Raw genomic sequence first — 121,469 nt, forward strand, 5'->3', positions numbered from 1 at the left:
TCCACCAATTCAAGATTAAAAAAGAAGAATCATTAAATCATTAATCATTAAATCAATAAGAATCATTGATCATTAAACATAATTATTGTTACCCTCAGCTTTGCCACCATTCAACCTCCCGTCTCTAATAAAATCTTTTTACATATTTCAGTTTGATCTGTCTGTGCCCACTACCAGTTGTAGCTCTGCTTTGTTATGGTGCTACCCCAAGGACCAGCCCAGCCCCTCATTACAAGAGCAGGGAAGTTTCCCACTAGGTTTCATAAATCTAAACTGTAACCCTCCAAGAGACATCAGGATTTGATTTTATTTTCCTCATCCCTGCTCTGCTTCAGGATTTTCCCCAGATGATATTCTCTATAAGACAGAATTATCATAGGAATTTTTTCCTCCAAAGCATAGATGCTCTGGAGCACCTATCTCCAGCATTTGACAGGAGAAAAGCACCCAAAAATAGACACTTAATTTATGTGTATATATATATATATATATGTGTTGCTTATTGCAATCACTCATTCAGCAGTTTCCACAAGCCAAGCCAAGGAGTCCCCCTGAAGAGCAGAGAGAAAATGAAAGTATTTCTCTCTATCCCAGTGGCCTTGATGGTTTCCTACAAGCAAGAGCATTTCAGAGCAACTCACTGAGAGATTTCTGAGGCTGCCTCTGAGCTGAGGCCACCAGGCAGGTCTGGTTCGTGAGGAGAAGCTCCCTGGTGCCTCAGTCTGTGCCCCAGAGCAGGACAGACGTGGGCTGCAGTGTGAGCCCAGCACAGAGCACTTTGTGCCAGATTCCCCAGCTGAGGGCTCAGCTCCCTGGCCACATGAAGGCTTCTGCTCTACTTGTGGTTGTGCTTCTGTTTCTCTTAATGTACAGAAAGCCTGAGCTAAACTGGAAAATTCTGAGCTGCTTCTTTCCATTCTTAATGCCTTGGAGAGAACTCTGGGAATGGGAGCTGTGCCCACGGGGAAGGCTGCCAGAACACTCTTCCAAAGTCTGGATGTGTGACATGAAAAAACAAGTTCAGTTTCAGATATCTTTTGACTCTAAACCAGCTGGGAAAATGTGGATATTCTATTGATTGACTGGGACTAATTAGTGGAAACAGAAAAAGGAAACATCAGATTTATTTAACATCTTCATTAATTCTCATAAATGACAAGAACTGAGGGGAAAGTGAAGGTTATGGCAAATCTCCTTTAACCCCTTCAGAAGTTGCTCATTTTGCTAATAGCAGTGAAAAATAAAGATGTTTGAAGATGTTTTCCACATGTCAGAAGCAGAAAGAGACTGACTCTGCACTAACATGCATCTCTCCTCCACTGAGCCCATAATTCCTCTGCTATTGCAGAATGACTAACAGCATCAGGCTCAGCTTTCCAATGGTGTTTTTCAGTGTGATTCATAATCCTAAGGAATTTCCACACCACCACTGACATGTCTCTCTGTACCTGTATTTTATGGGCAACACACCCAGGGAACACAGAAGCTCCAAATGTTATCTGAGGTTTCACAAGAGGAAAACAAAATTCTCTTTATCCCTGTTGTAAAGGAAAAACAAAGCCCTCAGCAAAACACTGCTCCAGCAAGCAGGAAAACTCCTGAGTGTTCACAAACCAAGATGCTTTAAGGAGTATTCTCAAGGAGAAAAGAAACTGAATTTTAAGCATAGGAGGAGCCTGAATGAGAAATTACAGCTGGAAGTGGGGAAATCAGGTAAAAGAGTGACAGGGCTATATTCTGAATAGGGAAAACGGGTAAGTGTTAAACTCCTGAATTAAAAGAGCATCTCCTGAGGCCAGATCTCTTGGCAGCTGTGCCAGTGAGGGACCCAAGAGCCCAAAATCCCAGACATGTTCCCAGCAGTGTCCTTGGAATCCAGCCAAGGAAACAAAACTTGTAGCTCCACGTCCAACATCTGAACCACAAACTGGGTGTTGGAGCCCCAAAGCCAGAGGAGGAGGCACACAGGGAATGCTCCCATCTGCCCAGGCTCAGGGGAAGCCTGGGAGAAACCCAAACAACCAAAGCCTGGCTTTGGAGGGCAGCAGGAATTGTGCTGAGGCTTCAAAAGCAGAGCTTGGGGTTCCTTGGGGCAACACATGGACTGGAAGGAAATGCAGCATTTCCTAAATCTGGTTCTCTAAAGTCACATCCAAGAGTTTTTCTTATCATGAACATCTTGTTTCAAAGCCCTGGGAAGTGTTTCTGGGCTGGGACTGATCCCAGTTCAGCCCTGGGCACGGGGATTGGCAGGATCAGCAGGGACAGGGCAGGAGTCATGGGGGTTCAGGTACATCCCCCTCAGTTTCTGGTATAAATCCATGGAATCCTGCTAAATTATGTCAAGGATTAAGTTGATCCCTCGTGGTTCCATAGGAAGCTTTTCATCCTACCTTGTTTTTGAGACTCCTGACCAAAACAGAAGCTTAGAAAGAAGCCCACCCTTTAATATTACATAGATTGGTGACTCCAAACTGCTGGAATTCACTGCTGCTGGAAATGAACAGCCATTCCTACCTCCCTGTCAGAGCCTGGGGATGGATATCCTCTAGGACCTTATGGCAGAAGGTTTTAATGGAAAATGTTATGATTTAGGCAGTGGCAATGACATTTTTATGGCATATTGCTTTTTATAAGTAATGAAGGAAACCTGGCTAATCAGCCATGCAGCAAAGGAATGATTTCAGTCCCAGCTGCCACTGAGGCCCAGCCTGTCACCAACACCTCAGCTGATGTCTGTAGTTTGCAATTCACCTTTCAGCAGGTACAAACTGGCACAGTGCATCCTTCAGTGGGGATGGCTGAGGTGCTCCTGACACATTTCCTCTTCGGGAAGCAATTTTCCCACTGGTTTTCTGTGCTGCAATTGAAGAAATCCTCTGTCTGCAGATGTAGATATCAAGTGTAGCTCCCTCCAAAATAATTTCAATGCCACTGATTTGTCCTAGCTGAGGATGTGCTCCTCATGGTACAAACTGCAGGGAACTGCCAGTGGTAGCAACGTGCTGCTGGGGCTCCTCTTGTAAAGTCAAATTAGACAATTCAAGTGCATCTCAGGGCTCCCTGGAAGCAGCCTCAGAGCACTAAACCCAGCCCTGAACTTCTGTGTGCTCTGGAGTCCTTTAAACTGGCACCAGTGGGGCTGCTGCCCTGAAGAGAAAATAGATTTTCCACTGTAAATCCCAATTTTGGGGGTTTAATATCTCAGCTGATTTAAAGTATGTCTAATATAACTTTTTGTTTACTTTGTCTGTAAAAGAAATTGCCCCTTTTAGCTGTCGAGTAGCAAATAAACAAAGGAATTATAGTCTGAGCCACAGCACCTTAGGAATAATCTGCATTTCGTGACTTCTTACTCTGAATGTGGGTAAATATAACCATTTTATAAATAACCCCCTGTGTGTAGCAAATATTTCCTGGGACAGAAAAGAAAGGGCTGAATAGAGCAAGTTTTACTCAGGATCTCTCTGCTATTGTTTTCTACACTTGAATGTTCTTTTTATGAGAGTTGTGGTGTATAATCCAGTTTAGTATTTTCCAGGAAATCGGTTGCTGCTTAAACATGTATCCAAATTCCAAGTTCATTCAGAACTTGAAAAGCAGAACTTAACACAAGGACTGGAATTCTGTAATGATCCAGGAACTGGCAAAAGCAAACTCTCGGTTCCCAGGAGAATGAAAGAGCCAAGCCCAGATATTTCTCCTAATTAGAGATGAAAACATTATTAAATATCCCAAAAATTGAAAGCATATGTAACTGCTCTAAGGTGGGTGTTTTACTGGAAAAATAACTGACAGCCATGCTAAATTTCTGTGTGTTCTGATGTAAGAATTCAGCAGGAGATTAAGAACACATTTTGCTGGGAGACATGTCTAAACATTAACATTTACATGGGCTGAAAATAGGCCTCTGTAGGCAGGGTCAAGTGAGATATCCACCATGGATGGACACCAAATTGGCAGCTCCCAGACAGTGATTTTTTAATATTACAAAATAATCTCCACTCAAGAGAAAAGATGGATTTCCTTACCCAGTTTTCACTCATCTCCTGACACCCCTTCTGTAAATGGAGTTACAGACCCCTGCCAGCTGATTCCACAGCTCCTCCTTTGTGGAAATGGGTGTTTGATAATGTTTATTAAAAGAGTTTTGAACTGGAAAAGAATCCTACCAAGGATTTTATTAAAGGATTTTGTATTGCTCTACCTGTTTTCTCAAAAGAGGGACTGTCCCTACACTGAACATCCACACAGCTGTGCAAATACAGAAAAGAATTTTGGTGTGATATTCTGGCTTTGCATTGCCCAGATGCATTGAGCAAACTCACTGGGATGAAGTGAATATTTCTCCCATTCCAAATCATTTCAGATGAGAGTGGAGCATCATAACAAAATCAAAATTATGTGCTAACTTGGGCTTGCACCCTCCTAGCTCATGGGAGCATTCTTCTCCCTAGTATTTAATAAATGTGTTGGGGCCAGCCAGGAGAGAATTGTGGCTGTCATTATGAAGGTATTCAGAACTAATAATACTAGTAATAATATTAGTAATACTAGTAATGACACTAACCTGCAGTTGGGATTTACCATTCCTCTTCTAAAATTGCCAGGTATTCCTAATTCCACACCATTTTTGGCAGAGCACTTGGCTGAGTATGAGTACCTAGGGCTTGTGGCATGTCCTGAAGGATTCTGCACACAAAATCACTTCTTCCCTGCTTGGGGAACAAAGGCCAGAGAAAGGCACCCTTTGGCTCTCTCCCTAAATTAGTCACAGCTCTCTGGCACAGCCCAGCAGCTTTCAGCCCAGAGCAAAGTGTGAGTTTCACATGTCACTGTGCATAACAGGCTGGAATTTGGGCTATTCAAGTCACTCACCAGCTTGGGCCATTGAGATTAATTTCTGGTTGCAATGAAAAGAGAAATGAGTTCATTTTGTGATGCTTAGCTGTCTAAAAAATCAGTAAAATACAAATGGAAATGTACAGAAATAGGTATTTTTAAAAGAGCTAAAGGATAACAGAGTATTAACCCTTAGATTTGTTATAATTCTGGAATTCAACCAACTCAGGCCTGCCAAGAGCACCCAGGGAGAATCACATTTGAATGGCATCTGCTGAGTTTCCTTATTCAAAGGGAAATATATGAAAGAGGAATGGAAGTATAATGCCCAAACATATTTAATTGCCCTTAGAGAGTCCTGCTTTGAGATGATCTGTGCAGGCAAGGTCAGCCATCCATTTTTTTTGGAAAAGTGGAGATAAATGTGGGCAGCAGCACTGAGCTCTGGGGCCACTTCATCAGCAGGGAGGCAGAGCAGGCACCTGGCACTGCCTGGCCTCTGGGAGCACTGCAGCAGTGGGGCAGGGAAATTTGAGTTTTTCTGGAAGCACTACAGCTCTTGGCTGGGGATTCAAAGGCTGGAACATTTGGAGACTTGCACATCACAGACATAAACAAGCAAGGAACAGAAAAACACTGTGTACAATTCAGAGGGAAAAGCTCTGGTGTCCAGAATCCACAGCAAGCTTGGAAGGACAGAATGTGCTTTGAAATAATTTCCATTTCATAATACAGATGAGTCACCTAAGCAGTGATTATTCCAAGAATTTCCATGTTTGCTGGGATTAATCCTGGGGCTGTTTGGTGCCTCAGAACTCTCTGACCATGAGGCACCAAGGCTGACACTGAGCTCTAAAATCACTCCCATGTCACTTCCACCTTCTCTTGTCCTGCAGAAATCTGCCAACACCCTTTGCATGTGGAAGCAGATGGAGACACAGATATACCTTTCCCCCACGTGGTTTTGCTGTGAAAGTCAAACCATGCCAGGTGGGGAAGGGAAATCTTCCTGACACAGGGATCTGTCCACACCTCCATCCTACACAGGGCTAATTATCTCTACAAATTTAAATACATGCATTTGAAGTATATTACTGATCCCAGTGATATACTGGATAGTTAATTCTGAATAGAAACAGAGAGAACAAATAGGATTAAATATTTTTTAAACTAGTGACTGCAATTTGATATTTAACAGCAGCATTTTTATGTGTTATTTTTAAATAAGTGGTCTTCAGGAGCCTTTTTTGCAGTCTGGCTCACTAAAAATCAATAGAACTGAAATGTCAAAAGTCACCTGTGAAAACAAGACATGCTCCTGTCATTTAAAGAGAAAATTAGGTCTGACAATACACAGCCACCAGTTCAGAAGCAGAAATGTTTACAAGTGGCCTGTCTAGACAGCCCCACTGAGCACTTCCATGTACTGTTCTCTGCAGTTTGAGTTTATATCCAGTTATTACTGGACACAGTGTGAGCTTCTTGTGCTTCTTAGAAAGTCTGGAGGATAAAAAAAGTCAAATACTCACAGAGCCAAAATTAAAAATTGCATCATCTCTGAATATCTTCTTTCCACATCTTAAATGTCCTGGATTGAGATATTCCTAAGAGAGAGGGAAAACAGTAATTTTAAAGTTCTTGGACGTGCTGCTTTTGGGCAACTCCTCAATACAAATAAAAACGTGTGCAACTGTACTTTGTATCAAGTTCTCTTCTCAGTTTTACTGGGAACCAAGGTGATTTGTGCCAGGAGCTGTGAGCAGGAACATTGGCCTTTCATCTGCCACTTTCCTGGAGGCAAGGCAAGATTTTTAACTGTCAAATTCACTCATCAAATGCAAAGTAACATTTGTTTTAATCCACCAAGGTCACAGGAGATGTTGATTCATTTGACTGTGTCTTAAAACACAAATAATAAAGGCACACATATAATTGAAGAATTTTGTTTGGTTTGTTTTTTTAACAAGAAAGCAGAGCATAAAACCAGCATCAGTTACTGTCAGGAATGGAAATGCAGGAATTCAGAAAAAGAGTACAAAAGGAAAAACTAAGGAATGAAGTTTCTTTCACAGAGAGCTCACAAAGTGGCTGCACATATTCATGTTCAGATAAGACTTGGGTTTAGTGACAAGACAGTGCTTTTCATGTTTGTTTTTGCAGTCAGTCCAACTCTTTTGACTTCAAATGTCTTTGCACCATTTTGTGTTATTCTCTCATCCAAGCTCAAAAATCATATTTGAGCATTACTCTGCTGTAATAACATTGTTATAAAATACATGCCAAGTTAATTTTTCATGGAAACTATTAATGAGTGTTCAGTCAAAAAGAATTAATAAATAGGTGAGGATTTTTCTTCTTTTCAATGGGATTTGATCTGGATTTTTAATTTAAAAACTTCTCCAAGTGATTTAACAGCCACTGATGAGGAGATCTTCAGCAAAATCCTCCATTGTGTTCAGAAACTCCTGACAGGATGGACAGGCTGTATTTGAAGGCCACCACTCAATCCAAGTGCTGGAGTCCAAAGGGTATTGGAATCTAAGAAGACAACAGAAAATTATAATTTGCTGCTAAGATTTGGGAAGGAAAATGTCAAACAGAAAAAAAAAATACAATATGGAAGTTCTGGCTCTGTGTTCATAATCCTGCTTTAATGTGCACATCTGATACCACATTGTGTGACTGCTGCTTGAATACTTTCAAAATTAAATCAATTCTGTTCCTCACCAGAATTATTACATACAAACACTTTAAGATTAAATCTCAGTATATCCTGGTGGTAAATGACTTACTTGAAACTGTAACCAATGGTTATCTTTAGGGCTTCTTTTCCCATGATCAAATACTGCTCTCCTGGGTTCAATTCAACTTCTGTGCAAGTCTTCTTTTTAACAAAGGTTATTTCATTGTTTTTTTGAGCAAAAGCCTGCCCTGAAAAAAAAAAAAAAACCAAAAAAAAAATCAAGAATTGGACAGTTACACAGAAAGAATTTTCAGTAATTCATATATTATGTTCTACAGTACTGCACAGCCAGGGGATCTCTTTGCCACTGTTCTATAACAGGAAAATTTAATTATATAAAACATGTCTCTTGTAAAAGATTTTTCAATTAAATCTGAATGGTAAATAAGCCTTGTGCACATTAAAAAATTTAATATTCTAGTAATGTTAAGGAAACATGGGATGCTTAAACTCAGAGGACAAAGGGGTGAACATCAGCTTCAGTTCCACAGGCCCTACAGGTAAGACAATGAGTGCCCAAGAGCATCCCAACTCTTTTTTCCCAGGAGCAGAAACATGGAACTCACCCCTTTTATAGAGGTCCAGAAGCTTTGCAGAATACTTCACAAAAAAACCCTCCTCACTGCGAGACAAGATATTCACTTTATAAACTGCAGAAAGACACAGAGTAGAACCTGGTTATTCCTTGTTCCTGCCATGCATCCTGAGTGTCTTAGAGGTGCTCAGAGGGAGAATTTTGGTTTTTTACAAATGGGAATGCAATGGTTCCAGGGGCAGAAAGCACTGGGAAGTGCCACCCACACCAGATCTGAGGGAAGCTGTGGGCAGAGCTCACCTTTCTCTACATCACTCTATGCCACTGGCAGCCACACTGAATTTCTGAGCACTACAGCTGTAATTTGAACAAGATGCTGTGCAGCAGCAGCAGCCAGAGCACAGAGCCATGTGAGAGCAGGGAAGAGGCAGTGGAGCCCCCTTACCATAAGCAGTGTCCCCCTGGCAGGCAGCCTCTCTCCTGCTCTCAGCAGTCACCGACCCCCCGAGTCTCTCCTGGACTTTACCACACTCAGCTGTGAGGAGAAAGGGAAAGGCAGAGGTAAGAGAATGCCAGCATGTCCCCAAAGAAAACATGCACTTCCATCATCCTGCATGGGAAAATTAGCTGAGCAACTCCATTAGTATGGGACTGCATGCTGGAACAGTGAATATTTAAAATAAACCTCGAACACCAGAGTTAATCCAGTCAGACTTCCATGATCACACTGCACACAGCTTTAAATTTCTTTTTAATGTAAAATTTGCAGGGGAAACAGCTGTGTTCTTGTGGGGACTTTTCCCTTATGTTCAGTGTGGCTTTGTTCAAAGCACTACCCTGCATTTTCCCACAAAGTAAAATGAAAAAACATCTTCAAATAAAGCTTACCTTCCATGCATTTGCATTCATCTCCTTCACACAATCTCACCAGTTTTTCATCTCCATAGGGGTTATAAAGTATGGTGCATCTTTTGTCTAGAAGATCCAGAAAGAAATAAAAAATACATGTAGAAAATCAAAGTCTGAGACGTCAACACTGAAACTTGGTGAGGCAAAAGTCACATGAGCTTCAAATAAAATGGAGTAAAAAATCTGTTAAAGCTGGGAAAATGTAATTATTTGGAAGGAATACAGAGCTAAAAGGCAAACAAGGATGTGAAGGGCTGGAGCACATACCTGGTGCATGATATTCATACACAGTGAAGGTGGCAGGGTTCAGCATTCCAACCTGGAAAAGCTGACTGATCCTGAAGCCAACACACAGGAACTTGTGAGCTGGCACCTGTTGGAGAGACACATGAACTAAGGAGTTCTAAAGGTGGCAAAATTATTCCAAAGAGTAAAAGCAGTGCTTACAGTCAGGGGAGGGGTAACATACAGAGTCTATCTGCACGAGAACATGCCCATCTTTTATCTCATAATCTGCTATCAGCTGATCAACTCCACTCGCAAGCTGCAGGGCACAGAAAAAGATGAAGAACAGTAAATATTGCAGCTCTGTCATATAAAGCCAGCAAGGGAAGAACCATTCTTGAATACTTGCAGTAGATAAATCCTCTGGATTGGCCTCCACTCCACTGACCAGCCCTATGTCCATCACAGCGTGAGCAGAACCCGAGCGGGGCTCCCTGGCACTGGGCCTGTACCTGAATTAGATTAGAGCCAGTGTGAGTTAATTATAACTGAAATGAAACAGTTAATTATAACTGAAATTAAACACACCTGTTTGAATATGATCCCAGAAAAACCCGAGGAAAACTCTGTCAACATTTAGGCCCCAGTAAACTCATAATGAAGCAAAACAGACCAGATGAATCCATTCAGATTTCTGCCAATTCCATGCACGAAGAAGCTTTTAATGCTCATGTTCCAGGAGAGCCCAAAAATAACCTGAACACTCCTCCCCACAGAGATCATGACCCCTGGCTCTAATTCAGTTCACACATGTACATAACAGTGAGGAAACAGAAAGAAAAGGCCAGGAGAGCTGATGGAATTATTCATAAAAACCTCACTCACTTACTTTGCACAAGCCTCCAGGCGCCCCAGGGGTTCCCCCTCTCTTCTTATGCGACCTGTTCGTGGCAAGTGGAGCCAAAGAATTTCAGAATTCTCCAGAAGCTGCAGCCCCAAACTCTCACAAAGCATTTTCACACTTGGAAGGTAATTCTTTACATTGTTTTGGTGGCTGTTTTTATAGGAAATCATTATCCAGCCACAAACAAATGACATTTACCTCCTTGGTAATTCAGGTGAAATGACAGCTTTAAGGTTTAATGTAGTTTATTGTGTTGTTTATATTGTTTAAACTCAGAATTTGGTTCTGTCCCCTGTTGTAATTGGACTAGAACTCTCAGTTCTTTGTAGAAGTCACTGTAACCTCTCCAACTCCCCATCCTATTTCTTTCCTCTCATTTCCCTACCTGTAAAAACTCTTTCATAAATGACGAAAAATGAACCTAACAGAAATAAAGTAAATATTAATTCTATTCACAAAAAGGCAATCATTTCAAATAGGGCTCAAAAAGCTTTTATAAATTTCTTTTCCAGTTTTGCATTTAGAAAGTGGCAGAATTTTTTTCTTTCTTAATAAAAAAATACTCATAAAAATCCAGGATTTTTCCCCTCTCTCCCTTGCACTGACCTGAGTAGCAACATTTAAAATTATATTAACCCTTTACCATCATCTCTCTTGGGAACAATCTTCAGTTCAAAGTTACAGGACTCTTCAGAAGTACCAATGGTGTTGTACACCGTCCTCACCTGCACACACACAAATAAATCAGACAAAACAGAAGCAGCAGTAAACAATCCTCAAAACTGGCATAAAACTGTAAAAACTCACACTGGGAAGAATAGAAACAAGTCTGGTTTATTGGTAATATAAAAATACCAGCAAAGCAGAGCCAACAAATAATCAGCATAGAAAGAAATGGGGAGTTCTTGAGCAAAACCACAGCATATTAAGAAAAGAGAAATTCCATTAAAAAAACCTGGCTGCATACTTACATTTACTGTAGCTATGCCAGTGCTGCTGCCAGTGCTTACATACAGATCATCTTGCAAAGGTGCCTAAAGAATTGGTGAGAAACAAGAAGTTGCACATTAATAATAAAGATTAGCAACAATTAGCAACAATTCAGGTCAGCTGATCTGCTTGTCTTGCTTACGTTTCAAATATGTTACAGCTTCTGCAGAAATACTAAATTTAAATGAATATTCAAAAATATATTAAATTTACCAAGATGCTAAGCATTCTGGTTTCCTTTTTTAAAGCAGTATTATTCACTCACTGTCATAGTTCTTCCCACGAAATTGTCTTGTGTCAGTTTAAACAAGTTCAGGGCTCCACCATTTTTGTAGGACACTTTAACATCCATGTCCAAACGCAGCCGTTTGACAAGAAGGGCATATTCAGTCAGGGCCTCAAGGGCATTGATAGTGTCCTGTCAGAAACCAATCATAAAAATTAACTCCAGAGATTCCATTTATAAAATTTCAGTTTATTTTAATGAAGAGAAGTCAGATTTGCCAGAGGCCAAGAATATCATGGCAATGGAGCCACTTGATATTGATCCCATACACAGGAGTCTGATGTTGGTAGTGTTATCATTTAATTGAATTATCCTCTTCAAATATTGCTATCACAGAATCATGGAATGGTTTGGGTTGAAAGGGACCTTAAATCCCTCTCATTCCAGGGACACCTCCCACCAGACCAGGTTGCTCCAAGCACCATCCAACCTGGCCTGGAATGTCCAGGGATGGAAAAAAATGTTGATACTTGAGGAATGAGGACAAAATATGTAAAAGCACACCTGAGTTGAATGAAATCCTCCCCCATATCTCTGTTCTTCAGAGAGCCATTTGATGATGGGCTTGGCATAGTCTCCATCCCCTCTCAGCAAAGTAGTGAGCAAGGCATAGGCTGTGGTTTCAACCATTTGTGCAGTGACAGAGCTGGGGGTTGGCTGCTCTTGTGCTTTGAGAGCATCTTTCCAAAACCTGTAGATGGGGGGATCACCTGCAGGAGGAGAAAGAGGGTTCAGGTGCAAGCCCAGCAGCAGCTCTGCTACACCACGTGAGGCACTGCCCAGCCAGGGCCAGGGACAGGGCTGGCCAGGAGCAGTGGGGATGGAGCAGTACCTGTGACAGAGGCCTCTCTAGGGCAGAATGGATTCAGTACCTGTGACAGAGGCCTCTCTAGGGCAGAATGAATTCAGTACCTGTGACAGAGGCCTCTCTAGGGCAGAATGGATTCAGTACCTGTGCCAAAGGCCTCTGCAGGGCAGAATAGATTCAGTACCTGTGACAGAGGCCTCTCTAGGGCAGAATGGATTCGGTACCTGTGCCAAAGGCCTCTCTAGGGCAGAATGAATTCAGTACCTGTGACAGAGGCCTCTCTAGGGCAGAATGGATTCAGTACCTGTGCCAAAGGCCTCTGCAGGGCAGAATAGATTCAGTACCTGTGACAGAGGCCTCTCTAGGGTAGAATGGATTCAACACCTGTGCCAAAGGATGGATTCAGTACCTATGACAAAGGCCTCTCTCCTCAGGGCAGAATGGATTCAGTACCTATGACAAAGGCCTCTCTCCTCAGGGCAGAATGGATTCAGTACCTATCACAAAGGCCTCTCTCAGGGCAGAATGGATTCAGTACCTATGACAAAGGCCTCTCTCCTCAGGGCAGAGAAGGCCTCCCTCGCCGCGCCGTGCTTGGGGTCCAGCAGGGCCAGCGCGTAGGCGGTGATGGCCATGGTGAAGGGGCTCTGGGCCTGCTGCACATTCTGCACCAGGTAATCCCCTGCTCTGCTCCTGGCATCGTGGATTTTCTGAAAACATGGACAGCTTACAGCTCACAGCCATCTCAGTGAGCCTACAGAAACACAGCTTCTCTCTCAGGGCTGTACAGATAGAGAATGTCTTCTGCAACAGCTTATAATGAATCCTGAAGTTCCTTGTTGTTCTTTTGCTGGCTTGGAAAGACAAAGACTAACAAAGCAAAGACATCTGTGAAACTGAAAAAAACTCCCGACTTTAAAAAAAAAAGGTTAAAGAAAAGGGAAGAAATTAGAAGCCCAGAGCACGCCAGCTGGCAGAAACAAAAATAATGTTTACCTGAGTAGGACATATTTTCATTGACTTGTCAATTCCAATAATGGAAAATGCTGTGAGATACAAAGATTTTTCTTTAGCTTCCCGAGGTAATGTACCCTACAAAAACCAAATAATAAAAATAATGAAATATAAGTAAAAGTTCATTTAAATAATGGAACTTCTCAGTGTTAAGTTGTGGCAACAAATAGAAATTCCTGTAAAACCTATCAGCTTAGTTAAACCTGAAAATACATTGACTCTTTAGAAGGTAATAGCTCATTTGTAAAAAAGAAACCAAAATATATATAACCAGGACTATTAGATTATGAAATGAACCTAAACATTCTTTTTCTGAATATCAAGAAGTGGCAAGCAGCTACTTTTTGTGGGAAAACAGAAAGGTCTGCAAGACTGTGCTGGGCTTTAAATGAATTTAGAATAAAGAGAAAAGTTTTCTTGAATGAGTGTTTTGATGAAATAAAACCTAAAATATGAAACACTTTATCTCCTGGTGCCTTCAGCTTCTACTGCCTAAGCACAGAAAAGGTTTGGGTTTCATACCTGCAGTTTCACAGGTTGGTAGTTTGAAAATTCATGGAATGACCCATCTGACATCTGACAGTTGTCAATCAGCCACAGAAGGGAATCACAAATAGACATTTTATCAAGATTAATGTATTGATTCACTTGTCCAAGGATCCTTAAAGCAAAAGCTGTCAACCTGCCAAGGGAAGCAAAGAGGTGCTGCTTGTTTAGATTGGCAAGTACTGCAGAGGGCACACACAAATTTACTCTGCTTAGGATTCTGTATCCTACACACTTCCATGATGCAAAGGGATAATGAAAGTTAATTTTAAATTTAACTTAACAAATAGGCAGTAACTACTGAAATAACTTTAAACCAGGATCAATTCCCATGTTTCAGGGTAAGAACTCATTCCATCCCAAAGCCATCTTGGTTGTTGCAGTGTGAATTATGGACACAAAGAAAAGGTCTGGCAAGTGAAACCAAGGAATTAAAAGATATTATTCAGAGTTGTAAGCACTGCTTAAATCTCCACCACAGTCTTGTCTGGTGCTTACTGAAAATATGAAATAAGGCTTTTTCCAGCCCAAACCCCTTTCAGCTCACCATGTGCTAGCTTGCCCATTCTTCCACATGCTGTAGGAGCAGTCAGCATTCCTGAAGGACGAGATGCTCACAATTCCTGAGGGATACATCAGGCACAAGCAAAGTTATGAGAATCATATTTGCTCCCTCAGATCTATCACCCTTCTCACTCAGCAAAGCACCTCTACAACCCTGAAGCAAGAGAAGCAGCAGATTTTTTCTACCTTCTTTCATCTTCCTCCTCATCTGGGTCCTGGCGCTCAGGGTCTCAGGGCCCAGCAGGTGCCAATTGTCCGACTCCTCCAGGTAGTGGAACACGTAGAACACGGGGGCAATGCTCATCAGCTCAGCCTCTGCACTGCCCCTGGGCAGGCTGCTCAGCACCTGCAGGCCCCTGGGGCTCAGCACCGTGCCAATCACTTCACCCAGAAGATGTCCTGTGCAAGGAAAAGCCCCGAGACTGATTGAAACAACAGGTCGTGAAAGCGAATCCAAGGGCAGAATCTGTGAGCAACCATTCTTTGGGAAGTGTTTGAATTTCTACACTAAAGGGGACTTGCAAAGCCTTGTCTCAAAAGAAAAGAATAAATCTGATTAATTTAGTACAAAATATTAAAGGAAAGATACATATGCAGTGCACTAAAATTTTCTATTTACCTTTTACACTGACACTTCTGTCAATTTGTGTTTTAGGGACCAGATTTGGTGGGACTTTGTATCGAAATTCTTGTCGTCTCTTGATTAAACCTGAAATTGAAGATATATATATATAAAATACTGCACAATCTAAATCAACAGATGATTCAGCTGTAATTGACAGATTGAAGGTTACAACTTAGAATTCAGTAACCAAAATACCAAAACTTGACAACCAGAAATATTCCCAAATGCACAGGCAAACAACATCAAGCTTTGAAAAGGAACAGGTGAAAACTCTTTATCTTTCTTTTGTTACAAAAAAAAAAATCTAATCTGGACCTAAACTTTGTGGTTTCTTTGGTTAAATGAGAACATATTATATTCCCATTAATAAAGCTGAGGAAAGCTTACAACCAAATCACAGTAAAAGATATATCTAAAGATTCCTTTAAGAAATTAATCCAAATTCCCTTAAGCCAAGGCAGGAAATCCTTGGGGAAGGATATATTTACAATATCTCAGGAAGGAGAAACTCCAAGTTTTTCACATTATGAAAAACTTGATTATCAAGAATCAAGACCAGGAAAAAATAACACAAAGACACTTCATTAATTTTCTTACCATAAACACCCTGTGGATCCAAAGTGAAACCTGTATGGAGTTCTTTCTTAACGCCTTCTGGCTGGGATCATTATGAGGAAAGAGGTAGAAAATGGAAACATTTTTGTTTAATCAAATATATCAGCTGAAACAACAGGTTAAACCCACAGTCTGTTTGCCTTCTTTTTCTGTAGTTCGACCTAACTGTTGTATACATGAATTTTAGTGCTCTAGCTCACACAATTCTTGAGAAAATTTAACAAATTGTTAAAGTTAAACCTTAGGAAAGGAAAAGATCACGTTTCAGTGAAAATCCAAACCAAGCAACTAAGAATCAAGTATTCTCCCTTGCTTACAAAGTCTAATCTATTTTTTTTAAATACATATAATCTTTCTTATAATCAAGGTTTAAAAATGAGTGTGCTCAAATACTCAGCCATTCCTTTTTCCAATGCACACGCCTCAGTGAATTCAAGAACATTGTGTGATATTAAAATAAAGTAAAAATTCTATATTGACTCAACTGAACCCTAATTGGAGTTCAAAAATGCTTAAAAAACATGGAGATTTTTTTCCTTACCACGACACGTAAAGTTTTAACTACAATTTCACTGTTCCTGGGCGTCAGCAATGTGAAGTTGACAGTGTGAAGACCCAATTCCAGTGGGAGGATCCGGAATGTGACTGCTGAGGAAGAGCCAGCATCCAGATTCTTCAATTTACAGCTCTGCATCCTCGAGCCTGCACTTGCAGAATCTCCAAAGGTACAGACTCCATTTCCAGCTGCTATTTTAACACAGTACTGAAAGGTGGAGAGATTTTTATGTTTCATTTCCGTGGCAGGTATGACACCAGAGAAATATCAAATCCTGTACTGAGCATTCTGTTACTGTAATGCTACTTCTCTGTTTCTGCCTTAAGGACTGAAGAACTCCCATCCAAGGATGTTGAATACTCCCAGGGAAAATGCTTTTTTAGTTTATTATTTCAATCCTTCTGCAGGACTCATAACAAAAATTACCTTAATTGCAGAGGCTTTATGGTTATAAACAGATCCTTTTAACTCGATTTGCTCCCCTCGTACCACGGAATACGGAACAAAAATGCTCAGGAAAATATCCTTCACAACTTGGATTTCCAAAGGTGCAGCAACACAAATACCTGAGAGAATTAAAAACATGAAAGCAGAGTGTCTCATCCACCCTTGTGATAGACAAGTTTGAAAAGGTCTTGACATGCTATAGTGATGATTTATGATTTTTCAGTGTGTACTGTGAACAGTGCAAGCTTTTTAAAAGTTCCCAGGTTTTTGCTTCCTCATCCAAGCTGCTCTCACAACTCCTCACACCCCAGCTGACCTGAACCTCATCCAGGTTCTTCAGGTTTCTTCTTTCCAAAGAAATTCTCTGCATGGATTACCAAATCTCTTGGAAAATCTCAAATACCTGAGCTCCAGGTAGCAAGACAATGTAAAGTTTTCCAGGGAAGAGTTACTCAATATTTTTTCTTCTTCTTACTCTCTATGAGCCACTGTCACACACAAGACAGGCTTTGTTCTCCCAGCCCCTGACACTGACATGACATGAAGTGATTTACTTTCCCTAAAATACGTATTTTTGTTTTCTTTCTCTATCAACCAGAAAATGAACATTTTAGAACATGAGTGTCAAACTCATTGAGAGGGTCTACAAAGCTTCCTGATCCTTTAGCTCCAAACTAGCTGGGTTGCAGGACCTACCTTTATTTGAAATGCCAACACCTTGTACTTCCCAGGTGGTCAGTGAATCAGGCAAGGTGACAGACAGAGTCTTGGACCTGTGTTAAAAGTGTTTTTACATTTGTCCATTACCAATCACCATTTGTTAACAGCACAGCTCATCACCAGCAGCACCACAGGAGAGACTCGGGGAAGCTCTGAGCCAGAACACAGGAATTCTGGATTGTGGTTTGAATAAACTTGGTTTAACTGATTTCACAGAAGCTGCTACTTAGCAAGGTCCAAAGTGAAAGGAAAAATGGCTCAACAATCTGGGCATCACACAGCACATGGAGAGGAACATGGCAGGAATAGTTTGTTTGGATAAGACTCCATTTCAGCACACATCTCAGGTACAACTAAGTTACCCAATTTACCTCAGTTTCACCACTTCCTTTCTGTAAAGTTGATTTGAGAAAAGCAGTACCTTGAAGAAACTTGGTGAACTTCCCATAACCAGCTTTCAGGGAAGTAGCTACGAACTTGTGCCTCATCCATTTCCAAGAGAGACTCAAAATCTGAAGAACATAAATAAATCAAGTTAAAAAACCCTGATACAAGAAAAAAGGTATCAAAATACCCTCAGCCAAAAATCTGTCTTCATCCCACTTCATATATTTACACATGTGAATACCTGTCCAATATCCTGACAGATCACCTTGTTAACAAGCAATTATAGGGAGATAATGGAAGACAAGGAATTTAACCCTCCCACAGATCTTTCCTGAGGTGTTACCCAGTGGTTGTCTCTGGCCTAGGCAAAGGATTCAAATTTGGCATTCAAGTTTACTCTCAATAGTCTCTGATTGCTGCTCTGCTTGTTCTAAAAGTGGGTGAACAGAACAGAGAGGTGAACACAATAAAGAACTGCTCTCCTGCCCTCCTCAGGGAGGGAGAGTGGTCAAATTCTGTCTGGAACAACCCTGCCAGGTACCAGGGAGGGGTTTATAGATTCCATCACCTCTCCATGCCCTGTCCTGCTGGAGCAGGACACCCAGAGCTCTCATACTCACGCATTCTGGCCAATATCAGGAGCTTGTTTGGCTCTTCCAGCCGCAGCTTGTTGGCAAATTCACAGCAATTTGTGAATGCAGTAATGCAGTTCTGGCCCCTCTGAATCCTCTGAGCTCTGTCCCTGCAGGTATCAGAGACTGGATAAGTTTTTACTCCAGTCCAGCAGCACATCTGGGCTTCTCGGTCTCGGTATTTGGCCACTGAAATAAAAATAAAACAATTAGCTTCCTTGAGATGAAGTTTTTATTTCCAAATGGATCTGATTTTTTAAAATAATGATATACATAGAAATATTTGTAACACCTTCATCGAATATCTTTTTCTTGAAGTCAGATCGTTTGGTTCTTAACACTTCATTGCAAGGTTCACCTGTCCAGAAAAATAAAAAAGTACATACAACATGAACTTTTCTTGTAGTAGAATTGTCCTCTTAAAAATAACTCCACAAGATCACATTCCAAATGAATGAAACTTTTTTATGTTTGCTGTTTTAATTACATAGTTATTTTAATTTTGATTACAGTAACTGTTCCACAAGATGTTTTCCCCCCTCAAAAATCATCAGTATATGCACCCCTGTGAGTTCCAAGATAATAACTGAGAATGACGATGGAACATTTCAGAAAATGCACAGTTCCATGCCTGGACCACAGGGATGTACCTGCTTCCTCTGAGTCATCAGCGTTTGCATTAGTGAGGAAGGTGAGCCCGGCCATCCTGAACACAGCAATGTTGTTCTGTCCTCCCCCAGCCCCACAGCCAAGGTCACTCTTCTCCAGCTGCAGCATGATCTGAGGAGAAACACACATGCCATGCTACCAGGATGTCCTCAGAAGACAGCCTGGAAAGGCTCTTTGTGAAACAAAGAAGGAGATCATACTCTCCATGGCTCCTTCAGCAAGGAGCTCTCCACTGCAACCTGGTTTTGGCCAGGTCTGTGGAGTTCTGATGAGAGAGTTCAGATCTGCTTTTAAAATCACAATTTATGTCTACTGGAATTCAAAAGATTGTAAACTGGTTCTTTTAATAATTTTGGACTGTAGATTTAAACAAACAACTTTCACTCAGCCTTGAACTGCTCTGCTGCCCATTTTCAGGCTGGCTGAGTGCATGACACGTATCAGTTATTGCATGTGAAATGAAACAAAGAGCAACTGGATTTCCTTTTTTGGCTGCTACTTCACCTTTTCCATTGCCCTCTTCCTTCTTCCTGTGACTCCATATATTGCCTTGTCAATAGATGACAAAGCAACAAAGGTATTGGGCTGGGTTTCTATGGTGAGTGGTACAACATCTGCTGGTTTCAGTGTCTCTTTGCTTGACTGCAGCTTAACCTACAAATTGAGAACAAAGATTGGTAATTTTGAAAGCACATTGTTCTGAAATCAATCCAGCTAATGGCAGGCACTTACTATAATCATTTTAGTGTTAAAGAACTTGTGTAAGTCCAAGATAAAATCTGACCATAAAAGGAATGCACACCCACAAATTTGAGTGTCTATTTTGCTACTCACATCAAGACTATTCCCACATTTCTGTTCCACATTCAGCCAAACTGAATCAGCCACTAACTCTGCAGCTCCTTCTCCCATGACTATGTAGTAAACAATGAGACGTGCTGAAGGAACCATCTCTTGGGTTATCTGTAAAGTTAGGTGGTCATACTGCAAATCCTTAATTCTCTCTTGAGTTCCAAAGCTCACTATCTTCCCTTTTGATGTGATCTATAGTTTAAAAAAATAATGGAGAATAAAAAAGTCAAATTTTATATTCAGTTTATTTTTCACATGTAATAATTATTTGAATTTATATCTTCCACTAAAAAGAAGTGCTGTCTCTGCACTTCTTGTCCTTCGTCTACATTCCACCTTCTGAAATAGCTCTTGAGACCAACACTACTTGTCCTCAACCACAGTCAATGTCAGATAAGAATTTTTTTAAAAATAGACCATATAAATATAAAATTTAAACATGAGACTATTATTTTTTTCCTATAAAGCTGACAGATTGTATCTGAAAGGAAGCAGTTGCCTGAGCTGCACATATTCTGTGCTGAGGATAGTTCTTGACTGTTGAGGTTTTTCATCCATGACCATCCATATTAAATTACAATGCAACATTTTATGCAGAAACATCTGTTACTCACCAAATAGCTGTAGTGATGTATTTTATCAATGTAGTGACTTTGTGGATATACATTAATATTTATTACATCCCCCACTTCCAGGGTTTTGTGGTTTGAAGCCCAGTCAATATAGAGATAACTCTGACTCAGGGATGAATAAGCTCTTGCTTCATAACTTTTACTTGCTTGGTTTTCATCTGAAAGATGTGGATCTGCAGTTTTTACCTGGAAAGATAATGAAATGTCTGAATAGTCTGAGTACAGAATGATACCTAAGCAAACACGCAATGACAATACTAAAATCCTGCTGCAATGTGTTGTTCAGAGGGATTAATAAAAGAGAAGCCAGCTCAAGACCTTATCCTCAAAGAAATAATTGCACCCTTGAAGAAATAATTTAATGGAACAATTTAACTCACTTGAAACTCCAACATTCTGCTGTTTGGTGGGATATTAACAACAAACAAAGCAGTTCCATCACTGGTGCTTGTTTTTCTTCTCCCAGATTCTGAATCCTCTGATATCAACTGAGTCTCAACCATTTGATCATTTAAGGATTTGGCAGTGACAGTTACAGGAACATTCCCGACAAAGTCATCCATGGGGTCTTTCACCTGCACCTGTTCACCAGAACAAAGAAATGGTGACAATTTTCAGGAAGAGTCTTCCAAGCTGCTCAGCTGCTTCTACAACAGGGAGTCAAGAAATGTACAAGCCAACAGAAATGGAAGTGTGTTTATCAGTCATCGAGTGATACAGAGAGAAAATGACGAAGTTTGTGCATGATGGGGTTTTGTTCAATGTGCAACCCCCTGCTCCTGGGAACTGACCTTGATGAAGAAGGGAAGTCCAGGCTTCACAAAGAGAGGAGTGGCAATCAAACTGAGCTTGTAAGGAGAGACAGCAAACCTGACTCCAGTGAACTCCACCTCTCCACTGAGGCCACCTGACAAAACACAGCACCCATGGAACAAATAGCCAAAAATAAGTTTAATCCTCAACCATTGCTACAGTGAGAACAGACTGCTCTTCCTTACAAACTTTTGGAAGAAGAACTGAGTATTAAAGGAAGTCTGATATTATGAAAGTCAGCCTTGCAATTTTCTTTTCTAGTTGTGTTCACATTTGCAGAAGTGTTAAGAAAAATTTCAGTTAAAGAGCAACTTACCCCTAGACTCCAGCACTGATGCCACAATATATAAATATGAGCCATCCAGTGCTTCCAGACTGTCAAAGCCTATAGAACTTGCTGCTCTCTTACTGTTAAAATTGATCTGAACAACTCCATTTTCAATCTGGAAATGAAATAGAAATTATCACTTTATAGCAAATAATTTAGAAATAATACAAAGACCATATGTAGATTCAATGTGTTTCTGTTCACTGTCTATTTTCAGAGGAAATCAAAGGGTAGAGATGTTTAAATAAAGAATTCTTTATTCCTCAAAATTATTTTAAATTAATCAACCAATGGCAAAGTTTGTGCGCAGGCTCAGCAAGAGGTGGGGATAACACAGAGATATCTTCACTACATGAGGGAAGGGGATAATTAGTATAGAACAGACTCCCCAGAATAAATCACTATCATTTTGACCTGCTTGTCTCCATTTGAGTTCAGTTATTCTGTAATAGACTGCATTGAAGTTATTTCATATAAATTTTAATCACACAGTTTGGCCATGAGAATAATTACAGCAGATTGAAATGCCACTGCCTCAGATGCTGCCTCTGAATTTCATTTCCAAGTGCCTTTCTCTGTCCCTGATGACAGCCTCACACAGGAAAAGTCCACACTGGGGAGTTGTGGATGCAAATTACAACTTGAGGCCCATTCTCACCAAATTTAATGGAAAAACTTCAGTGGGATTGGATCAGTCCTGAGTTATGCATGTGAATTCTACACAAATTTGATTTGCTGCTTCTTACCCTCGTTACATGCATTGCCTGAGGCATCATTCTTTTCTCACTTTCTTCAATTATTCCATAACAAAGAAAAACATCAGCACTGGGAAGCTTTTTGTTGGAAAAATAGCTGAGAATAAAACAATATAAATGCTTTTAAGATTACTTTAATGGCTGCAACAAAGCATTTGTTTTTGAAGAAGAGTAATTGCCTAGGCAAGAGATGGAAAACAAATGTCTGTATTTTAAACACTTCTGTTGAAAAATAATCACTTTGAGAGAATTTTAAGAAGGGTCTCTTAGATTTCTTACACAGCAGAAATGATTTTGATGAAAGAGCTTCTTGAGGAAAGCACAGAGGAAAAGTCTGGACTCAGGAGAAACATTCCTCAGGTAAAAGAAGAGGAGATACAAAATATTCAGGATTCCAAGGCCAATTTCCTCACCTGGCTTTCACAACAATCCTGAAGTTCTCAAATTTATCAGAACTAATGAAGTTGCTCTCTGGCTCGATGGTGATGGAAAAGCTTGGCATTGCTGCAAATTAAGTGGAAAAAAGGTCACTTTGGGGTGTTTTACCCATGAGGCCACAGGTGCTCAGCCACTGAAGAATCATGACCATTTCAAGGGGTTTGAGTTCCTGAAAACACTAAAAATGCAGATTCACAGCATGGGCACACCTTACCATATTCCTTAACTTCAAATTTTGCCACCGCTGAGGTCACAAAATCCTTCTTGTACTTGGCTTTAATCTTCCAAATTCCATATCTATGAAATATCAACAATCAAACAGTTTTTAAGATGAAAATTAATGATAAAAATGGCAATAATTTCCATGAGAGGAAAATTCTGCACCAGATTTTTGGAGGTGTTCAAGGCCTGCTTTGAGCAGATTCTCTTTGACACATCACTAATTATTTGACACTCACTTTAGAGCACTGAAATCAGTTATAAACCAGTTTCTCAAGCCCCTGCTATCATCCTTCTGCCACCTCAGCAATGCTTCAGCACCCTCTCAAGACTAAAAGGAGAACTGAACAGATTTTTTTAAAATGCTGCTGTTCCTGGGAAAGTGCTGGTGATTTGTATGAAACACATATGAAATATGAAATCCCCACGTCTTTGTCACTGTTTATTTCTCTACAGTAGAAAGCTTTAATTGTCATTAATGTTCTTTTTTAATTGAGCATGAAAAACCTGCCACTCTGTTCTTTAAGGAGAACACTCTGCCATAAGGTCCCTGTTTAAATCATGATTCCACCCTATGGGAAATGTTAGAAATCTCCAAGTTTCAAGTCATTTTCTCCATGCAAAACCACTCTATGACAGCCACTATAAAAAGGCATTATAATGTCAATAATTCACAAAAAAAAATTAAATAAATCTACTTAGGATTAGGAGGGATCTTGAAGTCAGGAAAAGAAACTATTCCAGTAAAATCATTTTCTTCCAGAATATCCACTTCTACTTCTTCAGGATCCTTGAAATAAGAGGACAGAATGAGCAGTTACAGATTGTTCTATTAAAAGGGGAATCTTCATCCTTCAGAGGGGATTTCAGAGGCAGCCTGGCCATAATATATTTTTCTTAAGTGCTTCAAAGCATAAAAACACAAATATTAGTAGAAAAAAATCAGATGAAATTCTGATAAAATACTTTACTCTAGTTCCACTAAGTAAAAGCTATGCTTAAAATAGCTAAAAAATTACTGTAATAACAAGCCAACTGTTAAAGGCTAAAAAATACAGTAGATACTGATTATTTTTATATCTTAAATGAAACAAACAGTTTAACCCCATACATTATTAAAGTTCCCTCAAAAATTCTTTGTCCAGATATTAAAGATTTTTTTTTTTTCTATTCTGGAACGACTTCAGGTCTGGGATTTAAAAACCTCTATCCAACCTAGCAAAATCAATTTTAAATCTTTTAAAAGATGTCTGGCTACCTGCAAAAACATCTAAGAGTTTTATTAAACATTGACTGCAATACTGATTTCCCATCTACCTACCTACCTACCTTTATTTGTTATTAGAGCTACAAAATATTAATATTAAATTCAATTACAACTCACCACAAAAGTCAGGACAGTCTCCCTGTGAGCAGGCTGCAGTTCTTCATTCAGAGAGTAAACTCTGACTTTCACTGTAAGAATTACAGCAATAAATCTCAAAATCAAAACAACCAAACAATTTACTGATACTTTTAACAAACTCCCAGGAATATCTTTCACTCTTTGTGCCACAAATTAGTAATTTAGGGTGAGGAGGGCAGGAAGAAGTGATTAACTTTTCCAGTGTGATCAAATAATTCAAAGTATTGTTCTGCTGAAAAAAAAATTCTATATCAGCTGATGGCAATGCAACACAACCAAGAGCTTAAACAATTAAATCCTAATTCCTTGGCAGAGTCAGCAACTTTTAAAATTAAATACTAGCCAGGAGAAGAAGCAGTATTTACCTGACTGATCAGGAGTATAAACTGGTTTGTCTGTATGAATAAAAAGAAACCCATTCTCATAGGAAACAGGAATTTTTTTAAATCTTGTAAAATGTGGAGAAACAGCTTCCAAATACAAATACTTGTCTGAAGTATCTGTTCTTGGTAAATCTGCTGGTTGTACCTGGGGGAGATGAAATAAAGGTTTTTGAAGATTATTAAAGTATTTTTCATGTATTTTTCCTACAGTATTTTTTTGATGCAAAGAGTATCTGAAAAGTAATTATCAACCCTGTGGTTGAGTATCATTAAACAAAAATATCAACACTCACGTGGATTTATTCTTCCTTCCATGGTAGAGAATGGTTTGGAGTATTAAGCTAAGGATATTCTGAAATTTTGCATTTTATTTATGCCCAGAACTAAATCAGCAAAGTTCAAAGCCCAGTAATGAGGTCACAATAGTAGAAATTATCAGATTTCCATTTATGCACATGATGAATCCTGGCCACAACAAAGCTGCTGCTGTGATTGGTACTTTGATTTGATTCTCTCTATTTTTAAAGTTATGCAATGTTTCTAAAACAGTTTGATTCTATGTTTAACCTCAGTGTTGTTACACTGATTTTATTCAGCGTAATTTCAATTTCAGACCAAAAATCGGGGCATTAGCCCTTCCTCCCCAGTTCAAACAACTGAAAACTTACTGAAACTCCATATTTTTTTAAGCCTAAATGTGATAATAAAAGAGTGCAAGAAAGGTCTGGATTCCTTACTGTTAAAGTTACAGCATCTTGGAATTTGTTGGCTGGGGTTAAGAAGATCAGAGCAGATGAATACACAACCAGCTTATCTGGGAAGCTTTTCAGGGCAACACTGACTGGAAATCCCTCCTGGTAACCAAAAGCTTGGACTACAATTTTCTCAGAGGCCCCAGCTCGGATGATCTTTGGTGCTGTAAGGACATATCTGTGCACAGAATATAAAAAAATAATAGATTTCTTTCTAATTTTTCAGATTTCTTACTTCTCTTTCAGACTTCAGTCACATGCAGAGTGTTAAAGCAAACAGGATAATCAGGTTATTGTAAGACAATAATTAAAATCCTATTTGGATAGTGCCCTTTGTATTGGCTCTACTTAAATTCTGGATTTATTTACCCAAAAGAGAGGACAACAATCAAGTAACATTTCCAGTAAATTCCGTATTTGCTTTTACTTACGTTTTCTCTTGGCTAAAAGTCGTTCCAGAAAATAGCAAAACAATAAAATATATTAAAAGAGCCATTGTGCCTGGGACAAGAGCAAACCATAGATGTTAATGAGGGTGGGTTAAACAGCCTCTGCTGTGGCTGAGCAGAAATGCCAACACATTTCACCCACAGTTAATAATTAATGGCAGATCATTCTTTACTAAAACATCATTGCCACTTCCTGAGGAAACCAGAACTGCTAAACTTAACAATTTTTTAATTTAGGATTTCAATTTTTAATATGTTCACAGCAATCCTGTGTCAGTCCTCACTTTCCTTCTGACAACTGCATAATAAAATAATTTTCAGAGGTAAAAAAAACCCCAACAAACAAAAAGATGGATTCAGTTTGTCCTAAGTAATTTTTTTTTTTATAATTAAAGTGAGTTTTAATTTGTGTCTGAAGTAAAAAAAAGCATTTGATTTATATCAAACAATGTGTGGATGTGTTTGGACCAGCATTATTGTTTTGTTGTTATGAAATAACTTTTCCCTTACAAATTTCTTTTAGCCATTTGTATTCTAGACTATGCCAACTTTCTGACAATTCTATTACAAATAAAACCTGCAATATGGAAATATTAGGGCACAATATATCAACATGCACCGTTTTAAACAGCATTTTGAAAAAAAAAAATTGAAAAAATTGAAAAAATTTGCAAAAATCCCCTCACGACCATTGATGAAAAACTTTTGCAGGCCTGGCATTTGGGATAGCACCTCGAAAAATGGGTTTATGTAAAGTTAAATAAAGTTGTGCAAGAATGCTGAAGTTTAAACAAATATTGTGGTCAACCTTTACGGGAAAAGTGTTTACAAAACTGTTTCTGATCAATATAAAGTGATATTACAGTAAGGTCAGCTTCTCACCAAATGTAAGGAACTAGAAGAGAAGCAATAATTGAATAAAAGCTTATAAAATGTAGGATGCTTAAGGTTATTGAAATGAGCGGCCAACATATGTATTATTAAATAGCATTGGGGTGGTATGTAAATGAAAAGGCACAAATAGTGAAGGACACGGGGAGGTGCTTTAAAAGTCTAACAGTAACCTGAAATGGTGTTTTTTAAATCTAATTCTGCTCCTTCTCTACATTTTTCAGAGACACAACCTACTGGTTTTTCAGCCCTGCATTTCGCACTTACTTACACAGATGCTGAATTAACACAATCCAAGTGCTAAAAAGATATTTATTTACACGTCTCTGTGAAAATGACTGTGTATTTCGAAAAAGTCCCTTTATATGCAATTTTGTAGTGAGATGCTAACTTGACACACGCATAAAGATAAGGATAAAACACCTATCAGCAGAGCAGGTTTTATTGTTTATACAGCGGCTCGGGTTTGAAATAAACCAAAACCCCTCAAGGTTGTGTTGTTTATACAGCGATCTGTGTTTATTGTTTATACATTATACAGTGATTCGCGCTTTATTTACCACAAACCCCTGAGGGCTCTCCCTGAGGGGACGCAGCGGGAAATGGCGAGGCGGGGGCGGGGCCTCGGCGGCGGGAAGCGGCGAATGGGCGGGGCTTGTGCGAGGCTCCGCCCCTCAGCCGCACCCTCCGCGATCGCCGGCCGGACAAAATGGCGGCGGGGCGGCCCCTCAGGGAGCGGCCTTAAAGGAGCCGCAGCACCGGGGGCTCGGCGGTGCGGGCGGCGATCGCTCGCCGAGGGGAAGGAGGCGGCGGAGAGCTGCCTGGAGAGCCGGTGCCATCCTTCGGGAGCGCTGCGAGGCCGCCCTGCCCGGCCGTGCCGCGGCGGCGAGCGGTGAGCCGGCGTTACCATGTCAACGCAGGTAATCACAGCGGAGGCCTGAGGGGGCGGCCCGCTGACCGGGAGGGGATGGGGGCCGGGAGAACGCGGGGCCCCGATCCCCGGGGCTGGCACTGCGAAAGCGCAGCCTGTCCTCAGGAAGCAGCGGTAAAACCGCGAACTGCGCTCCTTGGAACATGAGGAACGCCCCAATGTGGCTTTGCGGTAGCGCGCCAGCATCTTCCTCCCTCTCCTGCGCCTTCCAGTCTCACTGTCCTGATCCTCTATGAATTGTGTTTCTAAATCATGGATAGAAAACAGTGGCTCTTTTTCTTGCCCCACCTTCCCTTGTTCTTATTTCCTTTCCAGTTTCGGAGGGAAAAAATCCATCACAATGAAGAACATATTCTTAAGGGACAGTGTCATCATTCACAAAGCTCAAAGTTCCCTTCACAGAAGACTTTTCTATCTTAAAGAATGTCTTAAAATGTGTTCCTTGTTCAGTGGGTGAAGGTGTTGGTAAAGCTCTGTCCCTTGGAGATGGTTGCCACAAGGGCTCTGTCACACAGAGTACAGGACTTTTCCTGCCCTTATCTCTGGAGAAATAAATATGTTCATCCCTGAGGGAGGTTTCTGTTAACATTCTCTGGAATTTCCCAGACAGTCACAGGATAATTTGTTTGCAGAAAGGAAAACTCTGGGAATCTCAGTGCTAGACTGATCCTAATTTTTTTTCTCGGTTGCGTTTTTCTGCCTGCATTTGTTCTTACTGTAAAATGGGTGATTTCAAGCTTTGGGAACTGCTCCATCAGTCCCTGGGCTGTGCTGTAGAAGGGTGGGAATATAAAGGTAAAATTCTTCCCCAGGCCAGGAAACCTGGATGCTGGCACCCATAGGAGTTGTGGTTTTTGGCAGCTTCTGTAGCACCTTTGTTGTCATGCAAACATTTGAGATTTAGCTTTCTACACAGACTGATAGTTGTTTCAGTTCTTCCAGGTATTGCCATGTGATAGCCAGCATTTCTGGCAATGAAGAAAGGCTCTGTAAGGAAAGTTCCAGGTAGAAGACCACAGGCACCAGGATCCCTGATACCTCAGCCAATGTCACCTGTCACTTCTGGTGTCACACATCCACGTTCTGGCCAACAGACCCCTCCAGCTGCTGCCAAAAACATGGAGCAGAGACCCCAACAGTGGGAGATTCCAGCAGAAAATGTTGGAGCTGCTTTTAAATTTCAGAAAGGTATTGTATAGTCAATAATACTGCTATCCAAGCACATACCACAAGCATTAAAAGCCAGTGTGATTAAAGATGTATGATCTGTTGGAAAGAAGCCTGAAAATTTTGATTTATCTTTTTTTTTTTTTTACACAAATGTGGAAGTGGGAGTAATGAAAGCTGAGGAGAATAATGAGACTTTTAGTCCTTCCTGTAAATGTTTCTGGGGGTATAATTTTCAATGTTTTTGCAGTATTCAGTGTAAAGAAAACAGCAAATATAAAAATCATCAATCCTTTCTGTTTAATTTCAGATGAACGTGGTGTTAGCCCAGGGGTTAGGTACATAACTGAGCCCCTTATAAAGAGTCTGTCAAAACAGCAAAATCTGGCTTGTATAAGCTCACTGAATCTTTCTTGCCCAAAGGATGGGAACAAGAAATTTAAGGTAAGTGTTTGGAAGTTTGGAATTTCTTTGTTTGTTTTTTTTTTAAATGACATGTTGCTTTTGATGTAGATGAAGACTAGCCCACTGTAAATTTAAAATCCAGCTTTCCAAAACTGTAGAAGACTGTACCTAAAGTGGGGTTATAGAACACCACAATGAACTGTGATTAATAAAATATTAGAGTATTTGGTATTTTTAATTAATAGAAAGCTGCTTTTCTCTTTTGAAAAACCCAAACCCTATGCTAAGGGATTTTCTGTTCTTTAGTACATAGAAAATTTGGAAAAATGCTACAAACTAGAAGTGCTAAACCTTAGTAACAACCAAATAGAGAAGATTGAGAAGCTGGACAAACTGCTGAAGCTGCGTGAGCTCAACTTGTCCAACAACAGAATCAGGTGAGGGGAGACACCCCAGGCTTTGGGGAGCCCAGGGTCTGTAAAGCTGATTTTCCTTTCCTGCTAAAGTGAGTTCTCTCACAGGAGTGAGCACTTGAGGTGAGTTCCCAGCAGTGTTTCAAGACTAAGAGGCTTTGAGGTGTTTGTAAAGAGCCCAAGCTCTGAGGTACTGGAAGCATAAATAGTTCTAGGAAGTGCTGTCAGTGTACATGGCTGGGGTTTAATTTGTTTTCCTTGGAAACCAAGCCAGAAGTGCAAGTTTCCAGATACCACAACAGACAGTGGTATGAAGAGCAATAACCCAATTAAGTGCATTAAAAATTAATTAAACTTTTACTGTTTATTATTACAGGTAATATAATAAGTTTTTCTTTTAGGAGAGGAAGCTGAATGGGCTTGATCAGGCAGGCCATAAATTCCCTAAATTGCTTTTGAACTCTTTTGAGAGCCTGGTGTCTTGTTTAAAGCATTGAAGGGTAATGGTTCATGCAGTAGCAGAACTCTTAATCACTTTTAGTTTTTCTGTCAATAAATTATGATCCTTACTATTATGAAACTGCCTTTGCAGCAGAGAGGCTGCATTTCAGCAGAGACATTTGCAAAGGGAAGTGAGTAAAACCCCAGAGTTCATTTCTACACATTGCATTCACACAACTTCCTCTCTCAAAAGGAATTGAAAAGGGCCAAGTAGCTCCTGCTCTGTTTTCACACTTGGGTTATTTACAGCTCATACATACACAAAAACCAGCACAGTCACAGAAGCACATCCTGCTGTACTTTGTTGTAATACTCATGGTTTACTTCATGTTCACACATACTCATAAAAAATGCTCAATAAACAACCTGGCATGGTTTCCTCAATAGTTTTAATAAAAAAACTAAAAATGTAGCATGCTGTCAGTTTACAGCTCATCCTTCCTTTTTATGGGGGGAAAAAAACTCCCACAATACAACTTTATTTTGATTCATCTTTGTCCCATTATGTTCTGGGAGAGAAAGAGCAAATTTTGCCTATTAAAATGGATTTAGCACACATTAAAACTGTGTCAATATCGAAATGAAGACATGCAAAAGTAATGAGTTTGAGACAATGATAGAAAATTGTGCTGTGATTTTTGGTCTTAATTTAGTACTTGTAAGTAATTGGTGTCATTTTATTTCAATTGTCCAAGGCTCTAAGTAATGGTTTTGCTGATCTCTTGGTTAATTAATCGTGACAGATTTTCTTTTGTTTATCCATAATGCCTCAGTTTCACTTCAGATTTGCTGTGATTCATGACAAATTCCATTTTTCTTCTCATTTTCAGCAAAATTGAAGGCATAGAACATTTGCAGAACCTTCAGAGGCTGAACCTGGCAGGGAATGAGATTGAGCACATTCCTGTGTGGGTAGGGAGGAAGCTGAGATCCCTGCGCTGCCTGAATCTGAAACAGAACCAAGTGTCCTCAGTGAGTGATTGTGGTCAGAAACAGGCACTGTTCAGTCTGAGCTGGGCATTTACACTGATTGACTTACCCTGGGTAATTGCTGGGTGCCTTTCCACACAGTCTGCTGGGAAATACAGCAGTTGGGAGCCTAATAAAGTTATTTATCAGAGAAACTCCTGTCCTGCAGGTGGTGAGGATGCAAACCTATATTATGTTGTTTGGGAAAGCATAACCTTTTGGGGGATTGTATATCCACAGGCCTTGGTACCTTGACATTTCCAAGATAAAGCTTGATTGCATTTACACTCTTTGCAGTGGCATTTTTTTGTAGAGGAAATAATTTGATTTTAAGAAATTACTTTAGTCATAATACTGTGTATTTTGTTAGGTTTCTAGAGATTATTCTTTAGCATAAAGGTTAAAATAAATATTTTTATACAGACCATTCTACATAACCAGAAATTTACTCCTGGGGGTTTAATTCTTCTCAGAAGGATGTCTAATCATTGTTTTGTTTCTCTTTGTAGCTCCATGATATAGCTAAGCTAAAGCCTCTGCAAGACCTGACCTCTCTGTTCCTTGCTGGAAACCCGGTTGCAAGTCTGCCTCACTACTGCTTGTACACCATATTCCACCTGAGGGCACTGGAAAACCTGGATGGACAGCCAGTGACAAACCATGACAGGCAGGAAGCTCTGGAGAGGTTTAATTTGGGTAATAATCTGTAAAATCTAAAGTGAATGAGACAAAATTTAAGTTGAGAAGGAAAAGATTTTTCTATTGGAATGTTTCTCTGGTTTTGTTTTTCAGAAGAGATAGAAAAATTAGAAAAAGAGTTGGAAAACACAAAAAAGGAGATGGAGAGTGTGAAACTTAACCAGACCAAAGTGCTTGAGCAACTTCAGCATCAAGATGAGCTCAACAAGTCACTAAAGGAAAAGGCTGTGCAGCAGAGACAGAGCTTTGATGAGCTGCAGAGGGACCTGGGCACCAAAAATGAGCTGGTAAGATAATCCCTGGCACTAAGGAAGTCTTCAGACTGTCAATGTGAGAGTTCAAGTGACTGAAAATTTAATTTTAAAATTGAGAGACTTCCAACTTATTAGAGAGTGATTATTGACCTTCAATATTCTTTCTGTGTTTTTTTAAGTATATGGAAGCAGCACTCAGTATTTTAAATTTTGTCTGTTGATGAAAGGTTAAGCTGCTGAATTGCTGATGTTCTGAATATCCTGCACTGCTCAGACTCTGAGGTGCTGCTGCACTAAGGAAGAAAATTGCTCCTTTTACACAAACAAGATGTGCACGCAAATTGTATGTCAGTAATAGCCCTTGAATGTTATTTTGGGTAATGCTCACCAGTTTAATTGTATTTTATTCACATCATCCTAAAGTCTTATGTTGGAGTGTCCTCCATTGGTAGCCATAAAATGCAGGCAAAGTCCTGCATTTGAGAGTGCTGGGTTGTGAATGACCTGATGGGAACTTAATATTTGGATTTTATCCTGTTAGAATTGTCCTCTAAAATTTTATCCTTCAGACTCTCATACCTGGTACTTCTACAGCTGAACACACACACACTAACCAGCAGCCTGCTTCTAAAATGAAGTTTGCAGTATAAGGAGGTTTAGCAGCAAATACTTTGCAGCTTGAACCCACTCTTCTCCTTTGGATGACAAACTTGGCTCACTTGTGTCTCCCTTTAGCTGGTGTCTGGGTTTGTCACAGTCCCCTTCCTGCAGAGCCTTTGTTCCTCACTCAAGGTAGCCCCACTGTGCCCCTGGGTTGCATGGTTGGTTTTATTTCTAGGATGTATTTGCACGTTCCCTGAAGTAGCAACATTATTATGAAGTGTCCCAGTGAGATTTTATATTCACTATGGTTTGGAATACAATTTTCTTGCTATTTTTCCCCCTTTTCTCTGAAAGAGAGTTAATTTTTTGCATGACATTTATCAGGTTTTGAAATCTTTCTTTAAGCCTTTTCTGTTCTATTTCTTTTCCTCCATTAGTTCTGCTTTCCACTCTCTATTGGAATTGTGCTGCATGTTCTCCTTCAGGTATTCAGTGTGAAAAGTTGATTTAAAAAGAAATCACATGATGGACCTTTACTTAAAAATAACCTCAAAACCAATCTAGCCCATAGTTAAGCTAAAATAAAATACATAGACTTTGTACTCTGACAATTGAGATATTTTGGTTTTTTAACAGATCGTTGGTGTTAATAGCCCTCATGCTCACTAGTAGCAGATCCTTCAGATTTTGCTGAAGGATCATACCCAAATTATTGTTTTATCCTAAATTAGGTTTAAAAATAAACTTGTCACTTTGATGTACATAAATTTCAAAGGCCTTTCATGTGATCATTTGTATTCTATTAATTGTGGAGCTTTTGTCTCCTCTTAGTCACCATTGTAAAATTGCCCTTTGTGATATCCTTGATCCTGAGCTGTGCTGTGAGCTTTGTTCCCACGTTAGGGGCTGTGCCCTGCTCTCTGTGGAGCTGCAGTGTGTGTGCCAGTGCTGAGTGAATTCCAGGGAATGATCTCACTGGCTTTGTGCTTCTTTAGCTGAAGCAGAAGACAGTGGAGCTGACCCGGGCTTGCCAGAAGCAGTATGAGCTGGAGCAGGAGCTGGCCTTTTACAAGATCGATGTCAAATTTGAGCCCTTGAATTATTTGCCCCCAGAGGTAATAATTTTAAAATCATGTATCTTTTTATTGCTGTTTCCCTTGATTCTTCAGCTTGAAAAATAAAATCCTTATTAGTTTTCTTATAATCAAATAGATACTGCTTTATTAAAGGCCCAACCTCTGTCATACCTGCAAACAAAAATGCCAGAATGAAATCCATGAGAAAAGTAAGATCAGTAGTCGTTGACTACAATTAAGTTATGTCTGAGTAAATTTAAGTGCAACAATGTAATGGACTAAATATAATCTAAGTAAATTTAATATACTAAAGAAAAGTTCCTCCAGACATCTGCAACAAACTGGGCACACCTCAGTTAGGTTTGTTTGGTTTTAATTACATTCCAAAACAACAATGTTCAAGGCCAAAAATGTTAGGTATAATCTCTTTTCTTCTTATTCTTCTAATTTCAAATTGGTTTTCCTTTTTTTGCTTGATAAGGGAATAAATGTATGCTAGAAGTTGGCTGCAGCCATAGTTCTGAGATAAAGACTCTGCTTCTTACATTTCAGGAGGTTGAACTTGATAATGTACCTGGTGAAAGCCCCTACATTGGCAAGGCCAGGTACAAAAGGAACATGGTCATAAGGGAAGGGTACATCTCTGACCCAGCTCAGCAGCTGCAGCTTGGGAAAATGCAACAGGAGGAAGATGACTCCTGCAGGAAACCCCAGCTGGAATCACATCTCCAAAGTTTAGATAAAATACTGCAGGATAAGGAAGAAAAGATTAATTCAGGTAAAACCTTGGTTTTTATTAAATGAAGATGAAAACGTGTATCAGTGTGGTTTATTCCAGTGGTTACATGCTAGACATCAGAACAGAAGCAGTGTGTCAAAGGCTGGAAGTGCTGTGGTTGTTAAACACTGGACTTGATGCAGTTTTGGTACTACAGTTTCTTACTGCTGTTATTTTAAAATAACTCAGGATGAGAGCATTACATGTTACTGAAAACACAGTTCTAGGGAGGTTTCATATTTGATGCGTGAATTTAATTGTGTTGTACTTGTTAAACAAACTTTGGACTTCTTTTCTGAGAAAGCAGAATGTATTAGGTGTGATTATCAAGGTGTTAATGCTGTGCTGATTAATGTGTTCATAGACAGCTGTGTGTCAGTGTTATACACAATATTACAATGTATTTTGTGGATTTTATGTTGGGTTTCTTTTGTCTGCAGCACAAAGAAGACTAGAAGAACTACAAAGTGAAATTGGAGATGCAGAACAACAAGTGCTGAAAGTAACAGAGGAACTGCAACAACTGGAGGATGCTCTGGCTCAGAAAAAAGTAAGTTTTTCCACAAGGAGAAAGGGAAGGTGTTTGAAGTGGTGTTGATATAAGAAAATACAACTTTTTCTCCCCATTCTTATAAAGAGGCCACTGTACAGACATAAATCCATGTGTCAAGCATCAGAAAAATCTTCCAAGTTTTAGAGAGCTTGTTCATAAATCAGCTGTTAGAGCTGTATGCAGTTAATGGCATCTGTTCCATGTTGCTGCTGATTTATTGCTGACTTCCCCAAACCCTTTGGAAGAACCTGCTGTGTAGGTTGTGTTGTGCAGCTGAAAAGCAATGTGGCTACAGAATTGGCAGCAAGAATTAATTTATCACCATTAAACTCAAACAGTATCTTCCACTTCAACTGTCATCAATTTTTAATTTTTAAACTTGCCTGAAAATCAGTGACCAGGATTGTCTTTATTTAAATGTTAAATATATTCTTGATCATCTGTCTGTTTCCAACCACTCAACCTAATGCTGTCTCCAGCTCTCCAAGGCCAACAAGGAAGCAATTGAACAGAAATTGAGTGAAAAGTTACAAATCCTGCAGGCGCTACGCAAGGAAGCCTTAGAACTGGAAAAACAAATAGAGAAACAGAAAAGGGAAATAGGGAAAAATCAAAAAGAGCTTGAAGATTTACAGATTTCACTTGGCTCTGTAAATCCTGAGGATCCAAGGCATGTAAGTAAAACCAGAATCTGAAGTTGTTATATACTGTGCAATGGATTAAGGCAGCTTTAGCAGGTGCTCATTCACTTGTGCTTATTTAATGAGTTGTGTTCTTTTGCAGTTTGTATCAGAGTCATTAACTTATGATTTGAAAGTTAAAAAATCTTTACAGTTAAATAATCCCACCAAACCAACCAGCTTTGGTAAAACACTTGTACAACTCATATTCCCAGCAGGTGCTGTAGAGCACATTCAGAACTAAATGTTCATGCTTTGCACAAACTCACTGGGCAGAGCCTTGCAGACAATTTCTGTGTAAGAAATCCTTCCTGCATCTCTTTGTGGATCTGGCCTTAAAGGTTTTTAAAGACCTGTGTGTGGCAGTGCTTATCCAGCCTGTTAGGTGGGGACTGGTGGCCTTTCTCTGCTGTCACCTCCAGTCCTGGGGGATCAGCAAGGCCCAGAGGCCACAGCTCCTGAGGCTGGGGTGCCAAGGGCAGCCCGAGCTTCCACCCAACTTTATGATGGTCATCAGGGATGCAGGACTTTTTCTGAGCTACACCTGTGTTCAGGTACAGCAAACACTTACAGAAATGAAACTAAAATGAAACAGAATTATCTTTAATAGTGCTTTTTAAAAGCTTATATCTCTAAACGAAAGTTTTTCAAGCCGGCTGGGTGCATTTAAGTGAGAAACGAAAGTATTTTTATTCTTGGCTTCGTTTTCAGCAGAGGCGCGCAAACGCTTGTTTAAAATGCTCCTTTTGTATTTTAAACTTAATTTCTTCGGCTCTTGGGTGGCAGACCGGGAAGGCTCCCGGGGGAATGGCCGGGCCCGGGGGCAGGAGCGGAACAGGAGCGGGGCCCGGGGCAGGAGCGGGCCCGGCCCTTCCCGCGGCCGCCCCTCGCTTCGAATCACAACACAGGAAACGCCGTGCGAGCCAACGGCCGGGAACGGGAGCGGGGCTGGGAACGGGAGCGGAGCCCGGGCGGCGGCTCCGGCTCCAGCCCCGGCTCCCGCCCCGGCCCCGCGGAGTCTCCGCTCCGTTCCGGCCGTGCCGGAGCTCCCGGTGCTTTATTCAAATGAATTGCCGCTCAGGGGTGGGGCGTTCTGCAAGTGCTGTCTCAGGAAGAAAAGACAAAGGCAAAGCTGTAAGTGCTCGGGGACCTGTGGCTTTTTGTTTCTTTTTAAAACTGCATTTTTGGTGCCGTTCGGCAGCTGCAGCAAGATGGCTGAGTGGCAGCGGCTCGAGTTTTACTTGGTGAAATTTCGGTTTTCAGAGCTGCAGGGCAGTTTGTGTTTGGCAAGGTGACAAGTTGAACTGTGCTGATATGGATGTTTAACTTAACTTCCGGTTTAATCCATTTAAAATACAAAAAGCTTTGGTTTTGCCCATTTACTTTTGTTATGGAAGCAACTTTGTAAGTGTTCTTTCTTCTGAGAACTCATATTTAAATTTTCTGCTGTTAGCTTGATTTATTTTTTTGAGTAGTAAGAAAAACATGCAGTTAATCATGACAGTATAATTCTGTATTTTCCCAAGTTTCTGGCATTTGAGTTGTTTCTGAGCAATTGCACACTGGTAAGAAATAGCACTTTATTCTGTTGATAACCAAGTTTTTGTAAACAGCTGAAACAATCAGTTAATTCATGTAAATGCATGAAGTCCTTGCCAGAGTCTGTGTGAGCTGTGTGATGTATTGCTCAGAAATATTTTAATAAAGTAAGATTTACTTAGGAATATTTACTTAGTAACTGTAAAGTTGACCCGACTTGCTGTTTATTCAGAGTATTTTCATTCAAGTGTTGACCTGACATGTTCTAATGCATCATCTGCTGTGAGGGCAATGCAGGATGACAGGATTAAAGGTTCTGGGAGAAATCATGTTTGTTCTTGACTGAGAGAGAGGAAGTGGTAGAACAAAACGTAAAGGCAGGAAGAAAGATAGTAGCCATGAGTACTAATTTATAAATGCAGGCTTTATTCAGCCTGGGCAGACAATGCTGGTAGTCACAGATTGCTGCTTATCTGGGGTCCTTTGTGGGGCAGGGCTGAGGGAAAATTCCAACAAGTAACAAACCCCAAAGCACCACGGTGTGTGCTGAGCTCGTGGCTTTTCTTGCTGATAGTGGGACACTGCAGAACTGAGACAAAATCCCAATTTGGTGTTTTAAATGTGTGTTGATGCCATGCTTTACCTTTCTGTTACTTGACAGGCTCACATGAAAGCTCAAAAAGCCAGTAAAGAGCAGCACCTGGATATAATGAACAAACACTGCCAGCAGCTGGAGACTCGCCTGGATGAGATGCTCTCCAGGATTGCCAAGGAAACTGAGGAAATCAAAGATTTGGAGCAGCAGCTCACTGATGGTAAACTTTAATTTTTGTCTCAAGGTATTTCTTGTACTTAGGGCAAAATGAAAATTGAATTGAGGATTGGTTTGTTTATCTTTGCTCAAGTGAAATACAGAATAGGTACGAAAGTGCTAAAAAACTATTCTTAAATGATATGAGAGAAACTGTGTGTGCTCACCTCACTTCTGCCTGCTTGGGAAAAGGGGCAGAAATTCACAAAGAGCTGCAATTTCTTTTAACTCTTCCAGTGATCAGGTTAACACAGTCATATTGGGAGTCCTAACCTTAAAACCAATATTTTTTCCTTGAGTTCTAGGTACTTGTTTTTACTTACTCCAATGGCAAACATTTGAAGTGAAGGCAGTTTGGTTTGCTTGGTAAATAAATGTGGCTTTTTAACTACCTCCAACTCATTTTGCATTCCTGCAGGTCAGATAGCAACAAATGAAGCACTGAAAAGGGATTTGGAAAGTATTATCACTGGCCTACAGGAATACCTGCAGAGTGTGAAGCAGCAGGCAAAACAGGCCAATGAGGAGTGTAAGAAGTTGCAGAAGGAAAAAGAATCTTTGCTGGGAAGATTGGCAGGTCTGGAGGAGGATAAAAACAACCTGGAAGTGGTTGCCATGGATGCAGAAAATATGAGAAAAGTAAGGCTTAATACCTCTTTTCCCAAGTTTAGATATCTAAGAATAAACTTGAAAAAATAATCTGGTGATCAGATTAGGACTAGGGAAGCACAATTCCTTGGACAAAATAATTTCTGATTTGGTAACATGATGAGGTGCCCACACACCTCAAGAATAGAATCTGGCCTTTAAAACCAGTGGTAAGAGACATGCAGTAAAGCTGTGCTTTGTGAGACATGGCTCAAAGTGCAGGTTTCACCTTGCAGACATCACTGCAAATGGATTTGCAGTGACTGTGGGGATGTCAGTGAACCCTCTGACCCTGGCCAGGGCTGTGTGTCAGCAGCTGGGGTCTGTCCTGTCAGCCAATGACCCAGAGCTGTCTGGCATCCTGGTGAGTGTTGTGTGAGCCTGAGCTCCTGGCACAGCTCTGTTTCACTTCCAGCTCCCCCTTTCTAACCTGGGTGTGGATTTTGGACAGTCAGTGGCACCACTGGCCTGGCCTTGCAGATAGAGGTGCCATCCCCCTTCCAGTTTTAATGGAGTTCCTGAATTAAAGGGAAGGGAGAGAAGTACTATTAAATTTTGTCTCTCCCATGTGCATCTTTCTAAAATGGGTGTTAAATTCCAGGAGATTGCAATGCTGGAGAGTTCACTGCAGGAGCAGAGGGAGATAAATGAGTCCCTGCAAGGTGCTCAGGAGAAGGTCAGCACCCACAAGGCTGAGCTGGAAGCTCAGTTAAGAGAGAGAGATGCTGAAGCCAAGCAGCAAAAAGAAGAACTTGAAAGACTGAAACAACTTAGCCAGGTAAGAGCAGAGCTTTAGTGCTGCCAGAGGTGTTAGCTACCCCAGCACACCTCATCTCCAAAGCCAAATCACAAACTGCTGGTGTAGGCAGTTTGCTGGGATTCAGAACTTTGCTTTGAAGCAAGGTGCAGATGGTTTGCTTGGGGTTGTTTTGTTGGATCTTTTTTAGGTGTCATATTGTTACTGTTTTAATAAATACATCTGTTGTGTGTTTGGGGGACAGGTTGGGGTTGGGAGTGGGGATATTAATCTGGAGGTATTGTGGTTTTGTAGATGGAACTGTCAGCCCTGCAGGATGAACTTGAAAAGGAAAGGCAGCTGTTAGAGAATGCTCAGACCAAAGCACAACTGGCAGAAGAAAAGGAACAACAAAATTACAAGCTGCATTTACAGTTCAAGCAATTGCAGGTGAAGTTTTTGGTGTATTAAAAATCCTGGCTTTTATCTCTTGTGGATTTGTTTGCTTAATTTGTGTGGGGTTTTTTTTTTTTTTTTTTTTTGTCTATTTTTAGGGAGACAATAATTTCCTAAAACAACAGCTTAAAGATCTCCAGAATCAGCTAAACCATGCAGTTGGTAACTTAATTCACCCTGAGGATGTCATGGCTTGTATAAATGAACTCAGGAAAAGGCTACAAACAGGAGCAGGAGAGATGAAGTGAGTAAAATAAAAGTGCAGTGTGAGATTTGAGCATGTGGAAGGGGCAGGACAAGAGGAAATGCCCCAGGTTGTGCCAGGGAAGGTTCAGATTGAATATCTGGGAAGTTTTCCTCACTGCAAGTCTTGCCAGGCATTGGAACAGGCTGCCCAGGGCAGTGGTGGAGTCACCAGCACTGCAGGGATTTAAAAAGCATTTAGATGTGGCCCTTGGGGACAGGGGTCAGTGCTGGCCTTGGCAGTCCTGGGGGAGGAGTTGGATTTGATGAACTCAGAGAACTTTTCCAACCTCACCTGAATGAATTACAGAGCATCTCTCAAACTTGCACTGTTTGTCAGTCATGATTTCAGTATCTGGGGTCACAACTTAAAATCACTGTTTTCTGTCTTGGAACTTTCCAGGTGTCCAAATTCAGCTGATATTTTAGGGAAAAACCTTGCAAGTCTGCAGAAGGAATTCAATGACATCCTTGCTGATGCACAGAAGGAAAAAGAGAAAGCATGGGCTGGACAGAGACAGTTGCAGGAAGAATTGGTATCCCAGCAGGAGAAACTGGAAGAAATGCTGGAGAAGTACAGACAGGCATGTATCAAACAGCAAAAGCAGAGTGAGACAATTTCAGCTTAGTCTAAAAAATGTAACCTGCAGCTGAAGGATCAGGTTTCACTCGATGAAGCTTTGCTGTGCTCTGTCCTTTGTGTAACAGTGGACTCTGATTTGATTTTTCATTAATAGTCTTCCTGATTGTTTGGTGAATTGGAATTTAGTCAATGATCTGTCTCAGAGGCAACAAAGACTTTAATGACCACTAGAAAAATACAGCTCTGAACCTTCTTGAAAGATCATTTTGCATATCTCTAATAAAATAACTGAGGCACTCTTAAAATATTACAGTTACAGTGGCACAGTAGTTACTTTTCCTTTTTATTTTGATGCAAAGTATGCTGGTAGCTGCATTTCCCAGAAATTTAATTAAATAATTAAAACAGGGTGGCTTCTGATTGGAAAAAAATGTATGGCCACTTATGCTAACATATTTTACTTACAGGTAAAAGCTGAAAACAGGCAAAATAAGAACAAGGTGCATCAGTTAGAAAATGAAATTCAATGTTTAAATGAAAAAATAAAGAGCATGGAAGAGATCCAGGGCCTGACTGATCAGCAGCTCCAGGAGGCAGATGAAGAAAAAGAGGCTATTCTTGCTCAGCTGGAGGATTTAGAGAACAGGGTAAGGATGGGTGAGGGCAGGTCTGTGCACTGCTTGATTTGAGAAAAAAACTTGTGGATTTCTGCTTTATAAGCCAAAACAACACATGCAGGAGCACAGATATTAAATACAGCATCTTGCTTTTCCTTAAATTTTACTGCTTGTCCTCGCTTTAGACTTTTTTCTAAATAATATTAAATGAGGTAGAAGGGAGGATGAAAGTACATTGTAAAAATCTATTTTCCTGCTTTCAGAAAAAAAGAGAAGATGCCAGGGCACAGGTGCAAGTGCTGAGTCTGGACAAGGAGCTGAAGGAGCTGCAGAGAGCAGTGATCACCTCAGACAGGCTGGCAGCCACCGAGCTCTCCATGGCTGCAAAGCAGCTCAAGGCTCTGCAGGGAACTGTGCTCAGGATCCACCAGGAGAGAGCTGAGGTCAAGCAGCATGGGCAATTAATTAATTGCTTGTTAATGGCATTGCAGTGGGAGCAGGGCTGGTGTCCTTCAAATGAGCTTCAGAGCTTTCTTCTAAAGTGTTCTGAGCTGCACAGGAGCCCTTGCTCTGGGCAGAGTTTGAGGTACAGAGATGAGGGAGGAAATGTGGGTATGGACAGGTTCCTGCTGAGGGGGGGAAAGGGAGGGGGAAGATCATTAATCTCTTATTGACTGAAAGGCAAACAAGAGATAATTCATTGTTCTGTAAGCCAGAAAAACAAAAGAAAGGACTGGAAACTCATTTTCAAACTGGGAAGCACTTTTGGCTACATAATAACATCTCTGTACCAATGCTGTGAGGTGAAAGGAGAAACAGTATTTTACATGTATCTGGAGTTCAGAACAGTCAGGTTATCAATGGTTAACTTTTCACAATGGCACATCTCAAGCCTGAGAAACGTTCCTGCAAACTGCAGCTCAAAGGCAAATCTCCATTTCAGGAGCTCGAGGAAGCCCAGGAGTTCTGTGCTGAGGCAGCTCGTGCTTCCCAGGCTCTTGCCAAAGCAGAAGCAGAAAGAGAATTGCTACAACAACTCCTCAAGGAGAAGGAAGAGCAAGTAGGTTGTTTGCTCTGTGTTATGTGATACAATCCCAGTGAGTTTCTGGAAATGTCATGTTTAGAGGTTCTTGCCCTGCCCTTTTGCCCTCAGGTTATCCCAAATCAGTGTTCTTCCCTCCCCTGGCACCTGCCCCAGAACAAACTGAAGACCTCACTGCCTGGAGCAGCTGAGTTTTAAGGAAAACCATCACCTGGTCACTCAAACATCCCTCATTTGAGGGCATGGGAAGAACAGCTTTGTGCCATTGAGTGGGAGCTTTTTGTGATTTAAACTTCTGTTTCAAATAGCTTCTGCAGGAAATGGAGAAAGCTGGTGAGAAAACTATTGCATCAGACACTCAGAAGTTTGAAATTAATAAATTAAGTGAGGCTGTGGAACAGCAAAAAGCAGAGATTGACCGTTTGAAATGGCTGTTGGATAATATTGGGACAGGTAATTTCTCTTTTCTCTCCACTTCTTGCAGACAGACAGGGATACAGAAGATTGTTATTCCCCATTTCTCACTGTTTGAACCTGGAGAACAGTGTTGAGAATGTCCTTCTGTACAGGTTTATACAGGATATGTGTCAATGTTCATTAGTTTGCACTTTTCACAGCTCTTTAGGAAACACTGATTGTGCTGAGCATTCCATTTAAACTGCTCAGGACATTGGCAGAGCTCTGTGTAAGGAAAATGAGCAGCACTTCCCTGGATCTGAACTTATATTTCCACAATCTTAAACCACCAAACCCCCTGTGTATGCCTGTCATTATAGATCACATTTAGTTTGTTTCCCTCAGCAATCATTTCTTTTAAATATAGTTCCAGTTGAACTGGATAGCATTGAGGGATAAGTTGAATGCAGTATCTATTAAACTATTTGCCTTGGATGACTCTAAAACTGTGCTTAATTTCCAGGTAACAAAGATGAAATTGGGACCTTACAGGATGAAATTGCAGCCCTCAGAAATGTGCTCTTGCAGCAGAATGATCACAGCCCCAGTACAGCAGAGCCCCTGAAAAGAGGGGGATGCTGGTACTACCTGACATCATCACAGGTCAGGAATAAAACTCCTGCTGTGGGTTGTTTTCCTTGTGGAAAGCCCTTTGATGGGGGAAAGTGCATTGTAAATTTAGTAGGTTTGGGAGAAATTTAACAATACACATTGGCTGGCATGTAGGAGAAATATTGAAATAAATCACACACAAATGTTCCCTGGTAAAGGCCTTTACTGTGCTGATGGGAGCCCAGGTACATCACATGGGGAGAGAACTGTTCAGGGGGCACTACTGAAAATCCATTTAGGTAAGGGCTAAAAGGAGATGTTACAGACAAACATTTCTTTCAAGAGAATATTTGTCTGAATTTAAAACCAATACTGTTAAAATATATTCAATGCTTTTAAAGCTGCATCATGTTTAGAACTGAGAGACAGCAGGGTATGTGTGGCCTGTTCTGAAAAGTCATTAGAATGTTTACAACAGTTCCTTTATTTGCCATGATTACCATTTCATGATTAACACATGCTGTGTTTTTTTCTTTAGGCTTCAACTCCTGCTTCCCAGAGCACCAAAGACTCTGGAGTGTGTTTGGGGTGCTCTGGCACATCCCCAGCCAGGAGAGGGGATGCTCAGGAGCCCCCCTGTGGGAGGGAGGACTTGCCCAGCCAAGGATGTTGGGTTTACTCACCAGTCAGAAATAGGCTGTACAAAGCAAATTCTGGCAAAGGTGAGTCAGTGTCAGTCTCAGAATGTTTAGGAACAGACTAAGGATGGGCTTGCTTAGAGTTCACAGAGAGTTGGGTTTTTTTGATGGGCGTGAGTGAATATAAATGTTTATTACTGTTGAATAACTTTGTTTAAGCAACATTTTTGTAAATTACATAGAATTTAGAATGTGCATTTGAAGACTGTCTCTACTGAAAAAGTTATGGAAAGTAACATGTTTGGTTTTGTCTCTTTTAAAGAAATAAGAACAAAAGAAGATGGTGAAGGAAATGCTGGATCTCCTGTCCCTGAAGGCTCTCCCTTTGTCCCAGCCCCAGGCACAGTTATTTACACAGCCCTTCCAGATGGGGCCCCTGCACCTCAGGGTGTGGGGGTTTCTGGCCCCCCTCCTGCAGCTCCAGCTGCTCCTGGCTCCACCATCCATGGCCTGGCTCCTCTGGGATCCCAGGTGATTTGTGGCCCTCTGCCTCCAAACTTCACCGTGCCCCTCATTCCCCTGGGAGTGCTCCTCTGCAACGTGCCTGAACACCAGGACCTGGTAAGAACCAGAGCTGCAGCTGGCACCCTTGGGAGCTGACTGGCAGATGGATTCTAGGAAAAGCTCCCTGCTAGGAAGGGTCTGGATCTGGTTCCAGCCTTTGCCAGCTGGAGCTGCTCCTCGGTGTCAGGAGGCCTCAGCTGGAAAATGGATCCTGATTGTGTTGTTCTGTTCCCTGTGTGCAGGAGAGTGAAGTCTCAAGGCTGGAAGACACTGTGTGCTATTTAAAATCTCAGAAATACAAAGATAAATGCTCAGAGGCAGCTGAGCATAAATACAGAAAGGAGGTGGAAAGGTTGCATGGAAATGTTGAAGTTCTGGAGCAGGAGAGAGCAGAGCTGGAAGGGGAAGTGGCAGAGCTGCGCCGGGCGGCTCAGAACCAGAGCACACACAGGTGGGGACAGGCACTGACAGGCAGCCTGTGCAAATACCTCACCCTTTTCCCAGCAAAATCAGCTTTTAAACTCATTCACAAGTGTAGAACTTCAACAGGCTCCCAGACCTTTGGCAGCTCTGTATTTGAATTCCATGTTGTATTTAATTCCATCCTTTCAGGGGCTTTATTGATGGCTACACCGACAGCCTCCTTGCAGAGCTGCAGCTGGAGAGGTCCCTGCAGCAGCAGGAGGATGTTGCAGAGGAGATTGAGTGTGCAGAGAAAACTCTCCTGAAGCGCCGGGCTGAGCTCAGAGAGGCCAACAGGCTCCTCACAGAGGCTCAGGTGGAGCTGGAGAGCACCCGGGGCAAGGTGAGGGAAGGCAAAGCCCTGAGGGCAGAAGGATTTGAGTGTTGTTTTGTTTGCCTGGCAGTTTATTTTCACATGGGCAACCTGGAACTTCTTAAAATGCTTCTATATGAAAGTAAATTAGGAAATAAACTGTGCTAGAAGAACTTGGTTTAGTCCTTGTTGAGAGGAGGAAGGTTTCCTGCTCTGGACAAGAGAGGAGAAAAGGTTGTTCATGGTAGAAAGAGGGAGAAGGCTGAGCTGGAATATGCAAGCCAGGAGCTCCCCTTTAAACAGCAAATGCAGTATGAGGTGAAATGTATTGTCTCAAACCCAATTTTTGCTCTAGACTAAAGAGACTCTGCAGAAGTACAACCGTGCCAAACACCATTTGTCCTGCACTGAAATGGAGGCAGAGGAGCTGGAGCAGAGGGCTCAGGAAACTGCCACCAAAGTTGTGAAAGCAACTCAGCAGCTCAGGTACCCTGGGGGCTCCTGTGGGTTTGTGTCACATGGGGTGAGGACAAGGACTGGCATCTTTCCAGTATCAGGACACTGCTTGTGGAGAGGGAGAGCTGTTAAAATGTCAATATGAAAAGGAATAAATGCTCTTCTAGGTTATTACAGACAGATACGAGGGGTTTGGAGCAGCTCAAGAGGGAACAAGAAGGTGTTTTGAAGGAAATCAACAAAATGGTGGCTGCAAGAGACTCTGAGTTGCAGTCATTGAACCAGAAGATAGAAATGCTCACTGAAAGGTGAGGACTTTCAATTTACCATGGACTGTATGAAGTTAAACATGTCCTCCTCCAGTGAGTCACTGCCTAAGACATTCTCACTTCTGCTGACTCCTGCTTTAATCCTCACTCTCAGCCTTCAGAAGCTCCAAGGAGACATCAGACTTGCAGAAGGGAATGAGGGCCAGCATCTCCAGATCATCAGGGAAGCAGAAAACCTTGTTCAGGGCAAGAAAACTGAACTGGAAACTCTGAAAGATCAGGTGAGGCTTGGCCTACTAACCCTGGGCTGTCCATTTTGTTAGAATTAACCTTTGTGTCTCAATTACGATCCCAGGCTCTCTGCACTTTTTCATGTGGGTTTTTTTCATGTTTCGCTACAAAAACAAGAGCTTGCACTGATTCTTGTGTTAAATTTCTCCACTGTAGATTTGTGCTCAGAAGCAAGAGCTCCTGTTCCTGGAGCAGCAGGTGACTGAAAGAACAGAAGAGCTCCATGGCCTCCAGGACTGCATTTCCCAAAGGAAAGGTGACCTCAAGGAAGCTCTTCGGGATGGAGAGACTGAAGCACATGAAAAGCTTCTCCAAATAAGGGCAAGTTTCCCAAATGAGTTTTCAAACCATTGTAGCAAAAGACTTGAAGCACTACAAACATTCCAGGAGGTTTCCACAAAATCAGTTTTGCTTTTTGTGCCCTCCCCAAACCCACTGAGAAATAGAACATGGAATTTGATGGGTTTGTGTGACTAAAAGCTTGGTCCAGATGCACAAGGAAGAACTCCCCAGTTCTGGTAACTCTTACAGAATTGAGAGCCAAGTTACATTAAATATGAGTCTGTGAATGACTTCCTGTTGCTGGGGAGCAGCTGCTGAGGGAAATCAGTGTGATCAGTGTGTGTAAAACACAACACAGCTGCCCTAGTCTGTGCCCATCCCCATTTGCACAGAGAGGATTCTGTACTTCCCTGCTGAAGTCAAAACCAAGTACCGGGGCTAATGAGATTTTGTGGTTTATTTTCTTTGTGAGGGTTTCTTGTCTGGTTTTGTTTTAAGGTCTGTTATTCACTGGAATGACAATGTTGTGGTAAGATTTGGAGATCAAAATCTTTGCAGAATTAGTACTCTAAATCATCAACAAACAAGACCTTAACTTAAATATTCTGTATTTTTTGTTTGTTAAACCACAATATTGATGACAGACTGTTAAATTATTTTATAAATATTTAGAACTTCAGTTTAAATGAAATATTAATTTTAAATTGCAAAGAATGCTATTCCTTGTAACATTGATACATTCTCACAGGAAATAAAAGTACTTCTGGGGGAGCTTAGTGATGAGAAGAATGAACTGGATGTGCAGATGAATGAGAAAAGAGCACAGCTTCTGGTCCTAAAGAAGGATATTAGGAAGGAGGAGGAAAATCTTCAAGCAATACTTGGGCAAATCAGCAAGCACAAGATGGGTATGTCCTGGGATTTCCTGGGTTTTGTGTGAAGGAACACACAGAGCTCTTTAGTGCTCATCCTAATCCAATAACTGCTCTTTATTTCACCTCCCTAGAACTGAAACATGTGCTGGAAATGCTGGAGCTTGAGAAGAATGAACTGGAGGGTTTGAAACTCCAACATGAGCAGAAGGTCAATGAGCTGGAAAGGACCCAGGTGGCTGTTCTGGAGGTAAGAAATGCTTCTGTGCCTGATGCAGGAACTGGGACATCTGTGGTTCTCCTAAGCCTTGGGTAACAGAGCCCTGATACTTTTAAATCAATCAGTTTCTAATCTGATTTCAGCTTATCACAGAAAAGTCTTAAATCTGCCTAGGCCCTTTAAAATAATGGGATTTTTTGGTGCATGTGAGAGAGAAGGAGCACTGAAGCTCTCCTGGGGCTGTAGATTGATGGGTGGATCCTTTTTATCTGGATCCTGTCACTTCCAAGCAATGAGTGTGGAAGGGAGTTTAACTCAGCTGGGGATCTCTGGCACTAAAAAGATCCCCAAGGACTTGGAACCATTTTATTGTCACCTTTCTCCACTGAATGCACCCAAACCACTCTGGCTGCAGCCAAGGATGTCAGTACTTGTTCTGTTCTGGACCACAGCACTGTGGTGCTCACCATGCCTGTTTCCCCAGGAGAAGCTGAAGCTGGAGAATGCCCAGAGGTTGTTGCAGAGCCAGCAGGGGGAGGTGGATTGGCAGGAGCAGCTCCTCAGGAGGGACAGGGAGGAGAAGGAGCAGCTGGGCTCCCACCTGAGAGCTCTGCAGAGCAGCGTCGAGGCTCTGAGCAGGGAGAAGGAGAGGCTGGAGGAGGACTCCAGGACTTTGGAGAAGAGGTTGTCACAAACCAAAAGGTGGGGGAATTTCTTTTTTTTCTGCAGAGATCAGAAGAGATGGGGAAGTGTGTGAATGTCAGTGTGTTGTAATTTAAAATATAGCTCTTGCTCTGAGGTGCCCAGTGATACAGAGCAGGCATTTTCTTATGTTCTGTGGAGCTTTTGCTTTAAGCCTCTCTACAGCAGATTTAAAAAATATTCAGCAATGGAGCTGATGAATCAGCAGCATTTTTATATCCTGGCAATGCCATGAGAAATGTTACAAAAAGTAAAGTGTTGCATCTTGGACCAGGACATTTGTCTTGCTCTGACTGCTCGAGGGTTTTACTGACATTTTTTAAGTCCTCACCAAGGATTACCAACTAACCAAGGATGTGATTCACATTTTACAGAGACTTAACTGCTGCTGAAGACAGCAGCAGAACTGCACTGTCCAACATGGAAAAAGTGGAATTGGATGTTAAGAACCTGCAGCAGGAGGTGGAGCTACTGAACAAGCAGAAGAAATCACTGAATGCAGAGATTGCTGCTGTCCAGGAGGATCTTCAAGGTAAAGATCAATTTTTGGGTTTAAGCAGTGATACACTTGAAGAGAAATTCTGTTTAAAGATATACTTTAGCTGAACAGTGTGATATTAAACATTCAGCATGCTTACATGTCCATAGGCAGAAAATTTAACATGTTGAAAAGATGAACATTTCATAAACTGTGTTTGTCTTATTCACTCTTTGCTCATGAAAAGAGAGAATCTCTGTGTATTGGTATTTCAAACTGCTGATGGAAAATTGTCACCAAATGCTTTTCTAGGGAAAAAGGAGGAACTGGAAACACTGAAAGCAGAACTGAATGACTCGAGGCAGCAGCTGCACCTTGTGGAACAGGTTGGTTTTAGTGAAACCCATCCTGATGGTCCCTCTGGGAGTCTGATGTTGCTCCTGACCTGCTCATGAGGGCACATCTCAACACCAGAGCCCTGCAGAGCTGAGGGCAGGGATTGCTTTATTGTATTCTTGCTGAGTGTGGAGTGGCTTTATTGAGAAGATCATTTAAAAACAACCAACCAAGCAGCACCTCCTGGCTCTTTATCTGGTGGCTCCTTCTGATTAACCCTGTGGCTGTCTGAGTGAAGGAGCCCTGAGTGTGCCAGTGGCCAGCTCTGATCTCTCAAACCCAAACCTTTGGGGCTGGTTCCATTCCCAGCTCCTCCTGCCACGTGCTTTTGTTTTCCTTTGCAGGATTTGGAAAAGAGCTCCAGGCAGCAGGAGGAGCTGCTCAGGGAGCAGGCAGCCCTGAAGGAGGAGATCCGAGAGTATTTGAGGAAACGTAAGGAATGCCAGGAGAGGCACAGGAGGAGGCAGAGCCAACTGCAGCAGCTCCAGAAAAAGATTGAGGAGAAGGAAACAGAACTCACCCAACAGGAAGCGGTAATGAGAGCCCTGAGTGTCCTCACTTCCTCCTGACCTTAAAAATAATTCAGAAAGTTTGAATAGTGAGTTTACAAATAATCACAAAAGCACAGATTGGTTTGGCCAAATTAGCTCGAGTTGGGTGAGGAGTTTCAGCAAAGTGTGACCCAAAAGAAAAACTGAGGGAGCTGTTCTGAAAATGAGAGAGGCAAGAAAAATTGACAAACAGTTTTTGTCAGTAGGCACTGTTAGACTGCAGTTCTTTCCAATTTCTGCTGGTTTTGCTTCTCTCATGTCCCTTAGTGATGGTTTTTGTTCTCCCTGAGTTGGTGCTGGTTCAGGCTCAGAGTGTGGGGGTTTCTGGCAGGTTCTTCATCGCCTCAAGCAAAACTCAGAGCGTGAAGGGAAAAAACTGGAAGAGTGTGCAGCTAAAGTGAAGGATCGGAAAATCCTGTTGGAAAAGGAGCTAACAGATCAACACAAGAAACTGGAGCAGGCAAAAGCCAAAGTCAGGCTGGCAGAGGAGAACCTTGGGAAGCTGGAAAAGGAGGAGTCCCGGTGTGCAGCTCTTGAAGAAGCCATCAGAAAAAGCAGTAAGAGTCATTGCACAAATGAACTGCCACCATCTCTGGGGGCTGAGGATAATGGCACAACAAATATTTTTGTTCATCTTGTTTGGGTTCTTGGTGGTTGGAAAATATCTGCTGTGTATGAAGTGGGTCAAGATAAGTTTTGCTAATCAGGATTTTTTTTAATGTTCTTTACAGAACATCAGCTCTCGGAAAAAGAATTACAGTTGCAACAAAAGGACAGAGAAATACAGTGTCTTCAGAAGGAACTGGAGGTCTCCAAGTCTGAGCTAAAGCAACTTCAAGGTCAGATAGTGTCAGAGAGGAGAGAAGCAGAAAAACAAATCTTGAATCTGAAAGAAACACAGAAAATGCAAAGGATGGAGCTTGAAAGCAAACTGCAAGTGAGTCCTTGCTGAGTGGGGAAAGTTTGAGGGTTTGGGTTATTTTAAACAGAATGATGGAACACCCATTTTTGCCATTGGAGGAACAAAGTAATGCAACAACCTCCTGAGCAGACTTGTGGCAGCCCCCACTGGCATTCCCAGTGCTGCACAACACCCAGGTTACTCCTGTTTGTGCCTCACAGGAATCAGGGTTCTCTGAGCTCATGTTCTGCAGTGGGTGCTGCAGTAAAAGGCATCTCCCTGCACTTTCCTGGGAGCAGGAGCAGGGAGGAGGCAGCCTGCAGAGTGCCAGGGCCGTGTCTGAGCTCATCCCCCACAGTCAGGGGGGACAGCAGCCACCCCAGAGCCAGGTACAGCTGGGGGCCACAGCCAGGGGGGCTGAGGGCTCATGGCTTGAGCCAAGCTCATTTTGTGTTGGTTTTGAATCTTCCTCCTGTATTCACAATTGAAAATACACCCAGAGTTGTCAGTTATGCAAATCACTAAATGTTAGCAATGTTCAGAGCTACTCAGCAGGCATTTAACAACTTGCCAGTGCCAGCTTGGGCCAGCTTTTTCTTCTTTAGAAACTCACTTTAGATTAAAAAGTGATTCACCTTGTCTGACTCCTTCTAGTCCTTCAATAAACCCTTTCTAAATTGTTGTGAAGCCCTTTAAAAACAGAGAAGAATGTTGTTGGCAGTTGGGAAGGCCCTGCAAGGTCGGAGTGTGAGGCAGGTTTAGGTTAAGGACTGGTGTTTGTAACCCAACTGTTTTGTGCTGCAGGTTAAAACCCAAGACCTGGAAGAGAGACAAAGGGAAATGGAGAGTGCAGCAACCTTGCTTAACCTGGAGGTTGAAAATGAGATTAGGACGGGGTTTAAATCTTCACGCTCATCTTCTCCAGACCCCTCGGAAGATTTGGAATCATCAGTTGAAGGAAAGAGGAGCCTGCAGTGTGAGTCTGATCACTCAGAGACTGCTCCCTTCCCTGCTGCTGACAGACAGCTCCTCTCCTTGGAAGAAAAGTTCAACATTTCCAGATTCTTCTTACTGGTAAAATGCTTTGGGCAAGTGGCTGCTCCTGGTGCTGTGTTGGTCCCTCTGGCTGATTGTGCTTTTTCCCCCAAGGATGAGCAGTGGCGGGGAGAGGCACGCCGGGAGAAGCTGCAGCAGCATGAGGACAGGCTCAAGGTACCACTTCTGTGCCCCTCACCTCCCTTGGGCCCCTTCAAAACATGATCTGAACAACCTTGGGGAGTGGGGATCCTCCTCCAGCTCAGGAAAATCCACTCTGTAATGACCAGAGAGAGGAGCCTGGAGTGGGAACAGTAAAAGCCTGGCTGTAGCAAGATAAGTAATTTTAATTGGCACTTAATTGGATATTGGAGTATTTTGCACTTAATTGGATATTGGAGTATCCCAACAAGATTCTCTCATTTATTTCATCCTGTGGTATATGAGCAACATGACAGAGGAGTTCAACATCACCCTGATACCCTTAAGGTCCAGGCTCAGTTAGAACACAGCCATCAAAATGGATAAAATAACTCCCAAACCCACTGCCCCCTGCCTGCGGTGTGAGACTCCACCTTCCAGCCTTTAGGGCTGGCTTTACCCAGTGATGCCAATGCGTTTTGTGCCCACCCTGGCGTCCCCAGACCCGTGTGCCCATCCTGTGTGTCCCTCCCGTGCGTTGCAGGCGCAGCTGCGGCGCTGCATGGCCAAGCAGGCCGAGGTGCTGCTGCAGGGGAAGCGGCAGACGGCCGGGAGCCTGCACAGCCTCCAGCGCCAGCTGCAGGTGCTGGATGAGCTGGTCAACAGCAGCACTGCCTCAGACTCCTCCTTCCTGGCCAGCAGCCCCAGCCTGGGATCCCTCCACAGTGTGACAAAGGCTCAGGTAATGTTCTGCTGGGACCGGGATTCTCATCTGGGGGGTTTCATGGTTCTTCTCTCACTGGGAGGTGTAACAGCCATGGGCTGCCTCTCTGAAGGTGTTGATCTCACCCTGCCCCTGCTCTGGCAGTGGCTGATGCCTTTGCAAAGGCTGAGCTTTCCTCACAGTGCTTTGGGGTTGTTTTAACAGGTGCCCAGCAGCCCGGGAAGCGCGGTGGGATCGCCGGTGCTGCGTTCCAGCTCCCAGGGGATCTCTCGCTGAAGGCCAGAGGTGAGCTGTGGCTTCAGGCCAGTTCCAACCTGCCAGAGACACAAGGGCTGCAAGGCTGAGGGGCTGTGGGGCGGCTGTGGCTTCACAGCCCACACTGTCCCTTCCTGTGACAGCATTCCTGGGGCTGCTGTCGGTTCTGCTTTAGGTTTGTGTTGTGCAGAAGAGTCTGGGTGAGAGCTGCTGGGAGCTCTCCTGGGACACGGAGTTACTGCTGCATAAATTGTTGCCATCCCTGGTCTTTCAGGAACTTTCCTGGTTCTACTGTTCAGCCCCATGGCTGAATCTCGGGGACAGCTGGTTCCACCCCAGCCTGGTACAAAAATGTTCTTTTGTAATGGTTTAAGGTACAAAGGTTACTTGAAAAGTGGCTTCACTCTAAAAGCAAAGCCCAAAGCACATCCACAGCTTGGACAGGGGCCCTCAGGTGCCATGTCTGAAGAATTCTCCTACCTCACTGGGTGAGCCTTGTCTGAAAAGCCTTTGCTACCACTCACAAGCAGCTGCTGCAAGGCCTGTACTGTGAAGGTTTTGTACAATTGACAACAGGTTTTTATATATAAGTTGTTTAAAAAAAAAACAAAACTTCAATGTGTATTTAAACATGTGCAAACCAACCTCCTATTTAAGTGTCCAGCTAGTGGCCAGTTTCCACTTTAAAGAAACCTTGTTACAAGGTCTCATCTGTTGCCAAATGCACGGAGGTTTAAAATACAATTATTTTGGATACTTCCCTAAAATAAACTTTTGGGATTGACACTTTTATCTGGGGGTGGTTGCAGATTCTTTTCCTTGAAGCTGTTCTCCAGGGCACTGATACTGGCACAGGCCTGGATAGTGACAATGCTCAGAGTGCTGGGGCTGCTCCTTGCAGGAACGTTCCAACATTGGCATCTCTGTCCCTGTGCCTCTTCCTGGCTGCTGGGTGAGCACCTCTGCCTCTCCCCAGCTTGGCTGCACCACTTGGCTGAGCCAGGAGGATGCAGACAATGGCTTCTCAACAAAATTACAATCAACTTCCTCCCTACTTAGAGAGGAAAAGCCACTTTGTAAATCCTTCAGGCAGCAGGACAAGGCACAGGCCAGCACAGGCCAGTGGCTGAGCAGGGATTGTCCCAGCCCTCCCCACCCTTTCCCAGGGATGGACTGTGGCATCAGTCTTGCCCTTTCTCATTCTCTTTAAAGATAACATTTTCTATGCAGCCATTGTCAGAGTTCACTGGGAACAAACACACCCAGCCCTGCTTCCCTTTGAGAGCAGCTCTGGGAGCCACTGGCAGATTCCTCTGGGAAAGGCCCAGGGTGAAGGCTGAGCACAAATCCCAGCACTCCAAGGAGCTCTCTCTCCTCAGGTCCCACCCTCAGCACAGAGGGCCAGAGCAAGTAACACACAGCAGGGAGGTTTATCTAGATACAGGTACTTTATTTACAAATATTTAGATTAATAGCATTGTTACATCAAATGAGGAGTACAGCAGTCCAAACAGATCCTTTCTGTGACAGAAACAATGAGACCTACTGTAACTTACTCTGGGAGTACAGGTATTGCACCTCAACAAGCTGTAGTCATTACAACACTGACTTCACATCAGCAGCAGGTCGTGGTCCCTGGGCAAACCCTGGTGCAGCCTTGGGTTAAGCAGGATGCAGGAGCTGGAGATCTTGAACATACCCATCTACTGAGGAACAGGAGTTAAAAAAGGACTAACCAGACAAACAAAGGGACAGCACACGAGTTACCCAAATCCTATTGTCTGCACATTCCAGTTTTGGCTTTTATTTAACATTGACTGTACAATACTCTGGTACCACTGGTTACTTACAAGTCTGAACATCGTAGAGTTTTAGTGTCTAGAGAGGGATTTTCAGACTACTTTGTATTTGAAACGCTGCAGTAAGCCTGAAGTGGGACACAGGATTGTGGTTAAGCACCTACCCCCTTCCATTTTAAAACCTTGTGATATTTTCCAAGTGAAGCTGCACAAGGAGCCACAGTAAAACCCCACATGAGTGCAGCAACACCCCCCCAGGCAGGGTCACCACGTGACACCCCCTCACACAGGCCAGGCTGTGGCACCCCAGGAAGGATGTACTTGAAAGCTTGAAGCAAAACCCTTAAAAAAACCCCTCACACAGCACTGTTAAAAAATACAAGAGTAGTTAAAAATCCCTAGAGAGCACACGTTGTTCCAAACGTCCAGTTCAGCCTCTGCCCAGTCCCAAAGTCACAGGTACAAAAGCGGGAGGTGTGCGAGAGCCCGGCCACGGCTGAAGCCTGAGAATGCCAAAGAGAAGCAGGCAGAGCACTGCTGAGTGCACAGGGGAGCATTGCACAGTGCACAACGAGAGCCACACCCCACTAGTGTTAGTGTCTGTGTCCCCAGCACCGTGGGGACCCTGCAAGTGACACCCAGCAGCTGCAGCCCCAGCTGGGCTGTGCTGCCACGGGGGCGCAGAGAGCTCAGACTGTACAAACGGGGGGTTCTTACACACTGCTCTAATGCCAGGCATCATTTTCTTCATTAAAATCATATACACAGGATGTATTTAACTGTTAGCTCAGTTCCTTCAAATTTTATACATATTTACGTTCTGTTAACAAAGGTAAAGGATAAAAGTGGCAAAAGAATGACGTAAAGCTATTGAGCACAAGAATGAACAGATCGCTTCCCTGCGCCACCCCGATCCCAGCACATCCCACAGGGAATTCTTCCAACAAAAGCACATCATTACAGAGCCCCTCGCTACCATCAGAAGTCATTTCACAGCAAAAACTTATCCTTTACTACTGACAGCTCGAACAGTTAGAGGTGGGGAAGAAAGGCCAAAGAACCATAAAATAAACCATACAAGACAAAGCCCTGCAAAAGTGTAAAATCAGGAGTCCAGCATCAGTGCTCAGTTTAAATTATGTATCGGTGACACTATCACAAGGACAATCAAGGAAAAAAAAAACTTCTAGATTTACCATGCAGGAGAGGTTTTATTACTCTACTTGCCTTTGATAACCTGATTACATCTAAAGTTGTTTAGCAGTTTAGTACTGTGTTAAACTTGTCTCAGAGTTTTAATTAAACCCGGTAAGATGTACAGAAGATGGGGAAGCGGTCAAAAGCACCACTCCCTAGAGCCAGAGGTGAGGGGTCAGAGGAGCCACGGAGGGGTCACTAGCAGCCACAGCCTTCTCTCTGGGGCTGGGGTTCGCTCGTTAGCCGCCCGCCCTGCGGGGCTGACGGTTTGTGCTGCACGCCCGACTCGGCCGCGTTCAGGTCCAGGCTCCCGTCTTGGATGTTCTGGTAGATTTTCTTGGCAGCCTCCAGGAACGCGTCCTCCACGTTCTCTCCACTGCAAGAGAGCAGCAGGAGTTACTGAGCTGCAGTGCTGCTGCCAGAGGGAGCTGGGCAGGCGCTGTGCCCTCCTCCTCAGCCCAACAGCCCGGCCCTGCACGGGGCAACCCCTACCAGGAGCAGCAGGAATAGGGAATTTGTGCAAAAGAACTGAGGAACAAGGCATCGAGCCACGGGCACAGGACACGTCTGACAGGCTTAAAGCCAAGGGAGCCACTATGGATCAGAACCTCTCCTTGTTAAAAAGTTCTGTTCTGACAGGTGCCAGTGGGAGCCACATTTCCTGGTGGCCCTGGGGATCCCCAGTGACACAGCCAGCCCCAAGCATGGCACAGCAATTCTTCAGTTACTGGAGGGGCTGGTCACTGCCTACAGACCAAAGCTGCAGCTCTGAACAGCCAGGGGAAGGAACCCTTTACACACTGAACACATTGCATTCTCAAATAAGGCCTGAAATCCAAATCAGTTCATTTGAATTCAACCAGTCTTTGCCTGAAATGCAGCCAGAGCTCTCAGTTCCAAGTTACTTTCAAGTCACAACAAACAGACCAATCTGAACATTACTGCAGCCAAAAGTCACTTACGTTTTTGCACTTGCTTCAAGGAACAATAAACCTGTTCAGAGACAGAGGTTTAACAGTCAGTGCACAACACACCTCAGAGAGCCCGAAGTCAAGACACACCACAGCCTTCCCATTACATGCAGGGCACTATTTTAGCTTTTGTGACTATGTTAAGGATCAACACAAGCTGACTTCTAGAACTACACAGAGTTATCAAACTGCCTGAGGCACAGCAAGAGTTTGTACACACAATTCCATCACTCTGGAAGTGTAAGCTTGCAGCTACCCATGCTGAGGATTCACTTTAACATCACTATCTTGTAGGAAAGTACCAGCTCAAGAGAAAAAACACACACCATTTTCTTCAGCAAATTGTTTGGCTTCTTCATATGTAACATCCCTCTGTGCTTCCAGGTCTGCTTTGTTTCCTATGAGGATTATCACCTGGGTCAGGAGAGAAAAAGTTAGTTTGGGAAAAAGCTTAGGAGCCTTTTCACTGCCACCTTCATTATTAAAGAGAATTTCTAAAATCCCAAAGGGAAATAGGCAGAGCAGATTATCTGCAGAAGCCTTCAGGAGAACTCTGCTCCAGCACTCCCACTGTGGGAAAGCAGGAACAGCATCTCCAGCTGTCCCTTTCCAAGACTTGAGGGTGTTCTCATGAGATGAGGGCCTAAAAAGCTGCTCTTTACTCATGAGAGCCATTTCTTGTATTTGTTTAATCACCAGACAGAATCTTTAGAGTTTTCTCATCAGTTTGGTGCTGAAGTATTTTAGAGGCATTCAGGAACAGGCTGAAGAACAACAGCTCTGTGCTATGGGCAGAGAGACCCAGAAGGATCTTCCTCCACAAAACCTGGTCCAGCTTTTGCTGGAGATCCAATCTGCATTCCAGCCTAAGGACAGCATTCACCTCATTACTGACACAAAGCAAGGAGGAGTAACACAATCAAGGCTGGTCCACATTTCATCCCAATTTTGTCTCCAACTGCTTCAACCAGACCCTGAAAGGTGAGTGGCACAGAAGACTTTAGAGGAAGCCCTTTTGCTGCAGTAGGGAAGTGAATCACTCCACGCTGCAAGTGGGGACAGGAGCAGTGCAGAAAACACAGGCAGCTCTTGCAGAGACCACTGCAGTGCTTGGTCAGAGCCTCCCACCACTTCCTCAGGGAGAAGCAACCTTGCTTTTAAGCTAAATCAAGTCCAACTTACAGTATTTGGATTGGTGAGGTTCCTTGCATCTGTCAGCCAGCTGCTTAAGTGATTATATGTACTTCTTCTGCAAAGAATCCAGAGAGGACACTTTTAGCCTTTTATAAAATATTTAAGTGCCAACAGCACAGTCAGCATCCAAACACAGCAGCATCCATCATCCCTGCTCTTCTCCCCACCTCAAGACAGACAAAGCAGCAGCAGTGTGGACTCAGACCACAAATTCAAGTCAACTTTAAACCCTTGGAGCAGCTCTTACACTGCCAGTGCAAAGCCAGACCAGTTCCCACTGCTAACCAAGCTCTGCACACACACAAGGCTGGTGCTGCTTTTAACAGAACATGTTAAATGTTTCCAGTCAGATACTCTTAGAGAACACAGTGCAGCAGGACAGCACTTCAGTAACAAACTGCACAAGGTCATGTTTTACATGATTTACACAAACAGGAAACACATCTACATATGCAGGAAAAAACAAAGAGGTGCCTGAAGAATATCAAGAACAGCCCCAGAGGAAGATGAAAGAGGTGTGAAAGCAAAAGTATTTCATGTTGCATCTGATGCATTATTGTTTGAGCAGCATCTTCAGCTGCCAGCTCCAGAGAAGGCAGGGCAGGGTGGCTACTGTGCAGGGCCAGGCTGTGGGGAGGAGGCTCAGCTCACACACCACGGGCAGCTCTGCACGTTCACTGCAGCCCTGCTGGGCCCCTGAGGACAGCCCTGCAGGTCAGCAGCACTGCCCGTGCCTCCACAGCAGCAGCATCCCCTCCTGAACAGCAGATTCAGGGGGCAGAGCCAGGTCTTTAAAACACTTCAGCACCCAGGCAGTCCCAGCCTGACATGCAGACCCCTCAGGCTCAGCAGCAGGGAGATTTCCCAAGAAAAGCCACTCACATCACTCCCTGTGCCTCATCTGCAGCCCTTTAACCACTGGGGTGTCTAGGCAAGGTGTGGCAGGGAGGATGCAGTAGGGAACATCCAGACACACACACAGCCTCTGAGCCAAGGGACAGACAGACAGACAGAACCTACAGGGCTGTGCACCCCAAGCTCTGCTGCCCTTACCTGGTGATGTCGTAGACCATGAGAGCTCCTGCTGCTCCTCTGTAGTAGCTTCGTGTGACAGCCCTGAATCTCTCTTGTCCTGCTGTATCCCAAATCTGTAGTTTAATTTTTTGGCCACTAACTTCAATTATTCTTGTGCCAAATTCAACACCAATTGTGTGGGGACAGTCTGCCATAACTGTCATGAAAAATAAGAGCAAAAATCAGATTTTCCTAGGACAAGGAAATATGACTATCACAAGTTTTCAGTTATCTTTACTAGATTTCCATCTCTAAAAAAGCATTTTTACAGCTACAGTTCCCAAACTGCATCACTTTAACAGAAACAAAATGCTCCATTTCCTGAGCTGCTGTTAGTTTTAAGAACAGTTATAAAATTCCTTGCCTTCTCTGCTGCTCTTTGGCCATACATATCAGAAGGTACCAAGTCAGCTGACTCCCAGTCTATCCTTGCAGAAGGTTAACTATTTTAATGCAGTAGGAAAAGATCATTTTTAGGGAATCACCAAGAAAGATACAGTTTAAAAAGTGTCACATTTTCAAATACAAACACCCAAGCTGGTTCAGACAGGGCAGTAGCATGACTGTCCAAGAAAATGCCAGTTTCATAAGCAGCTGCAAACACACCAGATCAAATCCAAAACGGCAACTTTCTAGTTATGATAAATTCATGTTAATAAGCTCATCTCTGAGGAAGATCAAGAAAATACAGACAGGATAAGGAGCTATTCAGGCTACCTAGAGTCAGGGGCAGTGTCACAGCAGAGGTGTTTGGCACATCAGTTTGGTTGTACTGCTTTGGCTTGGTGCTGACAGAATTTCTCCTCATGGACAGTCTGACCATGTGCAAAATGGCTTTTAAATAACTGGCTGATAGTGCATTTTCATTAAAACAACACTTAGAAGTTCCTGTTTCTAGTGGAAAACAAATATTTAAACTGCAGCTCCTACCCCCTTGTTAGCTCATCTCAAGCAGCTCATGGTGATGCCTGCACTGAGAAATAGCTCCAGAGTTACTCACTGAGTGAGGTAACAGCTGCTGCCAAGCCCAGAGCACCACAGCAGCAGGAACTGAACCTGATTCTTCATTAGTGATGACAAAACATGAGGAAATGTTTCAGCTGAGACAGACTGCAGCAAGCCCTCAACACCATCACCCAGGGCAGGCCAAGTGTCCTGCAGGGCTGCTTAAGGCTGCAAACCAGAACTCTAAGGAAAATTATTTCTCTTTTTTCCTTTTGAGCTCCTTAACAGCACTAAATACTCAACTGCTTGTGATCAAGCTACACCAATATTGAAAGCAAACAAAGCTCAGACACTAAATATTTCTTTGTCCATATCAAAATCCACAGAAAGCTGTAAAATCAGATCCAGTCCTCCCACTCCTCACAGGCAGGATTGGCTGGAGCATTTTGCCATAATTACATCAATATTTGTTTCTGTATCTGCTGAAGTCAATGAAATGTGACCCAGTACAAGCCAAACTCACAGAGAGTAAGAGAGAGACCAAAGTGAGCTCATGCATGATGGAAACAGGCAGGGAAAAGGGATGAAAATGCCAGTTAGAATAAATATCATGAACTGAAATACTCACACTTCTTTTCTGTGAATTGATGAAGCAAACAGGACTTTCCTACACCCATGTCCCCTGTTACAGAAAGAATAGTTAAATCATTGTTGCAACAAGCACGTTTTCTTCCTCCCACATAACAAATGGTACAGAGACATTCATTTCTCAGGTCAGATGGGCAGTATTCTATCCCTGGCTGTAGCCTTGAATTTATCAACTTGCCACTGAAGCTCTGGCCGCAGATACAGCTCACAAGCAGGAGCAGATCACTCATGAAACAGTTAATTTGTATTACTGATTTAATAATTGTATTTCACAAGGTTATAAAAAGTACGGCTGAAGAAACTGAAATGTAAAATATACTTGGTGTTTGCTGCTGTCTTACTGTGGTAAGAACATCAAAATACTGACAACCATCCAGAACACCTCAAGAAATTGCTTTATTTCCACTGATGCTCTTGCACAACGCCAAGAGTGAGACACAGCAAGAGCTTTTAAGAACCAACTCTTCCAGAGGCTGAGGCTGTCAAGCAGCCTGACTTAAACCTGCAGATCATTTACACCTACACAAGGTCATTAACAATTAAACAATTAACAGTAAGACCAGTTCTTCCAGGACAGCAATAAATGCAATCCCTTAGAGTCCCTGACTAAGCAGCCAAGGGAGCTGCAGCTAACAGCAACATTTAAACACAAAAATACAGCCTGACAGAGGTTTATGAGCCTCATGCAATGGTTTCCAATCAGCACTTGTGCCTTCAACATAAATTCTAAAACCTCTGAGATTAATGATGCAAAATGCTCCAGTAAGTGCTGAAGCTGTAGAGAAGTTTGGTGACCTGTGGGACTGAGGTGGGACAAGCACAGACTGAAAGCACAGCCCCAGGCTCCTCATGTACCCAACAACATCCACAGGTGTGAGCCCACTGCTACTTACCAATAATGATGTACTTAAAGATGTAGGAATAGTTGTAAGGTGCAGTTGCCATTGTGGCACTAAAATAAAAAAGAGAACATGTCAGAACTGATACTTGTTCTCTCAAGGCAACCCAAATAACCCAGTTTAGTTCATATAAACAAAAACCCCTTCCTGTTCCTCTCTCCCCCAGCCGCCCTTTCATTCACAGTTCAGACCTGTGCAGCTCCCCAGTGCCACTGAATTCATGGCACAGCCAGCAAAGCTCCCACACTGCTTGCTCTGAGCCCCTGTCAGCAAGGCCTCCAAGCAGAAACACAGATTATCAATTTTGTCCAGAAGGATTTAAAGCTGTTGAAAAGCTCAGTCCTTGCTCTGCAGTCACTGCCAGGCCAGCACCGACCCACCAAGGAGCTGAGGGATCAACCCAAAATAAAATCTGACTCCAGCCAAAACCTGGAGAGATTTAACAAAACCAGCAAGTTGGAACTATTACCTCACACTTTTGAGACTTGCAACAGAACAAAGGAATCAGAGCAGTTTGCAGAACAGCTAAGATTTAAAAGATTACTGTAGTAGCCTTAACTGGGCCTGGGGGGCTGCCTGTCCATGTCAGAAAAGTTCTGTAAACCACAAATCAGATGTTCAGGAAGTTGGTTAACATCTCTGTGGCTTTGTCAGCTCAGCAGTGCTACAGCCAGGCTGCTGAGCAGTTTCTCTTTTTTAAAAGGCAGTCAAGATACTTGTAACATTCCAGAATTTTCCTAAATGTCGAGGGAATCAGAACTGGCTTTGGCTGTTTAAATCTGCAAGGAGTGAAAGCTGACTTGCTAACTCGCACATCAGTTAGCCAGGATTACACATCTGTAAGGGCCAGATGTTGCCAGGTAACATTAGAGATAGGAAATGCCTGCTTTGGTCCCAGGCTTTAAGTTAAACTGGATCCACTGCTCAGTTGAGCAAGTGGAAAATTTCTAGCAGGAATCCAGCACTTCCCTTGCTGCTCCTGCAGGGCAGATAGCCAGCCATTACAAACACATGGTGCTCCTTGCAAGGAACACTGCTGGAGCCTAGAAAGATTTTCATTAGGTCATGTGTCATTCACATGACAAATGAAACCAATACTGGAAAGAACTACAGAGGAAAGCTTCCAGGCCTGGGACCTTCTCAAAAGCAAAGCACTGTTCCCTGCACCACAATTAATCCCCCTCAGTGAGCTGCAGTGGTAGGAAAGATGCACAAATCTCATTCCCAGCTCAGAGCCAGCAGCCTCTGCTTCCCAGCCCTGAGATTTGAGGCAAACATGCTTATCTAGACCTGGGAGGGGAACACTCCCAGAGCAGCTCAGAGGGTTTGCAGAGTGCCAGGCTGTGCACCTTGTGTCCCCTCCACGCCTGGCTCAGGACATGGAAACACTCCTGGGTCCTTCTGTCCCAGCAGAACACAAAGCACCTCTGCTAAATCCAACAGAGACACACACTGTTCACTGAACCAAGTTCATTCCAAGATAGGAAATAAACTGACAAATTTGGACACTAATTCAGCAAGCAAGCCAGCAGCTTTATTGCTTTATTTCCTGGAAGGTTCCAGAATTACAGTACCAGCTCCAACATGTGAATGGTTATTTTCAACAGCAGTAAATAAAGACAAGTCACTGCTCCATATTGAGTTCCACAGGAATGTGTCACTGTGGAAACATCCAGTCCTTCAAGTTTCCTGAACATCTTCACACATTATGTTCTTTTTCTTCCCCAGCACAGTAAACTGGGCACACAAAGCACAAGTTCCTGCAGGACCCTTCCCCTGGCACCTCCTGTCTGGGCAGGGCAGGAGCACCACGCTCACAGCTCAGCTCCAGGGCCAAACTGGGGCTCCTTGAGGTAACTGAAGTACAAAAGAAAGCTTGGACAAGCTGATTTGTACATGCAAGTACTTCAGGAGGAGAGCAGGAACTGCCCTGTTTCCCACAAAACCAGCTGGCTGTTACAGTCCTGAGACACCAAGAGCACCACTGTGCACCAAAGGTTCCTGTGCATCCTGAGCATGGCAATATCCAGTGCCTGATGCTGTTAACAACCCCACCCAAACCAGCAGCACCCAGAGCTCCAAGCCAGGGCACCAAGCACCTGAGTGGCCATGAAATCTGCAGCAGCCTGCGTGCCCTCTCCTCTTCCCAAGAGCAGGAGGCCAAGGAGTGCCAAGCACTGCAAACACAGGGAAGTTTCATGTTTCTGAGCACATGACTTCAGGATATCACTGTGTGGTAAACAGTGCTGAACTGCTCTGCTGTTCCAACCAGCAGGGAAATGCACCCTGCAATCCAAGTCTGGAAAGTGAGGAGGAATTTTTTTTAAAGCATGGACAAACTGGGAACTCTGTGCAGTCTCTGTCACAACCTGAAGTGAGCCTCACCTAGATCTGCACTGCTAAATGTACAGCTCTGTTGGTCAGGCTGCTTCTGCTTGCTGAGATATGATCATTTTCAGTATGCCCTCTAAGGAATAAAGTCTTTACTATGCTATTTCAATATAAAAAAATTACTGGTATATACATTTATTCCAGGGGTCACATTACAGAAAAGATTCTGAAATACTCCAAACCATTAGTAAAGGTCAGGAATATTTTCTGGAGAACAGATGATTCCTTTAAATAAAAATTCAAGTAAAAAACCCAAGCAATACTAAAACACAAAGTTTTAAACACTCAAATTCCAATAAGGATTAGCAGGAATTCAAACTGTACTCAGATCTTGGAATAGAAGTGATATTCCACAAGGACTCTATGCTGAAGGAGAAAACAAAAACTGCAACCAACTGAACACAGAAACCCTGCTGAGAATTCAGCCTTGGAAAAGTGACCACCTCAGCATTTACTGCAGGCGAAAGGAGGAAGTCCAGACAAGAGCAGGGCACAGGAGGGGTCAGAGAATTCTGAACTATCAGCTCCATGTCAGTGCAAGGGGCTGGTGCCTTGAGAGGAATCACCCATCTGCAGGAACTGGAGTTCTGCCTCCACCCTCTCTGCTCCAGACACGTGAATCTCAGTAATTCCAACGGGGGGATGGGGCTTGCTTTCCTCCTGGGAGAGCAGGAACTGCAGGGCTGAGAAAGCTGCACATAAACACCCAGAGCTCAGCCTCGGCCATGCTGGCACTGTGACACCAAAGCTAACCAGCCATGAGTTTACAGTTAACAGAAAGCAGAAGTTCAGTCTGGGAGCTCCCAGGCCAGGCTGCCAGCTCAGTGCTGGCTCCCCTCTCCAGGTAAGGCTGCCCTGGGGCCCAGAGCTTCAGTGCAGGATGGCCATGGGCCAGAGGATCTCACCAAGCACAGATTTATGCTCATTTCAAAGCCTATACAATTCATCTCTGTTTTACATTCAATTCTGCAGTGAGCAGTGTCACCAAATCCATTTCCCATATATCAAACTTCTTCTTACTTACAGGCTTTTTAAAAATAACATTACAGATGACCTTAATGAGACACCAGTACATCTACATCTCCTCCTCTAATCAACAAGCAGCACACAGGTATTTGGAAATCTCACCAAAGCCTTATTTCAAGTATCAGCTACATCTGTACTTCCTGAGATAAGATTGTTCTGGGCACACTGCAGTAACATTCTTTATCACAGTAACATAAGTGTAAATACCAGATTCATAGCAGCCTTTGTGAGACCTGTGCAGTTCCTTCCAGCTCAAGGACACAGCTTTAACTCTTCACTGGGCATCATTTGCATGGAGAAATTTAATATCTTTATGCTCAACAAGAGGAGGTGTGTTATGAAAGGAGCCCAGAACCTGCATGCAGAGGTTTATTAGACATTGCTGTGGTTCCCAGCATCAGCTGATGGATGGTCCATGTGCAGGGATGAGAGATGGGGAAAAAAACCACCACCTTCAAACTCAGCAGTGCCCAGCTGTGTAACTGTTCCCTGCGAAGCACAGCTCTGCAGCCAGGGAAGCACTGGGCAGTTAAGGTATTCTGTGGTCCATCTGGGCAGCCAGGTGTGCTGTGCACCATTCTTCAGGGATGTGCAGCAGGAAAAGCTCTCACAGTTGGAGCTGCAGATTACTTGGATGTTAATTAACAGACAACAGTGAGATTGATAAGGAAGGGGGAGGAGCTGCAGAGGGGTGGCATTGTTTCATTTCATAATTGCACTTTTCCCCTGATAAGGACTTTTGTCAAGCACAGAACAATGTGCTTCAACTGGTCCCTCAGAAAGTCTGAGTGCTTCAGTGATGGTCACCTGTCAGAGCACAGCACCCTGAAGGTAACAACAGTTCTGTTATCAATTAAAAATGTTATCAAGCACTGAACTCCCACAGGTCTGCTGGCCACAGCAAGCTGTGAGGTCTGCTACAATTAAATTCCACTGTGGTTCTCTGGCTTTCACACACCAAGGACATTCAGGTCTTCCTGAGCCACATCAACATCTCAGCCCTCTTTAGGATGATGCTCTGCAGCCACCCTGCTCTGCATATTTATTCATTTTTGCAGGCTTGGCTTTACAAAGCCCTGCTGAGCCTGGTCCCTGAGGAGTCTGAGCCTGCTGCAGCCTTCACACCTGTGTGACACCATCACTTGTTGCTGGCCAGCTCCTTACTCATCCTCAGCTCCTCCAGAGTCACCCTCCCCTGCTTCCCCCTCTGGATTTCACCAAAGGATTCGATGAGCACAAGGCAGGAAATCTGGCTGAGGTGATCTCTGCTCAGCAGCAGCCTCTGGGAGCTGCTGCCCAGGATCACTTTGCATTTCCTCACTGTTCCCACCTCTGGTTGCTCCTTCCCTGGCAGCACGGGGGGCCTGCAGGCTCTGGGGCTCAGAGTGCAGCCCTGCAGAGCCCTTTCCAGGCTGTTCCTGAAGAAATGCATTTGGAATGTTCCCTAATCATGTCAAACACCCTAACCCAGCCTGAGGCCTAGCAGCTTCTTCTAAAGGCCTTCACTTCGCCTTCCTCCAGGAGAACTTCATTTTTCTTTTTAAATCAAAGCTCCATAACAAACTACCTTCACTTTCTGACTTTCCTCACAGCTCTCCAGTCACACCCACCTTGTCCTGGCTGTCCTTCTACTGGTTTCACATCCTGCCTCATTAAAGTTACTCCATTTTGCTTCCTAAACTTCCTGCATTTATTTGTGCACACCTCAATTTTCCCCAGCCACACCCCAGCAGCAGAGCTGAACTAATCACTGCCTGCCTGTCCTCACCAGCTGCAGCACCTCCTGCCATGTCCCTGCCCTCAGCCACCCTGGATCCACTTGGATCTGCTCTCTTCTCCTGCTCTCCTCTTCCTACACAGCACTCCAACCTGCTGTGTGTCTGCTCACAGCAGGAGAGCCAAGGTCCAGAGATATCAGCCAAGTGTGGGACAGAATATCCAAAACCAGAAGAGTTTTCTGTCATTCCAACAAATCAGAACTCTGGAGTCCCCACCTAGGGAAACACAAGTCACAGACGTTTTAGGTAAACATTAACCAAGCTCTGCCTCCTGTTTCAGGAAGATTCAGCAAAATGAGAATCAATCTAACCAGGTTCCATTAGATACCCAGGAGTGAGCAGGTAATTTTCAAGTATTATTTACATTTTACATCCCAGCGCCCCCAGTAGAACAGGTTTGTTTCCAAACTGCTGTCCTTCATAAGAACTCCTCTTTTTTTTTTTTTTTTTTTTTTGTTACTCAGAAAATGGAAAAGAGGAACTTCTTCCTTCCAGTCAGACTTATGACATTTTCCAATCCCTACAGGAAGCTAGCAAATTCCTTTATAAACCAGATTAAATTGTGACATTTAGTAATTAAATTCCCCAAGGTTTTTTCTTCCCATTAGCAAGTACTGCCCAAGCACAAGGGCCCCTCAGTCCAAACCATGACAGGAACCAATCCAGGCAATCCATTCCACAGGATAACATCTGTAAAAGATGTGGTGACTTGGGGTTTGATATGGTTTAGGATACAGCCAGCCTGAGTGAATACTGTTCACTAAGGGGCTCTGAAAAACCTCCCAACACAGATTTACCCCATCTCAAAGCAGAAACCACAGTGAGTAACCTCCAGAAGCACTGGCAGGGCCACTCCAATGCAGACACCCCCCTCTGCCTGGCTTTCGTGCAAGGATAATTCAGCACAGCTCCAATTCAACACAAAGCTACCAAGAGATGTTGTAGATACTTCGTGTGCTGCAAACAGGCAATAAACAATTAGGAGAAATATAATAATTTCACTCTGTTTAGCCTAAATAAGCTTTGACAAAAAACCCAGTCTACAATACTTTCGCTGCTTTCTCAAATAGGAAGTGGCTTTTCCCTCAACCCTCAAAGTTATTTTTCTGTCAAAGTTCATGACGGCACAGGTCAATATAACAAAAGCAGAGATAACGCTGCACATCAGCCACATATACCCTATAACATACACATACACACCCTACGTGCAACTGCAACAGCTCGTAAGGGGGAGATACAGAAACACACACACAGAAATATCGCCTGGGCCGGCTGCTGGCGCTGCCGCCCGTGCAGTGCCGAGGAGCAGAGGGAGGCGGCGGTGACACCGAGAGCGGCCTAGGCCTGCCCGCAGCCTCCCCCCGCCGGCCCGGCCGCCCCTTCCCCTCCCCGCCGGCCCCGGGGCCCGCCCGCAGCGCCCTGGGGGCCGCACGGCGCCCTGCGGGCCCGCCGGGCCGCGGCTCGGGGCGGCACCGGGCCGGAGCGCGCCCGCCCGGGACCCGCCCCGCTCCGCCCGGCCCGGCGGAGCCCCGGCGCGGGGCCTGGCGCTGCAGGCCGGGCCGGGCGGGCGGGCGGCGCCGGCGGCCCGCCGTACCTGTGCTCGGGGCTCAGGGAGCTGTGCAGCGCGGCTGTGCGGGCGGTGCCCGGTGCCCCGCGGGCTGTGTGGCTCGGCTCGGTCCGGGCTCGCTCCGCTGCCTCAGACGCGGCTCCGCTGCGCCCCCATCACCCCCGCAGCCAAGATGGCGGCGCCCCTCGCACGGGGTTTCCCCTCCCACTCTCGACGGGCGCCGGGGCCGCACAAAGAGTGGGCGCGAGGGCGCCGCGGCGCAGCCAATCACGGCGGGCGCTGCCCGGCGAGGCCCCGCCCACCCCGCCGGCGCGAGGGGCGGGGCAGGGCGGGGCCGGGCGGGCGGGAGCGCGCGCGCGCAGTGGGGCCGGGGCGGGGCCGGGCGGGGCCGGGCGGGAGCGCGCGCGCCCTCAGGCGGAGGAGCCGCGGCGGCGCCTCAGGGCGGAGCGGGCTCGGGCGCCGCGGAAAATCCCGGATTTCCGCGCTGTTCTCCCGGAAAATCCCGGATTTCCGCTCTGTTCTACCGGAAAATGGCACGGAAGCCAACAGTGATCCGCCCGGAAGCCCCGTCTCGCCGGGACATGGTGCGAACCGGAGCAGCCCGGCACGGCGCAGGTACGGGGCTGTAGCGGCGTCCGGCACCTCTGAGGGGCTCCAGAGCCCCCCGTGTGTCCCGTGAAATGCTCGAAGGTGTTCATTTGGGCTTTGAATATTTTATATCGGCTTTTTAAACACTTGTGGCATGCGATCCTAAAGACCTACCCCCACAACGTACTGCCCAAAACTCAGCTCACGGGATTCAAAAAATAAATCGGTGGTTCAGGAGATGTAAAAGTGTATCAGTAAATTCCCCCAATAAGGATTTTATTTCAGTCCCACACATTATGGAAAACATCAGAGTCTGCTGTGTGTCAGTGTCCAAGATTCAAACTGCAGCTTCGCCATTGCCATAACATTTCTGTGGAAGTATTTTCCAGAATGGGCATTTTCCATCTCCATTACTGTGACATTACTAATTCCCTTCCCTTAGTTGAGCAACACCCAGGGAATCCTCTGCTTTCCATGAATCAGCCACCCCCTAATTATTACTCAACTTCTACCAGGGGGAAGCAGATAACACTCCCTGTTACCTGGGCAGAAACCTCAGAGAGTGAAAAGCGCTGGTGAAAAACAATTAGAATTATTTCCCCTTGATCTACACACTAAGTAAATAAATCTCTGAGTGACAAAAAGCAAAGATTCAAAAATTCAATTCAATAGAAATTTCTATTTTTCAATAGAAAAATAAAAAGTCTGCTGGCAATGTAGTACAGATGTAGGACTCCCGTCAGTTACTGTCAGGGTTCTAACTTTAAAACAGACAACACTACAACAGAATCCTTTTCAAGTTTTGCAAAACCTTATATGGAGTGACTTTTACTAGGAAAATAGGTCAAAACAAGCCAGTGAGAATGATTTCCACGAGAGGGAGTCTTTAAACGGAAAATGACCTGACTGTTGTGACACAGTTGCAGTCTGGTTTACTGACTTGAAAAAAATTCACTTCCCTGCTACTGCCCCAAATATTATTCTATTAACACAGACGCTGTAATGAGAGGTTTTAAAATTCAGAATTGCTCAAATATCACACATGAAAATACATGGAGGATTTCTCTATGTGTGGTTCAGTGTTGGCCGAGTCAGGCAGGGTGAGGTTCCCTGTTCCACAAGATGGAACTGGCGACAGGGAATTATTGCAGTCATCCATGGCAGTGGCTGATTGGAGCTGCAGCTCCTTTTCCAGGGGGATTGCAGGCAGCCCTGTCCCCCAGGCAGGCACAGGCTCCCCCAGGGTTTGCTCACCCCCTGCAGCTCTCCAGTCACACTCACAGGCTGCCACTTCCCCTGCAGAGCCCATGGAGACACCTCAGGATTGCTCAGCAACTCGGAAAAATCACTGTGGTGGCTCAGCTCACTTCAATCTGGAGTCTGGCTCGTGGGGAATTTTAATTGTGAACAGAAATGAGAAGCAGTTTTGGGATAAAATGTTTCTTACCTGCAGCAAAATTAAAAGCCATTACCCAAATGCGAGTAAGATTCAGCTTTTTAACTGAAATTCCCAAATATATTTAATGTAAAACTGCCGCCCTTTCTGAGGTGATGTAAAAGGCCATACAGATTTGCTTCAAAGCTCCTGCTTTTGAATCATTTTATATGCTCTGCTCAAATATTCCTTCAAAGTTTAAAGTTAACAGAAGCCATGAGTGAGAAGGATGGAGCAACAGCATCTGCATTTCTTTGGTTCTTTATTCTTGTGAGTGCTTGAAAGCCTGCAGCAGTTTTCCAACAACAGTTATTGAGAAAAGGCTGACTTCAGCCCATTCATTGTGAACATCTGGACAGAACCTAACAACAGTAATTAAAACCCACTAAATTGGTAACAATCCCAAATTGCCAGGGATGGGATCCTCCTCTGTGGCCCCACCCTTCCCTGTGGATTTCTGCTGGGTCAGTCCCCTCTTGAAGAGCCTTTTCCACGTGTCTCTTTCTGAGGCCTCTGTCAAGAGGGAGCAGCATCCAAATGTTCTGCTCACGTGAGCCTTGCTCTTGGGTTTATTTCTGTACCACAAACCCCAGGAAAAGTAAAGGCTGAGTTAATGCAGTTGATAGAAGGTTTGAGGATTTTCTTCTTTGAAAATAAATTACACAGAGTGATCTGTAGGATCTGCTTCCTTCTTTAGAATGCATCCTTGTAAGAAAATAAACCTAAATATGATTAAATTACACACCAGCATTCATGAAGAGCATGGATTGAATGGAACTTTTTATCTGCAACACTGTTTTCCCTGAGGACAGCAGCAAGCAGGACAGACTGTCAGAATTTAAACTGTCAGGCCACGAACAGACAGTAAAAAGTAGCTAAAGTCAGGTTTGTCTGTCTGTCCTTTCCCCCTGAACCCCAACTTCATCTCCTGGCTTTGCTCAAGTTTGTCTAGACAGAGACAGAAGGGAGAACAGGGATTTTTCAGGAACCACTTTGAAATACACTTCTGTGGGAGTTGGTCACGTAACTCTGGATTGGTCACAGATGACTAACTGGTCTTTACTTGTATTTTATTTTTGAGTTGCCCAGTTCTCCTTTCATCTCTTACCATTTCAGTTTTGTGGTGTCTGTAGAAATGTTCCTGTGGTCAAGGTTTTTTTTTAGTTCCTTCTTTATCTTTTCTAGTTCCTTCATCTCATGTAAAATAGGCAGCCCAAGCCCACTGGCAGTTCTACAAACCTCAAAGCTTCAAATTAAACTGATTAATGATAGAAGAACATTTGGGCCCATGGTGATTCTGGTGTCAGTAAATGCAGCTCAGCTGGATTCTCTCTGTCAATATTTTGTGGGAATTATGGAATGGAAGTGTTCCCCTTTCCACAGGAACTTCAACATTAATATTGAGGAATATTTCCAAATACACACAGCAGTGAGCCCACCTGATGGGTCAGTGCTCACCATGACTCCTTTTGTCCTGACTGAAGATAAATCTGAGCTTTGCTGACTTCATTTGACTTATTTTGGAGTTCACCTTTCACCTTCTGATGCCTTGAGCATAATCCCCAAGCATTCATACTTCATTGTGCCCTTAGCAATAGCTTATATTTTAGCACAAAACCAAACTGCAGAAATGTCTGCAAAATAGCAGCATCTGCTTTTCAGAGGCATGCAAGTGCTGTGGTTTCCTGGCTGACATGACAACATGCCCAGAGAGCAGATCCTGACAGTGCTGTGAGTCAATCATCTTGCACAAGGCAGGACTGATCCACACAGAGCTGATTCTGGGTAGAAAGCAACCTCTGGAGCTGACAGCACCAACCTCCAGGGGTTTGTGCCCCTTCTCAAGGGTTTCCTTGCTGAAGGACTCTGCAGTGCCACAGCTCAAGGCTCCCTGGAAATCCTCCTGCCCTCCTCATCACTCACAGCAGTTTCTGACATCAGGAGACTCTCTTGGTTCTGCTCTGAGCCTCTGGTTCCACATCTCACTCTCTGCACTGAGAGGTTGCTTCTTGGAAAGAAGCTCCCTCAAATGGTTCAGCGTGCCAAGGCCCCTCAACAGCACAAGCATAGCTGCATTTCCAGCTGAATAGTGGAAAAGGGGACCTAAAATTTCCATGGAAACAATTTACAGTTTAACGGTAATTAAACTAATTGAACACAGTGTTTCTAAAAGGCAAAGTCATTTTGCATTAATTGTATTTGATGGACAGGTGAAGAATTTTTGGTTTAGCTGTGTAATGATGTTACAAATGCATGATAAGATGTGAACATGATGCAGAACATCAGGTAGATGAGTTATGGGAGCAGAATGTGTCTGATTGTGCAGTGTCAGTGCCTCTTTGTGAAGGATATTCAGGTTTGCTCCTGCCTTGGTTATGCACAGTTCTCCCAGACTTCAGAATCAAAATGGCAGATGGTTCTTAGCCCACCTAAAATATCCTGGTTAATAATGTTCTCATACACAAAAGCATAACAAAAAACTTCTTCAGTTACAGCCATGACAGAGGAGAATTACCCACCACTGGCTTTATCAATAACCATGTCTTTGTTCCACACAATTCCAGCAGCAAGGGGAGGCATTGTTGGTGGCATAGAAACCTTTTTTGTGAGACCCACTGCAGGGTGGCACTGTCTCGGTACAGTGCTCCTCTCAAGAGCACAAGGCAGTTCTCTGATTACATGATGGAGAGAGCAAAGGAAAACAGCAGCTGTCTGTGGCCTGCCTGCCTTAGATTTACCACAACTCACTGGGAGTGCCGAGGAAAACTCCATAAGAAATGCAAGAAGTTAGAAATTTCTGTTGTTTGTGAGTGCCCTTGGAGATGCCTGACTGGCTCTCAGATGTGTTATTACATACAATGTTTCACAGAAAATGGAAAATGCTCCCTGGTAAATTGCTCTGAAGGATCGTGTTCTTTCTCCAACTTCAAACACAACCACCACAGGAGGGATGAGTGAGCTCTGTGTGACATTCCCAAGCACATGAGCCATGAGGTCCATGCCTTCATGTGTGCTCCTAACAGTGTTCAAGTAATTTATTGTTACACCAAACTTCTTAGGAGCTTAAAGGGCTTATCTAGCCAACAATTACAGCTTGTCACCTGTGTCATCCCAGTTTGTTCCCCAGATCTCTGCTCACACAGTGCCCAGGGGTGGCAAGGGAGATGGTCTGAGGGACACTGTAGCTGGTGAGCATCAGAACTTGGTGTGGCTCAGGGCCAAGAGGACATCTGTACACACTGGTCTGTGACATCTGGACACACTGATCTGTGCATCCACACACAGGGCCTGGAGCATGGCTGCAGGACAGGGTCACTATAAATAGGGCACAGGAAGGAAGAGGTCCCTGGCATCCAGGGCACTGGGCACTGACACTGACAGCTCCCAGCCCCTGGGGATGGTTATTGGGACATCTCCCACTTCATCCTAGAGTGATGTTTGATTAGTGACTGTCATCCATAGGGGACTGTGCTACAGATCCCCTGTACCTGTGCTTGCTGTGGACATACCAGTAACTGCATGAAAACTACAAAACAAGCAACGGAATTCATGTAACAAGGCGTTCAAACGTGGTCTGGAAGTGAAGAGGTGGGAAGGCGTGGCAGCCGGAGGGCAGGAGAGGCCGGGCTCCCGTGCAGGGACTCCAGGAACGCGCGGGGCCCGAGGGGCACGGGCGGTACCAGCGCCGTGTCCGGGCTCACCGCTGCGGATAACTGTGCCAGGCAAACTGCCCGGGTAGCTGTGCCGGGGTGGCCGTGCCCAGCCGAGCCGTGCCCGTGTCCCGGCACCCGTGTCCCGGTGCCCGTGTCCCAGTGCCCATGGCCCCGTGTCCCCGCGGTCCCGGTACCCGTGTCCCGGTGCCCGTGTCCCGGTGCCCATGTTCCGGTACCCGTGTCCCGGTGCCCACGGCCCCGTGTCCCCGCGGTCCCGCAGCCGCGCCCAGGGAGGCGGGCGGCGGCCGGAGGCGGGGGAGCTCCGGGTCCCGCCCCTGGGGCTGCCCGGCCCGGCCCTGCCCTGCCCGGCCCCGCAGCCGCCTCTGCCCGCGAGTGCCAGCACCAGGTAGGGCCGGCAGCGGGGCCGGGGCTGCCCCCGCTTCCCCGGGCGGAGGGACGGGGGCTCGGAGGGACGGAGGGAGGGGAGCGCGGGGCCGGCTCCTGGCCCCGCTCCTGCCCGGGGCGGTTCCCGCGGCATCTGCGGGGCTGTGCCGGGCTGTGCCGGGCTCCTGCCCCCCGGAGCAGTTCCCGTCCCGCCGGGCCGGGGGGCGGAGGAGCCCCCGCAAGCCCGGTGCGCCCGGGAACGCCGGTGGAAGCGGTGCGAGCGGTGATGGGAACGGCGGGGGCTGGTTTGTTTTGTTCCTTGCCTGGGGGAAGAATGTTTGAAAGCTCTGTTTGAATAGAAATTCAAAAAATGTAGGCACTGAAAACATATTTAAAATGTTTCCTAGGAAGAGTGTTAAAAAAAAAAAGTTATGGGGATGACTTGTTTCAAGGAGGCCTCATTAGTAAGTAGATCCCTCTTGGAATAAAACTGCTTTGAATGTTATTTGCTCTTGGATGTAAAAAATCCGACTTTGCTAACAAGGATGATACTAGCATTGTTTCCCCTTGAGTCTCTTATTTTTCTTACTGATCATTACAATTTTCATTTTCCACTACCAACTCTGCATGATGCAAGTTTATCGGCAAAAAAGAAATTCCTTTATTTCCTTTGTGGGAGTAGAGCATGGCTCAGCTCAGGGTGTCCTGCTCTGGAGTCAGAGGGGGTGGGGGTTCCTTAAATGCCTCTCCTCCTCTGGGGCTCTCAAACTGTTTTACAGAGAACCTTATAACATCCATCTGGAAAAATGAAGTGAAACCTGAGTACTGAGGAATGGGTCTCTCACAGGTTATTGCAGCTGCTTTCTCTTGGCCACGGGGCAGTTTATTCCACAGTTCCTACCACGGAGAGATGGGAGATGGGAGCTCAGTTGTGCAGGAGCAGAGAGAAGCAGAAGTCAGCCCCGTTTGACATCTGCTCTGTGGGATGGGCACTGCTGGCATCGCTGCCTCCCTGCCCAGCCCAGTGCCAGGCTGGCCATGGTTCCAGGCTCTGCTTGAGCTCCGTCCATCTCCAGAGTGGATAATGGGAATGCTGGCCTGGCACCAGCCTGGGCTGCCAGTGCCCATCTGTGCCATCACCAGCTTGCTGAGTGCTGGAGAGCCCAACTCCTGGATTTCACTGAATTCAGCATGAAGACAGGGTGGGAATTTTAGTTACACCTCGTTAGTGGCATGGGTGGGTGGTGAGCGCCTGAAATGTTCCGTGTTTAAAGACAGGGAGAGATTTCCCAGGGGTTGTCTGAGAGTTCAGCTGAGTTTCAGTGAGAGCTGAGTACCTGCAGTGTCTCCAGAGGAATGACTCTGGCTCTTGGCAGGGCAGAGGCTTTCTCTGGCTGGTGGAATTCCAGTGCTGTGGGGAAAACAGTGGGGAAATGGAACCAGCCATCAATCTCTGGCTGCTTCTGAATGTCAAAAGGGTGACAAGGCAGAAATGCTACTGCTGCTGCTGGTTTAACTTGGATTTTACAGGCACAAATCCAGCCCGTTTGAATTTGTTCCTTTCATCAGCAGAGCAGGCATGGGAGCACTCTGCAATCCAGGTTCGTGGCTCTGACAATGTCACCAGGGGGATTGCTGCCAGCTCTGGCTGAAAGGCTGCCTGATGTGTTCCAGTGCAGGGCTGGCTCTGTAATGATTTCTGTAATTCTGGGGGTGCTGCAGCCACAGGCAGCACTGGAGGTGTGGGCAGCAGTGCCACTGAGCCTCTGTGCCAGGGAAGGGTTGGGCCCTTCCTCAGGTCCAGCTGCTGACCCAGACCGGCCCAGAGCTGTCCCCCATCCCATATTCAGATAAAATAACTTTTTGTTGTACTTGGGTGTTTTACAGAATTCCGGTGGGAACCAAACCATTTCTAAAATAGCCCTGTGACGTGTTTAGTGCTCAGGATTTGTATCTGCTTTCAGCTCACTCACAAATACAAGCTTTCCATTTTAATCCAGCCCCAGACATAAGTGTTGCTGCTGAGTGGCATGCATGGGAAAGAGGATTTTGGACAGAAGTATGCAGCTTCACAAAACAACTATTTCCCTGATTTACTTTGGAATCTGGACACATAAAGAAACTTTTTTGTTGTTGTTCTTTAAGCTGAGGTGATCAAGTTTTGCAGCTTGGTTGCAGTAAAGCAGAACATGGTTAAACACAGATATGGAGTGGCTTGGGTACAATAACTCCTGCCTAGAGAGAAGCAGCTGCTCTTGTTTTCTGTTCCATTCCACAGCACTCAGGAATTACCATGTGAATAATCGAGTTCTGAGCGTGTCTCTGCCTCTGCTTGATTATTATCAAATGTTTTTCCTGAAAAGGCAGAAGATTCTGACATGGACAATTTGCCTGTAACAAGCTGTGTATTATTTCTGTTGGTTAGTGATTGTCTGGTTCTCTGGACCAGGTATTTGATATCCCTTCTAGCAATTTCAGCTGAAAAGAAAATTGTATGTATTGATATTTCATATGTTTGCTTCTAATCTGTTTTGGATCGTTTTAAACTCAAGACTCAAAGGATGTTTTATGCAGTGGCTTTCAGAGGTCGCTCAGGTTTTGCATTAGGAAGAAAACCTCAAGTTATTTTTTTGTGAAGCTTTTGTGCAGCTCTTTGTGCACCTCTGTCACTTCATTTGTTCTGCTGCTCACAGCATTATTTCAAGTGTGTGTCTATTCAGTCCCTTAATCATTAATTAATCACTTCAGACACTAAGAAGCCTGAGGGAATCAGAAAGAAACGCTCTGGATGATTAATTCCTTTCCCATAAAAGCACTAAACTTGCTGGAGCTCTGAGCCATGCTGGAACTATTTTCCCTGTGTCAGGCACAAGCTCCCTAGGTGGGGATCGTGCACAGCTCTTGAGCTGAGAGCTGGGCTCGGGCAGCTGGGGAAGGAAGTGTTTTCCTGCAGGAGGCTGCACAGAGCAGCGGGAGAAGGGAATGCAGCCGAGACAGCCCCGGGCACGGCCGAGCTGCCTCAGCACTGCCTCACAACAGATGTTTGCACAGAGATGAGCATGGAAAAGTGCTCAGGCACCCTCCCTCAGGTCTGTCCTTGTGACTTGGCATGGGGAAGTGTCTGGCTCAGGGATTCTGACTTCTTCAGGTGTTTCAGTGAGGAGGAGGAAGGTAAATGCCCGGTGGTGGGAGTGTCCAGGCACCGGGTGTGCACCAGGCCTGCATTTCAGGGGGTTTGCCTCTGCCTCTGCTTTCCTGCAAGGCACAGGCATCGGCAGATTTTCAATATTTACACTGTGTCCTACACCCTGATAGCACCAATGGCCAGATTCATTGGGCCCCTTATCAGCTGTCAGACGCTGCTGGGTGCCTGTTTGCCCTGCAGCAGGGTGTTCCTGCCCTGGTTGGCATCAGGGAAATGCAGGAATGCTTCCCTGCACAGCAGGGCAGGTGTGGTATTGCACTAAATTTACAGGCAGGCTGTGCCCATCGCTGTGTGCCTCTGCTGCCCCAGGGCCATGCCAGGGCTCTGTTACTGTGGCACTGAGAAATCCCAGCAGAGATGAAATCGGGGCGGGCAGTGCCCATGAAATGTCAGCCCAGAGCTTCACACCTGCTCAGGGAAGGAAAGGGTGCTCAGAGAAGTCAGGGAAGGCAGTAGCAGCCTGTCTCAGCAGGACACCCGGGTATTTATCTCTGCTTATCCACTGATGATGCATTTGCAAGGTTAAATAGAGCTCTGACAGGAGCGGGGTTAAGCAGAGCTGGGCTGGCTGGAAAAGCCAGCTCGGAATGGCCGTGCTGGACCCGGGCCCTCAGGGAGCCTGGTGCTGCTGCTGCCATGGGAGTGGCTGGTTGGGCTCTGGGCATCTCACACTGCCCTCTGCAGAACAGCCTTTGTTTTACTTCCTTCAGTTTCCCCAGCCTTGGGACTCTGTGAGCAGCTCCGTTCTCAGTCAGGATATTCCAGGTTTTTGTGATCAATATTTGGGGTGTGATGGTGTCTGGATGGTATGGACTCTGAAGATTTATATATTTTTTCCTTTTGCCTGTTTCAAAGTGTTCTTTTCTGACTATAGACTGTGGGTTTGGTCTTTCCTTTTCTCTTTTTTTGTTCCTCATTCACCTCCCACTGAGAACCTGGAGAGCTGGAACTGATCTGAGCTGAGGTCCCAGCACAACCAGAGTGGGAGAAACAACAGTTTGTCTGTATCAGGGCAGTCAGGCAGTGGGACACTGTCCAAACCCAAAGTTTAGACATATGTTATTTACTCAGTGTTTCCACATGCAGTAAAAGTACAGCTACAATTCAAAACAGCATCTCTAAAACACTGGAGGAAATGAATCATCCCGGGATCTCTCAAGATGGACGGAGGCCGCTGCAGTGAGCACTGACACTGTGAGGACTTTCCTTTCTTTTGAGCTGCCTGCTCTGACAGGTCACATTCACTCCTTGTGGCTTCTCCACACCAGAACTCGAGTCATGTTTGAAATGAGATAAATTGGAACCCTCTCCTGTTGATCGCGCAGCTCCCAGGAGGAAGGGCTGGTTTTGGGATGCCTTTCCAGCATTGCCCTCTGGTGGCTGTGCCCGCGGGCCGGGAGCTCCGGGCATTCCTGCCTGTGCTGCTCCCGTCCCTGCCCTTGGGTGCTCTGGAGCTGGGAACTCCTGCGTGAGAGGCTCGGAATGTTCACCGCAGTCATTAACGCCCGGGCCACACCTGGCCGTGTCAGGAGAGCTGGGACAAAATGGAGAGGAGAGCTCTGATAATTCCCTTCCCACAGGGATTACTTGGAAGTTGGTGTTTGTGAAGGAAGGCGCTGCATGGGGAGTGGGGAATGGGGGAGCCCTGTCTCTCCCTGAGGAGGAGGCTGGTGGAGATGTGTGTGTGCTGGGCAGGACTGGAGGAAGCTTTCAGTGACAGGTCTGTGACTGTTCCCTGCCAGCCTGGAACCCTCAGCCTCACATTCTGCTCCTTGGCTGATCTAGAAGGAGCACCTTGATTTTTATTGTGTACTAAGTCAGCTTTTTCTTGTTAATCCTGAGTTGTTCATGTCTTGTGGAGACTTTTGATGTGGAAAGTTGAATTCTGTGTGGAGCTGATGTGGAAGGCAGGAACTGATGGACTCCCACTGGCTCCGTGGTGACACCAGACCAGCTGTGCCCTGTCACTGTGGCCTCAGCAAAATTCATTTATGTGCTTTTTACTCACTTGTACTCAACCCTGACTCCTGCCTGCAGCTCTCCTGCCCTTGTCCCACGTGTGGCAATGACTCCTAAGTGCTTTTACCCCCTTGCCTGGGCCTGATGCTGCTCAAGGAGTGCAAGGCCACGCTCTGTGCTTCCCTTCTGGATTGTTGGAGGTCACTCCTGCTTTCCAGCCTTCCTCTGGCAATACTGTGTTGCTTTTGGGTTATGGATCACAGATTGAACAACTTCTGTGCTGCAGAGGAATGTATCAGCTCGTTCTCTGGGGAAGAACAGTTTGCATAAAGTTGCAGATGATTTCCCCTGAACCTGGAGACTGGAGGAAGAACATCTGTGTCATTTCCCTGCAGCTGACCACAGGCATGTCTTCACTGCCTTCCTCAATGTGTTCTGGCTGTCACCAGCAGCTCTCTCTCTGGGACATAACTTGGGGAGGTAGTCAGATTTTAATGTGCTGGTTTATGTCTTATGTGTTACATAAACACTCCTTAAATATTTTTTCAGCACTGAACAATGATTTGTGTTGGAGCATAATTCAGGATTTGTTTTTGCTCCCCAGTGAATGAAAGTGGTTGGTGGTTTCCCCTGATGCAGCCTTCCCAGTGCTGTGTATGTTTAAGTGCATGATTCAGCTCTCACTTATGCTCAAGGCAGGGCTCTGAACCAGCTGATTGTATCAGCAAATTTCCCTGGGTGTGTTTCAGATGGCAGACCTGTCTAAACTCCAAAGCTTTCTCCTGTGCAAGTAATATTCTTCCCAATTTACATCACTGCAGCTGAGAGGAAACTCAGGTTTTGGTTGAAGTTTTCTGCCTGGGTGCATCGGACTGGAAGCTCTGTGTTTACTAAGGGGGTTGTATTCACAAGGTACAGAGCCCAGAATAGAGCTGATGTGACTCACAGTGCAAACAAACAGCTGGAAAAAGTGAACAATACTCAAATCTTCTGGGTCTTCTAACTTGCTCAAGTGGTTTTGTAGGAATCTTAATTTAACAAATGCAAAAAACTTACTTGCCAGTTGCACAGCTAATGCTGGACTTCATGTCCTGGACTCTTGATCTGACTTAGGCAGCTCAGCTGGAATTTTTTTGGGTTTGTGGCTTCTCTATTAAGATGTAGCTGCAGGGAATGCCATTAACTGTGCTGCTTCTCATCCAGGAGCTGAAATACTTTATGGAGTCACCAGGGCTGGGGAGGAGGAGGCTCTCCCATGCCAGTTCCTTCTTATCCCAAATAACCTTTGTTTACTGGCTTCTTCAAGGAAAGGAAAGAAAGGAGCTGGGTTTAGATTTGTGTATATATGAGTTTAGGGCTGCCTGGAGACTGAAAACTGAGCTAATCCATCACTTCAGATATTTTTCAATGCCTGTCCCCTTGGTAACAAAGCTGAAGTCCTGCCAGAGTTATTTTCAATGGTTTACTGAAGAATTATTGATATTCTATACTGGTTTGGCAGGGAAGTTGAATGAATGAACAAATATTTCCATTTTCAGGGTGTGCTGTCATCGCTGTGGATCCTGTGCTGAACTTTCTCTGTGTTCAGCAGCATCATGGCCTGAGTTTTGGATTGTCAGATCTCAAGTGGTCCTGTGCTGTTCACTCTCACAAGCTTTGTAAATTCATCAGAGTTTTTATGGGCAGCAGCAGACCAGAGAATAAAGAAATGGCTACATGGGTAGTCAGACAGTGTAGATGGTGTTCAAAGTGCACAAAGGGCTGAGCCTGAAGCAAGCAAATAACTTTATTGGGGTTTTGTTTGTGTGGTCTCTTCTGTGTCGCTATTACAGACCTGGGGAGTGCAGCCCTTGCTCTGGGCTGTTACTGTGGCAAGCACAACCTGTAGATTTCCTCAAACTGATCATGCCAGGAGGATTATACCCCTTTGCCTCTTGCAAAACAAGGATTTAGGGTTTTCCTGTTGTTGCAGCAGAAATACAGCAGTAATTTACCTCTTTACTTGGTGTGGGCAGCCTGGAATGCTGTGACATAAGGGAGGCTTTCTTTTTTGAGGACATATATTGCTGTTTGTTTGGAGCAGTTCATATTCTCCATGCAATGTTTGACAAATAAATAAAAGAAAAGAGAGAGTTAGTTGTGTGGAAATGCAAATGTGTGCCCCCAAGTTACAAAAGGGATTGGTGCATGAGGGCATTTTTGCAGCATGACTGTAGTGTGGATAGAGACTCTGCTCAGATTTACTGTTCTCCTCATATTTAAGAAATTCAGTCAGTATTTGCAACTTATTTTGATGTTCTGCAAGTGGCATCCATTGAGATCAGAAATCCAGCCTTTGCCATGTAGAGAGGCAGGAATTGATCCAGCAGTGAGCAGCAGGTGGTTTGGATGCTCTGTGGGGAAGTGTTGTGTTGGCTGCAGCCCTTCCTGTGTGGGTTTTGTTTATGCAGCAGGTTTACACAAATTATCTGAACCCATCACGAGCTGAGCCAGAGCTGCAAATGAGCACAAGCCATGGGGATGTGGGATACCCTGTGTCTGTCACATTTAGTTCAGCCAGGCTTTCCTGAGCAGCCCTGTGCAGGTAAGTCCTGTCTGTATTTGTGGGTATATTCAGGTGTGAATTACCGCAGATTATTACGAATTAACCAGGCTTCACAAAAATTGTGCTCATTTTTCTCTTGTTAGTGGCCAGTTACTGAATGAAATCAAGATTTTTTCTTTCTTTCTTTCCCTGCTGTGAGTATTGGATGATATTATCTTGTAGAAAGTCACTGTAGTGACATCATTAAGCTTTAGATGGTGGTAGGTGTGACGATGTGAGAGTGTATTTGATGTGGAGGAACCACACACTAATTATTCCCTGTGATGGATTTTGCAGTGTGATGAGGCAGAGTAAGAGATTCCAGGCTCAGTGTCCACAGGTTTTTCCTGAAGGGAACAGGACATTCCTGTCAGTGTGGCTGTGCTGGGCAGTGCAGAGCTGGGCAGCTCCTTGGCAGAAATTCAGAGTGAAGACAAACAGCCAAAGGGCTGCTGGTGTCAGTCTGGGAGGGCAGAGGTGGCTGTGACAGATGGCAGGGAGGCACAGCCACAGGGATGGGTGAGCAGGGCAGAAATGAGGAATTTAGGGAGGGAGACCAAGAGAGCTGTTTGTTACAAGCTGCAGGGTGGAAACAGGAGAGGTGGTGTGGGTTGGACACCAGGAGGGGCAGGAGCTGAGCCGGGGCCGGAGGGGATGGAGCTGCAGCAGCAGTCAGGGCTCCCAGCACGGCACCAGCAGGATGCACAGCAGGGCTGGCATTGCTGAGCTCAGGCACTGGGGCCTCTCTGCCTGTCCTGAAGCAAACAGCTCCCAGCCTGGGGAGCTCGTTCATTCCACACCTCCCTGCAGCAGCAGCTCCGGGCTGCCACCGGGCTGTGGCCAGACACAGACTCTGATCAGTGGTCACCTTTCCTGTTGGGTGCCCTGGGATTGTTCCTGCAGGCCAGACTCCATCCCAGGGCATTCCTGGCCTGGCCTGTCCTGCTGCTGTGACTGCACATCTGGAGACCATCATGAACTTGTTGTCTTCCAGTGGTTGCTCAAATCATTGGACTCATTTTCCCAAGTTCTTGTTTTCATCACTGTGCAGCCAAGTGTCATTTAGCTGATCCATCTGCACTGAAATCCTGTATTCCAAGCCCTTTCCATGTTTTCCTAAACAACTTTCCTTTGCATAAGACATTGGCTGTGCACAGCACCCTTTCTGGGACCAAGCTGGACACTTTTATTAGAGCAGCTTGAACAGTGCCTGTTTTCCATGTCTCCATCAGGACACCCTTTCCAGCAGGGCCCTGGTGATCTCAGCTGGCAAGTGCCCTCAGAACAATGTCCAGAGCAAACATTTAACAATGCAACACTTGCTGCCAGCAGTGATAACCCAAACCAGCTGTTGGGGTAGATTTATACCTATTCCCTCCAGGAATGGCTCAGATTAATTAATTTTATGAAAGAGCACTAAAATATACAATTTATGCACTGTAGCCCTCCCTCAGTTTTTTGCCTGTATTTATATATTGCAGCTCATTGGCAATGCAAGCTTGGACTTACAAAATTCCAAATTAATTAGAAGCCTAAATAAATGCTCTTCAAAATTATTATATCTATATATATCTGCAGATTACAGTATTCTACAGTGGGATGTTAGCAAAGAAGATTATCCTGGATCTTTGTGCCTTCAGTCTGTGTGGTTTGCCCAGGTGTGGGACGATACAGGTATTTAATTTAGTAATAAAAAGTCCAGAGTATTTTTCCATTTGGAAAGGACCCATCTCTTTCTAATGTTATGCAACCCAGTCATTTAGTTTGGGGTTTGCTGCAGCTGCCAAAGCCTTTCACAGCTGCCTTTCTTAGAGTCAGGGTTCCAACATGTTTTTCACTGAGACTTAGACCTCTGACACTCTGAACTTCCTTCACAGAGATCAGAAATACCAGCAGGACTAGCACATTGTTTTTATTGTCTGTTTCACTTTGAGACTTTCCAGTGAAATTTTCAAAGGTACATTGCCAAGGTGACATTTCAAGTTAAAATGCATCAGCTTGGACAAGAGAGCAGCAGAGTGTTCTCAGGAGAGAGGGAAAGCAAATATCCTCATGGAGAGTGGAGAAAGCACAAAGCAGGGTCTGCTCTTTCCTTTGTGGAATTTTGTTGTGGAGTTTTATGGGTGGAGGGTTTGGCCCCTTGTTTAAGAATCTTTTGAGAGATTCTGACCGTGGCAAGCTCAGCCTGTCAGGAATTGTCCCCTGGCTGTGTTGAGAGTGAAGTGCCCAGCAGCACAACTCCACATTGTGTGGCTGCTCCGTCCTGAGGGGCTCAGGGAAAGGTTCCTGCTCGGGTCACTCACTGCAAACACTTTGCAAATGTGATAGATGAACTTGCTGCAGTGTGAGACAGTTGGGAGAATAATCTCTTTATTGGTGGCAGATTGTTGGGGTGCAACAACCAGCCCTGTTGTAATTCCTTTGGCCTGAGTAGGTTTGATGGCTCCCGTGTTCCTGTCACAGGCTGTTGCTACACCCTCAGAAATACTTGGTTGTGAAATTACTGAATTGCTGAATGAGCTTTTGTTCTGTCACCTACAGACTGTGAGCGCTGTGTTGTGCTCTGGGAGCTCCCTCAGCGCATCCCCAGCCCTCCCGAGCTGTCGGTGCCAGGGCTGTGTGTGAGGCTCCTGCAGGTGCCCAGCGCGGGCTGAGCTCCGCTGCTCTGGCAGCTCCGCGGAGCTGAGGGCGCCTTGCCCATCCTGGGGCTGCTCCCGTGAATCCCCCTCTCCCCAGATCTCTCCCTGCCCCCTGCCAGCGGAGCCGCCGTGCTGCTCTCTGTGTCCCATCAGTTCGCAGCTCCCAGCTGACAGGCGCTGTCTCTGTAGCTGCTGTCTCCGAGTTTCGCTGCCTTTGGCCCGTGTGCCCCCGGGCGCTGCGGGGAATGGATCGCACATTGCGCTGGGCTCTGGCTGCGGGAGGCTCTGCGATTCCAGCCGCGCTGTTTGCACAGACGCGTTACGCCCCTGCGCTGCCGAGGGGGTGGGTGTGTTTGTCCCCGATAAAAGATTGGCTTCTGCCCCTCATCTGCCCCAGCCGCCGGAGGAGCTGGGACTGCCCGCAGCTCTGCAGGACAAGGGAGAAGCCCATTTGCTCCTAGAAATGGGCAGGAAGGACTTCAATTATCTTTTCCTCACCATTTGCTGCACAATGGCTCTGAAGCTGAGCTGTGTCAGCTCCGTGTCTGTGGCAGGGCTGGGATATGTTGTTACAGCAGCTCTTGTGCTCTCAGCTGTGGTAAGTGAGGAACATCACAGTTAAACACTGAAAAACTTCTGGTTCCAGCTACTTCCAGGAGTCCCTCTCCTTTAACTCTGTCAGCTTTTAGTGGGAATTTGGTAGGATTCAGACAGACTGGAATCATGATGATAAAGTTCATTCTTTTCCCTCTTTGATATCTGATTTCAGCTTAGGAATCACTTTGATACCTAACTTACTATTTTGCTTTCTAGCTTGTAACATCCTTTATTTCTGCCTTGAAAACTGAGCATATTTTACTGTTGTCCATCAGCTGCTATGAACCATCTTCTTTGTCAAAGTACTGAATGCTTCTACTGTGATATTGTAATGTTTTCTTCCCTGTTACCTGATAGCTCTCAAAGGTGTGATGTGATCGACGGACAGACTTCATTGCAATACACCAGAAATGTTTTATTTCCTTTCAGAATTACCAAAGTGAATTCTTTTATAAGAAAGTGTTCATTATGTTTATTAAAAAAAAAAAAAAAAAAGGATATTGCACTGTGTTGACATATTGCATAAGGATGGCAGTAAACATATTAAACCAAAATTGCAGTGTCTTTAGGACAGGATGTTGTGTAAATTAATGTAATTCCTACAAGGGAGCAGTTTAGTAACAGATCAGAACAGAAGAGCCTTAAGAAGTCTGTTAATTACCTAAATATTCAATGATATTCACAGCATTTCCCATTTGGTTTTAGAAAACCTGTAAATCATGTTTGTGCAGGATGTACAACAAGTGGAGTTAAAAGGAGTTTCTTTCCCACAGCCTAGAATGACAAGCTTCACTTATGTGCCATACTAAAAGTTATAAATTAGTAAGAAAAATACAGAGATTAAAATCCAGAGAGAGACAATAGAGTCTAGAAGAGGATCAGCCAGTAATAAGCCAGGAAGTGGAGGTGATTGGAAGTGAAAATTAACAGTGATCAATGGGGAGGGATTCTTTCCACACACATCCTTATTTTTCCCCCTTCAAAATGCAGTGCACGAGAAAAAAGGAAACTTTCCACTTTTTGCCTGGCATAACAAGTTAGGAGATGAGAAGCTATTTAATTTAAAGATTTCCTTGTGTCCTGCCCACTGAACAGCACCCTCTGTCTCGCCCCCAGCCTGTCAGCATGGTGGAGCACGCCGAGTTTCTGAAGGCTGGGAAGGAACCCGGCCTTCAGATCTGGAGGGTGGAGAAATTTGATTTGGTCCCAGTGCCAAAGAACCTCTATGGAGATTTCTTCACCGGGGATTCCTACCTGGTGCTGAACACCATCAAGCAGCGCAGCGGGAACCTCCAGTACGACCTGCACTTCTGGCTGGGTGAGTGCTGGGAGTGTCCCTGGGACACAGAGCTGGGAGCCCAGAGTGACCCTGGGCCTCTGCTCCAGCCGTGGCCACGAAATGCTGCCCAAGGAAAGGAACAGCAGCACAGTGAGAGTGCAGGCTGGGGGTAAATAGCCCTACTCGGGTCAAGTATTTGTGTGGTCTCTGCAATAGAGTACAGCCACCTCTGATCCTAAACCCTACACCCTAAAATCCCTTTTCCTGGGCAATGGGGCTGGTAAGTTCTGCAGAGGTTCACAGGGAAGACCAAAACCTCAGGTGAAAAGTCTGGCTGGAATCCTTTCTGCCTGAGAGGAGGGAGGTCAGGTGTGTTCCTCCTGATCAGGGATTTTTCCCTCTCCCAAGTGCCCTCTGCTGTCCGTGTCACAGAGTACAGAGTGCCAAAGCTTTCCCCACAGCCTGCAAACCCCAGGCTCTGACAATATCACAGTTGAATCTGCTTTCTCCTCGTGTGTTTGCAGACCCTGCATGCCCTCTCTGTGTTTCAGGTGATGAAAGCTCTCAGGATGAGCGTGGGGCTGCTGCCATCTTCACTGTGCAGATGGACGAGCACCTGCAGGGGAAGGCAGTGCAGCACCGCGAGGTGCAGGGCCACGAGTCCCCCACCTTCCTGGGCTACTTCAAATCTGGCATCAAATACAAGGTGGGTGACAACTGAATCTGCAAGAAGTGGCATCCTGCCCAATTCCCAGGAGAGTCAGAATTGCACTTTTTCCAGTTGCTTAAAAGCCATTCTCAGCCAGATGTTTTCAATGAGTTGGAACTGAGCAGGGTGGAGAACAGCAGATCCCAGTGGGAGAGATTTGGCTGAAATAATAATACACAAGAAAAGCCCCAGAAAGTTTTAGGAATCAAGCTTTTGTTTTTCTTCAAGAGGCAGAGGAAAGAACAGTCCCAAGGCACCTGGAATGAATTTAAGAAGCAGCAAAGTTAATGGGAAACGCCTACCCGGGAGATTTGATTTCTCCCCACTTGCATAACAGTTTGACCTTGCAGTCTCTGTGCTCAGCCCACCCTCCCAGCATGTGCAATGTTTTGGTAAAGGAGATGAACAGTAGTGGGAGTTACTCCTCCCTGCCATCACAATAAAGTGGGAAAGAAGTGAAAACATGCAGTCAAGCAGTTGTGTCTGTTAGGAATCCAAAGGCACAAGGAAAGTGATAGCAGGTCACATGCTTGCAAAGTGCTGACATTTCCTCATGTCTGAGACTTTCCTGATCTTTCTGGTTTGTTTATTTCCCACTCGCTTGTTGTTACTTTTGTTCATTTAAAGTTGGTTGTGCTTTTTTTGAGGGAAACTGACGTGGGTTCTTTTGCCTGCATTGATAAATAATTCCCAGTTCTATCAGCAGAGAAAGTGAATCCTGAGCTTGGGATAATTTCTGGTTGGCAGGACACGTTATACAGATGGGAATACACTCTTCCCCCAGCCCTGGTGTGAATCCTTGCTCCTGTGTTTCCCCCCAGGCTGGTGGTGTGGCTTCTGGCTTCAGGCACGTGGTTCCCAACGAGGTCACTGTGCAGAGGCTGCTGCAGGTCAAGGGCAGGCGGACAGTCCGGGCCACGGAGGTGCCTGTGAGCTGGGACAGCTTCAACACAGGGGACTGCTTCATCCTGGACCTGGGCAGTGTGAGTACCACGTCAAAGGCAGGGGTGGCAGAATTCAGGGGGCAGGAGGTCTCTGACCTTCACATGAGTTTTATTTTCCCCCTTCTAAGTGCTGAGCATCCTGAAGCACTGACATTGTTCAGTCCCAGCTGAGTCCTGTCTCACCTGGAGAGGTGCTGTCATGCTCTGACACCACTTTGTCCTTCCCCAGAACATCTTCCAGTGGTGTGGCTCCCAGAGCAACCGGCAGGAGCGGCTGAAGGCCACGGTGCTGGCCAAGGGGATCCGGGACAACGAGCGCAACGGCCGCGCCAAGGTCTACGTGTCAGAGGAGGGATCCGAGCGCGAGGAAATGCTCCAGGTTATTCCCTCTGTGCCTCTCTCCATGATGGAGTGGCAAGTGGGGTGTGAAAGAAAGGTGGGGTGGGTGCTCTGTGTGGTATAAACACACAGCTCAGTGCAGAGCTGGTCCTCTGCCCCACTGGGACTTCAGAGGGAATTTACGTGACTGATCAGGAATTCTCTTCCACTCATTCTCTTGACTGGAGCACCTGGGAAGGAGGATGTTCTTGGACTGGCTGGTAATGATTTCTCTCTCCCTCACAGGTTCTGGGACCAAAGCCCAATTTGCCAGCAGGAGCTTCTGATGAGACCAAAACCGACACAGCCAACAGGAAGCTGGCTAAGCTGTACAAGGTAATGAGGAGCCCTGACATAACTCTGGGGAGAGTGGAGTGATCTTTGTGAAATTGGATGGAGGTCAATAGCAGAGAGGAGCTGAGCTGCTCCGAGTCCTACTCCTGCCTCACTCTGCTTCTTAACAAGTTTTATGTATGAGCCTTGGTTGCTCACACTGCATATCCCTGTACTTTCTCTTGGTTTGTCACCACTTACAACTGTAGTGAGACAGCTGGGACTTGCAGGAATTTTTGAGAGAAGGGTGGAGTGTGAAACAAATAAGGGAAAGAGGAAGTTTTCCTCTGTGCTGTCAGGGATCGTATTAGGAAAGTGACAGGAAAGAACTAAAAACAGTGAGCCTGCAAAGCAGGACCTGCCCCTTTCTAACACCCAGATGAAGCCATGACTTGGAAGGTGCCGTTTGCCATCAGCTGTGTGAGTGGAGAAGAGTGTCTGAGACTATCTGGGAGGAATCTTCTCTAAGCAGCCTCTGGTATCCATGGGGTGAATATCTGCTTAGATACTTTGTTATGTGGCACTTTATGCATCAGTCAGTAGAGGAACTCAGATTTTTAACTCCACTTGATACAGGGAGGCTGTTCCAGTTACCCTTCAGTCCCTATGTGTAGTTGGCTTGCTTTAGAAGATATTTCCTTTGCACTGAGGATATTTCCCATTTTGGACCAATCTCTCCTTGGTCCCAGCAGTATGTACTTTGCTAGAAATAATTGAAATCTTCAGAGTGAGTGTTATGTTTTTGCCATTTTGTTACTGTGTCAGAGGTATCCTGTTTGAAAACAATAGTGCCTGCAGCAGCCAGTGCATTTAAATGGATTTCCCTTCCCCTCCCTGAGTTCTGAGCAGCAGGGAGCAGAGAGTGCCTTATGTGACCTCTGTGCTGTTTTGTGACAGGTGTCCAATGGGGCTGGGAACATGGCAGTGTCCCTGGTGGCAGATGAGAACCCCTTCTCCCAGGCAGCCCTGAGCACAGATGACTGCTTCATCCTGGACCATGGCACAGATGGGAAGATCTTTGTTTGGAAAGGTACCTGAGAGAACTGGGAGAAAAGAATTGAATTAATATCATAACTAGAAATGTTGTTCTCTCTCAGCCGTCACAACAGGCATGAAAGAGATCCAACAATGGTCATTTCTTATTTGGCATCATTTACCTGGAAGGCTGGGCCCTTTTGGACCCTTTGGCAGAAGGTACCTGGGACAGTTTCTTCTCTGGGTAAGAAATCCTGACCCCCTTTCTCTCTATTTTTATTAAAGGCAAAGGTGCCAACTCTGAAGAGAAGAAGGCAGCACTGAAAACAGCCTCAGAGTTCATTGACAAGATGGGTTATCCCAAACACACCCAGGTAAGGACCTGTGGCAGCCCCAAGCACTGGGGTCACTTTTCTGCCACATGGGCACCGCTGGTAGTTAAAGTTTCTTCCTCTCAGATACTCTTTTACCTTTTCCATGACCTCTTCTGAAAGTGGAGAAGAGTAGATAAACCTGCTGTTCTTAGGGACATGGCTCTAAAGGCTCATTCCTTTCAGATCCAAGTCCTCCCTGAGAGTGGAGAGACACCTTTGTTCAAGCAATTCTTCAAGAACTGGCGGGACAAGGACCAGACAGAAGGGCTGGGGCAGCCTCACGTGTCTGGCCACGTTGCCAAGATCGAGCAGGTCCCTTTCGACGCTGCCACCCTGCACAGCTCCAAGGCCATGGCTGCCCAGCACGGCATGGAGGATGATGGCTCTGGCAAGAAGCAGGTCAGTGGTGGCACAATCCCTCTGGGAAGCTTTCCAGACTTTTCTTTGCTACTTGATGGCCTTGCTGCAAGAGCCAGGAGGCCACAGAGCCGTCAATGCTGAGGTCTTGGAACTACTGGGGGAATTTCTGACACCAGAAATAGCAGCAGGGTCTTGAAAACTCTGCAGAAAAGTGGGGTTGATTGTGATTCCACAATTTCCCTGCACTGTGGACATGAGTTTATTCCTCCTCCTCCTGATTATTCTCCCTGTTGCCATCCCATGTATGAATGTCTTGGAGCACCTGGGTTCATGACTTTGAGCATAGAAGCAGGGGTGGAGCTGGGCTTGAACGGGCTGAGAACTGTCCAGAAGCCCACAGCGGGCCCGGCCGAGGTTTGGCTGTTTAAAGCGCCCAGAAAAGCCTCAAAGCTCCGTTCGGGACCCGCCGCTGGAGCGGATGGGAATTGTCCCGTCAGGTCCCGGCAGAGGGCGCGGCAGCACCGCCGGCTGCGGGATGCGGAATTGGGGATAATTCCGGGATAAATCGGGGATAATTCCGGGATAATTCGGGGATAATTCCGGGATAATTCGGGCCGCCAGTGGGCTCGCTCTGCAGCGCCTCTGCTCCTCTCCCGCCAGATCTGGAGAATAGAAGGCTCCGAGAAGGTGCCGGTGGACCCCGCCACGTACGGGCAGTTCTACGGCGGGGACAGCTACATCATCCTGTACGATTACCAGCACGACGGGAAGCGAGGACAGATCATCTACACCTGGTACGGGACTTACCCTGGGGCAAGTCAGGAAACGCTGGGGCTGCGTGGGGCTGCGAGTCCACTCGGAAAATCGATCACTGCTGGTTCCTGCTTTCAGAGGATCTTTGGGGATAAAGTTTCACCCTGGATAACTTTCCCTTGCAAACAAAACGATACCAGAGGTCTGGGATGTTTCATTTGACGTGGAACAATGGAGGGAATTACTGTGTGAACATTTTTTTTTCCAACCCCCCAGTTATTACTCACTTCTTTGGATCAAGCTCTGCTTATCTAGGAAAGGTTCTTATCTCCCCCTGTACTCAGTGTGCTACAATAGAGGATAAGGAATTTCTCCTTTGTGTTGAAGGAAGTGCTGCAGAGATTCAGTATCAAAGGGTTCCCTTACTCCTCTTGATCTCTGTAAGGTGTGTGGGGGGAAAGGCTGAGAATAAAGCTGGGATTTGGCTTTGCTCTCCAGGCAGGGCGCCGACTCCACGCAGGATGAGATTGCAACCTCTGCATTCCTCACAGTACAGCTGGATGAGGAGCTGGGAGGCACCCCTGTGCAGGTAAAGAGACCCAGCAGAAACCAACCCCAACACTGGGGGAATAAAGAATATATTTTTATATATATATATATATATATATATTAAACACCTGGCCCAGCTGGGTGCTCTGTGAATATTCCAGCTCAACAGAGGGTTGTAAAAGCCATTTCTGGTTAGTCTTGCACTCCTCAAAACTGACAGGGAGTTTCCTTTTTTCAGAAACGAGTAGTGCAAGGGAAAGAGCCCCCTCACCTGATGAGCATGTTTGGTGGAAAGCCCTTGGTTGTTTACAAGGGTGGAACCTCGAGGGAAGGAGGCCAGACTGCTCCTGCGGCAACGCGGCTGTTCCAGGTGCGCTCCAGCACCTCCGGAGCCACCAGAGCAGTGGAGGTACGTGAGGGACAGCCAGCCCTGGGGTGCTGAGTACAGCCCATGGTGGGAACAGGATCCACTGGAGATTTCAGTTCCCTCCATGGAAGAGGAACTTGGGCCAGGACACGCTTCAGAGCCCCAGTGCTCTGAGAGAAAACGCACACAAACCCCTCTGTGCAACAGCAAAGGGGAGAGTAAATCCTGCTGAGGAGAGGGCAGTGCTTTGTGGTTGCAGGAACTCCCCACATTTCCAGCTTCAAGAGGCTTGTCCTTGTTGACACAGAGGGGTTGCTGTTAATGATTGATCAATGTTGGCAGCACTGCTCTGCCATGGGCTCCCTGGTGAGCTCCTCAATCTCCTGCCATAACCACCAGGACTGGCACAATGACAGCCAGGCATTCCTGCTATAGATCATGTGTACCTCTAATCACACATTGAAAGAGTTATTTACTCTTCCCATGTGGAAAATCTAACTCATCACTTGGATACAGGGAATACTCAACATATCTGACAGCTTTCCATGCTCATATGGAAAATCTTGTTTGCAGTTTATTCAACTGTAGGTTGTGGTTTGATTTTGAAAGCTCCCTGTAGAGGATGGTTACACCTGACACCTGCAGTGTTTCTTCTTTTCAGCTGGATCCTACAGCCAGTCAGCTGAACTCCAATGATGCCTTTGTCCTGAAAACTCCCTCTGCTGCCTACCTGTGGGTTGGCCAAGGAGCCAGCAACGCTGAGAAATCAGGAGCACAGGAGCTGCTGAAGATTCTGGGAGCTCGCCCAGTACAGGTTGCTGAGGGCAAAGAGCCAGGTGAGGGGGTCACAGTGGAGTCTGAGACCATTTCTGTGTAGCTGCACATCCTCAGCAATTATCTCATGGGTATTCTGTCTCCCAGAACAAGATGTGGACATGGGCAAGAGGGGCTTCTCAGGGTATTTTCATTGTTGAACAGCACTCTCATGTATGTCTGCAGGCCATTGGGACTTCCTGACCTGGAAGAACGCTTCGAGTCCTGCCCAAAGCATAACCCTGGTGTGGTTCCCTGAACAGGAGAAGCATCAGTCTCTCTCTCTCTCTGTTTTCCAGACAATTTCTGGGCAGCCCTGGGTGGCAAAGCTCCGTACCGCACCTCGCCCCGCCTCAAGGACAAGAAGATGGACACGCACCCCCCGCGCCTCTTCGCGTGCTCCAACAAGAGCGGCCGCTTCACCGTGAGTGCCTGGGGATGCATCCAGCACCCACCTGGCACGGGGGACAGGCTCAGGCCCAGCTGCTCTGAGCCCCCCACCAGCTTATCCCTGATCTTTGTGCGGTCTGTCCTGTGCAGATAAAGTAAATAAAGCCTGCGCTCATCTGAACCCTGTTTTTTCAGATTGAAGAAGTTCCTGGAGATCTGACTCAGGATGACCTTGCCACAGATGATGTGATGCTCCTGGACACATGGGATCAGGTATGTCACGTTTACAGGGGGACAAGAGGAGCTAAGAATAGGCACAGATTGGCTCTAGATTGAGACCTGAACCGCAATAGCCAGAGGTGCTGTTGTATTACAGATCCAGCACACATCAGCCACATGGCAACTCAGAGCTGAATTCTGATGTTTTATGGAAAAATGTTCAAACATCTGCTACTTTCCCCTGACATTAAGCTAGTGTAGAATTTGTTCAAGGGTCTACAATGCATGTAGATAAAATGCAGGCAAAAAACTTCCCATTATTGACCAATAGAGCTTTGGCCATGTTGGTTGGCAACCCAGGCACACCAACATGAGGATTTTCTGGTTTGTGTCATGCTCTGTTCACTGAGGCTTCATCTAAATTATCCCTTCATAAAGAGAATGATTGATGCTGAAGTAATTAATATTTTTATCTTTAGGTCTTTGTATGGATTGGGAAAGATGCCCAGGAAGAAGAAAAGACTGAGGCACTGAAGTCTGGTAATATCACATTTTCCTCTCTGAACTATCCCTTTCTCCTTTTCCCACTGTGTGATCGTGACTCAGGCAATTCATATTCTGACAGGCATAGGTAAAACTATAGGCTCCAAACTTTCAGCGGGTGTTTTTGTTCAAATGGCCCATGTGAAGCTGCCTCTCTGGCAGCCCTTTGGCCCCAGCTGAGCTGCTGCTCTGCAGGGCTGGTGCTCAGTGAGCTCCCTCCCTGTGTCCCCAGCCAAGCGCTACATTGACACAGACCCCTCCACGCGGGACAAGAGGACCCCGGTGACCATTGTCAAGCAGGGCTTTGAGCCTCCCACCTTCTCTGGCTGGTTCCTGGGCTGGGATGATGACTACTGGGCTGTGGATCCCCTGCAGAGAGCAATGGCAGATGTGGATGTGTGAGCAATGTTTGAAACAGAGCAAGTTCAGTGCCTTCAGTGCCTTCAAGAGCTCCTTCCTCCTGCAGGATGTATGTTAACGAGGGAATGATGTTAATAGCCAATTAGCTGTGCAATAATTTCCGAAAACAATCATGACCAGTCATTGACCCTACTCATTGCTTTGATTATATTTAATACAATAAAGCTTGTATGAAATATGGGAAGAACAGAAACGGTGGGGTTTGTTATGAAGAAGAAAACATTAAAGAGCAGCAGTAGATCCCATGTTTGAACACACCTTAGAAACCAAAACCTTCTTTGTGCCACCTTTTGCACATGGACTTTTTAGTGAAATGTTACAGAAATTATTTTGAGGAGTTTGGAACTGCTTTGCTTTCCCCTCTTCAGAATTATATGCATTTGAGACCCTGACAAACAGTATTTTACTCTTTCAGAAACTCACTCATACGTAAACAGCATGTTTTTTTATTCAGGATGAGAGCAAAAAAGCATCTTGTGCTATCAACAAGAATTCACAGGGGTGGCACCTGCAGCAGCAGCGGGAGTTACAGGGTGACTCATCTTCCCCAAGGATTAACCTGGAGCTGTGCTGTGGCTCTGCTTCCCACTCCAAGTGCCTGAGCACAGCAATGCTAATTATTCCAGCTTTGTTAACTGTTTCTCCCGCTCCCAGCCAGAAGTTAAGCTCAGCTTACATCAGCTGCCACCTTGACAAACACAGAGTATATTGCTTTGGTGTTGCAGAGGAAAACCTGCCCAGCAGACAGGCAGAAAAACAACAGCACTTGGGCATCTCCTGCCAGTGACAAAGGCACAGCGTGTCGAGGCACAGGTACCCAGGCCTAAATCACCTGTAAATACAGAGCTGATTGGAGCAGAAAGGGCATAAGAAACTACTTAAGGAGTTATGCTGGCCAGTGGGAGAAGGGCACTTACATCAGTGGTCTTGTCATTTCAGTTCCACTGCCTCGTCCCAGATTCTATGGATGTCAGACTCAATGCTGGTGGCAGCCTGACGAGTCTTAGTCTTCCCTACGTTGGCTCCACCTCTTCTGTTATTAATCCGTTCTACAGGGGTACAAAACAGGAAGTTTAACAGCTTGGGTTATGTGACCTGAGGCCCAGCTGCTTTGAGGCTGAAATGTAAGCCCTTATTGACACAACAACCACTCCAGGTCTGCAGAGAGCAGCACCAACAGGTAAAGCACCAGTGCAGTGCCTTCTGTTAAACACCACGTGTCCCTGCTGCTAGTTACAGACATGTCATTTCCTACAGAAATATGGTTGTAGATCTGGATAAAATGCAGCACTTTGGTTTTTAAAACATTTTTAGGAGAAACAGATGTAGAGCCTTTTCAGTGCTTTAAAGCAGTGCAACTCTATGCAGACACAGCCTCATAACAACGGCAGCCCATCGGTGACCACAAGCACGTTGTATCCATAACTACGGCATGTTTGTGCCATTCATGGGTGGCAGAAAGTCAGAAAGTTTCACTAACAACTGTTTCTCATCGATGGGGACTGGTTTAGAGAAAACGAGCCTGATTTTCAGGAGCCTCCAGGACACTATTTCACTTCCCTTGCAGGGCTACAGACCCACTTTGTAGAAGGAATAATCCCAAATGTTGGATCACCTCTACCACAACTGGTTTTCTCTTCTTTTGAAAAGGAAGTTTTGGATTAGAGGTGTTCCACCCAGGACAATATGGATAAAGCTTAGTTATCTCAGAAGGAGTACAACCTGCTTGTACTCCTTCTGAGAGGCTTTCAACTTCAGATATTGCATGTCCACATTCACAAACATTACATACAAGTTCTATAACACACTCAATAAAACAAAAAGGTTCCTCAGCAAACCCACTTTGCTAACACTGCCACCAGCTACAATACACAGTGAACTCAGTGCTGCAAACATGGGCTGACCCCGAGCTTGCCCCTCCCAGTCTCCTACTCTGTCCCACCTAGGAGGCCCTGCAGGAGGTTTATGGGCAGGGGGAAGACGATGGTGGAATTCTTCTCGGCAGCGATGGTGGTCAGGGTCTGCAGGTAGCGCAGCTGGAGAGCAGCAGGAGACTCCGTGATCACCATGGACGCCTCCTTCAGCGCCTTGGACGCGTTCATCTCCCCCTCGGCCGCGATCACCTGCGGAGGCAAACGGGTCACACTGAGCTTGGTCCTCAAACTGAACCCCAAACAGGAGGAGCAGGGAATGCACAGGCTGATCTCAGCCCTAGGCAGGTACCACCCTGCTCAGTGAGCTGCCCTGGGCACGTGCTTCCACCAGTCACAAGCTGCTCCTGTTTGCTCTCCAGGCCCCAGTGCCTGCTATCCTCCCATCCAGAATGCAGGATCACAAAAGCTGCCATCAGGTCTTGAGAATGCAATGCAAGTATTTATTCTATCTTCAAAAGCTTTTGTGCTTCTTCCAGCACTGCCTCTCAAAACCAGAGGCACTCCCCACAGATAGCTGAAATTACTTTCTCCCTCAAGCTGTACTTTTTTGTATCTACAAGGGCTTGAGAGGGAATGGTGTATTTCTTACTTGGGAAAAACCAAATCCAGCCCCCAGGCTGATGTCATTACCTTGGCTCTTGCCTCCCGGGCAGCCTCTGCTTCTGCAGCCATGGCTCTCTGCAGCTGGACAGGTAACTTCACATCCTTGATCTCCACACGTTCCACCTTAATGCCCCAATTATCTGTTGCATCATCAAGTGTGGCCTACAGAAGGCAGGACAGGTAAGTGAAGCCACACACCTGCCTCAAACTAATGCCCAAATATGAAAAATGACCAATAAACCAAATGAATTCTCTTCAAATTCTCAGACCTTCAGGGCTTTAGTATTTGTAGTATGATGTGACAGCTAAAACAGCACAACTGTTTTCAAGTAACAAAAACTCCCAGAGCTTGATTAATGAATTGAAAGAGTTCTGTGGCACAGTTTCCTTCCACAGTGAAGGACTGACACAAGGATCCAGGGAAGCCATCCTCTCCTGTATCACTCATTCCCACATGCTAGCCCCACTGGCCCTTGGTGCTTTGGTCCCTCATTCTTATTTTACACAGTGCCCTCCCAAGAGATCTTGTCAGGGCTTTGCCCGCAGCTCCAAATCACAACTGAACACTCAGAGATAAAATAAATCCCCACCTTTAAGTGATCCATAGGATTGCTGCTTTACCTGCTGTGTGATGGATTGCTCCAAGATGCTCCTACCTGCATGCTGCGGGCAATTTCCTCACGGTCAGAGAGGATCTCAGAGAGGTTTTTGGTGCCCAGGACGTTCCTCAGGGTGGTCTGTGCCAGGAGCTGGGTGGCTGAGTCAGCGTTGGTGACATTTGCCACGGCCAGGGTGGCGTTGTGCACCCTGTAATAAACCACTCCATCCACGTTGACTGTCACCGAGTCCTTGGTCAGGATCTGAAAAGCAGTGGGGAAAGTGCAGAATATTCCATAAATACAAGGTTAATTATTAAGACAATCATGTATTTGTTTTACCACACCAAGCCCTGGTTTCCCACTGTCTTGAAAACCAAAGTCCTTATACACATTTGCTACATGTGAACGTGCCCCAGTGTTTTCACAAACTTCACAGTACAGCTCTGAAAAGCTGAGACTAATTATGGGATTAGAAACTTGTGAAAAGCACATTCCATTCACTTTGCCCTAATGTTATTTTTAACCCACTTCCTTGAAAACACAGAGGAATCTGCAAGTCATATCACTGACAGGAAAAAGAGAAAAGGCAGAAATTATTTACTCTGGAATTCATCTTCACCTGAGAAGGTTTAACCAGTGATTCTGGCAAGGAATCACACCCAGGCAGGTCCCAGTGCTGCCTTTCAGGGAGGTCTCCCCAGGGCTGTGTGAGGCAGCCTGACAGCAGGGCTGTGGGACTGTGCTGCACAGCTGCACCTCCTGGGACAGGAGGGTGCCACTGCTCAGGGGAGCTCAGAGAACCTCGTTCCATGGTACACAATTCCCTTCAAGATTCACCTGCCCTGTCCCTTCCCAAACGACCTCTTTTAGCAGGCTTTTCATAACACAAAGCTAAAGAATGAGTAGCATGCACAGAAATCATGTTGAACAAATAAAAATTGATCTCTGCCCCTATGTAAGGAACACAAACAAACCTAAATCCATAAGCGTAATTTAATCAAGTCAAAAGAAAAACTGGATTACTGATGGCCTCACTAATGGTACATCAGCAGCTGCAAGCACATTCTGCCTGCCAGTGATTAGGTTTTTCCCAATTACCCTTTAGAGTGTACCAGGACAGCTGCCATTTGTCTCAATCTACAACTAACCATGAGCAACAAGCCCACAGCAGATCTGACAGGAAACAGATGCAGCACACAGGTTGAAGGGAGCATCTCTGTGCCTCAAAATGCACCTGATACATGAGTGATACAGTTATAACCATCAGGATACAACCTATTTTTAGAGGGACACTTGGGTTTTATTCTTTTGCTATCCATTGAGTTGGCAGCACTGAGTTCAGCTGGCTTAATGCTCTGGAGACATTCTGCTACAAAGTTAGGATGTCCAAGGAAAATCAGACTAGAAATCAAAGTAATTTTTTTGTTCTTTATGACCTGCCATGAGTGTTCCTGTGCAGGGCAGGGCACGGGAGCCACGTGCACACCAACCCAACAAAGGGAGCTGACCACTCATTCCACCAGTTGCTATAAATAGCATTTGATGTATATTCCAATTTCATCCCATTACTTGAGCCAGTTTATACATGTAGATAAATTGGCACAGGACAGATCCCTGCTGTGCCTGGAAATCTTCTAGATTTCACAGAGGCAATTAGAGAATGTAGTATGAAGCCCAGCAGCCTTCGTTCCAAACCCCTCCCATTCCAGCTCTCAGGCAGTATCCAATTATCTCATTTGGTCCTCAGAGCATCATCTGTCTTCTTTCAGTGCTCTTCCCTTACTGGATGACATTTCTAAGGGATATATGTATTCTTCACAATACACTGCATCTGCACAGGGAATCTGTACTCAAACTGCACGTTACCCAATACTGAGAGGGGAGAAAGAAAAGCAAAGTGCACAAAATGCTGCAAGGACTTTAGTAGATGCAAAGGCAAATGCAAACTCACCTCCTGAGGAGGGATATCAAAAGTGATGGTTCTCATATCAACTTTGATGAAGCTGTCTGTGCAAGGCAGGATAAAAAACAAACCTGTGCCAAAAAATCCATTCAAGAAGATGTGAAAATGAGTCATTAGAGCAGACAAAGCTTGTTAATGCAATAAGGTGAAATCCAACTGTTGTGGCTGTGCAGCTCTTTGTGAGGAACTCAGCAGCACAACACTTGTTAGTGGCTTCCAAACCAAGGTAAGATTTTCAAAAATGCATGCTGAGAAACTTCAATTTATCTGGGTATCATTTACTTAGAGATTTTTCACATTTGGAAATAAAACAGCCCCAAAACTATTAACAACTACTTTTAAAAATGTTCCCCACACAGTTACTTGTGGGGCCTAATTCTGGCAAGCACCAATCTCCTCCCTTTTGTTCTGGCGGCTCACTGAGATTCTTCAGCTTTCCAGCAATGTGAAACATTGCAAAGCCTGGGTGAAAATGAAGGAAGAAGCCATTGCCCATTTGTCACTTTGAGCAGCAGGAGCAACAGCTGAAAATAACATTCTTCCAGGTCTCAGAGTTTCTAACAACTTGTCAAAACCATCAAATACTCTACTGGCTTCTGTTACTTTTGAAGGACATTGAGGCTTTCAGACTCATTGGGTTTAACTGATACATTAAACATCTTTTTTCAAATAACCCATTTGATGCCATTAATCCTCCCTTTACATTTAGTGCTTTGGATTCTGCCTGCAGATCATACATTAACAAAGGAGAGCTGGGTAGAATTAAGTTTGCTGCCTTCTCAATCCAGAGTACAAATCAGAACTTTATGAGCTGCAAGAGACCCACGAGGCTCTTAAATTCCTGCTGTAACACATCCTCTTACTGGAAGTTACAGAATTCTTGAGAAATCCATTTGCCACTTTACTGCAATGTCTCTACACCATGATTGTTTTGCTGGTGACTAATTGGAGGAAATTGCTGTCCAGGACATACCTGGTCCCTTTGCTCCCCCTTTCAGGATGCGTCCGAGGCGGAAGATGATGACTCGCTCGTATTCCTTGATAACCTGGAACAGATTGTGGGATGTATGGATTGTTTTACATGATGGATTCCAAATTATGTACACACCAGGCTAGGACAGTCTTGAGTCTCAAATTTAATACACACTTCTCTACTGGCTGCTTTTGAGAATTTTAGCTAAAACTTTATTGTCAAAAAGCAAAGAGCAAAAGGAAAATATCATGACAATAGTCCACAAGAAATATTCCTCAGACTCTCAACAGGATGGCACCTGGGCAGGTTCAGGCACCAGCAGAGCCATCAGGAATATCCTGGCAACAACACAACAAAGTGCAGCATTTGTGACCCAGCAGGGATTTTTCCAGCTCCAATTCTGATGCCACATCAGCCAAGCCAGGAGGAAATAACTCCTCCTGTCTGGAAACTGCAAACATCAACCTCAGAGTGATCACAGGCAGCACTGCGTCTTCAAATGTGTCACGTGCAGCCACATCCATGTACATAATTACAGATTTCTATTTACACACTTCATATTTACAAGAGTGATGTACAGGGAGATATCTTTTAAAAAAAATAAGTTCTGTAAGAGTAGTTATGGGTTCTTGCAATTATTTTGATCCTTCAAATGAGCTTATTTACTAATGACAGCTGGGCAGATGTAGTGAAGACATCAATGCAGGAATTATTTTGACCAAATATTATAATACCACTTTTATTTTTTGTTTGAATGCACTGCAGTGTTGATGTCTACTATAGCTCAAGAAAGAACAGAGCTAGATTAATTTGTGTTTATTTTCTCAATAAATGCAATTGAGAACAATAGTAGCCACTCTGCATTGCTGAAAGTTTTAATCCACTTTAGCAGTGAACAATTTTACCTTTATGCACATCCATATTGTTATAGGAAATGTAATAACAGTGAAAAGAATCGAGATCAGCACCAGGATCGATCCACAGAAACCGAGGCCAGAGTTGTCATCATCTACAAAAGAGCAGAAATTGTCACTTTTTAAAACCAAGAGTGCCTATTAAAGTGCCTAAATTGGATATTTATGTTAAATGTTCCTAGAAATAAGTCACTGTTAGCACTACTCCTCTGGCCAAATGCATTAGGTTTGATCTGAAATCAAATTAAAAGCCAAATTCTGCTCTGATTTTCATCGGTCTCCAAGTTGTTCAAGACAGCTGAGGACAGAACGCTGTCCAAGCAGCATTTATGCACAAGTGTACCAACACTGAAGTTGCAATTCCCAAAGGCCTTTCTCTCCCCAAGTTCTTCTAGCAGAGTGACTCACAGGCAGCAGTGGAAATCGTGTTCCTTTGTTTTCTGACAAGTCAGAGGAACCTCATGGAAGGGGTAGAGCACAAATGCCCCCAGCTGCCAGCTCTGGGACAGCATTGCTGGGACTGGGTTCTGTTCCAGCTCTAAGGGGTGCACATCTAAGCAAACCACAATTCTCACACCCGTTGGATCTGGGAGGTTGGATAAGATGAGGTATAAGATTAGCTGGACATGAAATAAAACCTCCATAAAGAATTTCTTGGCCAGAAGCTCCTCATGCCTTATTCCTCTATCAATGGAAGACACCTGAAGGTAACTCTGGGATCAAATAACGAGCTGGTGGTTTCAAAAGCTCCCCAGCTAAAGCCATGCCAAAATGTGGCCTGGGAGGCATCCACAGAGCTACAGGAAGTTTCTTTTCCTGCCAGCTGAGACTCCTAATGGGCTGCCAGGAGCCTGCTGCCAAGCAGGGATGTCCCTGGGTGTCCCAGCACTCACAAACATCACCCTCCTACTCTGGAGATTCGGAATTTCATGTAGAAGTCACACCTCAAATGACGTCAGATTTCAAGACTGAGCAAAGAGGATGCTTTATTTAGCACCAATGTGTTGTTTTTCACAATACAAGAAGGGAGAGAGATGCTGTCTTGTGGAAAACTCTATGAGATACAAGTGACATGCCTGGCATTGGTGGGATGAGCTAGTTCTGCAGCTCCTGGAGGTGATCTCCATCCCTGCCCATCCCACAGGCTGAAAACAAGGGCTTGACCCACACCAAGTGCTGGCTGACAGTATCCCTAAACTGCCACTGGAATTTTCTCTGAGCTAAAAGGCAGGCAAGCCCCCACCTCGGATTTATGGCCTGCTGTGGTGGGCAAGTCTAAGCAGGCAATAAAAAAAATGCAAATATTCTTGAGCAACCTTTTTGAGAAATAAACCACATAGAGAAGGGTTATTAAAAAAATAAAAACAAAAACTTAATTGAATCAGCCTTCAATGCCTTTAAGGCTGACTGGAACAGTTACCATTACTTTAGCAAGAAATTATCACTTGGACCATCAAACTGTATTAAGAATTTATAATACACACTTAGTGCTGGAGGCTAAGATGGAAGGGCAAAGTTCTTGTTACAGCTTGAGTGTGGCACATGGTTCATTTGTGATTTATTTCCTTCTGCAAAGACTCCACAATTCAAATAAGCACACCACAGTCAAACACACAAAATGTGCCCTGATGAAAACAAAACGCCAATTTCAAAGTGAATTACTTGTCTTCACAGATGCTTCACAGAGCATTTCAGATAGGAAAAACCCAAAATTTCGACATCCAATAACCAAAACTACATCTAATGCCACTTACTCCATATTTTATTGTGATCACATGAGAGCTGCAGGAGAAACCACCTCAGCAGCGTGTTCAGGAAAGGCTTGCATTGACATCAATGTGACCATGGTGAGGTATTAATAACTAGCATAGTTACACATGAAATGCAGACCCTCTCCAAGGATACCAGAGCCAGGATGTGCCACTGGGCACCAGGGCCAAAGAGATCCACAGTTATTTATACAGCAACTCAAATTACCCAGCCAAAGGCTTCATACACAAAGCTTTCTTATAAATAAATTTCCTTCTCTGGCTGCAAACGAGAAAAGCGTAGAATAAATCAGGACTTTTCCGTTGCCTGTTTCTGAACAATGGAAGTAACAGGAAAACATTCCAGCTTCCAGTGAGTGAAACTGCCAGTAGTGCTCAGTGCATCATCTCCAAAATGTCCTGATCCACCTCATACACTTATGCCTCCTAACTGGAAGGACAAAACCCACATCAATAACGATACCAAGAAGTAAAAATTCAGTACAACTCATTGCCCCACCTGAGGACTTCTACCACTTCCTCCAGTCACACCTAGACAGCATTTGGCTTTGGTGAAAAGCCACAGTAGTGTCAAAAAACAATCTTTAAGTTCTCCTTGTTCTTGTTTACTGGTGCAGCGTCCCAGAGATTACTTCTGTTGACTCTGTCATCATTTCCGTAGTTTCCCCCTCAGTGACCCGAGTTACTGCACAGGAAAGGAAATCACACACCACAGAAACCCACCCGAGTTACGCCACCGGGGCAGCTCCCGGTGATGCTCCGGCACGGAGCGGTGCGAGGACCTGCCGGGAATCACCACCGGCGGCCGCGGTACCCGAGGGGGCAGCGGGGTCAGTGCCCCGTTAGCCGGGGCTGGGGGCTCAGCATCCCCCGTTAACCGGGGCTGGGGGCTCAGCATCCCCCGTTATCCGAGGCTGGGGGCTCAGCATCCCCCGTTAGCCGGGGCTGGGGGCTCAGCATCCCCCGTTAATCAGGGCTGGGGGCACAGCATCCCCCGTTAGCCGGGGCTGGGGGCTCAGCATCCCCTGTTAACCAGGGCTGGGGGCTCAGCATCCCCCGTTAGCCGGGGCTGGGGGCTCAGCATCCCCCGTTAATCGGGGCTGGGGGCTCAGCATCCCCCGTTAACCGGGGCTGGGGGCTCAGCATCCCTCATTAACGGGGGCTGGGGCTCAGCATCCCCCGTTAACCGAGGCTGGGGGCTCAGCATCCCTCATTAACCGGTGCTGGGGCTCAGCATTCGCCGATAGCTGGGGCTCATCAGCCCCGTTATCCGAGGCTGGGGGCTCAGCATCCCCCGTTAGCCAGGGCTGGGGGCTCAGCATTCACCGACAGCCGGGGCTGGGGGCTCAGCATTCACCGATAGCCGGGGCTGGGGTCGCTCCGGGGCCGCCGGTGACCCCTCGGCAGCCGGGGCTCCGGGAAGCGGAGGCTGCCCGGGAAGCGAAGCACAACTGCTCTTCGCTCCTCCCGCGGGCTTAACTTCGGTGAAGCATCTTCAAACTTTCCTCCTCGACTAAATGAAGCAAGAATTAAAACCGGAACAAAAAAGCGGAGAGAGACACGAAGGCGCCCCGCGAGGAGCGGCCGCTGCGGGGCCGTTTGGTGACAGCCCCTGCCCGCTCCCCCTGCGGCCGTTACCTGCAGCCCGCCGGGGCTTGCCAGCTTCCTCGTCTGACATGGTCCCCGGGTCCCCTCAGAGCCGCCTCGGCGTCAGTCCCGCGTCCCCTCCGAGCCGCCCGTGCGCTGCCCCGCTGTCGCCGCCGCCGCCGCCGCTCCCGCCGCCTCAGCACGGCGGTCCCGTCGCGGCTCCCTCGGCGCCGCCTCAGCGCAGCCGCCGCGCGCCCGCCCCGCCCCGCCCCGCCCGCGCGCTCCGCGTGGGGCCGCCCGCCCCCGCCGCCAGGGGGCGCCACCGCCGCTGAGGGCGTGAGGGAGCGGCCATGGAGCGACCCCCGCCCGCCGCCGCGCCCGGCCCGGGACAGCGGAGGGGAAGCGGCCCAGGGCAGGGAAGGGACAGAGGACCGAAGGAAAAGGCACGAGGACCGAAGGAAAAGGCACGGAGGACCGAAGGAGAAGGCACTGAATGAGCGGCCGGCCATTCGGGCAGCCACCGCCTGAGGTGAGTGAGCCCCGGGCATCCCCTCGTGAGGGGAGCGGCGAGGAAAGTTCCAGCTGCCCCGGCCTCGTGCGTCGTTTAATGTTCTGTGAGGTTTTATTGCTTTTCTTCCCCACGTTCTCCTAATCTCACGTGGAGAGTTGGGATCTTTCATCCCTTTTGGAAGGGGCCAGAGTAACAATTTCTGCTGCTTTCCAAGGTCCATCCACAGAGACAAAGTCTGTGCAAAAGTACATCACACACACAGGCATTGCATACCAGATTGTTAAATCTGACAAGAGTTCCAAAGTCCAATTCAATATTAGTGTGAGTTATGAAGTCCATAAATAATTACTGGCTATTCTTTAACCTTTATTTCTCTATGGGATATTGGTAATTAGTGGGAACGTGCAAACGTGCATCTATCACGTTACACTGTGTCCTGAGAAAGGGCAATTGCTTCTTCTTCATAAAACACATTGCAGCCTATGAACAAAGTGGTATTAGAGAACTAAAATACTTTTATTTTCAGTGTTGATGTTATTCTGTGTTAAACTCTTCCTTGGAAGAGCCTAAATGGACAGCCTGAACCTTGCTGTCCATTACGTTCCAGAGGAGTGAAGATTTTGGTTTGGTAGCGCAGTTGGTTGAGGCAGAGGTAGGAGTGGAGCTGAATGCTAAATGTACTTGTGGTTCTTGATGTCTCCAAGTGACAAGAACAGCACTGGAGAACGACCACCAGTTTCTCTAGTGAGGATAAGATCCCTCTTGAACACTCTTCCTATTGCTGCTGTGAGCTCCTCCTGCCACACTGGTGCCAGTTGACTTCAGACTGATCCAGATGAGCAGTATGTGAAACCAAAGACTAAATCTGTCTCTGACCTTTTGAAAGTCCTTCTGTCCATTATCTTTACTCATATCTTTGCTATTTTTACATGTGCTGACACCTGCTGTTCTCATATTAGTAATTCCACAACCTTTTTGTCCTACTGTCTACAACTTTGTGAGTTTACCTATGCTCTGTGTGTAACACATGGGACTAATTCTTCACATGGGTGAAAGGAAGGGAGAAGCTGTGAGTTGCCTAAATGAGAACTGATAAATAATCATTCTGTGCTGAAGTTGTCACCTGCAGGCAGCTCGCAAATGCCATGATGAAACTTTAAATGCAATGTGATATTTGACCAGGGGTTGTAAATATCACCACGCTGTAATTGAATGAAAATCCATGAGATTTCATGGGCTGGTTGACCTCAGGATCTCCTGGCAAATAGGCTGGTTTAGAGTGAATCAGCATTGATAGGGAAGGAAGGGTGTGCTGGAAATGGGAGGGAAAGGCTCTGTGGAGAGAGAAGATGGTCTGTGAGGAGCCCCTGTCCTCCACAGCAAATTTGCCACTAGAAAAATCTGAGCTATGAGATAATGGTTCTATGATTCTATAGGTGCTTTGAAAATTTATACAAATTGCTCACTAAGAGATCTTCAGCATGGGTTTACCTTGTTTCAGCAAGGAAGAGGAAACTCCAATTCATTTCCCCTCTCTAAAGTAAAAAATAAGCGATTAAGACCTTTCTCCTCCATGAGCTGGGATCCCTGGTTCAGCAGTGTCTCAGCTGTGTAGTGATGTACAAATTTATGTTGGCGTTTGCTTAAAGAGGAAGCTTCTCTCTAATTTTAGATGGGTGCACTCCATTATTTATTCTTTGGCTGTTTGCCAGGGAAGTTGGACAAGCCCCTGGTGGGGTGGGCAAGGACGGCGCTGTCCTGTGGGGCATTGCTGCCATCTGCTGCCATCGGGCTGCTCCTCCACAGGGCATTCCTAGGGCACTGACCAGCGGCACAGCTTCCCTTCCCTTCCCTTCCCTTCCCTTCCCTTCCCTTCCCTTCCCTTCCCTTCCCTTCCCTTCCCTTCCCTTCCCTTCCCTTCCCTTCCCTTCCCTTCCCTTCCCTTCCCTTCCCTTCCCTTCCCTTCCCTTCCCTTCCCTTCCCCTTCCCTTCCCCTTTCCCCTTTCCCCTTTCCCCTTTCCCCTTTCCCCTTTCCCCTTTCCCCTTTCCCCTTTCCCCTTTCCCCTTTCCCTCTCCTCTCCTTCTTTGCTAAATAATAACATTGGAATATCTTCTCTCCTAATTTTTGGTTCAATAACTAAAGGAGATTAAGAACCTGATTTCTGTCTGCCTAGAAGAAAACAGTGGACTTGCAAATTGATTTATTAATCTCTAGGCCTTATGAAGAGGAACATTTCATGGGATCTTGACTTTATTATTTCCATAAGTCAGTGTCGCTTCAAAGATGAGAGTTGTGGCAGCAGGAGCTCCTTGGTACTGCCCTGTAGCGAAGCCTGGTTTATTTAACCTTTCCTTGAATTCCAGTGTGTCTGGTGAGGAGTTATTAGAGTCCTCACCACCAGCACGGATCGGGAGTGTTGAGCTGTACCGAAGGCGATCCTCCCCACGCAGGATATTTACTCCCAGCTGTGCTTTGTCGCTGGGCTCCTTCTGCAGCGTCCCCAGCTGCCGTTAGATGTCAGCAGGGCACCGAGCACAGCCTCTGCTCACAGCCCTGCTTGAGGCTTCTCTTGAGTGCGCGAGTTTTTGTCGCCCCAGTGGTTTTTTTAAACTCAGTTAAATAAATTGTAGTCCCCAAGGATTATGGAATAATAGCAAAGGCTATTCCCGAAACTGTTGTTGATTCTTACTTTAAAAAGTAGCTGGATGTGGAATAGTCCGATTCATAATTATGGAGCTGGCTTATTGCACTAAACTTTATGTGAAACCTCAATTTTACTCATGCTCTTCTAAACACATGGAGTGCTGTGAGCTTCCCAAAGGGCTCAGCCATGGCATGGCAGTGAGGTATGCTGTGTGCCTTATTTCAGTGTGCTTTTCTCAGGTCACAGTACATTCTAAGCAACTCTTACCATTGGTTTCCAGTGCTGTTTACCATTCCGAGTTTTGAAGGTTGCATTTAAGTATGTCAGGACATCTACCGGGTTCCTGCTACATATGTTTAAATATTTTGTTGAATTTTTAATTCTCTGGAGAGCTTTTTCACTTCCCTTATGCATTTCCAGTAGGTCTGGCTCCATGTATTTTGGCTTTAATCTTTAAAGCACTGCTTTGAATCATTTTCCCCTAAAACATCTAGAAGTAATCAAACCCAGGATTGCAAGTTCTACAAACATTTCCCACGCTATAGCAGCCTGCATTTCATTTAGTTGCCTATTTTTATATCATGGGACTATTTGTTTTCAGTGGAAATAAGAGTACATATATGTTGGATAATAATCCCAAAATAGGAATGTCCTAAAATCAGGTTTCTTTAAACAGAGTCATTTCTCCCACATTAAAAGATTCATAGTTTAAAATAGCTTTGAGTCTGGGAGGTTCATTATTTTTATGTTGTTTACACTTGGAGAATACAAATGAAAATCATTCAGAGCAAAGCTCCTCCTGAGGGAATCCTGAGCTTTGGGGCTGCTGTACCTGGATTTACAGGAGAGAGCAGGGGTCACAGCAATCTGCCTGTACCTGGATTTACAGGAGAGAGCAGGGGTCACAGCAATCTGCCTGTACATGGATTTACAGGAGAGAGCAGGGGTCACAGCAATCTCCTGTACCTGGATTTACAGGAGAGAGCAGAGATCACAGCAATCTGCCTGTACCTGGATTTACAGGAGAGAGCAGAGATCTCAGCAATCTCCTGTACCTGGATTTACAGGAGAGAGCAGAGATCTCAGCAATCTCCTGTACCTGGATTTACAGGAGAAAGCAGAGATCACAGCAATCTGCCTGTACCTGGATTTACAGGAGAGAGCAGGGACCACAGCAATCTGCCTGTACATGGATTTACAGGAGAAAGCAGAGATCACAGCAATCTGCCTGTACCTGGATTTACAGGAGAGAGCAGGGACCACAGCAATCTCCTGTACCTGGATTTATAGGAGAAAGCACAGATCTCAGCAATCTCCTGTACCTGGATTTACAGGAGAGAGCAAGGACCACAGCAATCTGCCTGCCCTGTGGGGTGCTGCTGCTGGGGGTACCTGAGCTTTGAAACAAATCACTGTGCAAAATAATCTGCATTATTTTCCTGACTTAGGATACTTTCATTATGACAAGTATCAAGAAAATCTGGTCAAATTTTCAGCAGATAGTTTTGCTGCAAACCATCTATGAGTATACGAGTATTTTAGAAATCTAGAATATTCTACGCAACTCACTCCTTTGAATTCTCCTCTATATCATGTTAAGGGATATTCAGGTTCACAAATACAAATCAAAGTCAAACTGAACTGTCCTTGAGCAGTCCAAGAGCTGCTCCAGCCCCGGAGCCAGTTTGGGGGAGGGAAAGAGAACAGAAGGGGATGTAGCAGTTGTAAATTTCCAAATTTCCCACAGCTCTCCAGTCAGTTTCTCTAAGGAGAAACCTTCCTCCTATTTCCTATGCTGCTCGTGTGCACAGAGCCTTTACTTGTAATTTCTGGGCTTACCCAGGATCCATCTGGGCAGCCAGGGCTCTTTTTGATTTTTCAATATAATGATTTCTCTACTTCTGTAGGTTTGGCAAAAGAGAAAATTTGTGTCTGACAAAACAGAGGAAGCCTGAGGTAACACACACAAACCAAGCACATGTGCTAGAACAAGTCAAAGTCATCAAGGTGCCTCAGAGCAGCAGTGGGATGTCACTTTGCTATGCCAGAAACCCAGGCTCAGAAGGAATCCTCCTGCATATGTCACTGAAATTACAAGTTTGTCTCACACTTAGATAGCCTGGGGGGGTTAGCACTTGTAACTGCTCCATCCCTGGAATAAGGAGCAGAGCTGCATTCCAGAACACTGGCACGCTTGAAAGATTTAGTTGCAGAGTAAGAGATGATGTTACTGTAAAAACAAGATACTGAAGGGTTTTACATTTCACTGTGTATTTAACAGTTCTGTATTTTAAACCAGAATAACTGTGTGAGACACTGAAAGCAGTTCTGGACAAACAATACAGCCTGAATCTGATGATAAAAGTAACAAAGCTCTGGGGACTTTGTAATAAAAATGTATTTTATTGCAAATACATTTCTGGCAGCAGAGATTAAGCTCTACTGGATGCAGAAAAAGAACTAAAGGAAATGTTAAGAAAATGAAGACAAACATTTGTATTCACTTTTGTTGACAAGAAAATTGGCTCTGAGCTGGGGGTCAGTGGCAGTAGACTCTGTGAGTCATATATTTGTGTTAGAATATTCCTGAAATGACCCAGTCCTGTGTTCATCGTTTGCATGACATTATTGTTTCCACAGTCAGGGTTCCTATGGGGCTCAGATTTCTGTAACAACCTTTGACAGGAGATTTGAAGTGCAAATGGGAGTTGACTGGCACTCAGAGATTTTACTGGAAGACAAAACCCCACAATTTTCTCTGTTGTTCCCCTGTCCATGGCAGCTGTTGTTCTTCCCTTGTCTTTTTATAGAATCATAGAATCATTTAGGTTGGAAAAGACTTTCAAGATCCTCGAGTCCAACTGTTACATGAAATGAAAGAGCTAATTGGCGTTTTTGAAAATCTAGCATTAAGTAAAGCTGAAAGTTTAAAACAGGTTTGATAGAGAAAGCAAGAGCCCCATGATGTGTTTCTATGGAAACTCCAGTTTAAGGTTTTATCTGATGGATTCTGAAAAGGGTACAATCTGCCTCTTTTTGTGATTGGGTAGACAGAGGAGAAATACAGCAGAATCAGTGTTGCAAAGTGATCTTTGGAAAGATAGTTAATGAAGTGCTTCAGGACGAAAACTGCTGTATAAATGAAAGGTGACATTTCTGTCTTAATCACTGCCTTTAATGATGAGATTTTTAGGACGGATTGCTGGAGAGAAGCCGCAGCTCGGCAGTCGAAGTACTGGTGTGAGTTTCCATTCAGCTGCTGTTGTGAAATGTTTGATTGTTTTCACTGAGTATCTGAGCATTAACTTCGTGCTTAGAGTTGGTCATAGGATGTGGGCATTTCCTGTGCACATCTCCAGGCATTTCCAGTCCTGACTTATCACATCTGTGCCTTCCTCATTCTCTGCTGGTAAATGTCCACCCTGCCCTGCTGAGCCACATCCCTGCACTCCCAGAGTCCCCACAGTGGCCTCTTGCTTTCTCTGATTGTGGTGGAATTCCAGAATGGTTTGGGTTGGAAGGGAACTTCAGGTCCATCCATGGACTGGACCAGGTGCCTCCACCCAGCCTGGCCTTGGACACTTCCAGGGATCCAGGGGCATCCTGTGCCAGGGCCTCCCCAACCTCACAGGGGAGAATTTCCTCCCATATCCCATCCAGCCCTGCCCTCTGCCCATGGGCAGCCGCTGCCCTGTGCTGTCCCTCCCCCTGTGCTGTCCTGTCCCTCCCCCTGCCCTGTCCCTCCCCCTGTGCTGTCCCTCCCCCTGTCCTGTCCCTCCCTTGCCCTGTCCCTCGTGGTGCTGCAGCCTTTGCACGAGCCCCGAGCCTCGGGCTGTGCTAACGAGGCCAACACTCTGCAGTTCATTCCTCAGAAGTGGAATGTGCTGGTCGGAGGTGAAAGCTGTGGTTCACAGAGCCCTTGTGCTCTTTCTGTCCATGCTTTTATTCACTTGATTTCACTTTCTTAATCAACACAGATCAGTTCACAGCCCTAGAATTCATTATGCACCATCCATTCATCCTCACTTTCCACCAGATCTTGCAATAGTTCACAGCACAGACTGATTCTTGCTCAATCAAGTTTGAGTTCAGCAGTCAGAGGCACCTTGTGCCAGCTGTGGTTCATTCCCTCACAATTCCATGGCCATACAAATGCCTTCATTAGCCACATAGCACATGCTCATGTTTAGAATTGGTTGAGGCTGAGACATCATCTCTGTCTTCCAATACTGACTGCTAGAGCAAATGAAATAACTCATGTGTTTTTACTCATTTTTACTCTAATGAGTTCAGGAACTACTTAGACTCTTTTACAACAAGTATAGATTCACTCCTGAATTGATGCTTTAAATGGAAGAGTAATATGGAAAAGAGCAGAAATTTATTTCCAATTTAAGGAATGTTATTTCCTCCCACCTCCTCATAAAACTCAGAGCTACCTGCAGTTTCTTTCCTCTTGATTTGGCTCTTCATCTTTTGTTGAACTATCTCCCATGTTTGCTGCTACTTTCCTTGGGGGAAATACTGTTGCACAAGTAAAATATGGAATATAATGTAAAGAGCACTGTTTCCAACAGCAGCTACCAGGCAGCCCTGAAGTTCAGAATTTTTCATTCTGACACAAGTGTTTGATACTGGAAATGAAATATTTCAGCTTCGGCTCATTTGATTTGTTCCTTTAAATAGATCAAGCGGAGTACACCAAGTGTTTGGAGCTGTAGCACAAAATAAAAGGAGAAATTTATAAGGGTTTAGATAATTTTAAAGATAGTGAGAGTGGTTTAATGGGAGAAAAATTTACTGTTTCCATTGTACAAAACCAAACAGAAACAGGCTGGTGCCAGCAGCTGAACAATGTAAAATAATGACTGGCTTTGTCTCTGTGAGGCTGTTCAAACCAAATGACTGAAATTATCCCAATGACGTGTTCCCAGTTCAAGAGATAAAAATGAATTCATGACTATTGTGCATTTCTGGCCTTCATAATTCCACTCTCACTTCTGGCTGCATCCTCCCCAGAATCTGGGATAGCCGTGCAGGGCTCTGGAAAGGTAAATTGCTGGCAGACAGTTTGAAAAGGATTCATTATCACCATGCCAAGATAGAAGAGATTTTTTCCTTCCTTGATTTGTAATGTGGTTGCAGAGTCCAGCAGTTGCTGCTCCAAGTGAAATCCCCAGTCCCAGAGAGGTCAGCTTTACCCTGCCTGTTCTGCAGAGGAATTCACACAGATTTCAGACACGTTCTACAGAGTGCTGACAAGGCTGTACTGAACAGAATCACTGATCTTAACACCCAAACTTCATTGTGAGCAGCTCAGACTCCCTGTCTTGTGACAAAAGGACACTTCCTTAGCATCCAGATCTCCTGTGTTTACTCTGTGTAGTTTGGGAATTATGGCCACACTATCAGTATGGTTAACTACAAGTCCTGGCTGAGCTGGAGTTGCTGCAGTCATTCCAAATCCATCATGTGCAATATTCTGCAGTACAACAGGGGAGTTACAGCAAACTGTTTGTCCCCCAGGGCCAGCAGTAACATTATTTGAAAAGAAAACAGAAATGATTAAACCATTATGGCCTCTGAATCTCTTTCTGACTCTGATCTGTTTGGTTAGAAGGTTTGATAAATTTGATGACTATATTTAAATTACAAGATAGGATGATAAACTTTTCAAGAGGATATTGCTATATTTAGTAAATCCCTCTAATAAAGCACTGCTTTAGAAGCTTTTACTCAAGCTTCCTTTAGAGCTGTCAAGACACTCTTTAGTCAGTGACTTTTATTGCTTGTCTCTATGCAGTGTTTGTTGAGCAGCTGATTATCTGATCATAGAACAGTTTCTGGTGTGCTTTGTGAAAGAAATATTTTATTTTTATTTCTACTGCTTCAGCAGGACAATTTCATATTGGGTGCATCTGTTCTTATTAGTCAGAGCTAAAGTAGCTCGAGGGAGCCCCACAAAGCTATATAGATTCTTTAAAAACTCTGTGACTGATATATTGCTTTATGACTCCCCACTGGGCTGATTTTTGCTATTTTCTGAAACTTATTTAATAGAAAGCCTTTTTTAGGATTATTACTGTTAATTATTTTCCTTAAAGTAATAAGATGCTATTTTTATTTCCAACACGAGAGAAGGTTGGTGTATACATAAAACATCATAGTCTGACTTCTGTGCTATTTTGGTTGAACTAGGTGAATTAGAAGCAATTATTTTGTGTGTAAATAATGTGGATATTCCTGAAAAGTGTGGGGTTTTCTTGTATAAAGTCTCTTTCCTTGCTTTTAACTCAAATCAGTTTTCAAACATTGGACAGGGCCTGATTTTAGGAAGAAATCTCTACAGAACAGCCCAAGCCAGGAGGGAATTGTGCTGAAATTTCAGTGATGGTGAGAGTTTACTGGCAGTCAATACAGAGGTTAAAACATTCCAAGTGTGGCATAAAACAATCCCTGACATCCTCTCCTCCATAAGATCCTGTGGCATCTCTGTGGCCTTGGCCGTGTCTGGGCTCTGCTCATGAGGAGTTTCCCTGGCCCAGTGGATGTCCCTGCTGCGTGTCAGATGTGAGAACCGGACACGGCTGTGCCTGAGAGGGGCAGGAGAGCGCCCTGGAGCCCTGCAGCTCAGCTGTGCCTCACACCCAGCCATGGGAGATTTCCCTCCAGGGATGGTTCCTCTGGCTCAGCAGCTGCTGCAGTGTGCCCCGGTGGTCAATGGAACTGTTCCACTGGAGCTCACAGGGTGCATTAAACCTGCAAAGTGCTGCTGATTCTCGGGCTGGCAGTCTGTCATTACACCATGCTACCTTTCTCTTTAATGTGCTTCTCCCTCCAGGAGTGGTGCTGTGATTAGCAGTGTGCTGGATGTGGTGTGTGACCCTCTCGGTGCTCCGTGCTCCCAACACAAATCCTTTCATTTGCTGATTGTTTAGTCCTTCCTGATTCTCCACCTGTTTCTGTTGTGTTTTGCTGCTGTCTCCAGGGAGTGGGCAGTGGTGTGAATGTCTCTCCTCACACAGCAGCTGAAGATGCATTTCTTTCAAAGCCTGCAATCGATTTCCTGAGTTACTATTTTTGCTCAATTTGTGATAGACTTGAGGTCTCGTTCCTTGTTAAGTTGCTGTAGAGCTCTCTGTGACTGGTTAGGCTGGAATCAGCATGGACAATGGGGGAAGTCCCACTGCTTGCCTCTCCTTTCATCCACAGAACTGTCTTAATGGCTTGCAAACTTTCTCAGCTGAAGTCATCTCACATTTGGAAGGGATTTATGTTTCTATTTCTTGCTCTATGGATTTGTCCTTTGACTTTTTCATGTAGGTTTAAAACACAATGGAAGTGCCTGAGCAGTCTGTCCACAGAGATGCCAGTTACACTGAAGTAATTAAACTCGTGCCAGTGTTTCCACTATAAAATGCATTTCTCCAAGTTTTATTACTCGGTTTCAATAGTTTGTTCTTGTAAACAAGATGTACACTCAGACAAATTGTTTTGAAATGTGTTTTAAATGTCCCTTTGCAAATTTTTTGAGCCGTAACACAACTGGGGAGAGACCTGAGCACTTGGCTGAGTTTTGGCTTTCATAAATCACAGAGAAATGTATTATTTTTCCTAGTGAAATGGTGCAACTTGTACCTAATGAGCCTCACTGCTGCTGGGGACATTAGGCTTAGCATTTGCTTCTACTGTGATTTCAGGGAAACATAAAAATGAGAAACTATTGCTGTTATGCACAGATTAAAAATTCTACCTAGGCCTAGGTAGCTATAGGGCATGACCGAATGTTTCACTTTTTCCCCCTTAATTTACAACAACAAAAAAACCTTTACAAGATTTTATGGCACTAAAGGAGGTACAAAGGCTTGAAGGAGAAAAATAATGTCAGTAGGTTAGATGTTAAAGACTATAGTGCTAATGATAAATATAGCCCAATTAAACTGAGGCACAAACTTTTCCAGCAGGTTCTATCCTGCTTTAATGGCTGGGATTTACTGCCAGCAAACTCCATCTCCTTGAGACTGATATAAATAGAGACATAAAATGTCAAGCTTGACAAGCAGCATTTCATATCAGGCGCTGTCTTGCTCATTGTGTTCTCCAGTCACAGATTGTCCTTTAATACCAAATTGTAAACCCACCTTTTCAATCAGCTTCAAGCCAAATGTTCTCTATTATAGTGTAACAACCTCTGCAGTAAAAAAGATTTTGGCTTTGCTGAGCAAAGAATTTGCCCTGTGCATGACAGTCCCCATCTCTGGATTTCCATGTTGATTTTAGATATAATTTGTCATTATTTCTGCTGCTCTTGGGTGCAATCATAACTTTTTGGTAATGAGAAATTATTTTCTTGCTTGCAATTAAAGAAGAATAGAAATGACATCTATGTCAGTGCATAGGTTAAAGCTGTCCTAAAGTTCTAGTGTCATTTAAGTGTGCACTTACAAGAATTAGAGTTTGAAGAAGAGGGGACATCTGCAGCCTGTGTAAATACCCATAAGTGTTTGGGATTATCAGAACTCTGTAGGGGGAAACCTCCCAGTCTTTACATTATGGAAAACATGGAGAGAAATTCCATTGAAGAAATTGAATTAATTCAAATACTCATATGAAAATCAGTATTCCAATTACAAACTCAGAAGAGACCGTGATCTTCTGTTGGATATTGGAAGTAAAAGAGAGAAATCCCTAAACAGCAGGACAAATATCCTGTTCCTCTGGGGAGTGAGGAGATGGATCAGTGAAGGGAACCCAGGGCAGGCATAATACAGTACCTGACGTGGTTGGAAGGACAAACAGACGGTTTTAGGAGGAGGATGCAAGGATGGAAGTGCAGAATATTTGCACTGGAGCAGGACTGGGTGACTCAGTGGCTGTGGAAGGTTTGTCAGTGGGAATGCAGTGGAACAAAAGGTCAGGGCACAATTCAGAAACTGCAGAGTAGAGCAAGGTGAGGAAGCTGCAGAACCTGGCTCTGCCAGAGGAAACACTCAACATAATTACCATCCCAATTTGTGTTACATAACTTCAGATGATGAGGTCTGCATTTCATTTATGAATGGGGTACAATCTGGAAGGATTTGGATGTCTTCTTCCTTCAGTCACTCACGCTGAATATGTAAGTGCACAGTGCCCTGTACCCTCAGCTGAAGTGACTGCTGCTTGTTAAAAATAAATTCAAGGACAAGCATTTGACTTCAGTTAAAAATACAAGCAGCAAAGGGGTACAGCTGTACCGGGACAGCATTTGGGCTGCCATGGCCTTGATACCTTGTTCATGATGTTATAAAGATTCATTGTAAGAAATGACTCAAAAACTCCTTTTTTTTTTCCTTGAGCTTATTCTTATATACAGGTTTTGAATGGGAACATTCCCTGAGTGGTAAATTCTATTTTGCCTTTGTATCTTCTGTCTCCATCTCTGCCATCTCATAAAATGTTCATTATGTTGGGCCCAAAGTGACTGAGCTGAACTTTCATGGGATGATTTGAGCTCCACAGCAAAGCCCAAGATCAGGCACTTGCCTGAGCTCATAACTCTCAGCAAGCAATTGTAACCTCTGAGGATCTGTAGTGCTTCTCTGAGTTTGCAAAGTGCTTTGAGACTTGTGGATGTAAAACACTGTGCAGATGTATTGTTTATCTGGTTTGTAAATATTGATGCCCAGAACTACATTGGTATTTTTAGAATTAGGCTGTAGTGAATCAAAATGGTGATTTAGCAGTACCTGGGGCTGCAGTCTGTGCTTCCTTTGGGGTACAAAGAGAAGAGGCTCTGCAGATACTTCAATCCAATCCTGTATATTTGTTTTGTCTCATCCTTAGCCTCTCTTCCTCTTGGGAATTGGGGCAGTGAAGTACATTTCCATGTTTCCTGAAGTCATTTGCTTAAAATCTCCTACACATGATGTCAACTATGTGTGGAACTAATGAAATAGAGTAGTAGGAAGTTCCTAATGTGCTTCCCTGCTTCTTTTCCTGCTTCCTGTTCAGACAGGGTCAGCTCTGAGGTCACATCACGTTCCTCAAGGCTCTGTCTGGTCTGGTATTGAGATCACCCCGTTTCGGAATGGCTGGGGACAGAGTATGGGGAAATGAAGATTTAGACGCCATTCATTTCTCACTGTGGTGTCTCTGTTCCAGAAGGGATCCTCCCGAATCCCCCACAAGAGGGAGTTTCAGACTTTGCTATGGGGGAACCAAGGCAGCACCAGAATGCGAAGAGCGCTGGTGCCCGAACTGCTTTCTTCAGATATTCCCATTTAAAAGGGCTCAATGCAGCCATACCCACTGCCCCAAATCCCAGGCCAGGCCGGCAGGGTCGTCCCCATCATTGCTGTACTTCGGCTGCGGGGTTTGTAGGAGGAGCCGTCTCCGTGTGTCCCCATGGTCGGTGTTACGGGGGCTGTTGTCACTGAGCTGTTCTTGTTGCTCAGCTGTGCATAGAGGTGCTGGCTCCTCCTGCTGTGCAGCCCAGGAGCCTTTGGAGCACGTGTGGGTGCCTCTCTGTCATCCCAGGCCTGCTCTGCAGCCCCTTGCAGGGAGCACAGGGTTGGAGGAAAGGCTCTGGGCTGTGCAGGGCTGAGCACCTCACCCAGCACGGGCACTGCTGGGCTTTCCCCCTGGGGGCAGATGCAGCCCCCAGCTGTTGCTCAGTGTGTTTAACACCCTCTGGCCGCAGGGAATCAGCCCCAAGGCTCGGCACAGTCAGAGGGAGACACAGGATCAATATCAGCCGGGTCTGTGGCCTTGAACTGACAAGCCAAGTAAATGATGCTGATTGATCCTGAAAGGCTCCGCTGAGAGGAAGCCAGGAATGGGTTTGCTCTTCACCCTTTAACTGAAACTGTTCCCCACTTCTGGGTGCTTCCAGTGTGCTCAGGAAGGTCAGAAACGTAAGGGCAGACTTTGAAAGTTATTCTGAGCAATTGACTATGAAAACAGGGCTGTTATTTATTCTCCTGCTAAAATTATTTGTGCAGAGAGTGAGACAGAGCGCAGTTGTATCATGCCAGCCACCTTCGCTGGTTCTCAACTGCAAATTAAAGTAAAAAACCGAGAGCAACATCAGTTTAAGTGAATTTGAAAAACCTCTCCTCAGGATGAAAATAAGGAATAAAGGCAGAAGTCTGTCTCTACAGATCTTCTCTGAAGCACCATATCTGAAAAGGGGCCTGTATTGGTAAAAGCTGACTGCTTTTAATCTATTGTAAGGCTGCACTTTTATGAAAAACCTTCTGGCTGAATGATACATTCACTTATGTTTAACCAGAAAATCCATTAAAGGCACAGAATAGATCTTCATTTCAGATTGGGTGAAAGGAAACCAAGGCTGAAACACCAACAATATGTGGCAGAAGTTCAAAAAAAGTTAAGTTAAAGGAACCAAATTAAGGAATTCAAAGAAGTATGGAATTATTCAAAGGCCTAAGAAAGGCTGTAATGGAAATACAATATTTCTGATGACCCATACATTGTTCTGCAGTCCCTATTCAAATGATCAAAGTTTTGGGAACACCTCCCAGTGATCAGCTGGGACCTGTAAAAGTTCTCCTGCGTCCTTTTCCTGGGAGAAAATGCTGCCCTCATGGACACATATGGGGAGCTGCTCTTTCTAAGGGCCTTTCTCCAGTTCCTCTCTGGAGCTCCTGCACCATGAGGGGGACTTGTGTCCTTAACACCCCGAGCAGGCTGCACAGTTTGCTACAAGGAGTAGCTGTGAGCTCAGGAAGGTCTCTGTAACAAACACGTCTGGTTTTATATGGAGACAAACATAATTACTTTCGGCTGAAGTGCCCTTCCTGCTTAAACTACTCACTTCATGTTGATTTCGGAGAATGGGTCTTACATATCAAGTGCAAATGATACTCCTTGAGTGCCATCTCAATCCCTGAGATCAAAAATCAGATTTCTCTTGGGTGAAAATGAGAGAGGTTTATTACTGGTTAAGTCTCACTGTTGCTACTGTATCAATATGAGGTTCTGCTCTGTGGGAAGGAAGTGGATCCTCCTCTAAATCCGTGCTCTGTGTGTTCATGCAGTGGGGTTTGGGCATGTTGGAAGGGACTGTCCCACCTGAAACCTTTGTTTCTTTTCTTTGGTTTCATTCAACAGCACAGCATCTTTTACTTTGTCAATCCTCACTTTTTTATAAAGGCAAATAACTTCCCATGTTTATTTGTAATATATCTATCAACAAAAATAAATGTTCTAAATGCATTTTATAAATTCTCATTTTAAAATATTAGGCATAAGTTGCTGTGAGTTTAGAGAAAAGTCAGCACAGGTTTTGTGGTAAATCGGTTTGTGAGATTTGTCTAAAGCATTCTGTAACTCTGCAGTCAGTGAACTCAACATCTTTTCTCTTTGTTAAAGAGAATGCTCAAATCCATTAGTTAATTCAAGCTGAATAAACTCTGTGGTGTGCCAAATACTATAAAAGGGAATATTGAATTGTTCCTTGGAAAGGCCCCTAGGATCTGTCATGTCCATTCAATATTTTTTTCACTAAGATGCAGATATGCTCCTGTGTCTTTATGAACCATCATAATGTGAGGTTAGTTCTGTGTGACCAAGTAAGAATATGAGCCTGATGCTCGCTCAGCTGACAGCACTCGGTGAATCCAGGGATTGTGTTGTGAGCTGCAAGGCCCTGAGTTCAGCTTCAGTCTGCTGGTGACACAGTTCTGTGTGTGGGTGTGGGTTGTGACCTCCTGCTGCAGCAGCTCAGAGCAATCCATTACCCTTGGAGTTATTCATGGCACTGCCAGCCCAGCTCAGCCATGTGGCATTTCAGAACTGCACAGAGCCCAGCTACAGGGCCAGGGGGTGTGCCT

The 121,469-nt window shown here is 44.9% G+C and overlaps 5 protein-coding genes across 8 annotated transcripts; 2 read left to right on the forward strand and 3 right to left on the reverse strand.

Annotated features, from left to right (window-relative positions):
• Positions 1-7,250: 7,250 nt before the first annotated feature.
• Positions 7,251-26,090, reverse strand: C5 (complement C5). 2 transcript variants are annotated; one of them, XM_058037953.1, is made up of 41 exons: positions 26,026-26,090; positions 25,580-25,772; positions 24,825-24,987; positions 24,439-24,509; positions 23,753-23,844; positions 23,050-23,132; positions 22,811-22,901; positions 22,389-22,494; positions 21,631-21,757; positions 21,293-21,408; positions 20,882-21,082; positions 20,484-20,687; positions 19,852-20,061; positions 19,522-19,671; positions 18,999-19,128; positions 18,641-18,706; positions 18,337-18,537; positions 17,751-17,841; positions 17,306-17,382; positions 16,589-16,728; positions 16,148-16,369; positions 15,589-15,649; positions 14,986-15,075; positions 14,553-14,765; positions 14,350-14,425; positions 13,779-13,938; positions 13,239-13,334; positions 12,781-12,952; positions 11,939-12,144; positions 11,414-11,566; positions 11,130-11,192; positions 10,802-10,883; positions 10,144-10,195; positions 9,664-9,766; positions 9,499-9,573; positions 9,297-9,402; positions 9,009-9,095; positions 8,566-8,655; positions 8,152-8,235; positions 7,635-7,773; positions 7,251-7,380 (listed from the first exon to the last, which is right to left on the reverse strand). In XM_058037953.1, the coding sequence occupies exons 1-41, from the start codon at positions 26,088-26,090 to the stop codon at positions 7,251-7,253; spliced, it is 5,037 nt and encodes a 1,678-aa protein (XP_057893936.1). The 2 variants fall into 2 exon arrangements, with proteins under 2 accessions (XP_057893936.1, XP_057893937.1); XM_058037954.1 differs by having other exon boundaries at positions 10,144-10,185; positions 10,795-10,883.
• A 1,560-nt stretch (positions 26,091-27,650) lies between these two features.
• CNTRL (centriolin) lies at positions 27,651-53,986 on the forward strand. The gene is made up of 42 exons (XM_058038179.1): positions 27,651-27,854; positions 28,799-29,053; positions 29,343-29,476; positions 29,744-29,874; positions 31,182-31,323; positions 31,830-32,016; positions 32,113-32,306; positions 33,872-33,991; positions 34,505-34,730; positions 35,171-35,280; positions 35,763-35,957; positions 38,164-38,317; positions 38,732-38,952; positions 39,563-39,739; positions 40,013-40,147; positions 40,252-40,397; positions 40,800-41,005; positions 41,454-41,626; positions 41,860-42,039; positions 42,540-42,656; positions 42,947-43,091; positions 43,558-43,697; positions 44,185-44,368; positions 44,607-44,905; positions 45,091-45,299; positions 45,461-45,653; positions 45,979-46,109; positions 46,247-46,387; positions 46,503-46,629; positions 46,796-46,960; positions 47,670-47,829; positions 47,928-48,043; positions 48,498-48,715; positions 49,090-49,247; positions 49,506-49,579; positions 49,934-50,122; positions 50,472-50,697; positions 50,872-51,077; positions 51,846-52,115; positions 52,191-52,253; positions 52,762-52,959; positions 53,146-53,986. Exons 2-42 carry the CDS (start codon positions 28,840-28,842, stop codon positions 53,215-53,217), a joined length of 6,846 nt encoding a protein of 2,281 aa, XP_057894162.1. The 5' UTR covers positions 27,651-27,854; positions 28,799-28,839; the 3' UTR covers positions 53,218-53,986.
• A 639-nt stretch (positions 53,987-54,625) lies between these two features.
• Positions 54,626-68,886, reverse strand: RAB14 (RAB14, member RAS oncogene family). The gene is made up of 8 exons (XM_058038062.1): positions 68,713-68,886; positions 61,918-61,976; positions 61,005-61,058; positions 59,411-59,588; positions 58,346-58,412; positions 57,490-57,577; positions 57,155-57,185; positions 54,626-56,568 (listed from the first exon to the last, which is right to left on the reverse strand). Exons 2-8 carry the CDS (start codon positions 61,967-61,969, stop codon positions 56,391-56,393), a joined length of 648 nt encoding a protein of 215 aa, XP_057894045.1. The 5' UTR covers positions 61,970-61,976; positions 68,713-68,886; the 3' UTR covers positions 54,626-56,390.
• Positions 68,887-74,727: 5,841 nt separating this feature from the next.
• On the forward strand, positions 74,728-95,319 carry GSN (gelsolin). Of its 3 annotated transcripts, none has more exons than XM_058038239.1 (17): positions 74,728-74,767; positions 86,846-87,047; positions 87,560-87,714; positions 88,539-88,700; positions 88,891-89,040; positions 89,286-89,375; positions 90,270-90,402; positions 90,633-90,721; positions 90,905-91,120; positions 91,742-91,875; positions 92,333-92,423; positions 92,622-92,792; positions 93,412-93,586; positions 93,863-93,987; positions 94,149-94,226; positions 94,652-94,712; positions 94,948-95,319. In XM_058038239.1, the coding sequence occupies exons 2-17, from the start codon at positions 86,855-86,857 to the stop codon at positions 95,115-95,117; spliced, it is 2,193 nt and encodes a 730-aa protein (XP_057894222.1). In that variant the 5' UTR covers positions 74,728-74,767; positions 86,846-86,854; the 3' UTR covers positions 95,118-95,319. The 3 variants fall into 3 exon arrangements, with proteins under 3 accessions (XP_057894222.1, XP_057894223.1, XP_057894221.1); XM_058038240.1 differs by lacking the exon at positions 74,728-74,767 and adding an exon at positions 75,184-75,209; XM_058038238.1 differs by lacking the exon at positions 74,728-74,767 and adding an exon at positions 85,544-85,730.
• Positions 95,320-95,558: 239 nt separating this feature from the next.
• On the reverse strand, positions 95,559-105,580 carry STOM (stomatin). The gene is made up of 9 exons (XM_058038241.1): positions 105,529-105,580; positions 102,113-102,216; positions 101,208-101,280; positions 100,223-100,305; positions 98,329-98,532; positions 97,700-97,834; positions 97,078-97,258; positions 96,053-96,184; positions 95,559-95,967 (listed from the first exon to the last, which is right to left on the reverse strand). The coding sequence occupies exons 1-8, from the start codon at positions 105,566-105,568 to the stop codon at positions 96,066-96,068; spliced, it is 939 nt and encodes a 312-aa protein (XP_057894224.1). The 5' UTR covers positions 105,569-105,580; the 3' UTR covers positions 95,559-95,967; positions 96,053-96,065.
• Between the last annotated feature and the right edge of the window lie 15,889 nt (positions 105,581-121,469).

The sequence above is a fragment of the Melospiza georgiana genome, chromosome 20 (genome assembly GCF_028018845.1).
Source record: "Melospiza georgiana isolate bMelGeo1 chromosome 20, bMelGeo1.pri, whole genome shotgun sequence".
Lineage (NCBI taxonomy): Eukaryota > Metazoa > Chordata > Aves > Passeriformes > Passerellidae > Melospiza > Melospiza georgiana.

Bases quoted from the DNA above. Each gene is read 5' to 3' on its own strand.
- STOM (XM_058038241.1), bottom strand. From the start codon at position 105,568: ATGTCAGACGAGGAAGCTGGCAAGCCCCGGCGGGCTGCAG. The intron at 100,306-101,207 runs GTATGTCCTGGA...TTTTTGGCACAG, and splicing joins AGGGGGAGCAAAGGGACCAG to GTTTGTTTTTTATCCTGCCT. The intron at 96,185-97,077 runs GTGGGACAGAGT...GTACCCCTGTAG, and splicing joins CCTCCTGCAGGGCCTCCTAG to AACGGATTAATAACAGAAGA.
- C5 (XM_058037953.1), bottom strand. From the start codon at position 26,090: ATGGCTCTTTTAATATATTTTATTGTTTTGCTATTTTCTGGAACGACT. The intron at 18,707-18,998 runs GTACATCCCTGT...TTTTCTGGACAG, and splicing joins TGATGACTCAGAGGAAGCAG to GTGAACCTTGCAATGAAGTG. The intron at 14,766-14,985 runs GTAAATAGAAAA...TTCCTTGCACAG, and splicing joins CAGAAGTGTCAGTGTAAAAG to GACATCTTCTGGGTGAAGTG.
- RAB14 (XM_058038062.1), bottom strand. From the start codon at position 61,969: ATGGCAACTGCACCTTACAACTATTCCTACATCTTTAAGTACATCATT. The intron at 61,059-61,917 runs GTAAGTAGCAGT...TTTCTGTAACAG, and splicing joins CTTTAAGTACATCATTATTG to GGGACATGGGTGTAGGAAAG. The intron at 57,186-57,489 runs GTGTGTGTTTTT...GTCTCTGAACAG, and splicing joins ACAATTTGCTGAAGAAAATG to GTTTATTGTTCCTTGAAGCA.
- GSN (XM_058038238.1), top strand. From the start codon at position 85,596: ATGGGCAGGAAGGACTTCAATTATCTTTTCCTCACCATTTGCTGCACA. The intron at 87,048-87,559 runs GTGAGTGCTGGG...TCTGTGTTTCAG, and splicing joins CGACCTGCACTTCTGGCTGG to GTGATGAAAGCTCTCAGGAT. The intron at 90,403-90,632 runs GTACCTGAGAGA...TTTTTATTAAAG, and splicing joins GAAGATCTTTGTTTGGAAAG to GCAAAGGTGCCAACTCTGAA.
- CNTRL (XM_058038179.1), top strand. From the start codon at position 28,840: ATGAAGAAAGGCTCTGTAAGGAAAGTTCCAGGTAGAAGACCACAGGCA. The intron at 40,148-40,251 runs GTGAAGTTTTTG...GTCTATTTTTAG, and splicing joins TACAGTTCAAGCAATTGCAG to GGAGACAATAATTTCCTAAA. The intron at 48,044-48,497 runs GTAAGAAATGCT...CTGTTTCCCCAG, and splicing joins CCCAGGTGGCTGTTCTGGAG to GAGAAGCTGAAGCTGGAGAA.